Source organism: Mesoplodon bidens, assembly GCF_964165515.1.
Source record: "Mesoplodon bidens genome assembly, chromosome: 10".
NCBI classification, from domain to species: domain Eukaryota; kingdom Metazoa; phylum Chordata; class Mammalia; order Artiodactyla; family Ziphiidae; genus Mesoplodon; species Mesoplodon bidens.
In genome coordinates, this window is record NC_138172.1 from 84,089,710 (window position 1) to 84,213,222 (window position 123,513).

Sequence of the window (123,513 nt, forward strand, 5' to 3'; positions counted from 1 at the left end):
AAAGGAATTGCACATAACACACCCCTGTGCAATATCAGTGACACGTGTGGTGTTAACAGCTTCTTCTGCTTTTTTCTATATATCTGTGATGGTTACATTTTATATGTAAACCTGGCTTGCCTACGGTGCCCAGTTGTTTTAGCACTAGCGTAGATGTTGCTGTGAAGGTATTTTGTAGATGGGATAAACATCTTCAATTTGTTGACTTGAAGCAAAGGATATTACCCTCCATAATGGGTGGGCTTCATCCAATCAGCTGAAGCCCTTGAGACAAAACTGAGATATCCCCAAGAGGGAATTTTGCCTTAAAACTGTAAGACAGAAATCCTGCCTGAGTTCACCTGCCAACCTGCCCTGCATATTTTGGACTTAGTAGCCCCCAATCATCTGAGCCAATTCCTTTTTTTTTTAAAAAAAAAAGAATAATATATACTCTGTTTCTCTTAGAATCTCGACTAATAACCAAAATCCTATTCATCTGTAAAGTCCCACAAATACCCACCTTCTTTATATACTTTCCCAATTCTCCCAGGCAGAACTGTTTTTGATTTGTGTTCATTTATCCTTGTTTTGTATTGTAAATTTTCTTTCTTGAATTGTAAATTCACCATTGAATCCGTGTTTCATTTACCTTTTTAAATACCCTTAAAATGCATGACACATATGTAGGCAATAACCGTTCTTTAAACACATATCTTCAGAAATGTATACTAGCCAAGTCACTGTGGAGAGACCTGTTATATTTACTTTTGTAAACACATCCCTAACTCTAAGGTTAGCAAGCCCACAAAGGTAACATTATTGACACTTATGTATGTTTTCATTATTTTTATTTAAACTAAATCAAGAAATACAAGTATCCCCTGCTTTCTGAAAATTTGCTTTACGCCTCTTCACCTTTACAAATAAAGACCTACATTAGTACCTGTTTTCACTAACTGAAAGAAAGCCGAAGAGGATTTTGTTTGCCAAGAAAGGCGAAAACCGAAAATAGCATTCAGCATTTGTTTTGCAGCCAGCCTTGTAGAGAGGTATCGCGCAAATCAAGCAGCAAGAGTGGCACCACCAAGCTCCTTCCCTGGGAACGACACTCAGCATCTCAGCATTAAGCCACTATAGCTTTGAACTGTGTCTGTGAGCATCTGTGCTTTATCTCGATTTTGTGCATTCGTTAGCAAAATGTGTCCTAAGGTAACTGCCTCTTTGCTTTATGCCATTTCGGCTTACAAAAAGTGTCATAGGAACGCTTCACTTTCAGGTAGCAGGGGAAACCTGTATCCTACTTTTCAAATTTCTCAATTTATGGTTTTCCATTTTCTGCAAACAACCTATCAAAAAGTCAAGGATGACTTCACCTTGTTTCTATTTAGTTTACTCTGCGATTAAATAAAACCCTCCTCTGAAGTAGTCCTTCTCCAGATAAGCAAATTCAAATGTCTCTAGGGCTCAGACACATAATGAAGCTGGAGTGTGGGGCATGGAAAGAACTGGAAGGTAAGAGGTCTGGCCCAGTGATGCCAGATCTTATTTTTTTCAAAATAATATGGAAATCCCATTTCTGCATAAAATTTCTAAGTTTTTTTAAGTTGACAGCTAATTCAATTCCTAAAAACAATGAATGAGCTACACAAATGTCTGCCAAATGTATCTGATCCTTAGGATGCCAGTTTTCATCTCTGGCATAGTTCCCACTGCCAGAAAAGCTCAGTTCATCAGCACATTTCACAGGAGAATTCATCCACTTGGTTGAAAATTCCTCAAATGTACAAGTATTCTGTGAAAGTCTGCATTTTAAATTTCAAGGTGTCTCACTTCAGGGAGATTTAATGTTCTATCCACTTCTCTTTTATTTTTGTCATAGGTGTTTCCCTCTGACCTGTAGACGTCAACCTCTCAGGTATTTCCTACCTGAGCCTTGAAACAAGGCAAAACAAAGTAAGTGACGGCACTAAGCATGAACAATTAGCACCTCCAGAGTTTTCTGGGTTGGTATTTATTTATACCGTCCCTATAAAAATATGAATATAGTGAAATACCCCACTTTTATATATTTTCTACCTTATAAACTTTCTAGTTTCTCAAATCCTCCTCATAGTGAAAAGTATATTTCATTCAAAGTAGAAGACAACACCAATGCTTTTCAGACTGTCTATTCCAAAGGTTGAAAAGATAAACTAAAGCATAATGAGGACATAGGTATCCAGACGATAACAGTGGACAGTGAGGGAGCTGAGCTTGAGATCTCTACTGGTTTTTAGCATAAGAAAGTCAGAAAGATGCAGGAGAAGCATTATAGACTCTGCTACCTGATGTCTCTTCAATCCCACTACCAATATGGGATCAAGTCCAACTGGCATGCTGGATGGTCAAAGGTATTTCTGGGATTTTTTCCTAGAGATAAACTGGAGGAGGAATGTGTATCACTGAGTTTCAAAAAGAAAAAGAAAAAAAAAGAGTACATATGAATAAACAGCACTCTTGAGGGCACAGATATACATTATAACTCTTTCCTAAAAACTATGCCTTTTTTCTAAGTTGACAAAGTGAGCAGCAAGGCCTAAAACTTACTGTGCTGCCTTGACATCTTTGAGCCTCACAGGGACCCAAAAGCCTAACCATCGGTTCCTCTGCTCTTGCTATATATGCCTCCCACCCAGCAGGAAGTGACCCCACTTGGCTTGTTCCCCATCAGCTGGACTAACTACACTCCTCAACCTACTGGGTTTCACCTCCTTGCCTGCCCATGAAATTATTCAAACAAGCCAATCATATCCTCCCAAGGAAACCAGACATCACCCCTTCTTATTACTACAAAGCCTGTATCCCAGAGCTCCTATTTGTTCACTCTGCTCCCAAGTGGCCCTCCTCCCCTAGGCTATGAGTATAAGCGGCTAATTAACTGCTGTCAATCCCATCTGTCCAGTGTCGGGTGTCATGTGTTTGGCCATCTTCCAAATCCTAGGGTAGGACTTCCTCCCTCACCAACAGGGTGAAGAGGAGGCAAACAAAACAGCAAGCTGTGTCGTTGAGTAGTCACTTTTAAGTGTAACTTACCTAGCTTACCCCTCATGTATATAACTTTAACAACAGCATCACGTTTCCTGTTCATCCTGCTAAGTTCTCCTTTGCATAATATGCACACTAACAGTCTCAGTGATCTTCTGTTCAAATTCTGAGAGCCACTGTATCACCAGGCTATTCAAGGTATGTGATGGTAGTGACTTCAAGGAGCAAAAGTGCTGAAGGATCACAAAGGAGAAGGACCAAAAGAATGGGAGAAAGAAATAGCAGCATCCACAACAGACTCAGGCCAAAATGTGAATGGTCTGCCCCAGTGACAAGCTACCAGCTTCTTTCAATCTGTTGGATGATATCAGAATCTCTTCTAGTTTGACTACTTAGAATAACAATGGAGACACCACATCCCTAATTTCTTGAATTTATTACACAGTGATTGGGTCTGTATTCAGCGTAGCTTTCTAAAGTGTTCAGTAAGGCCTGATTTATGATTAAAGGCCTTCTTACAATTAGGATACAGAAACAGACTTCTGCCCTCTGTGGATCCTCTGATGACGAACAAGGCTTGACCTCTGAATGAAGGCTCGTCCACATTCCTCACACTGATAGGGCTTCTCCCCAGTGTGGATCCTCAGGTGCTGAGTAAGGCTGGTGCTCCCTCGGAAAGCTTTCCCACATTCCTTACACATATACGGTTTCTCTCCAGTGTGACTTCTCTGATGTTCCATGAGTCCTGACCTCTGAGTGAAGGCCCTCTCGCACTCATTACATTTGAAGGGTTTCTCTCCAGTATGGATCCTCAGATGTCCAATAAGGTGTGAACTTTGACTAAAGGATTTACCGCACTCTTTACATCCATAAGGTCTTTTCCCAGTATGGATCCTCTGATGAAGAACCAGGCCTGTGTTTTGACTGAAGGCTTTCCCACATTCATTACACTGATAGCGTTTTATTTTATTATGAATTTCCTGGTGTGAAAGAAGGGCTGATTTATAACTGACGGCTTTTCCACATTGATTGCATTTATAAGGTTTCTCTCCAGTGTGAATTCTCCAATGTCGAACAAGCCCTGAGCTCTGAGCAAAGGCCTTTCCACATTCCTTACATTTGTGTCGTTTTACTCTCATGGGGTTGACCTTTTGCTGTTCTGATTTACCCCTATATTGAAAAGTTTCTCCACACTTTGGATCCTGGAAAGCAACCAATGAATTCCTTTCTGCAGAAACCTGCTTTGGAGCAAATTCACCAGTCATATTCCTGGTCTCAGCTCCTGCTGAAAGAGCAAGTCGATTATTTAAGTGCCACATGTCCCACATATACGTTTGGAAGTAAGATTAGTAATAATAATTGATAACATTATGAATGCTTAGTAATATCAAGGATTGTGCTAAATAAGCAAGAACTATCATCCTAATGGTTTTTGATACTCACTGCACCTTTGAGTCATAAGAATAAAAATAAATAAATAAAACACGTTTGGGCCCCAGCCCAGATCTAAAAACTCAGAATGGCAGGAAAGAAATGTAAATTTCCCAAGAGTCTTCAAAGGGTCTCCAATGAACATACCTTCTAGCATTCATCCCTTGTGTAGTCCACCCCCCTCCCACACAGGATCTAGGCTGGCCTGTGACTTGCTTTATCCAACAGAATATGGTGAAAGTGATGATACGTCAGTTCAAGGATTAAGACTGTATAAAGATGCTTTTGAGATCCCTGAGTTACCATGTAAGAAGTCCAGTTACCCCGCTAAAGAGATACATGAAGAGTGAGAGAATGAGATAACCTGAGGCCCATCCATCTCAGAATCTTGCTAAGCCCAGTTTTCTAGCCATCTCCTGCTAAAGTATGAGAAGTGAGTGAAGTATCTCGAGCATCACAGTCCAGGCAAGCCCCCCGATAACTACAGCTTAAATTGATGTCATGTACAGTAGAAGAACCATCCTGTTTATCACAGTCAATCCAGAGAACTGTGAGAGATAACATAATGGTTGTTCCTTTTAGCCACTAAGTTTTGGAGTGGTTTGTTACATGGAAATGGGATAGCTAAAACACCAAGTGATCACCCAATATTTGGTGATGCTCACAGCAACACAATGAGCTGGGTAATAGATATAGCAACTGAAATACAGAAATTAAATAATTGGTCTGTGATCACATGACTATTAAGTGATAAAGCCTGGCCTGAAACTCAGGTTTATCTGAATTCAAAGACTGCGCTCTTTATTTTTACTGTAAAAAGGATACTCATGGTAAAAATTTCAACAGTACAAAAGGTATAAAAGTAAAAAGTCCAAACCCCAATTCATCTTTCTCCATCACCCTGTGTCCTTTTACTTTCCCTAGAGGTAATCACTATAACTTTGTTGGCTACATAATAAGTTTTCTACTTTAATCCAGTGGCTATCAATCTCTCACTGCATTTAAAGGAATTTTTTTCCTCCAATATTTTCACACAAGAGCCAAAAGACTTTTACATAAAGACATCCACTGATGCAGTGTTTAAAATAACAAAAAGAGGAAATTCCCTGGCAGTCCAGTGGTTAGGACTCCATGCTTTCACTGCTGAGGGTGCAGGTTCAATCCCTGGTAGGGGAACTAAGATCCCAGAAGCCACATGGCGCAACCAAATAAATAAATAAATAAAATAACGAAAATACTGGAAACAGCCTAAATGCATATCAGTAGGAGACTATTAACTATTATACATGTATGCAACAGAAAACTAAACATCAAAAAGAATAAAATAACTCTACTGATAAGAATAACGTTATTTCTGCATGTTTTCTCTAGGCCACAAACATCGACTGCAACTGAATGAAGGAACTGAGATTGTGGTACCCACTGATTTCACTAGAATGTAAGTTGCATGAGGGCAGAGATGTTGGCCTTCTTGTTCACCTCTATATCCCCAATGCTTAGAATACTGCTGGACACGTAGTTGATGGTCAATAAGTATTTGGTGCATGAATGGATAGTGTCCTGAATATTCTCATTAGGTAAAAAAAAAAGCAAAATGCAAAGTAGTGTGTATAATATGTATGTTAAAATGTATCCAGGATTTGTTTTCAGCGGGTATGGTAAGACACACAGACATGGAAAGGACTATATGAAGAAAGAAATTTTTTACACTCGTAGATCCCAAGGAACAGAAGACGTAGTCTGCCATGCAGGGCTGCATGGGAAAGCACCACGATTGATCAGGAGGCCTAAGGGGAAGAGGGGAGAGCATGGCCTAGAGCCTTTATTGGAGTTTCCCCAGGAGGGAATGGATAAGGCAGGGTAGGTATGCTGAGCAAGCTTAGGATGGATAATTTGAATACTTTTGGCACACTCTGGGCTATAGGGATGGTCCCTAGTTCTCTGGTATCTGACCCTGGGGTGATTTAGGGCAGGGGGAATATTGGCTTGGTGTGTGAAGGTTTGATAAAGGAGATGGCTGGGGGATTGGGCTCCAGATTGGTTGGACTGTATATGAAAGGCCCACTTGCAGGGGAGTCCTTTGCTGTCTCTAGGAATTAGCTAGCCCTAGGAAGGACAGTCTGTCCATGATCAAGGCCCCAAATGCCAGAGCATCAAAAATATAAAAAAATTTAAAAATATAGTCAATACATCATGATACCATTTTCCCTAAAAAGTGGGGAGAGGCTTGAATATACAAGAAAAATTTTAGAAGTATATACTAGAGAATGTTAACAGTGGTTAACTCTTCGGAATGGAACTGTTATTTTCATTTTGTATTTTTCTATACTACTTGAATTTTTAAAATATAAGCTACCACTATTGTTCTATAGTAGCTAATTAAAACATATAGTACTAGGGCCCACTATAGTAAATCTATGGTAGATCTGGGTATCTGTATTGTTAAAATGGTTCCATAATGATTTGGATTCACAGTTAGAATTGTAAACCACTATCATAACCCAATTAAAAAATACCACATATCCCAATGCAAAATTAAATCAACTCTAGATATGCTCACTTTGTAAATAACCTTCTGGTGTTAAACTTATTCTGCTATTCTAGATACCACTTTTTTCACCAGAAATACTGCTTCCTAGCAGATGCTATACTCAGTGCTTCCAAAAGATCACAAAAGATTCACATTTTAAAGCTTACCATTCTCTTGCAGAGGAAAATGCTCCCAAGGATCACACTTCAGCTGGATGTTAAGTGACTGATTTGCAAGGCTTACAGGTCCTATTTCCTTCCACAGCACTTCTTGTTTGTAACGTGCACTGGCTTGGACCTAAGGACATACAAGAAGAGCTGGGTTCATGAGAGGATCAGCAATAGCTAACTAAACCTCAAAGTTTGATTAAACATAAAATTTCCTATGGGTACAGAAAGCAGAATGATGAAGAAACCAGTGTCTTAATCAGTTCACAAAAGCAGCAGAGCTTTAAAGGGAAAACAGAGGATAATGTGTCAGCCCAGAAAATAATGGTTATAAAATCCTCTTGCTTACCCATGCCCACTCTCCTTGCTGGTAGACCCCTGGGGTTCTCATAAATGAACAATAGATTACCCTTTTCCCACCTGTTGTCCTTTGTCTACAAGTTCTGTCTCCAAATTTTCCAGCACAGTCACCACTTCCTCTCCACTCCTTGGATGATACTCCCATACCCGGGCCTGCAGCTCCTCGGGCAGGATGGTCAGGAACTGCTCCAGCACCAGCAGCTCCAGGATCTGCTCCTTGGTGTGCATCTCAGGCCGCAGCCACTTTTGGCAGAGCTCCCGGAGCCGGCTCAGAGCCTCTCGAGGTCCAGGGGCCGCCTGGTAACGGAACTGCCTGAAGCACTGGCGGAAAAGTTCCTGATAAGGGTGCACATTCCCTAGTTGGCGAGGCTTCTGCTCCCAAGCATGGTTCTCCTCTTCCTCTACCTTCACGATTCTCAGTCCCTCCTGCTCGTCTCGAGTGTGCACCACAGGAGTCAAGGCTGCGTGTTCTCTCAACTTGGTGGACATCTTAGCGTGCAGTGGCTCAGGATAGGATTCACTTGTCTTACATACCAGGAATCAGGAGGAACCTTAGGATCAGAGCACTCCTGTGGGAGGAGAACATACTATTAAAACAGCAGAATAACTAGAGCAGTCAAGAACCTATGTTATTAATAATGAAGACTCACTGCCAAGGTGATGTTCCTGAGTAGCAGAACATTAGTAGGATAATATTCCTAAGAAACGTGAAAATAGATCAGAATTACTGAGAAAGGGCACTTGGCTGCTGATATACAGAAAAGTGCTACATAAATATTAGCATTAGAACTTCTATTGTGGGAAATAAGGCCACATTCTCAGAATTTAAAGACTTTTTAGTTTATAAGAACTACATTACAGGAAGAAATAAAGCACATGAGCGAAAGCTGGGGACCACCATAGCTCATTTGCCAAGGCTTTCTTTCATGTATACTCATAATCTACCACCCCTTCATAGAACTGCTTCAGCAGGGCAGGATGGGTCTTGGGACACTCCTGTAGAGGGAAAAGGAGGCTTCCTGATCCTTAGCAAGGTAAGGGAAGATGGATCTTGCCACACTTTAGTAAACTTACTATGACAATACACACATGAGCCGAGTCATGGTTATTTTTCCAGTAAAACTTTCACGACATTTAAATGAATCAATTACAGAGGAGTAATACACTACAGCTCCATAAACTGGTTATAGTGCTCGTTCAGGGAATAAAGGATTAAGCACCTAACCCTCAGTTGATACATTTCCCTCTCCCACCGCACCCCACCCCACCCCGCCTCCATCGTGTATGAAAGAATGAGAATTAAGCAAAATCTGAGTGGTTTACGCTATATTATAAAGTCAAAATAACAGCGACAAATCCAAACCGAACAGTAGAGACACAAATCGTCACTGAGCTCGTTACCAAGCATTGTGTGCACGTGCTGGGGGGAGAACAGGACACGCAAGCCGCAAAGACCCCCTCCCCGTCCCACCTCTGGCCCGTGGGACAACAGAGATGGGGCGTTCTGCAGCTTGGCTGGGGAGAAGCCCGACCGCTCACCCGCAGCTCTGGGGATGACTGGCGCTCCCTGGAGACTAGCCCTGGCAGGTAGTTATGGCAAAATCTTAGGCCACCATCCCGCCAGGCCAACCAGGAACCCAAAACGGCCGAGCAAAAGGCGCCCACGACCCCGAGGCCACTTCCGGTGCCCGCCTAGGAATCCGGAGGCGCGGTCCTCTCTATGATCAACCTTACTACTCCGCCGACTTTACTGCCTTCACCAGGTTCGGCTAGGTCGGGAGGAGCGCTTCATTCTGGCGTTTGGATTTTTATTCCTCTTTCTCACTCCCTGCCTTCTCCTGAGGAAATCTGAGCCAGTCGATAAAGTTCAAATCACCCACAAGGTTGCTGAGACTTGCCACACTCCAGGAGTTAGCTCAGAGCCCTTTTTGTAGTGTATTATTTTTTTTTTTTTTTTTTTTTTTTTTTTGCAGTACGTGGGCCTCTCACTGTTGTGGCCTCTCCCGTTGAGGAGCACAGGCTCTGAACGCGCAGGCCCAGTGGCCACGGCTCACGGGCCTAGCCGCTCCACGACATGTGGGATCTTCCCGGACCAGGGCACGAACCCGTGTCTGCTGCATCGGCAGGCGGACTCTCAACCACTGCGCCACCAGGGAAGCCCTGTAGTGTATTATTGATGAGTGAAAGTTCTTTTTACATTTTGGATATGAGCTCTTTGTTATATGAACACCAGATATCGGCTCCCACTTCCCTTTTTACTCCCAACCGATGTCTTTTTGCTGAAAAATAGCTTTAAAAAACCTAATAGACTTTATTTTTAAAGAGTAGTTTTAGGTTTACAGAAAAAATGGAGCAGAAAGTATAGACTTCCCACATGGCCCCTCCAAACCCCCTCCCCGGCTACACAAAAACCCTATTATTATTAACATCTTGCATTAGTGTGGTATCTTTGGTTACAATCAGTGAGCCAATATTGATAAAGTTATTAGCTAAAGTCCATAGTTTATATTAAGGTGAATATAAACTGTGTAATACGTTCTATGGCTTTAGAAAACATAATAACATGCATCAACCATTACAAGCATCATACTAAACAGTTTCACCCCCCTAAAAATCCCCTATGCTCCACCCATTCATCATTCCCACACTCCAACCCCTATAACCCCCAGCAACCACTGATCTTTTTACTGTCTCCATAGTTTTGCCTGTTCCACAATGTCATGTAGTTGGAACCAGAGTTTGTAGCCTTTTCAGATTGGCCTCTTCACTTAGCAAAAAGCATATAACATTCATTTCTCCATGGATTTTCATAGCATAATAGTTCATTTCTTTTTATTGCTGAGTATTCTATTGTCTGGATGTACCACAGTTTATCCGCTCACTTATTGAAGGAAATCTTTCTTGTTTCCAAGTTTTATCAATTATGAATAAAGCTGCTATGAACATCCTTGTGCAGGTTTTGTGTGGACATAAGTTTTCGATTCATTTGGATAAATACCAAGGAGTACAATTGCTGAATCATATGGTAAGAGTATGTTTACTTTTGTAAGAAACTGCTAAACTGTTTTCTGAAGTGGCTGTACCATTTTGTATTCCCACAAAGAATGTATGAGAGTTCCTGTTGCTCCACATCTTCATCAGCATTTGGAGTTGTCACTGTTTAGCAATTTAGCTATTCTAATAGGTGTGTAGTGGTATCTCCTTGTTTTAATCTGCAATTCCCTAATGACATATGATGTGGAGCATCTATTCATATGATTATTTACCATCTGTATATCTTCTCTGGTGAGGTGTCTGTGCAGATCTTTTGCCCATTTGAAAAACTGACTTGTTTGTTTTCTTATTGTTGAGTTTTAGGCTTTCTTTGTATATTTCAGATAACAGTCCTTCTTTAAAAAAAATTCATTTTAGAAAAAGGAGAAGTAACAACTGACACTGCAGAAATACAAAAGATCATGAGAGATTACTACAAGCAACTCTATGCCAATAAAATGGACAACCTGGAAGAAATGGACAAATTCTTAGAAATGCACAACTTGCCAAGACTGAATCAGGAAGAAATAGAAAATATGAACAGACCAATCACAAGCACTGAAATTGAAACTGTGATAAAAAATCTTCCAACAAACAAAAGCCCAGGACCAGATGGCTTCACAGGCGAATTCTATCAAGCATTTAGAGAAGAGCTAACACCTATCCTTCTCAAACTCTTCCAAAATATAGCAGAGGGAGGAATACTCCCAAACTCATTCTACGAGGCCACCATCACCTTGATACCAAAACCAGACAAGGATGTCACAAAGAAAGAAAACTACAGGCCAATGTCACTGATGAACATAGATGCAAAAATCCTCAACAAAATACTAGCAAACAGAATCCAACAGCACATTAAAAGGATCATACACCATGATCAAGTGGGGTTTATTCCAGGAATGCAAGGATTCTTCAACATATGCAAATCAATCAACGTGATACACCATATTAACAAATTGAAGGAGAAAAACCATATGATCATCTCAATAGATGCAGAGAAAGCTTTCGACAAATTCAACACCCATTTATGATAAAAACCCTGCAGAAAGTAGGCATAGAGGGAACTTTCCTCAACATAATAAAGGCCATATATGACAAACCCACAGCCAGCATCGTCCTCAATGGTGAAAAACTGAAACCATTTCCACTAAGATCAGGAACAAGACAAGGTTGCCCTCTCACACCACTGTTATTCAACATAGTTTTGGAAGTTTTAGCCACAGCAGTCAGAGAAGAAAAATAAGTAAAAGGAATCCAAATCGGAAAAGAAGAAGTAAAGCTGTCACTGTTTGCAGATGACATGATACTATACATAGAGAATCCTAAAGATACTACCAGAAAACTACTAGAGCTAATCAATGAATTTGGTAAAGTTGCAGGATACAAAATTAATGCACAGAAATCTCTGGCATTCCTATATACTAATGATGAAAAATCTGAAAGTGAAATCAAGGAAACACTCCCATTTACCATTGCAACAAAAAGAATAAAATATCTAGGAATAAACCTACCTAAGGAGACAAAAGACCTGTATGCAGAAAATTATAAGACACTGATGAAAGAAATTAAAGATGATACAAATAGATGGAGAGATGTGCCATGTTCTTGGATTGGAAGAATCAACATTGTGAAAATGACTCTACTACCCAAAGCAATCTACAGATTCAATGCAATCCCTATCAAACTACCACTGGCATTTTTCACAGAACTAGAACAAAAAATTTCACAATTTGTATGGAAACACAAAAGACCCCGAATAGCCAAAGCAATCTTGAGAACGAAAAATGGAGCTGGAGGAATCAGGCTCCCTGACTTCAGACTATACTACAAAGCTACAGTAATCAAGACAGTATGGTACTGGCACAAAAACAGAAAGATAGATCAATGGAACAGGATAGAAAGCCCAGAGATAAACCCATGCACATATGGTCACCTTATCTTTGATAAAGGAGGCAGGAATGTACAGTGGAGAAAGGACAGTCTCTTCAATAAGTGGTGCTGGGAAAACTGGACAGGGACATGTAAAAGTATGAGATTAGATCACTCCCTAACACCATACACAAAAATAAGCTCAAAATGGATTAAAGACCTAAATGTAAGGCCAGACATTATCAAACTGTTAGAGGAAAACATAGGCAGAACACTCTATGACATAAATCACAGCAAGATCCTTTTTGACCCACCTCCTAGAGAAATGGAAATAAAGACAAAAATAAACACATGGGACCTAATGAAACTTAAAAGCTTTTGCACAGCAAAGGAAACCATAAAGAAGACCAAAAGACAACCCTTAGAATGGGAGAAAATATTTGCAAATGAAGCAACTGACAAAGGATTAATCTCCAAAATTTATAAGCAGCTCATGCAGCTCAATAACAAAAAAACAAACAACCCAATCCAAAAATGGGCAGAAGACCTAAATAGACATTTCTCCACAGAAGATATACAGACTGCCAACAAACACATGAAAGGATGCTCAACATCTTTACTCATTAGAGAAATGCAAATCAAAACTACAATGAGATATCATCTCACACCAGTCAGAATGGCCATCATCAAAAAATCTAGAAACAATAAATGCTGGAGAGGGTGTGGAAAAAAGGGAACACTCTTGCACTGCTGGTGGGAATGTGAATTGGTACAGCCACTATGGAGAACGGTATGGAGGTTCCTTAAAAAACTACAAATAGAACTACCATAGGACCCAGCAATCCCACTACTGGGCATATACCCTGAGAAAACCATAATTCAAAAAGAGACATGTACCAAAATGTTCATAGCAGCCCTATTTACAATAGCCCGGAGATGGAAACAACCTAAGTGTCCATCATCGGATGAATGGGTAAAGAAGATGTGGCACATATATACAATGGAATATTACTCAGCCATAAAAAGAAACGAAATTGAGCTATTTGTAATGAGGTGGATGGACCTAGAGCCTGTCATACAGAGTGAAGTAAGTCAGAAAGAGAAAGACAAATACTGTATGCTGACACATATATATGGAATTTAAGAAAAAAAAATGTCATGAAGAACATAGGGGTAAGACAGGAATAAAGACACAGACCTACTAGAGAATGGACTTGAGGATATGGGGAGGGGGAAGGGTAAGCTGTGACAAAGTGAAAGAGCGGCATGGACATATATACACTACCAAACGTAAGGTAGATAGCTAGTGGGAAGCAGCTGCATAGCACAGGGAGATCAGCTTAGTGCTTTGTGACCGCCTGGAGGGGTGGGATAGGGAGGGTGGGAGGGAGACGCAAAAGGGAGGGGATATGGGAACATATGTATATGTATAACTGATTAAATTTGTTATAAAGCAAAAAAAAATTCATTTTATTAAAGGACAGTTGATTTACAATGTTGTGTTTAGTTTCAGGTGTACAGCACAGTGATTCAGTTATATACATATCCATAAAAAAGAATATATATGTTCTTTTTTTCTTTTTCTTATTATTTCTTTTTATTTATTTATTTGGCTGCACCGGATCTTAGCTGTGGCACGCAGGATCTTTTAGTTGCAGCATGTGGGATCTAGTTCCCTGACCAGGGATCGAACCCAGGCCCCCTGCACTGGGAGCATGGAGTCGTACCCACTGGACCACCAGGGAAGTCCCTGTATACTTTAAAAAGAAAAAAATTATTTATTTATTTGACTGGGTCAGGTCTTAGTTGCGGCAAGAGTGATCTTTGTTGCTATATGTGGGATCTTCGTTGCAGCATGCGGGATCTGTTTTTTTAGTTGCGGCATGTGGGATCCTTAGTTGCAGCATGCAGGCTCTTAGCTGAGCATACAGGATCTAGTTCCCTGACCAGGGATTGAACCCAGGCCCCCTGCATTGGGAGCATGGAGTCCTAACCACTGGACAACCAGGGAAGTCTCTATTTGTATACTTTTTGATGATGGTCATTCTGACAAGAGTAAGGTGATACCTCATTGTAGTTTTGATTTGAATTTCTCTAATAATTAGTTGATGTTGCACATTTTTTTCATGTGCCTGTTGGCCTGTGTGTCTTCTTTGGAGAAATGTCAATTTAGGTCTTCTGCCCACTTTTCAACTGGGTTTTTGCTGTTGTTGTTATTGAGTTGTATGAGCTGTTTGTACATTTTGGAAATTAAGCCCTTGTCTGTCGCATCATTTGGAAATATTTTATCCCATTCTGGAGGTTGTCTTTTCATTTTGTTTATGGTTTCCTTTGCTATGCAAAAAAAGCTTATACACTTGATCAGGTCCCATTTGTTTACTTTTGCTTTTATTTTTATCGCCTTGGGAGACTGACTTAAGAAAACATTGCTACGATTTATGTCAGAGAATGTTTTGTCTAGGTTCTCTTCTAGGAGCTTTACAGTATCATGTCTTATATTTAAGTCTTTAAGCCATTTTGAGTTTATTTTTGTGTATGGTGTGAGGCAGTGTTCTAAATTCAATGATTTACATGTGGCTGCCCAGCTTTCCCAACACCACTTGCTGAAGAGACTGTCTTTTCCCCATTGTATATTCTTGCCTCCTTTGTCAAAGATTAATTGACTGTAGGTGTGTGGGTTTATTTCTGGGCTCTCTATTTGCATTAAGTCTTCCAGTATGATGTTGAATGGAAGTGAGAAGGGACATCTTTGTCCTATTCCTCATCTTAGCAGGAAAGCATCTAGTTTTTTACCATTAAGTATGATGTTACCTGTAGTTTTGGTAGATTTTTTTTGAAGCTACTGCTTATCTTTTATTATTTATTTATGTATTTATTTATTTGTTTATTTATTTACTTATTTTTGGCTGTGTTGGGTTTTCATTGCTGCACATGGGCTTTCTCTAGTTTCGGTGAGTGGGGGCTACTCTTCGTTGTGGTGCATGGGCTTCTTGTTGCAGTGGCTTATCTTGTTGCGGAGCATGGGCTCTAGGCACACCGGCTTTAGTAGTTGTGGCTCGTGGGCTCTAGAGTGCAGGTTCAGTAGTTGTGGCACGTGGGCTTAGTTGCTCTGCGGCATGTGGGATCTTTCCGGACCAGGGCTCGAACCTGTGTCCCCTGCATTGGCAGGCGGATTATTAACCACTGTGCCACCAGGGAAGTCTTTGGTAGATGTTCTTTATCAAGTTGAGGAAGTTCCTCTCCATCCCTAGTTTGCTGAGAATTTTTATTATGAAAGGGTGTTAGATTTTGTCAAATGCTTTTTCTGCACCTATCGATATGATTATATATTTTTTCTTCTTTAGCCTATTGATGTGATGGATTACATTAACTGATTTTTAAATGGTGAACCAACCTTGCATACCTGGGATAAATCCCACTTGGTCATGTTGTATAATTCTTTTTATACATTGTTGGATTCAACTTACTAATACATTGTTGCAGATTTTTGCATCTATTCATGAAATATATTGGTCTGTAGTTTTCCTTTCAAGTAATGTCTTCGTCTAGTTTTGATACTGGGGTAATTCTAGCCTTACAGAATGAATTAGGAAGTATTCCCTCCACTTCTATTATCTGTTAAGAAATAATATTATAAAATTTCTGCTGAAATGTTTGGTAGAATTTACCAGTGAACCCACCTGTACTGGTGCTGTTTTGGAAGATTATTAATTATTGATTCATTTTCTTTAATAAATAAAGGCCAATCAGATGATCTACTTATCCTTGCTGGGATTTTGGTAGATTGTGCCTGTGATTATTGTGATTTATAATAAGAGAAATATATTTGGTCTTTCTCCTCATTTCTGGCACTAGGCTCCTAAAAACCTTGGAATTTCCTCAATATTGAGATCTTTTATGTTAATGGAGTGAGTTTTGGAAAGCACGTAAGGATTGGGGCTTGGTTGTCAATGGAGCTAACCACGTGTCTAAATTAAATTTTAGGAAGTTCTTATGTATTTAAATATCGTGTCTGGCTTCGTTTTTGTTAATTTCTCCTGCAACCCTAATTACAAATATTTTAGATCTGTATTCTCTCTCTCTTACCCTTTTCCTATATAATCCATCCTTTTTGTCCTTTTTGTGCTTCATTCTAGATATTTTCTTCTCAACTATGTAGTTCATTTTTTCTTCAGCTGTTTCATCTGCTGCTATATGCATCCACAAATTCTGTTTTTGTTTTTCATTTTCAGAATTTCCATTTAGTTCTTTTCACTGTTTCCCATTTTTTGTTAAAATTCTTATCTTTCATTTCTGAACATTGTACGTATGATTTTAAAATCTGTGCCCAGTAACTCAAATTCTGAATTCCCAGTAGAAATGTTTCTACTCTCAATTGCTTCTGTTGACTTTTCTTTGCATTATTTGTGTTCTCTTGTGCCTAGTTTTAAAAAAAGTTTTTGCAAGATTGTAAAAATAATTTGAGAGCTAATAGACTATTACATCCTTACAGAGAGGATTTCCTGGTACCTGAGGGCACTAGCATTATGGAATCACTTAAATCCAACTGTAGAAATTGAGAAATTCAAAAGCTGAGCTGAAGCCCCCTGGGTGAGCCTGTCTGTGTGGTTCACCCTTATTTTTAGAGTGTGGTCATCTGGCGTCCCACACACCAAAGGGAAGGAATTTACCAGCACTAACCCTCACCTTGGCAGTCCCCAGAATCCAATTTTGGTGTCTCCAGGCCCAATGTCAGGACCTATGCACTCGGTACACTCCCTTTCTGGGATGATGTTCTTGGGTAGAAGGGAAAAACCTTTCATTTTCCCCTTTATCCACAACATGGTCTGATATGTAGCTTTTAATCACACTGTATTTTATTTTTTCAGTATTTTTTAAAGTATTTATTTTTGGCTGCGCCAGGCCTTAGTTGCAGCATGCAGGATCTTCGTTGTGGCATGTGGGATCTTTTAGTTGCAGCACGTGGGCTTCTTAGTTGCGGCATGTGAACACTTAGGTGTGGCATGTGGGATCTAGTTCCCTGACCAGGGATTGAACCCAGGCCCCCTGCATTGGGAGCACGGAGTCTTATCCTCTGGACTACCAGGTAAGCCCCTAACCACATTGTATTTTAAATAGTAGAATCAGTTTGCTTCAACAGACCCTGAGAAGTCAGGCATTATTCTTGAAATTGAAGTTCTTTATTTTACCTTGGAGATTCACCTCACCCCATCCTCACCAGATGAGAGGGTGCCTGGCTGGTTGGGATATCTGCTTCTCTTAGGAACCCACACAGAAAAGGTGACATCATGATCATGTAAGGCACCAGATAGATCTCTTAGTTCCCAAGGAACAGGAACCATTACCTGCTAGTAAAATTGACACAGTGCATAACCTATGACCCAGCAATTTCATTCCTGCATATGTCTTCCAGAAAAACTCCCAAAGGTGTTCAGACCAAGACTGTTTATAAGGAGTTGGTTAAAAGCCTAAATGTATAAAATTGAAAGTAAGGCCACACACAGACCAATGATTATGATGCACCATGAAATGAGTTTATAATCAATCCCCTCTGAGCACCCAAGGTCATTTCTTGACCAGGTCTGGGAAGAGGGCAGATCCTATAGCAAACGATTAGAGACCCCTCTTCAGGCTGAATAGATACCAACCCATAAACAGAGCCCTTCAAGCAGTCATTCAACAGCATGTGTCACAAGCCTTCTCTGCGTCAGTCACTATTTTATATATTAGAGACACAAAGATGAATGAGGTAAATACGGTCTGTGTTCAGCATATCACATGTACACATGGCCCACCCACATTTCACCATCTTTTTTTTTAACAAAGGATAGGAAATTTTGTGAAATGATTTACCAAAACACAGATATTTATTTGCTGCATTTCCCAGATATACTAACACGATAAAAAAGGATCACTAATCATTAGAGAAATGCAAATCAAAACTATAATGAGGTATCACCTCACATGGGTCAGAATGACCATCATAAAAAAATCTACAAATAATAAATGCTGGAGGGGGTGTGGAGAAAAAGGAACCCACTTGCACTGTTGGTGGGAATGTAAATTGATACAGCCTCTATGGAAAACAGTATGGAGGTTCCTTAAAAAACTAAAAATAGAACTACCATACGACCCAGCAATCCCACTACTTGGCATATACCCTGAGAAAACCGTAATTCAAAAAGAGTCATGTATCACAATGTTCACTGCAGCACTATTTACAATAGCCAGGACATGGAAGCAACCTAAGTGTCCGTCGACAGATGAATGGATAAAGAAGATGTGGCACATATATACAATGGAATATTACTCAGCCATAAAAAGAAACAAAATTGAGTTATTTGTAGTGAGGTGGATGGACCTAGAGTCTGTCATACAGAGTGAAGTAAGTCAGAAGAGAAAAACAAATACCGTATGCTAACACATATATACAGAATCAAAAAAACAAAAACAAAATAAAAGCGGTTCTGACGAACCTAGGGGCAGGACAAGAATAAAGACGCAGATGTAGAGGATGGAGCTGAGGACACAGGGAGGGGGAAGGGTAAGCTGGGACGAAGTGAGAGAGTGGCATGGACATACATACACCACCAAATAAATACACCACCAAAATAGCTAGTGGGAAACAGCCGCATAGCACAGGGAGATCAGCTCGGTGCTTTGTGACCACCTAGAGGGGTGGGAAGGGAGGATGGGAAGGAGACAGAGGGAGGGGATATGGGGATATATGTATACGTATAGCTGACTCACTTTGTTATACAGCAGAAACTAACACACCATTGTAAAGCAATTATACTCCAATAAAGATGTTTTTTAAAAAAAGGGGGGTTTCCCTGGTGGTGCAGTGGTTGAGAGTCTGCCTGCCAATGCAGGGGATACGGGCTCGAGCCCTGGTCTGGGAAGATCCCACATGCCACGGAGCAGCTAGCCCCGTGAGCCACAATTACTGAGCCTGCGCGTCTGGAGCCTGTGCTCCACAACAAAGAGAGGTCACGATAGTGAGAGGCCTGCGCACCGCGATGAGGAGTGGCTCCCACTTGCCACAACTAGAGAAAGCCCTCGCACAGAAACGAAGACCCAACACAGCCATAAATAAATAAATAAAATTTAAAAAAAAGACAAAATTCCTTAAAAAAAAAAAAGTAGGGCTTCCCTGGTGGCGCAGTGGTTGAGAATCTGCCTGCCAATTCAGGGGACACGGGTTCGAGCCCTGGTCTGGGAAGATCCCACATGCCGCGGAGCAACTAGGCCCGTGAGCCACAACTACTGAGCCTGCGCGTCTGGAGCTTGTGCTCCGCAACAAGAGAGACCGCGATAGTGAGAGGCCCGCGCACAGCGATGAAGAGTGGTCTCTGCTCGCCACAACTAGGGGGAGCCCTCCCACAGAAACGAAGACCAACACAGCAAAAATAAATAAATTAATAAACTCCTACCCCCAACATCTTAAAAAAAAAAAAAAAAAGTAAAAGGGAGTAAGTCTGGTAGAAGTGTATACCCATTGCGTCCCAGGAATCAATGTCAAAATCATTCTTAGAAAAAGTATTTAGTTAGCATCATGAATTCCAAACAAAAAATAAATGCAATGAATAATATTTGGATTATCCAAAGTTGTGGTTAAAGACATCCCCCTACTCTCTCTACATTTACTGTAGAAAACGAAAAGCTAACTGTGCCAAAGACAGTTAAATATCCACTGAGATCTGTCACAGGCATCTGTTTTAATTCAGCTTTGCCCAAAGTGACCTGACAAAGTCTCTCTGGTAATACTTGTCTAACTGCATAAAATAATGCCAGTTAAAGTGATTTTTTGCAATTGGGTTTTTTCTTAGTGGTGACATTTGATGTTGGAAAGTTCTATGTTATACCTCTACCACATATTTGACTACTGAGGTTCATTTTTGTTGTGTATCCTCTGATGTTTAGTAAAAGATGAGTTCAAGAGATTTTCCCACACCTGTCCCAGTCATAAGGCTTCTCTCCAGTGTGGACCCTGACGTTTGATAAGATGTGAACTTTTTTTTTCTTTCTTTTGTATGGGGTGGGGGCAGTTAAAGTGTGGAGTCCTACTGGACTGCCAGGGAATTCCTGATAAGATATGAACTTTGACTGAAGGCTTTCCTACACAAGGAATCTTTGCTGCACTTTAAGAGCTTTTCCCCACAAAGAATCTTTGCTACACTTTAAGAGTTGAGCTAACGCTGAAAGCGTCCCCACAGTGGTCATACATACATAGGGTTTTGTTCCAGTATGGATTTTCCAATGTATAAGATTGAGCTTTTAAGTGAAGGCCTTCCCACATTTTAATATTTATGGATTTTCTCTCTAGCATGGGTTTTCTGGTAATTAAGTGCTGGCTTCCAAACGAAGGCCTTCCCCCACTCACTACATTCATAATGGTGCTTTCCATCATGGGTTCTTTGGCAGGTGACCAGACTCGAAACACAATGAATCCTACAGTATTATACTCTTTACACCAATAAGTTTTCTCTTCAGTGTGGATTCTCTGATGTTTAGCAAGGCTATCAGAGAACTTAAAAGGCTTTGCCACATTCGTGACATATATAAGGTTCCTGTCCAAAATGAATTTGCTTATGTTCAATGAGACTTGACCTCACAGAGAAGGCTTCTGACACTGAAGATATCCCCAAGGGTTCTCTGATGGCTAAGATCACTCCAGTGTCTGAAGGTTTTGCCACATTCTTTACTCTCATGAAACTCTTTTCAGGATGGCTTCTCTGTTGTTTATTGAGACTTGGTATTACATTGAAGGTCGTTCCTGGTTGAGGATCTATAGGGCTTTCTTTAAGTTTGGATGTGCTGGTGATTGGTCAGGGCTGCTGGTGTACCAGGGTTTGTCTTACAAGGGAGGGATATTTTTGGTTTAGTGACTTCCACTCACTTTACGAGTGGCTGCTTCTTTTATTACAGTTGAAGTTGGAAATTGTGCACAAGCTGAATGGAGAATTTCCCACGCCCACAGCATCGACAGGACTGAACTTCAGGGTGAATTCTCCCAGGTATCTTAGGCCTCTTTATGGAGTGATATTCTCCATGGTTTGAGGCAATGTAAGTTGTGCGTCCTCAAAGGGGTTCCTCTCCCACTTGGGTAAATTATCCAGAAGTCCATGAACTTGTCCAGTGTGGAGCCCCTGCTGATGTTCCCATTTAGTCTTCTGAACATCTCCCTTGTGTGTTAGACTTCTTCTGGAAAACTCTGCTTTGAAACAGACTCCTTATTTAAGGCCAGGAGTCACCATCTGAAAGAACAGGTTGATCATGAAATTAGCATCTTTTCCCCAGAGGCAGAAAGAGGGAGTCAAATGTAACATACATGAGAGTAGCCTACAGAGAGAAACTACATAAAACACAACTCTTTATGTGTGAAAGTTCTAAGTAAGAATACATACTTGCTTTTCCATTAATTTCTGCTCTTATCTTTAGTAATTTCTTCCTTCTGCTTTCTTGGGTTTATTTTCCTGTGCTTTAAGTTCTCAAAAGGGATGTTTAGAGCATTTTTTTTCACCTTTGCTTCTTTTCTAAATATAGCATCCATACTTTTAAATGAAATAGTTTACCCTAAGGAGCCTGAAAAAGTACAAGGAACAGAATAGGTCTAAACAGATGGAAGCTACTCATTATTAGTATCATCACTAATGTAAATCAAGAGAAGTAAAATAGAAAGAAGGGACTGGTGAGGAGACTCATTTGTACAAGAGCTCCAGTGAACATAACAATATATAAAGTAGCAGATTAAAGAAGAGGTCTTCACATAACAAAGCATTTTACTATCTATTTGGTGAGATGATAAAAACCTCAAAGCTGTAAGGTGTATCAGAGAATATCTAGCCTGTCTCCTTATCTTTAAGGATGTAAAACTGAGGCCCAGCTAGGTGGCATTAGCCTAGGTAACAGGATTACTTAGAGGTAAAGATAGGTTGAGACCAAGGGCTCTTGAATTTCACCTTTAAAGTTTTTTTTTGTTTGTTTTGTTTTTTTTTTTGTTTTTTGCAGTATGCGGGCCTCTGACTGTTGTGGTCTCTCCTGTTGCGGAGCACAGGCTCCAGACGCGCAGGCTCAGCGGCCATGGCTCACAGGCCCAGCCGCTCCGCGGCATGTGGGATCCTCCCAGACCGGGGCACGAACCCATGTCCCCTGCATTGGCAGGCAGACTCTCAGCCACTGCGCCACCAGGGAAGCCCACCTTTAAAGTTTTTACCAGCATAACACACTGGCCCGCTGTGTTGAGTGAACAACCTTCAGATCAAAACTTTCATAATATAGCATAGTGGTTAAGAGAAAACATTGTCAAGTTGAACTTCTGGTTTCAATTCCTGGCTCTACCGTTTCCTAGCTGTCTCTGTTCCTCAATATTTTTAGCTGTAAAATGGGAATATAGTAGTATGTATCTCATTTCATTATTTTTTATTGAGAAAAATACACATGTAAGGTACTCAGAAAAAGCCCCAGCATAGCAAGCATTCCAAAAATATTGGCCAATATGGTAGCTCCACTATATCAATGGTAAATTATATTACTTTTTTTAGTTATTCACTGTCCTCTTTGTAAGCTTTATTTTTCTCCACCCTATGGATAGTACGCTTGGTGATTTGAATTGCTTTGACTAACGAAACATAAGTGGAAATGACATATGCTCCTCCTGAATAGATGCTTTAAAAGCCATAATGTGGTTCTACCACTGTTTTTCTTTTGCCATAACAGCAGCATATTCAAGGTAGGAGTATTCTTCTAGCCTGGATCCTAGAGTGGTGAGAATGTGTTGCATTAGTCAGTTAACACAGGCAAAAATGAAAGTAACAGCCAAGCCTTTAATCACTTACTGCAATAGCATTAGCAAGAGGCCCAAGAACAAAAAAGTGCTGGCTCCTGCAGTGTTTTATTCTTACCCATGCAACAGTGCCAGGCAGGGATCAGGTGAATCAGCACAGGTGTGCGGACTGTGTCACTGCCAAGACAGCACCAAACAAAAGGCTCCAGTCATTTTCTGGACCTGGAGGCCAGGGGAAGAAAGAGGGGAAAGGCTAGGAGTGTAAAAGTACTAGTACTGAGTCAGAGTGGAGAAAAGTGTCATGCCTTATTGGGGTGAGAGAATCTTGAAGAGTTACTCGGGCAAGACCCCCAGTAAAAAGGGCCCCAAAAGGAGGTGCCTGGGCTAAGAGTACAGATATGCCTAAAAGCATGGCTGGCCAGGCAGTCTGAGTATTTGACTGCAACTCCCTTCAGAGACTGCATGCGCTGGCTGTGCCTCAAAGCCTTGTGCAGGAGGGTAGCTTTACACCCATGAGGGATAAAGCCTTTGTAACTGCCTATGATCAGGTCTGAAAATCATACACATTGAAAACTTCCTTCTCCTCCCCCAGATGCACCATGATTTTCATGTTATTCCCACTGTACCTTCCTTCATTCCTTTTCATGTGGCTGAAGAACTCATTCTTTCTTCAAGATTTCATCCTTCTTCAAAGCTTTTCCAACCTTCTCATAAGTACGTTACACTTACAATGCAAAGCATTCAGTATAAATCCAATGGCTTTATCACTGTAATTATTATTTCCCATCTACTCCTTTCTCCCTGTCCGCAAATAGACTGTAAGCCTCTGGAGAGTAGGGTGCTTTTTTCATTTATCTTTGTATTCCTAGTACCTGACACAAGGCCCAACCTAAAATAGATAATCATTAATACCTTAATTTGAGCTTATAAGGAATAACCATGTTACATATATCCTGATATCCTAACACTCAATTCTTCAGTAAATGAAATTTCTTCTTCCAGAACATCTGTTCCTTCAAAGTTTTCAGAATACTCACCACTTACTGCTTAGGAATCACAGTTGTGCTGGTCTGGGTGGGATTTGGCATCACTTCAGTGCTGATCCCGGAAGGGTGTGCTCCACCCAGACGACTCTGTCTGCAAACCACCATCCTATGAACAAACCAAGACAGCTGGGCCCAAAGAGGTAAGTACTGAAAACAATGGTGATAACAACATAGACAGGGGGTGACAGGGAAGTCTCTCCAGAGCAGAGCAGGGGGAAACCACAGTGTCCTTCAATTGCCAAAGGCAGGAAAAAGTAGGGCAAAGAATTAACACCTTCAACCCAGCACAGCAAAGTCAACTTCCTGGTGCTACTTTGAGGCCCTTCACTGCCTGTAAGTACGTGCCTCACTTTCTCTAACATGCCTCATGCCCTGAGTGAGGTCCTATCTCCTCAATTTGAGCTGCAGAACCATGACATTCTCCGCCTTCAGGCCCCATGTCCAGGCCTAAAGTTACCTGAGTAGTGTGGTAAGCACCATCTCAATAACAGAGACTTCATGATGTGCTTTTTAACATGCGTCTGTGACCCCAGTGTTGGAGGGCACAAGTTAGCCTAGAGCTGCCTGGAATCCAGTGTGTCTTATAGCTGACTTGCTTGAATTGCTGATGAGAATTCAGGGAAACTGTGCATCCTTTGCAACACAGAGTCTTACTCTAAAGTGAATACCACTTCAACTTCCCACAGAGTGTTCCCTCCTACTTGTCCACAGTGTGGACCAAAGCAATCTGCAATTTCTATCAATTTAGTGCTCACCTGGAACCTCGAATTACTAAGTTTCAGGGATCAAAAGGATTTCAGACCCATTACCCAGGAGTAAGAAATCACTACTAAAATAGAAAAATAATAACAAAGTAATTTTAAAGTCCAGATTTCCTTTGAGTTTCATATGTGCAGAGAATACAGAGTCTGAGTTTTAGGCCTGGGGGTAGTTAGGAAGTTAGGCTATAGTCTGGTGACCAGCTCTACTGGGATTTCCACAGATATAACAAAGACATTTCTCTAACTGAATTCATTAACTTTCTACCACCTCCCAAATCTGAGCTCTCCTGGTTGATTACAGATATCGAGTTTCACATAGTCACTCAAATAGATCTTTTTTTTTTTTTTATTGGAGTACAGTTGCTTTACAATGTTGAGTTAGTTTCTGCTGTACAACGAAGTGAATCAGCTACACGTGTACATATATCCCCTCCTTCCCACCCCCAGCCCATCCCACCCATCTAGGTCACCACAGAGCACCAAGCTGAGCTCCCTGCCCTATACAGCAGGTTCCCACTAGCTATGTTTTACACCATGGCAGTGCACATATGTCAATCCCAATCTCCAAATTCATCCCCCCCACCCCCGTGTCTACACCTCTGTTCTCTGCGTCTGCATCTCTATTCTCAAACAGATCGTTGAAAGCCATCCTAAGACTAATGCCAACCCCAACTCAACAACAGTTCCCCAAGCTTGTTCCATTCTCATACCTGAGTCTTTGCATATGCCACATCACACTAAATGCAAGGGTCGGAAGTACCTGACACTCTTTGAGAGGTTTTTGGTTTAGGAAGCTCAGTTAAGTTCTGGGGTTTATTGGATTATTAAGTCCAAAAGGCCTGGGGCTTATAATTAACCTTTTAAAAAATTAATTTATTTTTATGTATTTATTTGGCTGCGCTGGGTCTTGGCTTCAGCACATGGGATCTTCGTTGCAGCATGCGGGATCTTTAGTTGGGCATTCAAACTCTTAGTTGCGGCATGTGGGATCTAGTTCCCTGACCAGGGATTGAACCTGGCCCCCCTGCGTTGGGAGTGCAGAGTCTTAGCCAGGCCTGGGGCTGTAATTAAGCAAGAATAACCTTGAAGAGGGAATTCCCTGGCTGTTCAGTGGTTAGGACTCAGCCCCTTAACTGCAGAGGGCCTGAGTTTGATCCCTGGTTGGGGAACTAAGATCCTGCAAGCCGCATGGCATGGTCAAAAAAATAAAAAAAGAATAACCTTGAAGAATTATCAGTTGGGATTCCTAGCCAAAAAGAGAGAGTATGCCTTCTGCCATGAGGTCACTAACTCATCTAACCATCTCTAAGAGCATAGTAGTACATCAAAGCCAAAGAAATCAAGACCAATAGGTTAGTTATTTGCAGATTCAATGAGGACATGTAGTCCCTGTCTCACCAACCAACATTACTTCCAATTTCAAAATTTAATGTTTCACCTATAATACTGGTAGCAACAACAAAAACAAAAGGCTTGCACATAAGAAAAGGAAAAATCATGTTTGAAATACTGAAGTTTGCTCTTACTAAACCATAACAAACTACATTATGGTATAATTTACCTGATGAGTTGTAAAACTGCATTCTCAGAAGTAGATGTGATCTTAGAGACTTAAGTCAATCATTACGATGATGGAGTCCTTTTTCACTGACTTCTCACATCTTCGATACTCCAAGAAACGAAGTGTCAATTAAAACATTAGCTTTTACCATACACTTCCTTTGGTGACAACTTCTGATATTAAAAAAAAAGGCCTTTGTAATATCTTCACCATGTAAGTCACTGATGACACTTTCCTTTGGCATGTATTTTCTGGTGTTTAGTAAGATTAGAGCTCCCACGGAATGCTTTCCCACACTCGTCACACTCGTATGGTTTCTCTCCAGTATGGATTCTCTGATGAAGAATAAGAGTTGAGATCTGGCTGAATGCTTTCCTGCATTCTCCGCATTTATAGGGCTTTTCTCCAGAATGAATCCTCTGGTGATTAATAAGGGCTGAGTTCACATAGAAGGCCTTCCCACACTCCTTACACTCATACGGCTTCTCTCCTGTGTGGATTCTCTGATGTTTGATGAGGTCTGAGCTCACGCTGAAGGCTTTCCTACACTCATCACACTCATAAGGTTTCTCACCAGAGTGGATTCTCTGATGTTTGATGAGGTCTGAGCTCACATTAAATGCTCTGCCACATTCATTACATTCATAGGGTTTCTCTCCATTGTGGATTCTCTGATGTATAATCAGGTGCGCCTTCACACTGAATGCTTTCCTACACTCATTACAAGTATAGGGTTTCTCACCAGTGTGGATTCTTTCATGCACAGTGAGGGTTGAGCGCGCATTGAAGGCTTTTCCACAGTGATCACACTCATAGGGTTTCTCTCCAGTGTGGATTCTCCGATGTCGAACAAGGCTTGAGCTCTGGGCAAACTTCTTCCCACACTCACTGCATTTATACCATCTTTCTTCTTCAGGCTTGTCCTCATGCCTTTCTAACTGGTCCTCATACTGAAAAGCTTTTTCATTCTCAGGAATCTGTAAAGTATCCCTATCATATATGCTGGGGGCCTTCAGGTGTGGGTCCATCCTTACAAAAATCTTCCCTTCAGAATTGACACCTTGTTCATACCTTTGGCCTTGATTCCTGAAATAAACAGACCTTTCAAATGTAATTTATTCCCTGATGCTAAAGAAATATGATGTAATAAAGACTAAACTAGGACTCTCAAACATGTTCCACAAACCCAGGACATACCGATCACACGGTGGCCAGATCAAATGTTTTTCTTCAGTTTGTACCACCACAGAACTATTGGAATGAACACCTGACTCAAATAACTATTTAAGTCTACTCTTTTTTTTTTTTTTTTTTTTGCGGTAAATGGGCCTCTCACTGTTGTGGCCTCTCCCGTTGCGGAGCACAGGCTCCGGACGCGCAGGCTCAGCGGCCATGGCTCACGGATCTAGCCGCTCCGCGGCATGTGGGATCTTCCCGGACCAGGGCACGAACCCGCATCCCCTGCATCGGTAGGTGGACTTTCAACCACTGCACCACCAGGGAAGCCCCAAGTCTACTCTTTATAAAGGTATTTAAAGCACAAAATCTGGGATATAAGTGAGTATAGAAAATAATAGATAGTTTCTACTTGACTTTTTATCATATTTAATTAAATTGGGAAACAAGACAGGAGTTGCAGAGATTTGCAGATAGCAGAGCAAGATGAAGGAGCACAGGAATAGAGAAGGCAAAAAACCAGAAATTCAACTGATAATGAATTAGTTTGGGAAAAATGACAATAATATCATCGTTGTGTTTTACTACTCACACAAGTCCACACTATTTGGGTTGGAAGAGAGATATGGAGATAAAAGAAGCTCTGTCTACTGCTATCTCTACTATTGCTGCAGCTGATGTTGCTATAACAGACAGTATCTTAGCAACAGGGGTGCTTTGTCTTCTCTGGAACTGTGACAGAACAGACCCTTTATCTCTCCAAAGAAGGGTCCACTCCATCTTTATAATTCAGACCAATGTGTGGATAACTTGTTGGATTGCTCCCACTCTCTTATCCCCTGGGAACAAACTCAATTCTATCTCCAAACTTAATAAAACTTTTGCTTCAAACTCAAATTACACCTCTGCCTTTTTTCATCTTACAAATTGTTTTATGTCTCAATAGTGATAAGTCAACACCTCCAAACCTCTAACCTCAGCATGATAATGAGAAAAACATCAGTCAAATTTCAATTGAGTAACATTCTACAAAAAACCTGAAAGTACTCCTCAAAACTGTCAAAGTCATCAAAAACAAGGAAAGTCTGAGAAACTGTCACAGCCGAGAGGAGCCTATGGAGACATGACAATTAAATGTAATATGGTATGCTGGATGGGATCCTGGACTAGAAAAAAGAACATTAGGTAAAAATTAAGGAAGCGTGAATAAAGTATGGACTTTAATGATAATAGGCAATGGTTGTGATAAGTATTCTATATAATGTAAGATGTTAATAACAGGGGAAACTGGGGACTTCCTTGGTGATCCAGTGGTTAAGAATCCATGCTTTCAATGCAGTGGCCACAGGTTTGATCCCTGGTTGGGAAACTACGATTTTACATGCCACGTGGCACAGCCAAAAAAAAAAAAAAAAAGAAGAAGAAGAGGAAACTGGGTGTGTGGGGGGATATAAGAACTCTCTGTACTATCTTCACAATTTTTCTGCTAATCTAAAATGCCCAGAGGTCAGAAACTATTCAAAAAATTTTATTGAAAAATTTGTCTATGTTTTTGAATAGGTAATATACAATTCAAAAGTCAAAATGGTCTCAAAAGATATATAATAGGAAGACTTGTTTCCCCCCTGATCCCCCCTCAGTTTGCCACCTCCATAGGCAATCAATTTTATTAGCTTCTTGTGTCTTTCCAATATTTCTTTATACAAACATGTACTGTTTAAGCCTCTGATTTCCTTAATCCAGTTTCGAGCCCCACAAATCAGTCACAGGTTTACTTTCATATGGACACTATACCCTCCATGGCTTAGGAACTGTACCATTTCTAAGTGATGCTGTTCTATCAAGTTTCTCTGAACAGTAGCTCCTTGGCAACACTGAAAAAGGCTAACTCAGTGCACGGGTCACATGCAAATGAACCCTTGCCCAGAGTCCAGAAACATGGCTACCATGGAAGCCTGTGGTGCAAGTCGCTTTGCCCTTAGCAAAACGCAGAGAACTCCTAGTCCTACCCAAACCCCTTCTGGTCTGTAGCTTGCTCACACTTGAATTAGCCTTTCCTGTGGCTGCCTCAATGTGCCTTCTTTTCCCTAATATATTCCCCTCACAGCCCCAAACTGCTGATATTGACTTTAGGCAACTACAAAGGATAATAAATACGGTATTTTTTCTGGATAAATTATCTTAAGGCTACAAATATGTATAAAGTTACCTTTCTGAGCTGTTATCAGATACCTTAAGATTTTTAATTCCAAAGAAAAGCTATCAAGAAGAAAGAGGGACATTTGCTTTCATCATTTAAACAGAAGAAAAAGGTTGGAGGCAGAGGGGAATGCGATATAGATACCAAAAGAAAAGAGTTTCCGTGAGTAGAGCATTCAGCTAAACTGATTTTTTCCTTTGAGGCAAAATGAAAGTATTCCAAGAACATCTAAATAAAATTGCCAAGTGTCCGTCAGCTACTAAGGTTATCAGAACAAAGGAGAGCTGAGGGCACACGGCCAAGAGAAAAGAAAGTCTCCTCCACCTCCCCACACCCGCCTGGAAATCGGCCCCGCCAGAAAAGCCAGGAGGGTCACTCCAGCGATTGTCAGTCCTCCGAGCCTCCCAAACGCTGTTGGGGAACTCGGGGGGTCTCTGGGGGAGTCGGCAATGCCAGTGTGGCAACGGCCTAGAGGAGAGGGAGGAGGGAAAGGACAGAAAAAGAAGCCGTGGGAAGAGAGAAAGGAAAAGATAGTAAAAGAGAAGGGAGGAGTGGCAGGGTGAGGGGAAGGAAAGGGTCGGGGCGCAAGGTAGAGGGGCAGGTGTGAGGCAACGAGGTGCGGCGCGTAGTAACCCTCTCTGCTGCTCTTCGCCCTACAGCTCACTCCAAACCCAAGGAGAAAGACGCGAGAGGTCTCACCTGGAAAACCGTGATTTGATGTCATCTGACGCCCGCACTGGCTCGGAGAGGTCGACTTCCGCGGAACCCCGCCCCAGGCACCTGGTGGTCCGCTCTGGGATCCTGGAGGCTTCCCTCTCAGTGGTTCATGAGCTGAGGACCTGAAAGGAGCAAGAGTGGAAGGGATTCTATTTACATAGAAAAAGGCATTTTAGGCTTTTTAGCTCCTTTAATCCTGCAGGGCAGACGTTACAGTCACCCTCTTGTATATAAGAAATCTAAGAAGCAGATAAGTTTTCTGAGGTTGGACAACTAATAAAAGTGCCGAGGCGGAATTTGAACCTAGATCTGTTACAGTCCCATCTCCTTCCATTTGCCTCCCAGCAGAACCAGCGAATGGTATCACAAGGCTTAGGTCTTAGAAAGTAATCCCTATATTAATTTGGAAAGTTAACACTATTCCAAAAAAATACGAACTTTTTAATAAGTAGATTTTAAAGTTCACATAGAAAACTAAACAAGCAAGACTCCGCCTGCGAAAACTGAAAAAGAAGGGCAATGAAGGGGCACTTGTCCTAAAGAATTTTAAACATATTATAAAGCCTCAATAATTAAACAGTGTGGCACTGGTGAAGGAGATAAACAAATGATTCAGACTAGAAGGTCCAGAAATAGATGCAATCACAGGCAGAAATCTAGCATATAATAAAGGTAGCCAATCAGTAAGAAAAAGATGAATAGACTTTTCAATAAATGTATGCGGAGAACTGGGTAATCATCTGGAAAAATATTAAACTGGATTCCGACCTCACTCTGTACACTGGTAAATATTTCAAATAAATAGAAGTTGTAAATGTTATAAATGAAACCATACAAGTGCCAGAGGAAAACATGGGAGAAGTCTTTTATAACTTCAGAGTAGGAAGCCCTTTCTTTCTAATTACAAACCAAAATCCAGAGGCCATAAATGAAAAGATTGATAAATTTGACCCCGCAAAAAATCCATACTCCGGCAAGGTAAAATAAAAAAAAAAACCACTTAAGGAGAGTGAAAAACAAATAAAAAATGGAAAATATACTTACAACTTATAGCTCAGACAACAGACAGCAAAGGGGGAACTTCTGAATAATAAAAATCATGGAATTGGCAGAGCTGAGCTGGATTCCCTATTGTTCCACCCTCATTTTGAACTTAACCAGATTGCTGAGCATTCATAACCATACAGTTATGCTGATCTCATTAAGCAGAAGTTTAAGAAAAAAGAAAAAAAGTGTCCTCAGGTCCCTTACATCCAGAACCTTCAGAAAACTACAGAATGTCAAAGTTTAACACTTAACAACTCTCCGGTAGGGAGAAGGGTCCCTGTAATTAATATTTCAATAGTGTATTCCTGGCTTGGAGCCGCAGAGACAGTGGTTCTCCTTCTGCTGCCAGAGCTGACATTTATTAATAGACCACTTCTTGACTGTGTGCAAGAAATGGGACCTAGAAAAAATTAAACACGTGAAATTATGAGGGAATCACTGTATAAACAAATAAATCAGCAGAGCAGGCCAAGTCCCAGGAAGGTAAGGAGAGGAAGAAATAATTACAACAAATATCTAGATAGCACTTCTTATGTACCAGGTGATGTTCATGTAATGTAAAAGGCATTTGCTTTTATCATCCTCATTTACAGACGAGGAAATGGAAGCACAGAGATTAAGTTATTTGGCTACTATCAGTCTGACTTTAGACTTGCATACATAAAACGTAGGAAAAAAAGAGAAGAATCATCACTAAGAGGCTGAAAGTTTTAAGATGACTTGATAATACCTCTCCTTTGCTGCCCTCTTGTCTAGGTTCATCCTATTCCCTCTTGAGGTCCTCCAGCTTAGCCACTTTCCCAAAGACCCTCTCACCTCTCCCCCCAATGCCACTCCCATTCCGAGACCTGGCATTCCTCATCAGAATAGTCAGGAACTGGACTCAGCCATTGTCAACCGAGCTGCTGGAGCCAGCTCAGAGCAGTTTTCCAGTAACAGAATCCTTGGAACCAGCGAAAGCAGCTCTTCTAAAAATGCATACATGCAGCTTTCTTGTTAATTGGAGAGTCTGCAATTCAGTAAGATTCCTCTTGAGGGCCTCCCTGTTCCGGAATACTTCTGTAAAAGAAACATTAATTTACTCAAAGAAAAAGCAGATTGCCACAGCTGTTACACTAATTACTGAGGGTAATGGGAGAAAAAAAAAAAGAAAGAAAAAGAAAGCAAGCCATGTCAAATAAGGGGCTAACTTGCAAAGAAGGGCTGTCAGATCACAAACTGGGATTAGCAGGCGTGGCCCTGTGCCACAGGAATCTCCTTGCCATTGCCTCGGAGCACTACTGGGAGAGGGCCTGGAGACGTGCATCGGGAGAGAACAGCACCACCGTTGCTGGTAGGCGGGTCTGCACACGTGTGGACAGAAAAGTTACTGCTAAAGGGGAAGGGCGATTATTTATTGCCAAGCTGAAATACAGAGATGTATTCTGCATTCTAAAGGAAGTATGGGCACGAAACGCAGATGTGGAAGAGGAAACCTCTCCTAAATTTAGAGCTCCTAATACTTCCAATCATTTGCAGTTTCTCCCTTTTGTTTGGAATGGCAAGCTGAGGGGTCTGGTGGGCATTGATTCCAAATGTACCAGGGGTACACGTTGTTAATGTGACTCAATAAATCTCTGAAGACCTCAGGAAAGATAGGGGTTATAATCCCGAGAAAAGTAGTCCAAATGTGGACTCCAGCAGCACTAAATCACGAGAAAAACCCTTCCCTGGGAGGTTGCATCTGGGCTTAGTGCCCACCGTCCCAGGACTGCCTCTCGGGGCTCATGCCAACGTTCCACCCCAGCCCGACCGAGGAAAGGGAATCTGGGGGGTTGCAGCTGAGTAACGCCCACCACGCCACCGTCCAAACGCCCGAGCAGCAACCTGCTCCGAGAGCTCCCCGCGAGCGGAAGCCCCTCTCAGCACTTCCGGGGCGGGGCCTAGCTTGTACCCAGGCAGGCAGTTGTGGGGTCTGGTCCATACTGTTATTTATGGGAACTTTTCTGCCCGAGTCGTTGAAAGACACCGAATTCCTGCGTCACCCGTCACGAAGGTGATCTTTTGCTTCCTGATTTTACCCAGGGTAGGATCACCCTTGAATATTGGAATTTAAAGACACTGCAGCTGGGAAGGGGCAACATCTCCAGTGTGGGCCCCACAGGATTCCTAAAACTGACACACAGGTCCCTAAGAGCTCTGGTCTTCATTATTAGTATTCTGAAGCCAATGCTGCACATCCTATGTGCTTTCTCCAAGATTAGGAACCAGACCTGAGAAGGCAGGACTTTCAAAAGGGCGGCGGTACTGCAAAATCCCTTGGACTACTCAGTCGTTTATTAAAGAATTTAACTCAAGACACCAGTCAGTATACTCGTTTGGACATACAAGCTGACAAAAGGAATTCCTAAAATGAAACACTACAAGTAGAGGCAGTAAGTATGAATACATCCCATGGCACAGTATGAATCAAGAACATAAAACAACAAGGGTCGTGACTAGCCAAAAAAGAAATAGGCAAAGCCTCAGGAAGCCTGGATTCTATTTTCATCTGTACCACTAACTTAATGGGTGACCTGGTGCAAGCCACATGACCTCTCTGGACTTTCATTTACAGAATAACGGGCTGGAAAATGATCTCAAAAGTCACTTCCAAACCTAGCATTCTATAGACTGTATGAGTAAACACAACAGATCAACACAGTTATTTCTTTGCTGTATTACATAAACTGATTTTTCTAACTCTGGTCTTGTTACTTTTAAACCTGTTGAAGGAAGTACCATTGAGTTACAAAAGGAGACTAGTTTTTAAAAAGTCTTCTTTTACACTACTCAATTTCCTAATTGACTAAATTTCCTACTAATATTTCCCCCTACATGTGTTTCTTAAGTAGGATTAACAGAGTATGTTAAAAACTTTCTAAGTGGGAATGTGTTTTGATACTTGGCAAACTTTGACAACATTCTGGCTTGGGGTTTCCTTGGGAAGTTGGCAGTTATTCCTGTCTAGTGGCTGTCCAAGGGACTGTCGAGGGTCATGTTTTGTCCCCAAAGCTAAATCTTTGGTAAGTTGCAGGCCCCCTGCTAAAGAGATAGGCCCCAGTGTTTTACCTTGTATTTTACGTAATGAACCAAGATACAGAAGGCTAAAACTAGACTTGTACTCCTACAACATCTTCCACTTGGTATAAAGGATGGAGGCAGATTTGATGCTGAAAGCAATCTTAAAACATACAGGTGTTGCTGTAAACTCCAAACGCTAAGGCTTTTTGTAATCTTACAAACTACAAAATATATAAACACTTAGGATTCTCATAAAGCTTGGCATAGCTAATTTTTCTAATTGTAAAAAAATCTAGTATTTCATCTCTCTTCTTTTTCCTATTTACCTTAAATATTTCTAGACCAGGGTTTCTCAACCTTGGCACTATTAAACATACGGAGCTTGATAACTCTTTTGTTGTGGGGGTTGTCCTGTGCACGCAGGATGTTTAGCAACATCTCCAGTCTCTAACACTAGATGCCAGTGGTATCCCAGCCATCCACTAAAGGTACAACCGAAATTGTCTCCAGACGTTGCCAGATTTCTCCAGTTGAGAACCACCGGTCTAACTTGAGATACAAAAGCCTATTCTCAAGCACGTTTGCAATGATAAACAGTAATCTTTAGAGTTTCCTATTTTCTTTCTTAACCAATAAATAACTCTGACCAAACAAATAGAAAGCTTCACATTTCAACTGTTCACACATACCCTCCTAAAGTTGAATATTTTGGTCTTTAGTCTTAGGTATAGGCAGTTATTGATGTACAATGGAAATGGGTCTGTGCACAAAATAAGAAGAGACATATATCCTCAAAAGCAGTGTAAAAATTTCTGTATATAAAAAATAATCCACACAATAATTCAACAAGCATTTATTAAACGCCTACTATGTGCTCAGCACTGTACTAGGCACTAAGGGGTGCAAAGATACAAATGTAAAAGTTATTATTCCTGCCCTCAAGGAGCTTACAATTTAACTTGGGAAATAAATACAAATGTGAAACTACAATACAGAATGCTAGAAAATAATTACAAAACAACATATTAGTAAGTGCATGGACCATAGTACAAACTCAAAGGATCAGTGCTGAGGCAGCACAGAACAAGGGAGGTCTCAGTGTGAGGTGAAATCGTCAGGGAGAGCTCATTCAGAAGATGTAATGGAAGCTAGGCTTTGAAGGGAGTAATGAACATAGGCTGGGGCCAAAGAGAAATCTAAGCAAAAGGAACAGCATGAGAAAGGCACAGAGGCAAGGGCTTATAAGACAACAGTGGAAGGTCACAGGAAGTTGAACCATGATAAATCAAGGTGAATATGCTAGAGAGTAATGAAGCTGAGGCAGATTAAGTATGGAGGGCAAGGTAATGGAGAACTTTGAACATCACTGCTCTGATAGGAATTATTTGTTGGGTGTTCTTGAGTGAAAATGAGATATCATGAAAATGGAGTTTGAGGAGGACCATCTTGGAAGCATACAAGGTGGGGATCTTGGGAGCAAGTAAACCGAAAAGAAAGAATTACAATAACCTGGGCCTCAGATGATATGGATCTGCAGAGAAGGATATGAAGGGATGGCAGAAACGTAAAAAAGTCCAGCCTCAAGGAGAAAACTGACTAAGAATTGGTACAACTTAGCAAGATTTTGAACGTGAACGATGGAGACCAAGAAAAGACTAAAAGACCACTCTAAGATTGGGATAAGAAATATGAAGGGTAGTGAGTCTGTTTAGGGTAAAGATGTTAAGCAAAGATGCCTATTTAAAAGGAAAACAGGGGCTGGGACAGAGTGATGAGTTCTGTTTTCAAATACCAAGTTGTATAGGTACCTGTGGAAAAGTTCACAGGTACCTATAGTACCTGTGAGAGACAACCCACAGGGCAGGAAATATGGTTACTCAAATATAAGAAGGTAAGTGTAAACAATCACAATGGTTAAATAGGAGTATAGAAAAAGTAGTGAATAAGATTAAGACATGGAGATTTTCTCAGTGGAGAGGAAGAAAAGACCAACAAGGAAACGTAAAAGTGAAGAAAACTGACCAAAAAGGATCCCACAAGTCAAAGGAGAATTCCTGAGATGCAGGGGAAATTCCCGAGTATGAAATATAGATCTAGGACAAGAACTAAGAAAAGGCATTAATATTTATCCACTGGTGATTCTGAGGATATTTCAGTGGAATACAAAAGCCAACAAGGAGAAGTTTTAAGAATAGATTAATGAGGAAACGGGGTTTAACAATGGATGACATGTTTGAGAAACCATGAATGACAGAAGAATAAAATGGTAGTTGGAAATGAACAGTAAAGTTGAAGCTTTTACACATTTTATGCTGTAGATGAATTTACTGGTGTCATCCTGACTGTCCATCTGCCTGGCCTAGGGCATGGATATTTCATTTCCCTCCACAATGCTACTTTCCCTGGGGCAGTTTAGAGAGAAATGTACTTGAATCTATAAGTTACTGCTTTGTACACCCAGTTTTTTTTTTTTTTTTTGGTGGTACGCGGGCCTCTCACTGTTGTGGCCTCTCCCGTTGCGGAGCACAGGCTCCGGACGCACAGGCTCAGCGGCCATGGCTCACGGGCCCAGCCGCTCCGCGGCATGTGGGATCTTCCCGGACCGGGGCACAAACCCGTGTCTCCTGCATCGGCAGGCGGACTCTCAACCACTGCGCCACCAGGGAAGCTCTGTCCTCCCAGTTTTTAAACATGTTTTAATTCTTTAAACATGTTTTCCTTGCAGAATTTAGCTTTCTAGTACTACAAAGCATCAAAAGTATCAACATTTAAAGATGATATAATTATAAACCAAAATGACATTTTCAACCAATTTTCCAGTAACTGTAACAGATCTGCACTATATTGCACATTCCCTCCCTTAGTAGCCAGGAATACATGATTTTTAAATGGCTGGTCAGGGTTAGGGTGTTCATTAGAGACACAGCAGACCAGCTGTCAGGAGCACAGGCTTGTGAATCAGACTATGTAGGTTAGAATCCCTGCTCTATCACTTACTAGTTGTGATCTTGATCAACTCATTCAGCTCTCTAAGCCTCAGTTTCCTCATCCATACAGTGGAGTATATAATATCTACCATAAGCATGAGAAATATGTAACACTGGGTTTGGCACATAGTGAGTGCTCAATAAATGTCAGCTATTATTATCTAGAGCCTCAGAACCAAGAGTAAAACTAACTGTTCCCATATGGGAATCAATCACTGCATTCTAGCACTGCCACCTTACTCAATGGAGAAAATCTTTGAAACCTAAGATGTCTCTCCTAGGACTATGCTGGATCGCAACAGTTACGGAAGAACCACTCAATTACACCAGGTCCTAAAACGAAAAGCTGAGGATGGGAGAAGAAAGTACTGGTGAATAGTTCATTTCAGATTAAGAGCATAAAAACAGAATATGCAGGATAAAGGAACTCAGTGCATGTCACTCATAGTTAGGAGCAAAGTAAGGTCATACAGAGTGATCAACAATATTCTAATGCTAAGAGTGAAAACAGGAGACCAAGAATGGGCTTCTACTTATGCCCCCAAAGAAACAATAGCCTTTTTCTACTGTCTTATACTACTTGGCTATTTCTATAGATGTGCTGAATCTGCCTTGGTATATATCGTTCTTTCAAGTCATATTCTTTTCTCACATGCATCCCAGTATAATACTAAGCTTTCTGGTCATATTTTCTTTAAATTTCTGCCAGATGCTTAGTAATTCTGAGATTTAAGTCTGGCTACACATTACTCTTGAGTAAAGAGATGTTAACTGGTACATCTACAGTCATTTCAATATGGTACTCTGCTGAGAGCTTTCATTGGAATAGGAGACAACTGTTCCCCTAAACTATCAATACATGGGAGGCGTGTGTGTATACATGCACATGCACACACACACATACCCTCCCTCTGACAATGTACTCATCCTATGTAATATCTGTACACAGGTAGCATTTGCCTCAGGTAGAATTAGTATCTTAAGGACAATAAGGCACAACTAAAGTGGAGAGCAAGGATCTAGAGACAACTAGATTTATTTCTGGTTTCTTGTAATTTCAAGTACAAGGGAATTAGGAATGATAATCTATAGGTCAAAAAGAGGGAGAGGGAGGAGGGAGGAGGGAGGAGGTAAGATAAGAAAATAAAGGATACTGAAAAGCATTGTTTTGAAGAAGTTAACCAAGGAAACCAGGATGACAAATGACAAGTGGGTACCAATGGTTCAATGAAATAGATGTAGATAACCTTGATGTTATTAGTGGTCAATATGGGCCATACTGGAGTAGGGAAGGGATGTTATAGGGAAGGAATTTATGATCCAAAAGGTGGACCTCTATGACACATGATTTTATGACTGATTTTTGAAAACATCAATCATAAAACAACATGATTAGAAAGTGCTGTCCTGTTCATGATAGTCACAGTGTGAAATTTCATAATTTCTCTTGGAATTTTCATCACAATGTGTATCATTTTCTTCTGGATAGGATTAATGGAATCAATTCCGATTCTGACAGCCAATTTTGGAAACAGCAAAAGTTATTCAATTCCAAATATGGTGAATAAGTGAGTAATCAAATGGTCAAAAATGAGATGAAATTCAAGAGTAATAGAGTTTTCTGGTATGGTCTATTAAATGGGAATCTTGAGAATGTTTCAAACATCTAGAGGAGTGGTAGCACTTGGAATAATAGCACTACTAGAATAGCTAGAACTGCCCAATTTAAAGGACAACCCATATTTGGATTCTTCTGGAAGTTCTAGGTGTTACTTTAAACCAGCCTCATTACTTCATACAATATCCCCTGGTATACTGAAAGCTTCAAAGATGAAATATAGTGCTTGGTGATGATGAGTTTAATACTGTGTCTTTGCTGGATTACAGATGGAATGCACCAGAATTCAGAAGAATGAGGAACTGTGAGGTGAAGTATTCAACTGACTACCGCTGTAGATAAGGCAAGAAACAGATGAAGAATGAGTGAGGTGCTGAGGCCATCTAAGGAGGTGGGTCCAGGGTAAAGACAAGAGTGTAGACCATCTAGTCAGGGGGTTTGTGCAGACCCCTGAGAGAGTGGTACCGTAATGGGCCAAAAGAGATGAGCATACATTCTTTGTAAGGATTTTTATGTCTTCTTCAAGCACCTGTCTCCTTTTTTTTCCCATGTGATGCCTTAACGAGGATAGTGTAAACAACTATTTGTACCACAGTGTACAGTGGGAAGGTGGAAAGCAGAGTCAGAAGTCACCAAAAGGTACAACCACCCAAGCTCAAGAGCAACGGGGCTGAGTCTCCACTCACCTCTTTCTCTGCATCATTCCCACAACCATCACTAATGCGTCCACTTCCTCGCTGACACAGGTACTGGGACTGGGAGTGGTGAAGGATACGTATGGATGCTCAGTGACTCAGGGGAGTCAGTGAAGGTGATATATGAAGAAAAATGCTGGAGTGCTGTTAAAAATATAGCATTCTGAGTTTGCATGGGAATATGGATTTCCACTATCAGGAGCATTAGAATAAAATAAAATGCACACTTAAGCAAAATACATGAGGTGTCTGTAAAAATTTCCCTAGAACTAGGATCTTAGAAAGCTAAATATAAGTCTCACACAGAGGCTGCTTCAAACTCTAAAGCAGCTTCTTAGATCAGATTAGGAGCACAAGTGCACCTTTAGGGGAATAAATGGGAGAAGGGATCACAGATGGGAAGAAGCAGAGGAACTAGAGGAGTAGCCTCTCTCAAACCTATAGCTACTCACCAGAAAGACAAAGTTAAGTGCCTCAAGCCACGACAAGCAACTTGCTCTAATGCTATTTTAAGCTTCTAAAGGATACCTTAGGCCATCGGGAGCTCCACTCCATCAGGCACCTCCCAGGATAGTCAAGCTAATCAACCTGCATCAAGGCACTGGGCCCAAACTACTGAAGAGCTATTCTAACTTTGTCACCACTATCAATTCTGACCCTAGATAAGGTTGTAATGATGCTGAACTTTCTGCCTTTTTGTTACACTGAAAGACCTCTCACTAGCACATGGTTCCTCTAATGTTGAATAATGCCCAATCTATGACTAAAGTTTTTTCCTAAACTCCCGTGGATTCAGATTTTTCTCCACTGTGGATTCTCTGATGTCGAATGAGACTTGACCTCTGAATAAAGGCTTTCCCACACTCATTACATTGATAGGGCTTCTCCCCTGTGTGAATTCTCAGATGCTGAATGAGGCCAGTGTTCCCATTGAAAGCTTTCCCACATTCTTTACATTTATAGGGTCTTTCTCCAGTGTGGATTCTCTGATGTTCAATAAGGCCTGACTTTTGACTGAAGGCCCTCCCACACTCATTGCATTTGTAGGGTTTCTCCCCAGTGTGGCTTCTCTGATGGCCAATAAGATGTGAGCTCCGCCTGAAGGTTTTCCCACATTCATCACACTCATAGGGCTTCTCCCCAGTGTGGATTCTCTGATGTCCGATGAGGTGTGAGCTATGACTGAAAGCTTTCCCACACTCATTACATTCATAGGGTCTCTCCCCACTGTGGATTCTCTGGTGCAGAATAAGGCCCGCACTCTGACTGAAAGCCTTCCCACACTGATTGCACTGATACGGCTTCTCCCCAGTATGGATCCTCTGGTGCAGGATCAGGCCTGTGTTTTGACTGAAGGCTTTACCACACTCCTTACAGTGGTAGCGTTTTACTTTGTTGTGGATATCCTGATGGGAAAGAAGGGCTGACCTGTAACTGAAGGCTTTACCACACACATTACACTGATAGGGTTTCTCCCCAGTGTGGATTCTCCAGTGGCGAACAAGACCTGAACTCTGAGCAAAGCTCTTCCCACATTCATCACATTTATGTCGTCTCTCTTGGGTGGGATTTCCCCGCTGCCTCTCTAATGTGCCCAGAAGGTCTCGGGCTTCTCCATGCTCAAGACCCCCGATAACATCCCCGTTGCATTTGGCAGCTGTCTCTCCATGTGGTTGGATTCCAGTAGATATTACCTGTTTTGAAGCTAATTCCCTGTTCTCATTCCTGGTCTCACCACCTGGAATAAAAATGTAATAAACATCAAGCCAACATCACTTCCTATTCTCTATGTTAGGAGAAAGAAATCAAAGATGGGGGAAAGGAAAATACACTTGGAACAGCTACAAGTAAATGCAAGGCTCCCATCTGTCTCTGAAATGCCTTCGTTAATATGGGGAGAAAGGAGCAGGGTAAAACAGAAGTACCGCACACCAACTGGGGAAGAACTGCCATCAAAAAATAGGGTTGATGGAAGGAGGACTAAAGTAGAGAAGGGATCAACTGCGGAGAAGTGGAAGTTGGGGAGTGGGAAGGAATATGGAATTACGAAAAGACCTAATAAGTGGAAAAGGAATGAAAAAAGTCCCAGTCATTAAAAGGGAGGAGCACAACAGGTCTAAGTGAGAGAATCTATGTGAACTCAGAGAGCACTAAAAGATTCAATTTCCAACTGGCAAAGAGACCAATACCCAGTTACAAACTGTAAGGTAAGTCCTAGATTAGAGGATAAAAGTGCCCTTTTATTTTTTAAAATTTATTTATTTTTTCTGGTTATTTTATTTCTGTTTATTTTTTTAATTGAAGTATAGTTGGTTTACAATATCGTGTTAGTTTCGGGTGTAAAGTGATTCAGTTACACATATATATGTGTATATATCTTTATTCTTTTTTAAAATTCTTTTCCATTATAGGTTATTATAAGATACTGAATATAATAGTTGCTGTGCTATACAGTAAATCCTTGTTGTTTATCAATTTTATATATGGTAGTGTGTATCTTAATCCTATACTCCTAATTTATCCCTCTCCCCACCTTCCCCTTTGGTAACCATAAGTTTGTTTTCTGTGTCTGTGAGTCTATTTCTGTTTTGTAAATAAGTTCATTCATACTATATTTTAGATTCCACTATTTTTTAGATTCTCTGTCTGACTTACTTCACTTAGTATGATAATCTCTAGGTCCATCCATGTTGCTGCAAATGGCATTATTTCATTCTTTTTTATGGCTGAGTAATATTCCATTGTATTGAGATACATACACACACACACCACATCTTCTTTATCCATTCATCTGCTGGTGGACACTTAGGTTGCTTCCATGTCTTGGCTATTGTAAATAGTGCCGCTATGAACATTGGGGTGCATGTATCTTTTCGAATTAGAGCTTCTATCTTTTCCAGATACACACCCAGGAGTGGGATTGCTGGATCATATGGTAACTCTATTTTTAGTTTTTTAAGGAACCTCCATACTGTTTTCCATAGTGGCTGCAAAAGTTCCTTTTAGAACTCCAGAAGTCTCAATATTTTATCTTTCTGTTGGATCCTGAGTTTAAACTCAACTATGTCTTTCAGAAAGCTCAAAGCTACTGTACACATAAACAAACACAAAATTGTAAATGATAATAATAACCAGAGCTCTCCTTACCCAGGGAGAACATGTTTCTGTAATTCTCTGGCCTGTTATCTCTACTCAGATCCTTCTGTGATGAATCAAGAAGCCATTCCTCTCGAATTAGGGACACAGCCATGTCTTCAATCTTCTCCAAAGTCTGAAACAAAACAAGATGCCCATCTGGGACTGGGACTGTTCCACAGTTCAAACCCAGAGTGTCAGAGAGATCCACCAGGGTTGGAGTGGATCAAGAGATGGGAACGTACTGTGTAAAGGGATCTGCATAGCTAGCAGGAAAGAACAGGAAAATGCACCAGATTTATTTGGGGAAAATCAAGGATCAACCTGTCTCTATGCAGAAGAACATGGGGCAAGTTCTTAATGGAGCTATGGGGTTTCAGTGAGGAGCACAACTCACCTGGAACCCTGCTGTAAGAAGTGTAGCTGTCATCTCCTGGTCTCGAGGACTTCCTTTCTGGGAAGGGGTAGGACTCTGTGAAGCAGATATGGCTGAGAGAGGAGAAGGGAGCTATGAATGAGACCAGCCTTGTCCTGTGGTTATAGGAACCAGCACTAACACGTTCCAAAATTATCTGTATTTCAGCCGATATGCAAGCCAGAGATTTTGAATATGAAATGCTGTTAATCTTGGACTCTGGGTTCATACCTATGGTTGCTCACAAAACATCTGCACTTTGATGTCCCACTCAGCCTGAAGTTACGTGTCAAAAATAGAAAGTGTACTGGTTTCCTAACAGGAAGTGCTTTACAATTTCTTCTCTACCACCAAAGCTATATTCCATCCTTGTGCTTGTACACAGTATTTCTTTAGGTCCTGATCTCTTGCCAAGCTGAATATGAGAACCAATCTATCTTTACTAACTCTATTACTTTTTTGAAATGTCTACCATGACTGCCAGCATCTGCTTCCTATAGAAACCAGACAGGGTAATATCAAAATCAACATAGACTACTGTGTCTTGGGCAACAGGCATTAGAATTTTACATAAGGATTGTATTATTAATTGAAAATGTTTCTATACTTCTTTAGAAATATTAAAAATCCACTAATTTAGAACAAATTACTATAAATCACATACATGAAAAAATAAGAAATTCAGGGCAAGTATGAGATGAGACTAGAACATCTTATCTTGTTCTGTAAGAGAATTCTCAAAAAATGATGGAGAAATGTCAATAGGACACAGGAGCCAGACTGAAGAGGCCTCCTCTGGCCAACTCTGAGACAATTTAAGCATCAAAATAAAGATAGTAACAGAACATTTCTGGAATAAAATAAGAATTTATGAGGCCATATTGATAAATAAAAAATGAATAAATAAAATAAAATGGGGGAAGGAGAACACTCTCCATTACAATAAATAAATAAATGTAGAAGAAATGACAGAGTTAGAAAATAATCACTTTCGTAATCACTGATTCAGTCAAGAAGCATCAATAAATACTAAAACTAGTGTTTCAGCAACAAAAGTTTCATGAGGACCAGGATATTTACATAGACTCAAGAGTATCTCCCCACAAATTACTTATTAATTACAAAGGGAAAAACAGTAACAAAAACCTAGCAAGAATAACCTTAACCAAGTCATCAAAGATAACACTACCAATAACAGACAAATTCCTGTTGTATTCCTGAGGACAAAATCACTTCTGGGATGTTCATGCCAAATATATACAACTCGAATCTAAATATGAGGAAACATCACACAAACTCAAATTGTTGTCATTCTACAAAATAACTGACTTGTACTCTTCAAAAATGTCAAGATCGTGAAAGGCAAAGAAAGGGTGAGGAACTACTCCAAGTTAAAGGAGACTAAAGAGACAGGACAGCTAATTGCAAAGTGGGATCTTGGACTAGACTCTGGAAGAACATTATTGGGACAACCAGCAAAAAATGAATATGAACTGTTGGCTAGATTAGTATTGCATCAGTGTTAGATTTCCTAATTGTGATCAATTAGGAACACTTAAACACTTAAACACTCTTGTTTAAGAAAATACATACTAAATATTTACAAATAAAGTGTCATGATACCAGCAAAACCTCAAAATGCCTATGTTGTAAATACGCTGTGGTAACAGAAATGTATGAATACATAAAACCCCCAAATTCTTTAATTTGTTCATGAGTTTACCACTGGGACTAGGAGTCTGTATTTGAAGCCTAGATAAACATTTAAATCAGGTCTTATGGCTGGTGTGTAAACAGCAGAGGCTAGTTCCTTCCAGGAACTAGACAGGTGTCCCAAATGTACTTTTTTTCCTCTCTGCTTTCCCACTCCTCATCAATGAAATCTAGCTCCTCACCTCTGTCTTGTGGCCCTTGGAGCACTGGAGACTTGTGCTGGGTTGCCACAGGTTGGAGCTGAGTATCCGGAGGCTCTGGTGCAGATTTGGAATGCATGACCTCCTCCCAGAGTACCCTATGTCCATGTGCACGAGCAGGGACCTAGAAACAAGACACCTGCATTACAAGGAATCCCTTTGAGAAATGAAGTGAACAATGTAACTGTACCAAGAGCACATCTAAAGGGATACATACTGGGGGAAGGAAAAAGCAGAATCTCACTTACTTAGGAACACAAACATGTTGATTTGCACAGAAAGGCATCATTTCTGCTTAGTACTGAAGGAAAAGATTTCTGCTGATGCCCTCCCTGCTGCACACAATGCTGATATTCTGCATTCCCAAGAAAGGGGAAGAATGATAAACAGAAGCTTAAAGCAGTGCTCTTCAGTGGAAACAACTTTTGATAAGGAACTAGGAAACCTGAGTTACAGGCTCAGATCTACATTTAGTTATTTGGGTGCCCCTGAAAAAGTAAGTTAAGCTTTCTGTGCATCAGTTTCCCATCTGGCAAACAGAACAATAATACAGTTGTAGGGATGTTATGAGGATAAAAAATGGATTTATATCCTTTACAAGAATAAAAAGAACTCTACAAATACAAGCCATACCACACGATAACTCTTTTCATCCTCCTGCAACACAAACTGATGCTCAGCATTTATTCTCCCATTGTTGTGTCAATGTCCCTCCACCCAGCTTCCTGGACTCTCACAGTCAGGGCATGCCCACCTCCTTCTACTTACTGGCCGTCCTAGTATATCAATTTGCCTTTCCAAATCCTCCAATAGAGTCACCACCTCCTCTCCATTCTCTAGATGATGTTCCTTAACCAGAGTCTGGAGCTCCTCAGGTAGGATGGTCAAGAACTGCTCCAGCACCAGCAGCTCCAGGATCTGCTCCTTGGTGTTCAAATCTGGCCTCAGCCACTGATGGCAAAGTGCTCGGAGTTGGATCAGAGCTTCTCGGGGTCCTAGTGTCTCTTGGTAGCATAACTTCCTGAAGCGCAGGCGGAATAGCTCTTGGCCAGGAGGGTTATTTTCATGTAGACTTGATTCCTGGTCCCAACCATGATCTTCCTCTACCTTGATGATTACAAGGTCCTCTTCAGGAGCCTGGTCTGGTGGGGATGGGGTTAAAGATTTCCTTGATTCTGCAGCCATTTAGGGCCAGAAAAGCTCAGGAGACTCGTTTCCACTACTTTATCTTCTTAAGAGAACCTTCTGAGGGCCTCTTCTTTAAGGGTACTTCTTTGGGAAGAGAAAATGAAAATGACAAGTAGTGTAAAGGCAAGTCAAAGGTCAGAGTAATCTACTGAGATATCTTAACAAGTTCCCTTCCATGACATGGACTTCATGGCTCAGTCATTTAAGTGATCCTCTCCAGAAATAACTCCTTGCCTCCTTAGCCTTCTGCATGCCAATCCCATCTGGGAATAACCCTTTCCTTCTGCTTTCTCTCTTGGGGATGTGGAACATGGCTAAACAAAGTCAGGAAACCATGTAGACTGGGTCTAACTGAAATTATGCATTTAACCTCATCTGGCCCTCAGGGCTGCTGATTTAACTCCTTTCAACATTTGCTATACCAGCTATACTGTTTCTACACATTTTGGCTCTCAACCTGCCCCTCACTCTCAACATGAGACTAATGTCCATATAATCTAGCTCAAGATATTGTCAAGAACTGTCCTAACACTTTCTTCTTCTCCACCCTACATCATCATACATGTGCTCCCCCTGCCATCTTCCCCCTGTCTACAGGCTAACTTCTACTATGGACTTTACCTCAAGCTCTGTAACTCTTCTTTGGGGCACAGGTCCTGCATCTCCAAGGAATCTGGGTGCCCTATCAACACCTGCAACCCCAAAACCTATTCCCATACACTAATGATGTTCCAGAATGTTTTATAAATAAAATCATACAGTATGTAGCCTTTTGAGTCTGGCATCTTTCACTTAGCATATTGTACTTGAGATCATCAATGTTGTTGTACGTATCAGGAGTTTATTCCTTATATGGATGAATGTTTACCCATTCTCTAGTTGACAATATCTCAATTGCTTCCAGTTTTTGATGATTACAAATGATGCCACTATAAACATCTGCATATGAGTTTTTGTGTGAACATAGTTTTCATTTCACCCGGGTAAATATCCAGAAGTAAAATTGCTAGGTCATATTTTAAGTATATGTATAACTTTATAAGAAACTGCCAAACTGTTTTCCAAAGTGGCTGTAATACTTTGTATTCCACTAGCAATATGTGAGAACTGTAGTTGCTCCATATCCTGACCAGCATTTGACGTATAAATATATATATATATATATATATAGACATATATATAGATTTAGATATCCTAAAGGCATATAGTGGTATATCACAAGGGTTTTAATTTGCATCTCTATTGACTAATGATGTTGCGCATCTTTTCCTGTGCTTATTTGCCATCCATATAGTTGGTCCTTCATATCCATGGGTTCCACATCCCTGGATTCAATCAACCATGGATCAAAGATGTTTGGGGAAAAAAAAATTCCAGAAAGTTCCCTAAAGGAAAACCTGAATTTGCCACACACCACCAACTATTTACATAGCCTTTACATTTTATTAGGTATTATAAGTAATCTAGAGATGATTTAAAGTATACGTGAGGATGTGTGTAGGTTATATGCAAAGACTATGCCATTTTATATGAGACTCGAGCATCGACAAATTTTAGTATCCATGAGGGGTCCTGGAACCAATCTCCCATGGATACCAAGGGACAACTGTATCTTTTTTGGTAAGTATCTGTTCAAAACTTTTGCCTATTTATAAAATTAGGTTTTTTTATAATTGAGCTTGGAGAATTCCTTACATATTTTGGATACAAGTCCTTTATGAAATATGTGACTTGCAAGTATTTCCTCCTTTTCATTCTTTCAACAGTGCCTTTCCAAGAACAGAAATTCATAAATTTTTTTTTTTTTTTTGCGGTACACGGGCCTCTCACTGTTATGGCCTCTCCCGTTGCGGAGCACAGGCTCCGGACGCGCAGGCTCACCAGCCATGGCTCAAGGGCCCAGCCGCTCCGCAGTATGTGGGATCTCCCCGGACCGGGGCATGAACCCGCGTCCCCTGCATAAGCAGGCGGACTCTCAACCACTGCGCCACCAGGGAAGCCCTGAAATTCATAAATTTTTGAAGTTTGTCGACTTTTTTCTTTTAGGGATTGTACTTTTGGTGTCATATCTAAGAAATCTTTGCTTAATCCAAGGTCACAAGGATTTTCTCCTCTTTTTTTTCTAAAAGTTTTATAGTTTTAGGTTTTACCTTTAGTTCTACGATTGCTTTTAAGTTAATTTTTGTTCAGAGTTTGAGGTATGGGTGGAGGTTCATTTTTTTGCATACAAATATCAATTGTTCCAGCACTATTTGCAAAAAAAGATTAAACTTTACCCATTGAATTGTCTTTGCATCTTTGTCAAAAATCAAGTGACTATACATATGTGGATCTCTTTCTGGAGTCTACTTTGTTCCACTGACCTATATGTTTATCTTTTTGCCAATACAAAACTGTCTTGATTGCTGTGGCTTTTAAAATCAGGAAATTATTAAGAGTCCTGCAACTTTGTTGTTCTTTTTCAAAATTGTGTCAGCTTTTCTAGTTCTGTTGCCTTTTGATATCAATGTTATAACTGGCTTCTCCTACAAAAAAAATTCCTGGAATAGGATTTGTGTTGAATCTGTAGCTCAGTTGCGGGACAACTGACATCTTAACAATATTGTTTTCTATTCCATAAACATGGTATATCTGTCCATTTATTTAAGTCTTCTGATTTCTTTCATTAGTACCCAAACTGTTTACCTATTCTCAAAGGACAAGATAAAATGCTTTCTTCTTAAAATCCTTTCTTAATGATTCCAATTGGAAGTGATTTCCCTCTTATTCTATACATCTGTTACATAAGTATGTATTACTTTAATGTTACTTTTGCCATAATTGTGTATTATTAGTTGCAAAGGAGTTTTGACTTTCTAACTTAATTGTATGTTTCCCATGAGTACAGGTCTTTATCTTTTATCTTACTGATAGAACTGAAGAACATTAGAGGGCTATTATTTACAATACCCGACACAGACTGTGTTTATATTTGTTGAAGAGTAAGTTTTAGATATAAGGCCTGAGGTCTTCTTTAGACCTGTTCAATTACAGGATCCTATTTCTTTGGGGGATATATGTCTATGGCTTTTACCTTTGGTATTAGGCATCATCTCTTGCCTGCAGTAGCAGTGGTAAGTGGTCTTCCTGCCTTTGGTTATGTTTTCTTTCCATTCATGTTCCATAAAGATGCTTATTGTGGGTTGAATTGTGTCCCCCCCAAAAGATATGTTGAGGTACTAACCTCTGGTATTTGTGAATGTGACCTTATTCGGAAAGAGGTTCTTTGCAGATGTAATCAAATTAAGATGAGGTTATACTGGAGTAGGGTCGGCCTTTAAGCCAATATGACTGGTATATTTTTAATAAGAGAAGAGACACAGAGATTGACACACACAAAGAGAAGGCCATGTGAAGACACAGACACAGAAGAGAGCTATGTGACTACAGAGGCAGAGATGGTGTTATGTAGTTGCAAGCCAAGGAATGCCAAGGACTGCCAGTAACAACCAGATGTTAGGAGAGCATGACCCTGCCATCACCTTGATTTAGGACTCTTGGCTGCCATAACCATGGGAGAATAAATTTCTGTTGTGTTAAGCCACCCAGTTTGTGGTACTTTGTACTGTAGCCCCATGCAACTAATATATTGCTAGAGAGACTGTTTTAACAAATATGTAATACAACTCACCCTCTTAAAATATTTCAGCGGGGAACCCAACTCTTCAGCATGGTATGCAAGGCTCTTTATGATATGTAAACCTGCCTAGCTATATCTGCTATAAACTCTCCTTCATACAGCTTTTTCCAAATGTGGCTTTCTCATATCTCCACTCTGCTGCAGTGGTTCTCAATTCTGCCCCCGTCTCCCAGGAATATTTGGCAATATTCGGCAATGTCTGGAAACACTTTTGGATGTCACAACTGAGGGGAAGGGATGCTACTAGTATCTAGTGCGTAGAGGCCAGAGATGCTATTAAACATACTACAATGCATAACATAACCCCCACAACAAAGAATGATCTGGTCCAAAGTGTCAATGTCGAGGCTGATAAATCCTGGTCTCCCGGAAATCATTCAACTCTAACTTAAAAAGTCTCAGCTTACCTATTACCTTTTAAATTAGGTTTTCCCTGTTGCCCTCACTCCTCAGCAGCCAATACCCCCAACCTCCTGCCTCAGAAGATTAAAGTGCTCATTCTTTCTTTTTTTTTTTTTTTTGTGGTACGCGGGCCTCTCACTGTTGTGGCCTCTCCCGTTGCGGAGCACAGGCTCAGGACGCGCAGGCTCAGCGGCCATGGCTCACGGGCCCAGCCGCTCTGAGGCGTGTGGGATCTTCCCGGACCGGGGCACGAACCCGCATCCCCTGCATCGGCAGGTGGACTCTCAACCACCGTGCCACCAGGGAAGCCCTAAGGTGCTCATTCTTGCCAAGTTATTTTTTACATGGTCCAGACATAGGATTTATCACACTGTGTACAGTATGTACTGCAAATGTCAGCCTATGGCCATGGTTTTCCTGCAGATGTTAGTTTGTAGCCATGACCTTTTTCTTTGTATCTCTTTTTAAGCAGTGAAGTTATATTACATATTTGAATGTCAGAAAGATCACAGTGGCAGCACTGTGGACAACAGGATAGAGAAAAACATAACTGAAGGCAGCACTGTAGAGAATGGAAAAGAGCATAACCAAGGGCATCATATCCAAAAGCAACTGGCAAGAAATGCTAACATCAAGATAAAATCCCAGACCTGTAGTCCGACAAGGGAAAGAAGAGGTAGGCACTTATAAGGAAAATCAGATTACATATTGTTCCTGACATGAGTCTTCAAAGCAGTGTCTCTATCTTTCAGGGGTTTTGGGCCGAGAGGGTGGGGTAGGGTTGGCTCATAGTCTCTCAGTCTAATGAAAACACAGAACTGCTCCCCATAAAGAAGCCCATAGGCACAAAAGTTTACATTCAATTTCATTGGGTTCATACACCAAACACCCACCTAAGGACTCCAGGAAGGTAAAGAACCCCTACTTAGAGAGTGTGGACAGAAAAGGAAGAGAATTTGAAAAGTTAACTTTAAAATCAGACAAGACTGGTTAACAGTAGTTTTGGGAGTAAACTACAGATAGGAGAAATCAAGGAGCAAGAGATAAGGTTAAATATGGTAACTGACAACAGATGGTTTAATTCATAGATGATAACTTTACAGAGAAGTGGGGAATTTCCTGGAATACAGAGATTTGAGGGAAGAGTGAATTTGGACAAGAGGCTGAGATTTTGTGGAGGGTTTGAGACAAGGGGTGAACAATTTTGTTTTGGACAGGATTAACATCCATGGTTTTAAAATAATTCATTTAAAAATCAAGGAAAATTTAATAAATTCTTAAAATTTCTTAAAATAGATACTTATAGTTTAAAAACTTAAAAGGTCATTACTATGGGACATGAATTCTGAGCTCTAATTGTTTTGAATGTGATTCTGCATAGTCATAGTTTTACCATGTTTTCCTATGAATTTCCTAAAGTCAAGGTTCATCTTTAAGTACTGAACTATTGGCCATCTTCCATCTTATAATCAATGCTCGTCAATACTAGCTTTAAAAGGTTTCAATGTTAAGTGTGCATCACGCAAGAACTTTATATGTTGATATGTTAAAATGGTAATATAATACTAAATGACATTAAAGTCTCAGTAGTGAAACTGATGCGAGTCATCTAATTATCAGATTTGTTCATATTTTAAACCAATCAACCAACAAATCTTATCCATTATCCATCTGATTATTCTTTTTAGTAGCTATTTTTCCATTTTTAGCCTCTTCCCTCTTCCATGAGACAATTTTTGAAAATTACAGCCTATAACTAACCAAGTACAAAGATATGTACTACAAAATTAGTCTACTATGTACCCTCCTCCCAAAGTATCTACACCTGTATTTAGGTTGGTAAGCACCTTGTGGATAAAGACTGCTTCTTACATTATCTTTTAAGAATACCTCATCAGGTTTCTTGATTTAGGAAGCTAAAATAATCTTTAAAGCTTCTTCTCATCTCAAACGCTATAATCCTGTGAACTACTGAAAGCACAACCCATTTTAACAGCATTATCTTTTCAACAGATGAAGAAAGAACGTTTTCTTCCTTTAGACTAATTTAAGTCTAATTTGGGATGTTTGGGAGCTGAAAATAAAACAAAAAAGAGATATTTTCCAGGCTTTAAAGATAAAGGTGAAGCAAACACTGTGCTTTATAGGAATCTCAAACTGCGTAAGTTTTAACATCTACCACATTTTACACTTAACCACAGCAGAAATTCAAAATATGCATGCATTTGCTACAACGATTACTGCATAAGTATACTTAACTGAACTAATCAAACAGAAATAGGGATTATTTTTTAGAGGTGGTAGTGGCAGTCTTAATGTTGCCTGACAAAAATTTCTCATGAGTCACTTGAGCTTTGGAAATGGGGCCCCTCCTAAAGAGTTCCCAGGCATCTGCTTCTATTAGATTTAATAAACGAAGAATTCTCAATAAGTCTGAATTTTACATCACCACGAAGTTGTCAAAAAATGTTTCTTTTGTACATTTATGCAGTCAACACACCACCACATTCTGAGTACACTACAAAGAGCAAAATAACTTAGCAGGAAAAATAGGTTTCCAAGGATAACTGGGGTTTCCAAAAGCAAAATACATCTTAAAAAAAAAAAAGAGAGAATTGTGACGGAAATGCAAAGTTGCAAAGTAAAAACAATTCAGATCGTGGAAAGAGGAGGATGAAAGATAACACGGAGGAAAAAAAAAAAGATAACCCGGGAACAGTTTCCTATTTTAAGACAAAATCGACTGCAAATAACGCCACAAAACGATTAGCGATGAAGACAGCAAATCTCTACTAAAGATTCCCTCGCAAAAAGTTTAGGCACGCGGACTCGGCCTGCGCTGGCAACCAAAGCGACCCTTGATCCACCGAATCACCGGGGCGCCGACCTCGGCTCAGGTCCCCTCTCAAGACCCCTCAGGCTTGTTCTCACCTGCGGCCTGGTCTGGCCACAAAGCGCTCTCCTTCCTCCGGCCCAGAGCCCGAACCGTACTCACCGTGAGTTCCAGCGGCGGCCCGGGTGAGGAAGTGAGGCTTCAAAGTGTGGACAGACCTGGAGGAAGGGCTGGTAGAAAAAGGGGCGAAAACTGTAACCGGACCAGGCCCCTCCAGCCCCTAACTTCCAAACGTGCGGAGGCACAGCACCGGCCAGCAAGCATCTTGTCTCAAGCCACTTCCGGGAGCTCTCTAGGAATCCTGGAGGTCTGAAAGCTCTATGGTCGGCCGACTAAGGGGACGGGGGCACCGCGCCTCTCTCACCAGTACTCTGGGCCTAGCGTTCCTCTTGTGTCTACGCGCCGCAGGGTTGCGCGGCTCTAGGGCATCGGGAAAGTCGTGGGAAATAACGGACTGTGGTGTCACCTCTGCCCCGCGCACCTGGCTCACCCAGTCCGCTCCGCACGGTCGCTGGGGAGGTAACCGTCCCCCGGCGGGCTGATCCGAGGGCGTGCGGGGGCCAGGGATGAGAGCAGGCGGAAGCTGGAGTATCGGTGGAGGAGGATGCACCTTAAGGATCCTTATGATGCTAATTAACTAGACTGGCGTTTGGCCGGGTTAGTTACCCCTGTACTTTACTGTTCTCGCTTCAAAAATATGTCCAGTCCTCTCACATAGACTGCAGATTTCTTGAGGAATTTTGTTAATCATGGTTCATAGCTTTTTGAATCCCCTATGGCACCTAGTAATAGTACACCTTATACTATTAAGTATTCAAAAAATAATTATAATTAAATGTAAATTCTTTTCGAGTCTTTACATATGTTCCACCCTTTCCTATCTTAATGAATTGCAGTCTCTTACAAAACCTGCTTTGTAGTTTATTTTTAGTGCTGAGTTAAGCTTAGTATCATGACGTAATCTGTGCCGTAAGCTTCAGTAGTAGAACCTAGTTCTAATACCATAAATTTCGAAAAACCTAAGTTCAAATCTATGTTCATTCTTTATACACCCTTACAATTTTAACTTTTCAGACTACATAGGATTTTGGGGTGGAGGTTATGGATGTTAACCTTAGAAATAAAACACAATTATTTTAACAGCAAAATGGGTTTATGCAGGAAAAGCAGAGAATTGCAATTTCGGTCAGGCAAGCCGTAGTGAATCATAGGCAAGTGCAAGAGACAAAGGGAAGGTCAGCTTTTACTAGGTTTTAGGAGGAGACTGGGGAGGGTTGTCTTGAATAAAAGTTCATTGGAGAAGAACAAGAGTTAGTTGTTATGGCGGTTTCTTATTAGCTGCAAGCAGTGGTCAGTGCCTTGTTGCTGGGACAAGAAGTGATCTTCTTAAAAGCAAGTGATGCAATTCCCATGTGAAAAATGTCCTCCCTTGTACCAGAAGAGAAGTAACGTTCTTATTATCATGGAAAAGAAGTTGTGACAGAGAAAATTTTATACAAAGAATTCTGTATAAGCTGACCTCGTTAAAATCATTTGTATCTTCCTTATTCCTGCTGGTTATACAGGCTGTAGCAGTGGTACATGCGTGAGAGCTCTCCTTCAGGGCTTCCTGACTCCAATTTAAATGAGGTTTTTCCTTAATTTATTTTCACATGAAAACTGTTTTACTTTGGTCCCCCATTTTTATCCCTTTAACACTTTTTCTAACTACCCATTTATTTTGGGTTTTCAGGTTCCCCTCCAGTCTTCACTTTTTAAAAAATATATTTTATTTATTTATTTATTTATTTATGGTTGCGTAGGGTCTTCGTTGCTGCACAAAGGCTTTCTCTAGTTGCGGTGAGCAGGGGCTACTCTTCGTTGCGGTGCGAGTGCTTCTCATTGCGGTGGCTTCTCTTGTTGCAGAGCACGGGCTCTAGAGCGCAGGCTCAGTAGTTGTGGCACCCGCGCTCAGGGAAGTCCCTCCAGTCTTCATCTTAATTTCCCCTCCTTAACTGTTCCTGCTGATAGCCACCACCGATGTTTCTATCCAGTCCCCAGTCTTAACCTAAAAATATTTTGTCTACCCCCAGTAGCTTTGATTTTTTTTTAAGAGTTTTGTCATCTAATCATCACAATGAAACAAATAACAATAAACATTGAGAAGTTACAGTGCTTCAGCTCTTTCAAAACACTTATTTTTGCTCTTTATCTCATAGTTCTTGCCTCCCGGCTGGGAGGGTAACTAGAAATAACTGGCAACAGACTAGAACTATGCTCTCAGTTTCTTTTTTCACATTAAAAAATAATTTTTAGATACCAAAGTTGTACACATAGGTAGTTTAGAAGTAAAATAGTGTTAAAACCTAGGCAAAGATTTCTCAAAAGATAATAATATCAGATAAGATAATAATAACAGATAAAATTGCTAAATTTGACTTCATCAAAATTTAAATTTTCTGTTCAACAAAAAGCACCATTTAGAAAGTGAAAAGAAGCTACAGACTGGAAAATATCTTCTTATTTATTTATTTTATTAAAAAAATTTTTTTTGGCTGTGTTGGGTCTTTGTTGCTGCACGTGGGCTTTCTCTAGTTGTGGTGAGCCGAGGCTGCTCTTTGTTGCGGTGTGTGGGCTTCTCATTGCAGTGGCTTCTCTTGTTGCGGAGTACAGGCTCTAGGCATGTGAGCTTCAGTAGTTGTGGCATGCAGGCTCAGTAGTTGTGGCTCGTTGGCTCTAGAGCGCAGGCTCAGTAGATGTGGTGCACAGGCTTAGTTGCTCCGCGGCATGTGGGATCTCCCCGGACCAGGGCTTGGATGCGTGTTCCTTGCATTGGCAGGCAGATTCTTTAACCACTGTGCCACTGGGGAAGTCCCTGGAAAATATTTTCAATACATATTTCTGACAGCCGGTATCCAGAATATATAAAGAACTCTTACAACTCAATCGTAAGAAGACAAACATAAATAGGCAAAAGTTATGGACACACACTTTACCAAAGAAGATATATGAATTATCAATAAGTACATTGAAAGGTACTCAAGGTCATTATTCATCAAGGAAATATAAAACTAAAGCTACTACACATCCATTAGAATGACTAAAATTAAAATGACTGACAACAAAAACAAACAAAAAAAATGACTGACAATACCAAGTGCTAATGAGGATATGAAGCAACTGGAACTCTTATACACTCCTAGTGGGAGTGTAAAATGGTACAACTAGTTTGAAAAATGGCAGTGTTTAATGAAGTTAAATAATGCCTACATTATGACCCAGTAATCTCACCCTTAAGTATTTACCTAAGAGATATGAAAACATAAGTCCATAGCAGCTTTATTCATAGTAGGCCCAAACTGGAAAAACCCAAATGCTCATCAACAGGATAACAGAGAATCAAATAGTGTTATGTTCATACAGTGGAATACTACTCAGAAATTAAAAGGAGCTACTGATAGATGAACAATGTAGATGAATCTAAAAAATAGTATGTTGAATAAAAGTAACCTTGTACAAGCAAGTAAAATTAATCTCTGGTGACAGAAGACAAAAAAATGTTTACCATTGATTGGAGTTGTAGTTAACATGGTTGCATACATATGTAAAAATTCATTGAGTTGCACACCTGATTTGTGCATTTTACTAATAAAAATACATTTTAAAAAAGTAGGGACTCCCCTGGTGGCACAGTGGATAAGAATCCACCTGCCAATGCAGGGGACATGGGTTCGATCCCTGGTCCGGGAAGATCCCACATGCCGCAGAGCAACCAAGCCTGTGCACCACAACTACTGAGCCTGTGCTCTAGAGCCTGCGAGCCACAACTACTGAGCCCACGTGCTGCAACTACTGAAGCCCGCATGCCTAGAGCCTGTGCTCTGCAACAAGAGAAGCCCGCACATCGCAACGAAGAGCAGCCCCGCCTCACCACAACTAGAGAAAGCCCACGGGCAGCAACAACCCAACCCAGGCAAAAAAAAAAAAAAAAAAAAAAAGTAAATAAAATTGAATATACTCTCAGGTTTATGGTGTGAAAAACACCAGGCCTCACTCTTCCCTTCCGTTATCAATATCTATTCCCCAGAGACAACCACTTTAACTCTTTCCTTTTACTCTTTTTTTTTTTAAGAGCTTCAAATGCTTAGCTTTTTATTTATTCATTTATTTGTTTATTTAATTTTGGCTGTGTTGGGTCTTCGCTTCTGTGCGAGGGCTTTCTCTAGTTGTGGCTAGTGGGGGCCACTCTTCATCGCGGTGCGCGGGCCTCTCACTATCGCGGCCTCTCTTGTTGTGGAGCACAGGCTCCAGACGCGCAGGCTCAGTAGTTGTGGCTCACGGGCCCAGTTGCGCCGCGGCATGTGGGATCTTCCCAGACCAGGGCTCGAACCCGTGTCCCCTGCATTAGCAGGCAGACTCCCAACCACTGCGCCACCAGGGAAGCCCTTTCCTTTTACTCTTGATATTAACCTCCATATTTATAAATAACACGCTAACACTGCCATTTTTTGATTTTTCAGGTATAGATATATTATCTATTGACTTCCTGCTATGGAAAGTAAGCATTTAACCCTTTTAAACCACTACTACAATTAGCCACACCAGGGTTTAGAACATATTTTAAACTGCCTGAGTCGCTAGGTCCAACAACCAGGACAGCCCCACCAAAGCACAAAAAAAAGTTAGACCCTGGTTACTCATACTTTCCTTATTTGTATAAGCAGGTGACATGTCTTTAATAAGACTCCAAATATTTTCCACACCTAGGGCCACAAGGGTGTTCCCACGTTTTCCATAGTGGCTCTACATTTTAGTTTCAGAAGCATCACTTCATATAGTGTATGGACTAGCATATTAATTCTCAAATATTTTGGTCTCATGACTCCTTTTATACTCTTAAAAACTAGTGAGGACTCCAAAGAGCTTATGTTTATATGGGTCATATCCATCAAGATTTGCTTTGTTCGAAATTAAAACTGAGGAATTAAAAATATTTATTCTTTAGCAATAACATACCCATTACATGTTAACTTAAGTAACATATTTTGTTACTTTAATATTTTATGAAATTTAACTATATTTTCAAAAAAAGTAAAAGGAGTGGAATCATTTCACATTTTGCAAATCTCTTTAATGTCTGGCTTAATAGGAGGTGGCTTGGTTCTCATATCTGCTACTTCATTCAGTATCACACTTTTGCTCATACTGACCCCTCTGCTAGAAGTGTACTTCCTACTACTCTCCACTTGCCTAAACTCCATCCTTCGAGGTCTGGCCCAGATTTCACTTTAATCAGAACGACTTCTCTAAGAATCCAAAAATGAGGTGTGTAAAAACGAGAAAATGAGAGAGAGGTGGTATAGAAGAACATGGCTTGTTTTAAGTTCAAGTTGGAAGGGTGACATATATCTACTTCCTTTCCCTCCCAAGAACACACTTAAATGACTGAAAAAATTAAAAACAAAATAAATAAATAACAGTGCTAGAAAATAAAGAGTGGAGCAGAAATTTTGAGGAATTTCTGGAAAAGAATAAGCAATTGGGATCAGATTGTTGGAGAAGCAGAGGAAATTGCCCTGTAAGACACAAGGGCCAGGTATGCATCTGCAGAAGAATCCTGGAGAAGTTCAAACCTCAGGACCCAGAGCTGCAAATGGCAAGAATGGGCTATTCATTTAAGAACTGCATTTGGGACAGTTGGATATCTCCCTTTTTTAACTGGGAGCTGGGGCTTCTGCCCTCTAGCTTGATACCTGTTTTCTAAAATAATTGGGAGGGCTCTTAATAAGAAAACGGAGGCCTCAGAAAGAAGCATAGCAAAATTTGAAATGGACTCTGGACCTCTACAATGGAACAAGGAGGAGGAGAAAGGGGTTCTCATTTTTGGTAATTGTGTAGGCTCCCAGCCTATCTGCTTGCTCCCACTCACTCTAAAGGAAGGCCTGCCTACTTACATACAACCCAGACTGAGAATTTCCATTGGAATAATACCAGCTGCACAAGCAGCCTCCTACAACTGCAGTGGAAACTCATACTACCTAAATTAACTAGCACAGGACTCCATTCCTAAATATAAGCATCCAATCCAGAGGACATTTAATGAAAATCAGGTGCAGAGCATGAAAGGCGGGACAAGAGTAACAAAGAGATCTGACTCCCCAAAAGAAAGAGACAATCCAGAGAACAGAAGGAAACTTTAAATAAATCAGTTGGGGAATGAATGCTGAAGACCAATTTGGCAGATGTCTTCTAGGTAAATGAGTATGTTAAGTATTTAATCCACGCTGCTCTAAACATAGAAATGGGTTAATATAAAAAAGTGGAAAAAAGAAACATTTAGGTTGAAACATTCTTTGAATCTCTACTGATCAGAAACAGTATAAAAATGCAAAACAGTGAGCAGGGCAGAAGTTGCAAGATTGGTGGATAGGCCTGCTGAGCTAGGGGAGGCCAGAAGGCACAGGTACAGCTTCTCAGCTAGGAGCTGAGCTAGGCCACCTACTTGATTTGTGACTGGTGTTGCCATATCCTCATTATACTGCAGTGTGGTGACTTTAAATTTTCACTGTGAGAACTGGCTTTGATCTGGGGCCCTGTGGGCCAGTTGAAAGTTGCTTTAAATCAATTCCAGGGTGGGAGCCAGCAGATTTCTCCTTTGAAATGTTGCTCTTCTCTATTATAGCCATCTTCCTCAGTTCTACTTACCTCATACCTACATGACTGCAGCCTTGAGATAATCTTCATAACTTTAGTCCATTCCAGATATGTTTACTAGATTCATGTTCTTTAAATATCATTATCATTTCCCCAGTCACAGACCCTGAGTGGCTCCTTATCCCTTACTAAAACAAATGTAAACTTCTCTGTTTGCCTTTTATTTTTATTATATTTTTAAAAATTAAAATAACAAAATATGATAAAAACTAGAATCTTGATGTATATAAAGTTTTAAAAAAAAAAACGCTGACATCTCCTCTAACCCCAGATGCTATTACCTAGAGTGTTGGGAAACAATTCTCCAAGGATCTCTCACATTTCTCCAAGGGTTCCGACAGATTTTTTTTTCAGATTATCTTTTCAAAGATGTTTGTATCTCCTTGTGGAGCAGATTTGTTTCCTGATCAGGATAATAAAGATATTGCCTCACTCTGGGGCAAGGCTGGGCAAAGACCGGCTTTTCCTATGCTTGGGGTTCCTCTGCTAGGATGCAAACCCATTGTGTGAGCAGCACCCACTGGGGCCCCTCCAAGTCACTCCTCTGGCTTTGAGGACAAGGGGAGCATGAAGCTCATGATGCTTGTGTCATTAAGTAAAGTCCTTTGTCTGACACAGGAGCCTAGTGACTACCATACATTTCTGACAAGAAAAGTGGTTTCGCTTGTTTTGTCAACTAGCTAAATGTAGTCAGTCTGATTCACTTTCTCCCTTCTGTTCTTTAATTCCTTCTCCCTAGATCTGTCCTCAGTCATCCAAGTAAGTACTTATCAAGAGCCTACCATGTGCCAGGATCCAAGTGAGGTGAAAATGCTGGGATGGGCAACTATGTGAAGCTCACAATGACTGTCAATCTTTTGTGTTCTTCGTGGTTTCTCCCTTACTCAAGTCTTGCACTTTACTTTTCTTCACACGAGCTCCAGAAAAGCAAAAGTGACAGTTGGTTAATTAGTCCTATTTGTCTGACATGGATGAGTGATAGCAGATACAGGGGAGGGGAGGGAAACGTCTAAAGACTAAGTTTTTTACGTGCACTCTCACAGTCGTCACAACCATCCTATGAAACAGGCACTATATTATTCTGATTTACACAAACGAGGAAACCGAGGCTTAGAGAGGTTAAAAACATTGCCCTTGATCCTAACAGGAAAGTGGTGGAGCGGGAATAGATTTTTTTCTCTTCTTATTTTGTTTCGACTAGGTTAAATCATTTGAAATTGCTGATATTTGACTGCTTCTGACACACAGAAATGGTAACTTCATATGTTTAACTCAGTATTTAAACATTTTTTGTGTGAGAATTTAGGAGTCTACAATCTTTTAGCAAATTGTTTTGGCTTTATCTCCAAAGTATACCTTGAATCCTTTTATTTCTCTCCATGTCCACTTTGGACCTGTGGTTGGTGCCACCACCTTCTCTCATCTGGATTATTGCAGTAGCCTCTTGACTGGTCTCCTTGCTTCTGCTTTTTTCTCACTCTTGCTTCCTTAAGGGACCAGAATGATCTTTTAAAAACAAAAATCAGATCATGTCCTTCCCTTCCAATGGTGTCCCATCATGCTTAGAATACATATCCTGGACCCTGCTCACCTCTCTAGCCTAATTTTATATCACATTCCCCTTAATCCAGTGCTTTAGACCCAATGACCTTCTTTCATTTCCTGTAAACACATCAGATTCATTCCTACTGTAGAGACTGCATAAGCAATTCCCTTTGCCTGACAGGGTCTTCTTCAGAACTTCCCAAGGCTGGACATTTATATTTCAGTTAGAATGTCAGCTCTCCAGAAAAGCCTTTTCTGACTACTTGTAGTAGTCATTCAGCCACTCTGTTTCATTTCATTATTTATATTCCATATACCACTTCTCCTATTTGATATTTGTCTTGTATTCCTTCACTGTGATACAGGCTTATAAAAGCAGGGATTTCTTTTTTTTTATGAAAAGACAGAAGCAGCTCCTTTATTATAGCCCAACAGTTGTGACAAATGAAGACACATCCAAGAAAAGATAATGAAAAATTTTGAATTATTGTCATTGTTTCTCATATTCCTGAGACTCTTGAATTAATATAGCAAACCAGTCTGAAGATAAACAGCTAGAAGCTTTGTCAAATACATTATGTCTGGTAGAATGTCTACACTGAACTAACTCAAAGTCCTGGTAGTAGTTTGGGTTTTGTGTAAGAAATGGCATAGATTTTTCTAGGAGGTATTGATTTACTTACTCTTCATTTGAAGCCAAACTGTCTGACTGTGATGGTTTTATACTTTTCCAATTGGAGTGTCATGTTTATTTCTTATTTCTGACTTAGCTTTATCTACTTTCTGGAGGAGCCAGGATGTTCTTTTCCATAGGTGTCAAGAATACTGATCCAAGGGGAAAAATGAATTTAAGGTCAACCCTTGAGTAGGAAAGTGCCTAGAAAGTAGCATTAAGTGTTTATGCAAAAAACTCAACTTGTGCAAGAGTTAGACATTATGTAACTTATAAATATATGCAGTAGGTGAAGAAATGTTTTAACTTTAAATTATTTCAAAGATTCCAGATTTATTGTGTTGTCATTGCTTTACAAATAAAAATGGTATTTTCTTTCCCATCTGACTCCTATTGTACATGCAAATCACCACAATAATGTGAATAGCTTTATACATATTTTATGTGACAATGAAATACTAAAATTGTTCGAAATATGGAATTATACATTTGCTGGAGGGTTTAGGATTTTAACCTAGTAGATAAGGCACTATTTCCTGATTCTGAAAAAGGATTTCCTTCCAGCTATGTTTTTATATATTGATACATGGAATATATAACTATTTCTGCATTTTTAGATGTCCTCATATTCATGTTTGTATTTTTGTATAGAGATAGTAAAATAGAATTTGTTTATAATTATCTAACTGCTGTTGATTGTTCTTCATAGGAAAGTTATTTTTAAACAAAAAAACATCAAAAGCACGTAATCACTTCATGTCTTTGAGATAAAGTTAAGGCTATAGCAGAGTTTTCCAAGACTATCTACTGAGTGGAGTAGAGAAAAACAAAAAGGCACAATAACTGGTTTAATGAAATTTCCTTCCTTGTACCCAGTATTACGGTGATATATAATAGGTTAATTCAACATACATGGGAACTTATGGTTCTTACATATAGAAATTGTTCCATTGTTAATTTCCCCAAAGAGACTTCTACAGTAAATACTATGAAGTGTGTATTAAAAATAATGCATAAAGCAGGTCTAACCATTAATAAGTCCTCTCATGCAATGGCATATCCAAAGACCTTTAGTCCCTATTGCTGTGCTATTGGACTTGCCAAACAAACCAAACTTAAAATCTTATTAAATTGAAATCCCAAAGTAACAATCTATTTTTCCCCCTTTTCTTTCCTTCCTCCCCACACCTAACCTGAAATGCCCCACCTTTTTTTTCCTAATAGTCTTCCATCTGAAAGGACAGCATTATACCTTTAATTTTAACATTCACTATTTTTCTCACAGTCTTACAAGGAAATATCTTGTTATATCCTGCTCTATCCCCAATACCTAAAATAGAGGCGTGGCACATAGCATGCACTCAGTAAATACCTGTTGGATTAATGAATAAGAAGAAAAAGGTAAAAAGTCCTTGGCAGCACAGAACTTAGCCTCACAGAATTGAGGTGGTTTGGAACATAGTGAATGGGTCCTACCCTGAGAGTGAGAAGATCTTGATCAGTGTTGTCCAATAAATAGGAATGTAATGTGATCCACCTATGTGGATGTAAGTTTTCTAGTAGCCACATTAAAAATGTAAAAAGACAGGTGAAATTAATTTTTAATATATTTTATTTAAACCAGTATATCCAAAATATTATTTTAAAATCTAATATAAAACTTATTAATGAAATATTTTACATTCCTTTTTTCATACTAAGTCTTTGTAATCCAGTGTGGTTATACTTACTACACATCTCAATTCAGTTATTAAATTTTCATTGGAAGTACTTGATCTGTATTGAGATTACATAAAATTTTGAATGGAAAAAATAGATTCCTATACCCAAAATACTCCGAACATACTTAAAGGTTTTCCAATAACTGAACTGAGTATCAGTTTTTAAATTTAAATTAAAGTGAAAAAAATTTAGTTCCTCAGTTGCATAGCCACATTTCAAGTGCTCGATAGCCACATGTACCTAGTGGCTAATGTATTGGACAGTGCAGATCAAGGATAAAGTGTCTATTTGTGGTTGGGTCAAGGGGCAAAGGAGAGGGTAACAGCAGAAGTATGGCATAGAGGGAAGAAGGTCTAGAAAAATGCAATGTAAGCTCTTTATGCAAGTCACACTTGAGGACAGATTCCTCTGGTGCTCAAAAGTAAGTGAGGTATGACTTCCTAAAGTAGACTACTTCTTTAGCATGACTGCTGCATAGATTTTAGGTACTCTGGGAATCATTCTGTGGGGTAGTAAAAGGGTCTAACAGTGCTGGCCATACATAACATTTCTAAGTTGAATCTTACTGTATATGACGTGGAACGGTCATGGAAATCAGATTATTTTCCTATAGAGCAATGGTTCTCAACTGGGATGGCAGGGCTGGGGAGAGATTTTGTCCCTCAGGGAACATCTGCGTCTCTTAAGAAATTTTTGCTTGCCACAAGTTGGGGCTGCTGGTATCTAGAGGGTACAGGCCAGGAATGCTGCTAAACGTCCCACACTGCAGAGGACAGCCCCCCACAGCAAGGAATTGTTCGGCTGAAAATGTCAATAAAACCAAGGTTGAGAAACTGTGCTCTAGAGGATTTGAGTAAGAAAGACTGAGAGATCTATTCTTTTAGAACCTTAGTCTAATTGCCCTGTGATATTACTAAGGGGAGAACAGGTTGTTTTGAAGCATTTCAAAGTTTCTGGCAGTTTCACTGTTGATGGACTTTTTGATTAGACTATAAAGAAATAATTTCATGCTCAGAATGAGATTGTAGACCCATTCAATAAAGATAACATAAATAATATGTGCTGTGTATGTAAGACTCAACGACCTTGGGATAAGCTGATCTGTTCACCTTCGTATGGCTGTGGCATATGACCCACTGTCTCAATTATAATTGATGTCAATATTAGAATTACTTGTCACTCTTTTCTTTCTCTATCACCATCTCTTATTTTATCTTTGTTCCTTTCCCTATACCCTTGTTCCTTTCTTATCATTCTCTTTTTGTTCCATCCCCTTCTCCTCTATCTTGTTTCCCCCCTGTTCACCAAGGCCCACACATACCTCCGACATCCTCTCCTACCCCAACTCTCATCTGTTTCCTCCCTTTATAGCTGTTGGCTCCTCATTCAAAATCACCAGTTTAACCACCATTCCCCAACTGTATCTGAAAGAACTGCCCCCGTACTCCCTTTAGATGCCTCTTAAAATCACTGTCTGTTCTAGTAGTTCATGAAAACTACAAACTACAAGTTCTTGCCTCCCTCCAAAAAAAAGAAAAACCCTCCAAAAAATTTGGGAGGAGTGATGCATATGTTTTTGACACAACTATTTGAGAAACTGCCTTCCATGTTTAGGGTTCTTTTAGAGCAGGTGCCATCATTCCAGGATGGCTCTCTGCTAGAACTCAGTGGTTCTGATTATGGCGTCTAACATATTACACCTTCTTTTCCAATAACTGTGGCTGTGATTGAACTCAGAGCTCTTCTAACTGCTTGCATCCTCACCATTTTTTTGGTGCGTTTCTACAGACTTACTAGGACACTGCCTAATCCTTCATAATGCTAACAACTACTTAGATCTCCTTCAACCTCATGCCTCCTTTGCCTTATGCCAGCAGTTATCTCAGGTCCCACTGGACTTTCTTCTCTTGCCATTATCACTCCAGGCTGTCTCTGGCCCCAAATCTTTCTGTACCTCCCTGACTCTTATCCTTGCCCCTCTGGTCAAGATCAGATGGTGGACACTGTGGTGGCAATTTGGAATCAACACCAGACTAAAAAGAGTAGCATAGTCTCAGTGCTCCAAACTACTCTTCACTCAGACTTTGAGGGTGTACAACTCTAAGACTAGAACAATTCTTTATACACAACAGGTATTCAAAACTACTACCTGAATAGAATGTTCCATCATACAGAGTACGTTAGAGGAAAATCACTCTGTCATCGTTTTTACCCATTTGAGGAAATTTAATGTTGTGGTAGCCAAGATCATCTTTCTTACCATTGCAGAAGACTCTAAATTCAAGGATAAGGTCAGAAACATGAGTTTCCCCTTTAAAGACTGTGAACAGCTTCTACACATGACAGTTTTTTAGCAAGACTGAAGGTAAAGGGGGAAAAGCTATCATTCATTAAGCACCTAACTTCATTTTTTAGATAAGGATGTTTCTAATACTAAAGATTTAATACTTTACTTTTCATGATCATTAAAAAATCCTGTTTCAAATGTTTTGAAACAGTGCTCAGATAAATGAAAAAACAAGTATGAGTGTGAAACTTGATGTCTTAAAATATTTGTATCAGTTGATGTATACATTCAAAGTAAACTTACTTTTATTTTAAAAGGAGCATTATGTTCAAAAGACATAAAAGCTCAGTTTATCTTTATGGTGTTATGAAGAATGATTTAAGAGTCATCTTCCAATCGTAGTAGACACAAACTGATTCTGGTGCTTTTCCTACTCTCAAAGCAAGTATGTGTAATTAATGTCTTCAGTAAGAGCTTAGATCACTTCCTGATCATTTTGGTGATGGCTATTCCTAGAATCAGTGGTTCGTGACAGTTTAATGGTGCTGTAAATTTGAACGTGTTGGCCTTTGGTCACAATTCCTGTCATGCTATAAAATTCTCAAACTAGTGATGTAAAACTGTCGCAAATACATTCATGAAATGCTAATACATTCTGAAGCCAAAAAGAAAAAGAAAAACTAAATTGTTCACTGTGTCTTAAAGTATTAGTGTCCTGAGAGTCCCAGTTTCTCATTAGTATAGGGTAACTGACAGGGGATGTTACCTTGTAAAGGTAATTACACTCTTTTTATAGAGATGAGGTAGTAAGTTAAGCTTTCAATTTTGATTATTAGGTTATTGTATTTACTTAATAATCATCTTTCTCCAATTACAATACACTCTCTTTCTAAGGCTGAAAAAGTACCACAGTTATTTTTACTAAATTACTTTGTTTTAAGGTGTTTGTATTTTATATCCTATTGCTATTACAACCTCTTCAGGTATCTCTTTTGCTACCTTCCTGAACTCAGAATCACATACCAAAGCTGGAAGTTACCTTACCAATGATTGAACAGCAATGTCATTGAGAAGTTTCTGCAGTGATAAAAAATGGTTTGGATCTGTGCTGTCCATTATTGTAGCTACTAGCCACACGTGGCTATTGAGCACTTGAAATGTGGCTAATGTCACCAAGGAACTGAATTTTCCACTTTATTTCAGTTAAGTTTAAATGTATATAGCCACATGTGGGTACTGGCTACCATATTGGACAGTGCAGTTCTAGACCAACCTCTCCCCATCTCCCTCAGTTTAAATGACCTGAGATTCAGAAGAGAAGTGACTTATCCAAAGTTACAGATCCCTAACACACTCCATCATCCCCCTTCCCAGCAGCTCCCACTGATGACTTATTGCTTTCCTCTCCATTTTAATGTTTTTCTTAGCCTGCTATCTTTTCTGGTGGTTTCCTCCTATTTTTTATCATTGGCAAAGCAAAATATTCCACAACATTATTATATTCCCCACTTTAAGGAATATTTAGGCCATTATATCACTAATGATGGGGAAAAACAGTATGGTTTTAGTTCTTAATTTCAAAAGCAGTTTTCATCTATTTTAACTTAATACCCCGGTGGGCTTCTATTATATCATCTGCACTTTGAAGAATGGGAAAATGAAGGCAAAGAAAATATGAATGTCTTGTCTAAAGTCATACACTGAGTGGCCAAGGAAAAAGGAGCCAGAGTCGAGAGGTAGAATTCACATCTTTCAACCAGGACCAGGAAACATGGTTATCCTGGGCTGCAAGTGAGCAATGCTGGCAGTGGACAAGGCTTTCTGAAATAACTCTTAGTTCCTTCCAAGAAACTGAACTACTTTAGAAATAAAAGGAAATTTTACTCAGGTAAATTCTCTGGTGCCAGAGAAATTTTTAATGATGATTGAAGCTTTGCCTACATCAGGATACTCAAGGTCTCCAAGGCAGATTTCTCTGATAACTCATTAGGCCGGAGTGTCTAAAGAACTTTTGTTACTTCCACCATATTAGTAGAGCTTGTTTGCCGTATGAATTCTGTGATGTCTAATAAGGGCTGAACTTACACGGAAGGGCCTCCCACACTCATCACATTCATAGGGTTTTTCACCTGTGTGGATTCTCTGATGCTGAATGAGACCTGTGCGCCCGCTGAAATCTTTCCCACATTCTTTACATTTATAGGGTTTCACTCCAGTGTGTACTCTATGATGTCCAACGAGATGTGAGTGTTGAATGAAGGCTTTTCCACATTCGTCACATTTATAGGGCTTCTCTCCAGTGTGAGTTCTCCTGTGTTTACTAAGGTCTGAGCTATGACTGAAACTTTTTCCACAGTCATCACATTTATAGCGTCTTCTTTCCCTCTGTTGCCACTCGAATCTGCCTTCACTTTCAATAGCATCTTTGGATTCAGGATACTGAGGAATAGCTTTGGTAAGTCTGTTGTTTATTTTCCCAAGGAATTCCATGTCTTTGGGTATATCTTCCTTCTGGGACAACTCTTCATTCTTAGTCTTGGTTTTATCACCTGTAACAAATGAACAGTATACAAACAGGTCCTATTCTAGGTTTAAGAAGCAAAAAGCCTACAGAATAAAGAACATGTAAATGTTAAAAATGTGTTATAAAAATGAAAAGTCACATGCAATGCACAAATTAGATATTTGGCACCATCAAAACATATATTGACAATATAGGGAAGAAATTAAAGAAGAGGCCAGTAAGGAAGATAGCAGGATACATTATTTGTGAATAGATTATGAAGAGAGAAAAAGGCAAAAATGTGGACAAGGGGTTACCTGGCAATCCTGTGCAAATGCAGAGTGGTAAATGGGAACTACACACATGCCAAGGATAACTAAGAGGGATAAACAGGGAGATGAGAAAACAGATGGGGAGGGAGGTAAAATTTTGGGAGAAACATGAGGGGTCTGAAACCTAGGTAGTAAGTGGGAGTAAAACCAAGTAAAAGTGACTGGAGAAGGTAATGGGATCAGGGGTCTGAGAGGAATATAGTGAGTCGGAACCATTAAAGGAGAGAAGTATGTATAAATAATAGTTAGCTAAAAGCAGAGAGAGCGTGCAGGTCAGGATAAATGGAGGAAGATAAGCAGGAAGGGACAGTGGATGGTCTGGTGTATGTGCTGGGTTGAATCCTTTTACTGAAACTGATGTCCTCACTAACTTCTCCTCCTGTCTAAACCCTAGCTTGGTGGTTCTCAAACTTTATTGTGCATCAGAATCATCTGGATGGCTTATCAAAACATTGCTGTGCTACCTACCCCCAGAGCTTCTGATTTGATAAGGCTGGAGTAGAGCCCTGAAATTTGCTCTTCTTGGTATGACAGACACTGCTGGTCCAGGGACGGCACTTTGAGAGCCACTGGCCTAGCTATTATTCAAGGTCCATCTCAAATGCTGTCTCCTCCAGGAAGTCTTCCCTAACCTCCTAAATCGGATGTGCTCTCTCCGTCTTTCTGATCCCCATATCCTCAACCCCAAGCTAAGCATAGAACTTGGCACATAGCAAGTACTCAATAAATATTTGCTGAGTTGAATTCTATAAGAAAATAGGTGTTTTGATTTGGAGGGAGTAAACCTATTTGGTCTTAATGCTGGGTGTCACCTATTTGGTTATGATGAAACCTCCATCTCAACAGGCCTAGGAATCCCAGCTGTACAACAATCATTTAATCACATACAGTTTTCAGTGGTTCACTTGGTATGACGGAAGCAGCAGCAAGAGCTACTAGAACATTTCAGTTCCTGGGCTGGGTATGGAAAACACTGGCTCTGGACTGAGCGCCATGAACCCCATTCTTCATTGTCATCACAGTGTCCCCGTCCTACCAAATCTTCCTCAAATCTTACCGTCCTCCTTACAATATATTTTTTTAATCAGGCAATATATTTCTTAAAGTTTGGTTATTTGCTCTAAAATGATATTGTTTTGGAATCTAAATACCATATTATCTCAGGCTAGAAATGACAAGGACTGGATTAGAGCCAGAAAGTCCAGATATCAGTCCTGGCTTTGCTGATAATTGTTTAAATGTTGGCAGGTCATAACCATTTTGGTTTCCTTATCACCTCTGTGCCCTCCTCCTTTCCTATAGTTTGATCAGATGATGAAATGTATGATAAAGCATGTGTAAAAGTATAATGTGTGGCAGAAGTATTGCTAAGTTAGTAGGTTAATGATCATTAAGCAAATCATAGAAATCAGAGACACCCCCATACCATTAAGAAAAGTGTTTTCAAACATCAACATATTGGCTCAACAGCTTCTTTTACATACTGGAGTCACTGACGGTTGGTTTTCGGTGGCTTACTGATGAAGATGACTATCTTTTTAAGAAGGATACAAAAAGTTGGCACTTGTGGTCAGTTTACCACCTTCAGGGGAATCTACCAGTCCTTAGGATAAGTCTCTCTCCTACAACTTCAGGAGAAGTCTGGAGAAAAATCCCTCACCAGGACTTGAAAAGATTTTTTTTTTTTTTTAAATACAGGGTCAGTTTTCCTTGTTCAGCAATTCAAATTATAACCCTCTCCCTTACATCTACAATTGAACAACATAAAGAAAATTGTACGGAAACTGTCAAATGGGAATTTTTCTCATCTCAGGGACCTGCAGTCTACTTGGCCAACTGGAGTTTCAGGGCTTTATGTATCTCTTCCAAGTGCCAGCTATTCCCAGGCTAATAGGATTTTAGGAGATCTTGTTTCAGAACTTGTTTCAGAATTAGGTGTATTTCATTTTAGCATCTTCTGCCAGGGCCATTCTTCCAATTTTATTTTAGTATATCCAAGAGTCCTCATCAGTTACATTCCAGATAAGCCCAGTCCTGCTCGTCACTGAGATGAGGACATGTCCATAAAGACCATTTGATTACCATATGTACAACTTGCTTGACAGTCTAGAGGGAAAGAACAAGGTTAAATGCTGACTGAAGTGAAACTGGAACAGAGTTAAGTAGACTATCACTTCCCTCATAAACACAGACTCCTGCTCCTTACCATTCCTTCGGGGCTCCCCAGATTCCTGCTCCTGCTGGGTCTTCTTGGGATAGAGCTGGATAGTCAGTGACTCATGTGGCCTTCTCAAGGGGGCCAATTTGTCCAAAAGTGTGTCCTGTCTTTCTGAATTGGCTGGGACCTGGGAACAGTGAAGTATGATTGGGCTTGCAAGGGAGATTTTGTGAAAGAACTGAAAGAACTTCAGAGAAAGATCAAAAGAAGCATGTGCCAGGGACCAGGGCCATAGAAAAGTGGACAAATTCTGATTCAATTGCAAATGGCAATAATGACTAAAAATGAAGAGACGCAGTCTAATCTGTACAGTTCAGGACACTGGAGAATAAAATTCGGTGCCTCTAACAGTGATCTGCAGAGGTCCAGAATCACAGAGTCTTGGGACTTGAAAGGTACCTTAAAGATCATCGAACCCAACTTCCACCAAATGGGGGCATTTCTTCTATAATCATGTGGTCCAATATGATAGCCACTAGCCAGATGTGGTTACTGAGCACTTGAAATGTGGCTAATACAAATTGAGATATGTGAAGTGTAAAATACATTCAAATATTGAAAACTGAAATAAAAAAATGTAAAATACCTCATGTTTAATATTGATTACATGATTACATATTTTTGGCTAAATGAAATGTATTTAATTTCACAAATGTGGCTACTAAAAATTTAAATTACGTATAGGGCTCACATTATTTTTAACTACCATATATTAAATGTATATTTAATTACATGTATTAAATGTGAATGGGTCACAATTAGACCATGCTGTTCTGTATTACCCTTATCTACTTGAACCAAACCTTGAAGGGGAGTTTTTTATTACAAGGTATCCTATGTTATGTACAGGTAACCATGAATGTTAGAAAATTGTTTGTTTTCCTGATACCTTTTTGCCTTCCTACAGCTTCTCACTGATCCTAGCCTTCCAAACTGACATAGAATCAGCCTAGTGTCTCTTTTTACTCAGTCACACTTCAGTTATTTGATACTGGCAGTCAGTCCCTAAGCCTTGTTCTTCTCTAGGGTAACATATTAAATACCTTCAGGTGTTCTTTCATATGCTTTTTGCTTTGGCTTGGTCTATACCCTGCTCTCTCACAGCCAAATGACCGCCCCCTTCCCACCTGCTTTCGAGGTTCATCAAGCTCTCTCTCAAGATCCTCCAGCACAGTCACCGCCTCCTCTCCAGTCTCTGGATGGTGTGCCTGCACCCATGCTTGCAGGTCCCTAGGGAGAATGCTCAGGAACTGTTCAAGCACCAGCAGGTCTAAAATCTGCTCCTTTGTGTGGCATTCTGGCCTCAGCCACTGGTGGCAAAGCTCCCAGAGCTGGGTAAGAGCTTCACGGGGTCCAGGTGCATCCTGATAGCAGAGCTTCCTGAAGTGCTGCCTGAAGAGTTCCCTTCTGTGAGGACTGTACTTTTGTGAGATGGAGTCCTGTCCCCCATAATGGTCTGCCTTAACTTTTAAAAGTCCTTTTTGTTCCTCAGGTTCCAGGGATGTGGCCATTCTGGGCTGTTTTTCAGGAGATTAATCCTCTATCTGGAACTGATTCAAGGAGAATCTCTTAGAATCTTGTCTCAGAGAAAAATCTGTTACCATAGAGAAATGACAAAAGCTGCTGTGAACATAAACACTGATAAAGGGAAGCAACCAGAACTGAGTAGAGAAAACAGTCTGACAGGAGGCTGTAAATAAGAACACTGAAGCAGGAGCATGGATTTGAAACTGGGCTGTTGTGTAATTTAGAGCAAGTTACTAGATCCTCATCTGTAAAAATTCTCGTGTTTCTCATAGGGTTGACGTGTAGATTAAATAAGTATGCAAAGTCCTTGGCCTGAAAGCAAGCACTAGATAAACGCTAAGTATTAACAGCGTTGTTAAAAGGCTCTTTCATTCCACAACCTGAGATGTACGGGTCCCTAGGATGCAGTGGTTGTGGGGTACATGCGCCAACTCAGGAAGGGGGTTAGGATGAATGGCCTCGCAGAGCAACTCGTAACCAGTGTTCCCTTTCGCTCCGTTCTCCCGGGATGTCGGCCCAAGTCCTCTCTCGTAGCTATGTCTGGAGGGAGGGGACAGCCTGTGAGGGGGAGGTGTGGGGAGACAGTTGCTGCAGACCACGACTATGCCCTGCCCCCTCCTCCACCCAGGAGCCGGGAGAGACTCACCTCGCGCGCAGAGGTACAGGTGCGACAGCTAGCGTCTTTTGGGCGGCCCGAACAAAGGTCAGACGCAAACCGACCAATCGGCGCTGGGTCGCTGTCAGCTTGGCACTTCCGGGCCGCTCTAGGAAGCCTCGCCTCGGTGGCGCCCACCGGGCTTCCCACCCTCAGTTCTAGCCCGCGGAGGGCCCGGTTCCTGTACATTGGACTGATGGGACTTAGGCGCCCGCAAGCTGGGTTTTTTTTTTTTTTTGCTCTTTAAAAAAAACTTTTTCCCTCTCAAGATTTTTTTCCCCCACTTCATTATTAAATAAGTGGTATGGGTATGTAATGCATTCACATGGTTCAACGTTTAAAAAGAATTATAACCTATAGTGGAAAAGAATCTAAAAAGAATATAGGTATAACTGAATCACTCTGCTGTACACTCGAAACTAACACAACACTGTAAATTAAGTAAACTTCAATAGAAAAGATTAGAGGGCTTCCGTGGGCTTCCCCGGGTTTCCCTGGTGGCGCAGTGGTTGAGAGTCCGTCTGCCAATGTAGGAGACACGGGTTCGTGCCCCGGCCCGGGAAGATTCCTACATGCCGCGGAGCGGCTGGGCCCGTGAGCCATGGTCGCTGAGCCTGTGCGTCCGGAGCCTGTGCGCCGCAACGGGAGAACCCACAACAGTGAGAGGCCCGCGTACCACCAAAAAAAAAAAAAAAAAAAAGAAAAGGATAACTGGCCCCCGCATCTAGATTTGACAACCATTTTTCGTGACACATGCTATATCATTCCATAGGTATATTACGCAGGTTGAGATTCCCTCACCCTCACCCCCAAATACACACACTCATACACAAATGGTAACAGTTCTGCAACTTCGTTTTTTTCCCCCTCCTACTAATTGATTTTGGAGATTGTACATAAAGGGCCTCTTCCATCTTGCTCTTTTTAAAAAAGAATAATCACATAGTATTCAATTATGCCATGATTTATTAATAATGACACTATTGATGGTCAAGTAGGTTGTTTCCATTCTTTTATTTTTCAAACAATGCTGCAATAAATTACTCTGAACATCATAATTTCTTGTGTGTAAGGATATACCCATAGTATATATTCCTAGAAAAAGATTTACTAAAGCACAGAGTAGGGGCATTTGTACTTTTCTTAGTGCCAAATTGCTAATCACAGAACGCATCTGCGATGTTTACCTATACTTGCCAACACAATGTTACAAAATATTTTTGATCTTTGCCAAGCTGATGGGTAAGAAAAGCTTAGTTTTTTTTTTCTCCTTTCTCTTTCTTTCACAAATATTGATTAATCACCTACTGTGCCAGGCACTGTTCTAGAAGCTGGAACTAGTTTAAAGTAGAACAATGCCTGTGCCTTCATAAAACTTCTAAGTGTGTGTGGGGGGAGGGTGGGGGTAGGGAGGCAGGCAATAAACAAACAAGAAAAATATATAGTGTATCAGATGGTGGTTGTTAGTGCTCAGGAGAAAATAAAGAAAATATGGAGATTGGGATGAGAATGAAGGAGTAATGCAATTTTAATAGGGTGGTCATTGAGGACCTCACTAGTACATTGACTTGAGCAAAGATTGAGGGAGATGAGTGAGTGGGCCCTTAGGGGTAAAGGCGTTTCTGGGAGAGGGATAGAAAATGCAAAGGCCTGGAATGGAGAGTATTTGAAATAATCGAAGAACAGGAAGGAGACTTATGTGTCTGGAGCTGAAGGAGCAAAAGGGTGTTGGGAGTAGAGAGAGAGAGAGATGAGGGTCTTGCGTGAGTGCGAGGATATTGTTTTGTACTCCAAGATGAAAAGCCATTCAGAATTTCTGAGCAGAGGAGTAGCATGATCAGACTTAGGCATTGAAAAGATTTTTCTGGCTGCTGTGTTAAAAATAAGCTTGTAAGTGTGAAGCTATTGCTACCTTGGAGTGGGGAGGGACTTTCTAAGTGTGACATAAAAAACCCTAAAGACATAACTGAAAAGCCATGAAGAGAAAGGTAAACGGAACTGGTGATGGAAAAGTTTAGGATTTTTGAATGAAAAAAAAAAAACCACCTAAAATATAAGCTCAGAGTAAAATATACCACACATCTCAAAGACACAGGGCTAATTTTCCTAATAAGCAAAGATCTCTTGGAAAAAAAAAAGAAAAGAAAAATGTGAACAGGCCAGTAGAAAAATTGACAAAGGACCTAAGTCGGCATTTATAGAACACAAATATTGACAGACAAAAATGACTGTTAAAAAGTATTCAAATTTACTACTTAAAGAATTTACATTAAAACAATAATGAGATTTTAAAAATCTTTTCAATTACTAAAGACAAAAAATCGATAATATTCAATATTAGAAAGTGTGTGGAAATAGAGGCACTGTTAGTTGTGTATTTTTTGAAGACATCTTAAAATTAATATGTCTGTACTCCTTGATCCAGCAACTTAGCTTCTTTGAATTATCCATATAAGATACTTATACAAATGTTTGAACATGTGTACAGAGACATTTTTAATTTAAATTGGGAAACTTGAATATCCAGCATTTGGGAATTTAAATTTCTATATACCCAATCACTTTAAAAAAATTTACTTTATTTATTTGGCTGCATTGGGTCTTCATTGCTGCACGTGGGCTTTTCTCACGTTGCGGTGAGCGGGGGCTACTCTTCGTTCTGGTGTGCAGGCTTCTCACTGTGGTGGCTTCTCTTGTTGGGAGCACAGGCTCTAGGTGTGCAGGCTTCAGTAGTTGTGGCTCATGGGCTCTAGAGTGCAGGCTCAGTAGTTGTGGCACACGGGCTTAGCTGTTCCGCGGCCTGTGGGATTTTCCTGGACGAGGGCTCAAACCCATGTCTCCTGCATTGGCAGGCAGATTCTTAACCACTGTGCCACCAGGGAAGCCCTTATACCCCATCATTTTTAAAACTAAAAACTATAAGATGCCAAAGACATATTGAGTAAAAAAAGTAAGTTACAAAACAGTATGATATGATCATTTTTGTAAAATAATCATCTTAAATGTGTTCTCAGTGATTACCACTTGGGGTAAACTTACAGAGAACTTGCATTTTATACATTATATATTTCTGTTAAAGTTTAATTTTTTTATAAAAACTTAATACTGGTGTAAATAGAAAAAGATAATTGCTTTTAAACCCTATTTATTCTTCACAACTTACAAACAATTTTCCTGTTTGGAGAATGCTATCAATATCTCTTTTCTGTCTCTGAAATTCTTTGCCTGACAAGTCATCCTGTAAAAGAGTATAACTCCTTTAAGATGAAAATCAGATCTAACTTCCCTGTGCTTCGGGCAAATATAAGTGATCAAATAAACCTGGGTGGAACATTTAGAAAGTGTAGAAATGAGTGACTTTCATGTAAGGTTTAGAAAACTCTCCTCTCTGGGGAGAAACATTTAAACAAAGGATAACCCCTGTTCTTCTTTCATTAGAATTACATGATGGAAACCCAAAGCCCTTTCCCTTGACTAGCATAATATGTCCCTCATAGCCAACTGAGCAAGTAAAAAATCTAGAAAATGCTTAACTATTTCCTGTTCCCCCTTTAGTGCACGGTGCACTATCAGCATGTTTCTTCCTTCTTATTTAGTGCCTTGTTGTATCAAATTCTCTTATCAGGTTTTCAAACACAAACCTTGCTAGAGGCCGTGAACTTACTGAGTAGCCCAGAGTATTCTTCAGGTACCCCTGGCTTCAGTCACTCGTCAACTTCAGAGAATCAACACACCAGCGCCTTGGAGCACCAGCTGTGGTAACTCGAGTAGTTGAACACCAGACAAAGTGAGGCTTCCAACCACTGTCACACATCCTGTTAAAATCCTGGCTCTGCCCTTGGCTTAGGTATGTCCTTCCTCTACTTGGATAAAGCCTCTCTGACCTCTCTACTAAGGCATAAGCAGACAGTCTATGTATGACAAGGAGAGTCCTCCCTTCTCCCCCTCTAGTTATATCTTCCAAAACTACCAACAAACAAAGCAAAGCAAAACAAAAACGCAGAAAAAACACTAGTGGACAATTTTAAAAAATATCAGCACTTGGTAGATGTATACACTCACTTGCTTTCATTATTTCAACAGAGAGAAAATAAATGAACTAAGAATTCAACTCAAGAAATCAGAAAAAGAATGAGAAAGAAATCCCCAAGGAAAAGGTTAGAAAAGAAAAATAAAAGTAAATGAATTAAAAATAGAAAAAGTCACATTAATAAATAAATCCAAGAATGAAATCTTTGTAAATGAGCCCATAAAAACAACAAACCTATGGTAAATCCAAGTGAGAGAAGAAAATTAAGTTATCAATGACAAATAATAGCAGATGAGGAGGTAAGTATGCTACCAAAATTTTTAAAAATCTTAATGAAATTGATGGTTTTCTGGGATAAAACCATTAGTTCCGAAATTCACTCAAGAAGTAGAAAAGTCTAAATAAACCAATCCTAAAGGAAATAATTGAAAAAACTATCAAAGAATCATCTCCAGAAAGACTCAGAAAATTCTGTAGCATTTTAATTTTTTTAAGTATTTATTACATGTGTAGGATAAATTCTAACTTTTCCATTTGGAATATAAGACAAGTAGAAAGAAAAGAAGAGAATCGTTCCATTTTCATCACCTAAATACAGTCACTATTGACATGTTGTCATTCCCTTCCACTTTTTGATATTTTTAATCTGTTTTACACAGTTGTGTGATTTTATTCTAAAAGCACTTTAACAGGCTATTTAACATTTTAATGTACTAAAAACTTTTCATTTTATTACAAGCTTTTCATACGAATAAATTATATGTAGACATTGAGATATAATAAATAGTGCTTATAGAAGAGATGGAAAGTTTACATGATATATATATTGATAATAAGATGCTTGGTATAGTGTCTGGGACACAGGGGTTCAAGAGACGGTAGCTATTACTGTTATACTTTGAAAAGGGCTTTTCCTTTTGCGTATATCATTATTTAATTTATAATGGATATTACTATCTCACAACATCATGCTTTTTCCTCTTTAGTGGAACAGGCAAGCCACATGCCTCGCAGAGAGAGGCCAAGAATATATTATTGCTCCTCAGGAGAATCCTTCTGCTTGTTTGGTTTTGCTAAGAAGGTAGAGTTCAGGCTGAGCAGAGTTCAACAAGTTGAGGCTTAGAGTGGTAAAGAGGGGCGTCCTGTGTCTCAACACTGAGACCCATGCAGGACCAGGATCCTGAGTGGTGTTTAGAGTAGTGAACTCAGGTTTGGGTTAGGATCTTTCATATGAGGGATTTGGCCTACATGGCATAGAAATAAAGGGTTGATTTTTACTCTGAAGTCACTGGGAGGTTAACAATCAAAACATGGGCTCTAGCCTCTACAAACCCTCAACCCTTCATGTTTCTTTAAAGGTTGCTTTGTCATTTATTATGTTTTCACTAATTTTGTTTCCATTTCCTGTTTGAAGTTTGTTTTTCTGGCATCTCTGGTCTTTCCCTCTTCTCCCTAACTTCTCTTTGCTTTCCTCCTCTCGTAGAGTTTATCCCCATCTTTCCATTTCTTAGCTGCTTTTTTTTTTTTTTTTTTTTTAGTAATTTATTTATTTATTTTTGCTGTGTTGGGTCTTCGTTTCTGTGCGAGGGCTTTCTCTAGTTGTGGCAAGCGGGGGCCACTCTTCATCGCGGTGCGCGGGCCCCTCACTATCGCGGCCTCTCCTGTTGCGGAGCACAGGCTCCAGACGCGCAGGCTCAGCAGCTGTGGCTCACGGGCCTAGTTGCTCCGTGGCATGTGGGATCCTCCCAGACCAGGGCTCGAACCCGTGTCCCCTGCATTAGCAGGCAGACTCTCAACCACTGCGCCACCAGGGAAGCCCATTAGCTGCTTTTTTGATTAAAAAGGAGGGAGGGAAAAATACGGGTATTTTCCGAGATGCAAAGACTAAGTCTACTACCCAAAGAATCTTGCTAAAATTATTATTATTTTAATTTTTGAATTTTATTTTATTTTTTATACAGCAGGTTTTTATTAGTCATCCATTTTATACACATCAGTGTATACATGTCAATCCCAATCTCCCAATTCATCACACACACCCCCATGACTTTCCCCCCTTGGTGTCCATACGTTTGTTCTCTACATCTGTGTCTCTATTTTTGCCCTGCAAACCGGTTCATCTGTACCATTTTTCTAGGTTCCACATACATGCGTTAATATACAATATTTGTTTTTCTCTTTCTGACTTACTTCACTCTGTATGACAGTCTCTAGATCCATCCATGTCTCAACAAATGACTCAATAAAATTATTATTAAAGGATGAACTTCAACAAGAGTGAATCCAGAGGAAAGGTGCTGGCATACAAGAATGGTGCCTCAGAAATTGATAAAACATGTCAGAAAACTTAACATCTTACTATTAAAGAAAATGTCCATTTCACATTTAAAAAAGAAACTTGTTCCTAAGAATGACCAACTGTAATCAACAGAAGGAGCTTCAGACAAGTGAAGTGGAAATACAATATGCTAACTGCTGTGCCAGAGGTATGCACAAGAGGTATCACATCACTCAAACATGTAGGAAAGTATCAAGAAAGGCTTCCTGAAGGAGGCGACAGCTGAGGTGCGTCTTGAAGAATAGCTCTGAGTTGGTTTGGCAGGCGAGTGGAGAAGGTATGGTCACAGGTGGTGTTTTATGAATCCAACAGGGTGGTGATGTGTGTGGCAGTGCAGTGAGGGTGGCTGGGAGAATGTTGAGCATATTAGCAAAACCCAAATATGTCATGGTTCTGATAGGACAGGGAAGGAAAGAAGCACTGGGAGGAAAAAAATGGGCTAAATAACTAGAAATCTACACTAAAGAGCTGAAGAACAGGGTAGCAGGACAGAGAGAGCTAGAAGAGGAGTGAGTATGAGCAACAGCCTTCCTGATGTTCTCTGCCCAGTGAAATGCTACCCCTTTTTTTTTTATGACCCAGTTCAAATCCTAGCCATTCTGCTACCACCAGGGCCTGAAGTAGATTTCTTCTCCTAAGAACCATGATCTCCAATTTGGCACATAATCATTCACTGTCTCAAATCAACAGCTATCTTTTTATGGATACTCAACCCCTTTAGGGCAGGGATCCTCAGAGAACCCAGAGCTAGGCTTACACACAGTGAAAAGTAAAGATTTACTGACTTCTTAACAGGACCCACAAAGCCCCCATTTTCTGGTTCCTGACCATCTTCTCTCTGCTACTCTGCCTGTCTCTCCACATTCCAGTCACACTGGCCATCTTTCAAACCCACCAATTTCTTTCACACTTGTTTTTGCACATGCTCTTTTGGCCTGGAATGCTTTCCCCTCTATTATTCACTTGGTTAATTCCTACTCTACTTCTAGGATTCAGTTACCATGTTATTTCCTCAAAGAGACCTTCTCTGTCATCCCTCTCTCCCCATATACAATCTATCACGGCATATTTATTTGTGTGATTGTTTGTTTAATGCCTCTGTCGTCAGACTATTGTAAGCTCCATGGAAACAAAGATCATGTCCATTTTGTTTATTACACCTAGTGCCTTGCTCAGTGCCTGGTAGATAATAAGTACTCAATATACATCTGCTGAATGATGAATGATTCTAAGGTCTCCAGGGGAGCCATAGGACCTAAGTGTCAATACTAACTACAATCCTGTTGGTGTAGAGGGTCCTGAGATTCACCCTTATGCTGGATCTCCATGGGTTGAGGCTGGAGATATGTTGCTTTCTTAGCTGGATCCAGAGGTACCGATGTCTCAGAAAGCACTTCCTGTGCACAGGCCTGGGTTGAAACCTGAGGACAAGCAAGCTCATTTAGGCATCTGAAGGGCCCACAGAGTAAATGATACCCAGAGACCCCACAAAGGACCAGCTTGGAAGCTCACTCCCAACTATCCCTCCGCTGAGCACAGGGCCCTTTCCTACCTGTTGGCCTGATTCATCCAGCTCCCTCTCCAGATCTTCCAGCATAGCTACCACCTCCTCCCCACTCTCTGGTTGAAGATCCTGTACCCAGTCCTGGAGCTCCTCAGGCAGGATGGTCAGGAACTGCTCCAGCACCAGCAAGTCTAACATCTGCTCCCCGGTGTGTATCTCAGGCCTTAACCACTCACAGCAGAACACCCAGAGCTGGCTCAAGGCCTCATGGGGCCCAGGAGTCTCCTTGTAGCAGGAATGTTGGAAGCGCTGGCAGAATAACTCCAGGTTGTTTTGGCTGCTCCCTTTTGTGCCAGATCTCTGACCCACAGCACGCCTTTTTTTTGCGGTACGCGGGCCTCTCACTGTTGTGGCCTCTCCCGTTGCGGAGCACAGGCTCCGGACGCGCAGGCTCAGCGGCCATGGCTCACGAGCCCAGCTGCTCGGCGGCATGTGGGATCTTCCTGGACCGGGGCACGAACCCACGTCCCCTGCATCGGCAGGCGGACTCTCAACCACTGCGCCACCAGGGAAGCCCAGGCCCTTTTTTGTTAGTTACTTCAAAGAGCCCTTTTGGCTCTTCAGGAACATCTGGAAGGAAAACAGCAGCCATTCCCACTCCAATGGGCCAAGAGGAGGATTGCTGATACGTGTTATCCTTTAGGGCACACTCCTAAGGTTACAGAAACCATAGTTAGAAAGATATGTATATGCAGGCTGATTCAATATTTGAGCTCACACACTAAGTCTAATCTTTCTGTTTTAGAAGAAAAAGGAGGCTCAATCCCAAATTAAAGAGAATTTAATAAAGAAAATTAAAAAAAATAAAAGTTTAAGGCAATTCAAACCTTTTTTCAAGTAGGAGAAGGGAAGTTTGTCAGGAGACTGCATTTTTGACAATACTGGGAATATTGTTGGATTCTTGCTTCCTCCAAATAACACCAAAACAATCAGTTGATAAGGCCAACCCAAGTTTATTCTTAGAGAGCACTACTTGACAGAGTCTTAGTAGCGTCTCCCAGGGAAGAAGGCAAAGTCAGGATATTTATGAGGATTTGGGGGCTTAAGGCAGATCTTTCAAAGCAGGATAAGGATTGGGCAAGGATCATGATACAATAGTTTAGGATTGATGGGCACAGCAAGGTGCAGAATTTGAGTTGACGGTTACAAAATGTCTAGATCCTATCCATTGAAAGTTGAAGAGTTTGATGTTCACATAAATGGATTGAAGGGCAAGTTCTTGAAACAAATATAATTATCGGCAACTTTTACTTTCTAGGGCAAGAATTTCCTGTAATAGTAAAGGTATGTTGCTAAAGAAGTGGAATAGTGGAGTTACATTTAGGGAAGACAGTTGAACAGTCAAATTATGTTAGTGTAGGTAGTAGGCTGTGTGGGGGTAGGTGGCTTCAGTTTTCCATGTAGCAACAGACATAAGCAGGGCCTACGGGTTTGCAGAAATGTGGATTACCAACTAATTAGCATGGCAGGCAGTGGTTAAGGGCACGGGCTGTGGATTCCAAAAGACCTGGGCTTGAATCCTCTTTTCTTATGTGTGGTGGCTTAACATCTCTAAACTTCTGTTTTCCCCTCTGTAAAAATATCGTAGAGGTTTTTAAACGTTTTATTTTGAAATAATTTTAAACTTATAGAAAATTGCCAGAAAAAAGGTACAGAACAATCTCTATAACCTTCACCCAGCTTCCCCTAGTTAACATCTTACATAACCACAGCACAATTACAAAACCAGGAAAATAATCTTACAGTGCGATGAACTAAACGGCAGACCTTATTACATACGGTTATTTTGAGAATCAATTAAATTCAGTGCCTGGCACTTAGTAAGACCTCAGTTAGAGGGATGCAGTTACCACTGTGAATTGGTCATCCAGGTGCTGGCTCCAGGGATCACACCTCGAGCTCAGTCAGGTACACTTCTAGGTTTCCGGGCACAGAATATAGGACGATCCAAGGAGGCCCTCTAGTGCCTTCTCTGCGCCTGGCATCTGTTACTCAATGGGCAACTTTCCAAAACACCTTCACCTTCCCGGCCCTAAAGGTTAATTTAGGGGATTCTAGACTGGGCTTGGAGAAAGATTGTTTTAGGAATCATTCAAGATAAAGGACATGGAGCCGCTTACACATGTCTTCCACTGGTTTGGATCTTCGAAAGAGTAAGACAATATAGTGAGTTAACCGGCTAGACTACAAACCCCGTTCTCATTTACCGCACTGGCACATCATTGTGACCAACCACGAGCCCAAGGCTCAGGAGGTGTCGGCTGTCTGTGTCCTTCAAGCCACAAGGACCTGGCAGACCACAAAAGGCTTCCGGGAGTAGGCGGCCACGTTGGACAAACGGGTGGTCAGAATAGAACTACTCGTGTTAGCAACCAGTAACCCAGGGGTGCGAGTCTTAGAAACGTTCTGGGGCGCCGGCCGCCAGCTGGGCCGGCTGCTGCGGGGTCTCCGCGGGCACTTCCAGCGCCGACTGTCCAAGGAGGTGGCTCCTCCCACCCGCGCCCAACCGACCTGGGGGTCCCGGGCCCCGACGCGGGGCCGTCTTCCTGCCAGTCTTACCAGCGCCCGGGGAAGGTGGTCCCCCGGACCTACCCAGCCCCTCGGAGCCCCAGACCTGCCGGCGGCGGAAGTGCGTCCGCGAACCCGGCCCAGCCCTGCGCCTGCGCTTCCGGCGGCTTCGGGAAGGTCCGAGCCGTTTGGCTTGGCCGAGCGCCCCGTGCCTGTAGCGAGGTCTGCACATCAGGACGCCTAGGCCTATAGGGTTTTGATTTATAACTCGCCTCATCTTAAAAAGAGGGTCCGAGCGCCAGCTCCGCGTCGTTGAGTCCCTCCGCGCCCCACCCCCCGCGCGGGGCAGCGGGCGGGGACCTTCCTAGGCGCGCTTGCCCTCCGAGCATCACTTCTCTAATTCCAGTTCACCGACCCCGCGTCCTCTTCCCCTCCCTGCCAACCTGCCTCCCTGGACAGCATCCCCCACTCCATCCCGACCTCCGTCAACCTGAATGTATTTACCAGGCAGGCACACCGCGCAACCAGAATGTGTCCGCAGTGTTCCCATCAGTACAGTCACTCCGTCTGGATCATAAATTACCCACAAGGAGAGGAAGGGAAAGGAGGAGGCGTAAGGCACGCTATGATGGGTGCGGTGCTGTGTGTTCTACTTACAACCCGGAAACACGCAAAAAGCTTAAGTGACCTGCCCAAGTTTGCACAGCCCAGGGACAGGATGCACCCCACGCATGTGTGACCAAGACCTGTCCTGGGATCCGTACAGCGTGGCCACAGTGAGAGAGACCACCACTGCTCAAGGTAAAATGACAATTTCCAGGCTTATCGTGTGTATTGACATTAAAAAATGAGACTGCTGCAGGGCTCGGACACCAAAAAAGTTTTCTCTAGGAAAATTAGAACCCCAGGTAGAGAATAGAGTCTTCTGGAAAAATTTAACAACTGATGGCCTGTAGCTTGTAAAGGACACTTCTACTCTGTAGGCTTTTTAAGTTGGTAAGTGGAGTGGGAAGCAGGTGTTGGGGAAGAAAAATTTTCCTTCTACCTTTCTAGGTTCTTTGGTTGGTCTTATAATTAAATTGACATAAAACAGATTATCAGAAGAAAAACAAATTTAATTTTTTATGTCTAGGAGCCCTGAAGATAAGAGAGGCTTACATGCCATCCTGAGCTAATGAATGGGATAGGGGTCTGGGGCTTCAAAGGGGAGGAGGGTAATTAACAGGATGATAAGAAGAGCAGATGTTTGGTAATTAGATGTTTGCCCTGCCATGCAGATACGTCTTTTAAATGAAAAAAGTTATCTCTGTTAATAGCTCGTTTTCCAGCACAGGCCCCCAGTCTAAATTATTTCCAGTAGTTAAGGGAGAGGTAAAAGTCGTCCTGAGTCTGCTGGGTCTTGATAGTTTTCAACTCAAAATAATCCACATTCCAAAGTGGCACATTTTTGGGTAGCCTATTCTGCTCCACTTCATACTCACTTTGCATCTTGCTGAACTCTTCATGAATTGTGGGTCCACTGGAATTTTGTGCTCATGAGGGATTACAAATGCTACACGTGAATGGGGGCATATCCTCTGCTCAGGCACATGCTCTATCGTCCTATTTTACTTCACTTACAAAACACAGTTTGAAAGATAAAGTTAAGAATTTCAAGACTGTGACAACAGGGCATTAAACCAAGCTCTTGACCTTCTGAAAGCAGGACACTTCTGAGTGCTAGGCACTGTGTGACTGCATAAGTCACACATATTTGAAGCTAGCACTACACATCTAGCAGACTCAGTGGGGAACCTTACAAGGGAGGCAACTGTGGAGAAGCCTTCAAACAAACAGGAGATAAATGTGGGAAAAATTTCAGCTGGAATCCAAATCTTATCAAGCACAGGAGAAACCATATTGGAGAAAAAAACCTTGTAACTGTGGCGAGTAAGGATATTATGAGGATAAAAGAAGGTATCATGTGGAAGGCATCTTGAATACATGCATTCCTGTGCTGGTCTAAGAATGTTGTAGTACAGGTGAGTATTGGCTCTGCCAAAGCAAAATGGACGGACAGAAAAAGTATGACATTTTAAATAAAGAAATAAACACAAATAAAAAATATATTAAAACCTTACAGAGACCTCCCTGGTGGTCCAGTGGTTAAGACTCTGTGCTCCCAGTGCAGGGGGCCTGGGTTCCATCCCTGGTCAGGGAACCAGATCCCACATGCCACAACTAAAGATCCCGCACGTGACAACGAAGATCCCGCGGGCCGCAACTAAGACCTGGCACATCCAAGTAAATAAATAAATATTAAAAAAAAAAAAACTTACAAATATCACTTAAGAAACAGGTTACAATTGTGTTTTCAGAATATGAACCAAAATTTTTTCCCAAGTTATATATTGCAGAGCATTTGTTATTATGCCTTTATAAAAATTTCACATTCAGAAGACATAAACGTTGATGTCTTTCCAACCAAATATTCGTTCTTTAAAAAATATGGAAGAGCAGTGCCTTCAGATGGGAAAGATGGGCTCTAATATTTTAAGACTTTTTTTAAATTTCAGGAAACAAAACAAAACTTGGGTCTATAAGAAGAAGTTACGTTTGAGACTGAGAAATGTTGCTTTAAAATGAAAAGAATAAAGGAAGAGTCATTTTTAAATCCAATTTTTTGGTATAGCATGAATTTAAAATTTCATTTATGGGAATTCCCTGGCAGTCCAGTGGTTAGGACTCAGAACGTTCACTGCAGTGGACCTGGGTTTGATCCCTGGTAGGGGAACTAAGATCCCACAAGCTGCATGGTGCAGCGAAAAAATAAATAAATAAAATAAAATTTCATTTATTTATTATTAATCTAAAAGCTAATAATCATGACATATGAATAGTGGGATTTGGAGAAACATGTTTCATGTCAGAGTGAATCCATTTCAAGATACAGACATTTAAAAATACTTTTGTGTTTGTCTTTTTAAAAAATTCAGATATAATTGACAACATTGTGTGAGTTTAAGGCATACATTTGGATTTGATACACATATATTGCAATGTGATTACTACCTTAGTGTTAGCTAATACCTCCATCACTTCACATAATTATCTCATCTTTTTTTTGTGATGAACACATTTAAGATCTAGCTTCTTAGCAACTTTCAGGTATATAATACAGTATTGCTAACTATAATCACAATGCTGTGCATTAGATCCCTAGAACTTATTCACCTTCTAACTACAAGTTTGTACCCTCTGACAAACATCTCCCCAGTTCCCCCACCTGCAGCCCCTGGTAACAATCATTCTACTCTGTTTCTATGAGTTCAGTTTTTTTAGATTCCAATTATAAATGTTATCATGCAGTGTTTTTCTTTCTCTGTCTGATATACCTCGCTTAGCATAATGCCCTCAAGATCCATCCATATTGTTGTAAATGGCAGGACTTCCAGGTAACTGGTAAATTGAAGAAGGGCCCTTCTTCAGTTGAGGAGGTAATACTGAAGAGGACAGATCTAGGAGATATTTTAGAATCATTTCTGACCCTTTAAGATTACAGGGACTACAGGAAAAAACCCAAACAAACAAGGCTTAGGTGAGTCTGAAAGATCAGGTAGATGATGTAGCTTCTATTATAAGGGAATAGGAAAGAGGGTACAAAATGGCTTTAGGTGATTCAGGGGAGTCAGAAAAGGTAATTTTAAGACAAAAGAGTAAGTTTACTTTACAGAGCAAGCACTAAATGTACAGTAGAGGTTAGACTATGAAATTACACATGATGAAAATACAAATAGGTTTAAATAAAGATAACTTTTATGAGATCAGTCAGGAATAGGTTTTTTTTTTTTTTTTTGCAGTACGCGGGCCTTTCACTGTTGTGGCCTCTCCCGTTGCGGAGCACAGGCTCCGGACGCGCAGGCTCAGCGGCCATGGCTCACGGGCCCAGCCGCTCTGCAGCATGTGGGATCTTCCCGGACCGGGGTACGAACCCATGTGCCCTGCATCGGCAGGTGGACTCTCAACCACTGTGCCACCAGGGAAGCCCCGTCTTTTCTAATTTTATATCCCGTTGTCATACTGTTAGTGACATACTCAAGGTTAAGGTTAAGAACTAGGGCACTGGAATAGTATGTGTGCTTATATCCCGCTTCCACCATTTACTATGTGTTCTTGTGCCAGATACTTTACAGCTCAGTTTTCTCAACTATAAAATGGGAAATAAAATAAAATAAAATGGTAAAAATAACAGCACTTGTACAATCATGAGACAGGTTTTATCAGCACAGTGCCTGTAAAAATAAACTATGGGTTCAACATTACCGTAAAACAAATATTGGGTTATTTAGATCCTATCAGGACGTTTCTAGTTCAAGATCATTGAAAAATAAATGCTAAGACTTTTTTTTATAAAGCCTCTTAGTGGAAAATTTTGTTCATTATATTATACTTCTCATATGGAAGTTCTGTTTCTAGCCAGAGTTTTCATATAAAAGCATTATATACTATAGAATATTTAGGCCTTAAATATGTTTTTATTTCTCATATTAGTTCAAATGTGCCTCATCTAAAAGGTAAAACAAGTAGAGCAGGATTCACCTTTATATCCTGAAATCATTGGTAGAGTTCCAACTTGTTGCAGATTCCTCTCCACTCTTCTCTCAGATACCTACCCTTTCTACACTCTCCTCTAGGTCTTTTCTTTTTTTAATTTTTATTTTATTTTATTTTTTTTCCTCTAGGTCTTTTTTTGAGAGAATAGCAGCCAGCAGCAATGAAATAAAGTTTCAGGACCTATATTTTTAGTACTAATTCCTTCAGCCCTCTTCCACAATTGTCAGTAGCCAGAGAACCCTATTTCTGTCAAGAGAGCTCCCCAGAACTACACTCTCTATCCACCTACCCCAGGAGGGTGCCAAAAGCCTCACAGCGTACGTGGCAGTATAATCCCAGTTATACTACTGTGTATCTCCTCCAAATTCTAAGGTTTATTTCAATTTGAACACCTTTCCTTACCTCTAACCCTAGCTCTTGCCTAATTTGCTTCTATTCCCCTCCTGTCTTATTTGAATCTCTGGATTATGGCCTCTTGCTTTAAATGCTCTTCCAGTTGTTCACTTCCTGGCATGACCTCTGAACACAGATTTTGGCTTACATACTGGAATGCCACCACTGCATATGTCCTCTTGTTTGACGTGACTGTCTAATTTAGTTGTGCTGTGTCTTCATTCTTTAAAGGAATCTTCCAAAAGAACTGTTCTGCAGTACCTTGCTCAAGCTATTCCATTCCTAGGCTTAGCCTACCTCCTCTTGTGGAGAATCATTAACTAGAGTTGATGATCAGTCTCTTTACCTGAATCTTCTTCCCCCCACACTGTAATCATGGTTATTTCCCAAGAGCGTCCTCTTTTTCTATTTTCATTGCCGTAGACTAACCCATTTATTAGCCTCCCCCAAATTCTTCTATTTTGGTTTGATTTTAGCGGTCAGCGGAAGAGGTACATCCACTGTCTCACAGAAAGCAGACACATAGAGGTGAAGATCATATGCAGAACAGAAAACTGAGAATGAGAGAGAGAACACTGTCTCACAGAAAGCAGACACATACAGGTGAAGATCATATGCAGAACAGAAAACTGAGAATGAGAGAGAGAATAAAGAGACATTGGTCTTACAGTCATTCATCTCACCCAGTATTTATTTTTTATTCAATGTTTTTCACGTTTTGCTATTTCCTTATGAATTTAAGTTCTTTACATTAATAGGCTTTCCCTCTTGTGAATTCTCTGATGTTGACTAAGGTGTGAGCTCTGACTGAAGGCTCTCCCACACTCACTGCATTCATAGGGTTTCTCTCCAGTGTGGATTCTCAGGTGTCGAATAAGGTGTGAGCTCACTCTGAAGGTTTTCCCACATTCACTACATTCATAGGGTTTCTCTCTGGTGTGAATTCTCTGATGCAGGATAAGATGTGAGTTCAGGCTGAATGCTCTCCCACATTCTTTGCATTCAAAGGGTCTTTCCCCAGTGTGAATCCTCTGGTGTCTAGTAAGATCTGAGCTCCCCCCAAAGCCTTTCCCACACTCATTACATTCAAAAGGTCTCTCTCCAGTGTGGATTCTCTGATGCCTAATAAGCTTTGAGCTGTGTCTGAAAGCTTTCCCACATTCATTACACTGATGGATTTTCTCTCCACTGAAAATTGCTGCATGTTTAATAAGGTTTGGGCTCTTGAGAGATTTTCCATATTGGTGAATTTTTTCTCCAGCATAAATTCTTTGATGCTTAATAAAATCTGAATTCCATTTGAAACTTTGGTCATAGGTACTGTGTTTACAAGATTTCTGGTGTGAAAATTCATTTGAGTTCAGATTTAAGCTTCTCTCACAACCATCATGGCTTATTATTTCACCTGTAAGTGTATTTTTGTGGGTGAAAATTTTACTAAAACCTCCATCCTGAGCTGATGATGGTTTTTGAGACTCCCCTGATTCTTTTTCCTGTTGTCTCTTTAACCTGCCTGTAGACTTACAGATGTCTTGAGGCTCAGCAGGTCCTTCTGACACAAATCCTGAAATTCTTCCTGATATAATTCTCTGCGATTCCATTCTCTCATAAATTTCCAGCTCTGGCATGGATCCACTGTTTTCACTCTCATTGTCTAAAATAATGATGAAAAAATAAAGGGGTAAATACCTGTTTGCTGAGCTGATAGACAATAAAACTTTGAGGTACACGCAAGATGGTTATCTATTGGTACTTCATTTGGCCACTCTAAAAATGTGTGGCCTTTGGAATGAGAGGACTGATGGATGAGGATACAAAAGAAAGAAAAATTGGTAAAAGCACATAATTTATGCAGTGGTTGGCAGAGAGAGGAAACAGACATCCGAGGATGAGCAGATACAACAGAAAAGATTAGGAAGAGGATCACCACCAGCAAGAATGGGGGTGGGGAACAAAGTAAGTAGAAGGACTATGCAATGTGACTGAGAGGGCTCTTGAGGAACTTTGGGTCTATGATATTTCTAGTGTTAGGCTCTTGAGGAACTTTGGGTCTATGATATTTCTAGTGTTAGGCTTAGAGGATGAAAGGGAGGCACCATCTCAAAGAGAGCAGATGAGGACATAGATGCATTGAGAAAAGTAAAGTTATAATGACTCTGCGGTATGTATGTGGTGGGAGAAACCTCCATCCATCTATCCATCCAATCCACCCTTCCATTTCTTCTTCATCATTCATGGATAATCAAATTCTGTCATTTCTGCTAAATGTCCCCTATATACCTCCCTTTCCTTACATTTCTGTTACTATAGAATCTCACTGCTTCCTGTTTAGATAACTGTAACAGCCTCCTTGCTGTTCTGACTCTGAGCTATTCTTCTTCCCAGTCATCCTAAATACCCTTACCAGACTAATTGTCATTAAACCCAGTCATCCTGGGACTTCCCTAGTGGTGCAGTGGTTAAGAATCCACCTGCTAATGCAGGGGACGTGGGTTCCAGCCCTTGTCCGGGAAGATCCCACATGCTGCGGAGCAACTAAGTCCGTGCACTACAACTACTGAGCCTGTGCTCTAGAGCCCGCGAGCCACAACTACTGAGCCCATGTGCCACAGCTACTGAAGCCCGTGCACCACAACTACTGAGCCTGTGCTCTAGAGCCCGCGAGCCACAACTACTGAGCCCATGTGCCACAGCTACTGAAGCCCACGCACCTAGAGCCCACGCTTCACAACCAGAGAAGCCACCACAATTAGAAGCCCGTGCACCACAACAAAGAGTAGCCCCAGCTCGCTGCAACTAGAGAAACCCCACGCACAGCAACAAAGACCCAATGCAGCCAAAAATAAAACAACAACAACAATAACAACAAAAAACCCTGTCATCCTCTTACACCCTACTCAGAAACCCTTAATCTCTTCTATGACACATCTGAGCTCTTCAGACTGGTTTCCAGGACTATGATCTAGTCCTCAAAATTCCTACCTTCTAGCTCATCAGCCATATACTGTGCTCATGACTCTATATTATGCTGGAATCAAGCAGCCCCTCTTTGTTATAGGGTGTCCTTTGTCTAGAATAAGCTAGGCAGTAAAGGGGGTTAGGCAGTGCTGGTCTTAGGGTGGGAAAATTTACAATTTTAGGTGGGGTGAATGGAAATGTTTCCAGAGCAAACTTGAAAGCAGAATTTGGGTAATTAAAAAAAAATTACTGTAATTTACTCTTGGGTTTATTTTTGGGACCATATACACGTAAAGTGATATTGAGTCCATGAACTTTTTAAACAATGAGTTTTCGAACAGCAATGAGGATTCTATGGAAGTAGTCAGTGCAAGTATGGCCAACTTTCTATAAAAACATAAAAGAGCTTTGTAAAACCAAAAGTAAAATTAAAAAAAGGCAACAATATGGATCTTGTTCTACGTATCTGTGAATTATATTCTATTTCTGAGTATATCATCACATATTTGCCTCTTTTTCTCTATCATTGTACGTGCTTCTCTATGAACATGTTTTGTTTCTGTGTATGTGTTTCTTTCCCTTTTGCTTCTTTTCTCATTCCCTGAGATCTCAACTCATTCATTTTCTTTCCTTTAACTTGCTCATAACATGAAAACATCCACGTTTTAGAAATATTATGGATAGGGCTTCCCTGGTGGCGCAGTGGTTGAGAGTCCGCCTGCCGATGCAGGGGACGCGGGTTCGTGCCCCGGTCCGGGAAGATCCCACATGCCGCGGAGCGGCTGGGCCCGTGAGCCATGGCCGCTGAGCCTGCGCGTCCAGAGCCTGGGCTCCGCAACGGGAGAGGCCACAAAAGTGAGAAGCCCGCGTATCACAAAAAAAAAAAAAAAAGAAATATTATGGATAAAGAACAAATGAAAAAAAGGAGACATTTTGGATAAGAAACAAAGTTTTCTCTCTCTTTTTCTGGTTGGCCAATGACACACAAGAAAAAAGTTCTCGATTTCTCATGAAGTAATAAAGGAAAGGACCATCTGCAGTTATGAAGACTAATATGAGAAGGGAGGTTCACTGTCCCAGTTCTTCAGGGACGTGCACCACAGAGAGTATTGTCCCTTACCATGGTCCAGTAGGAGTTGGGGTTCTGAAGAACCATGAAGGACCTTGGTGTTCACTGGCTGGAACTGGACACTAAGTGGTGGTCCAGGAGGTGCCACATTTCTCCTGAATAGTTCTTGTCCATGTCCACAGACTGGAATCTGAGAAAAACAAAGTACATTTGAGCTTATGAGAGAATCCCTGTTGGAATTAAACATCTTCCAAAACCAAAGAGAGCCTCCTGTAGTATTGGGTTGGCCAAAAAGTTTGTTCGGATTGAACAAACTTTTTGGCCAACTCAATAATATAAAACTGGGGAAGGAAGAATTAAGTCTGACTCAATTATAAAAGGTAGTATGGTACCAAACAGAGAGGGAAGGAGACACAACTGCATACTGAACTACGAGTTCCTACAAAGCTCACTAGATATCAATCTCAGGCCCTTTTCTCCCTTTGTGGGGCTCCACCCATCCTGGAGGTCTTAGATCTCCCATCCCCTTTGTACCTGGAGTACTGCTTCATCAGTGCCTCTCTCTAAATCTTCCAGTATGGTCACTGCCTCCTCTCCAGTCTCTGGGTAATGTTCATGCACCCAAGCCTGTAGATCCCCTGGCAGGATGGTCAGGAACTGCTCTAGCACCAGTAGCTCCAGGATCTGCTCCTTGGAGTGGGTTTCTGGCTTCAGCCACTGAGAGCAGAGCTCTCGCAGCTGGCTCAGTGCCTCGCGGGGTCCTGGGGAATCCTGGTAGCAGAACTGCCTGAACAGCTGTCGGCAGAGCTCCTGCCTGAGGGGATCACTTCTCTGTAAGCAAGTGTCCTGCTTCCAGACAAAATCTTCCTCTTCAATCTTCACTATCAGAAGTCCTTCATCCTTTTGAAGGTCCTGAGCTGCAGCTTTCTTTGATTCTGTTGTCATCTTGAGATAAAATGTATGATCAGAATCCCACTTCTGCTCTGTGAAAGGCCTTTTTTAGTTTAAAGAGCTCTCCTGAGGGATAAAAAAATTGTTATTACTGTCTAGGAAGACAAAATATCACATCATAGAAATAGTTATTCTTCATTATACACTTAAAAGCACTGAAATACCTGTTTTGTGGAATACAACTGTTGCATAATTTCTACCTAAAAGCAGCTTAAAAATTTATTTTAAAAATAAGATAATTTAAATTACAAATATTAAATATAAGACAATATAAATATAAGGCAATATTAAATGTTAACTTGTCATATGCAATTAAATTATTTATTAGTCATAAAGAAAATAACCATCAAAACAGAAAAATGACAGAAGTGCTTCATAAAGTTGGAGATGGAAAAGAGCACAGTAGGTTACAATGGTCAGGAGAAGCTTAATTAAAAAACTAACTTCTGATGAATGGATAGGATTTGACTAGAATGTGGGAGAAAGAAATAGGAAATTACAAGCAAGGAACAGCTTGAACAACTGGTTAATGGTAGGAACACAGAAGTGGGAAAGCAAAATGTCAGTAGGTTTGTATAAGGAAATTACAGAGACAAAGCCCCTATTGAAGAAAGCTTCAAATGTCAAGTTCATGAATTCAGAGTTTATCTTTTAGGCACCGGGGAGCCAACAAAAGCTTCTGAGCAGAATGGCCTGACAAATACTGTTTGTGGAGATATATTGTTTATTTCTAGGATGGACCACAATATGAAAAGATAGAAACATAAAGAGGCTACTATACTCATAAAAGTGTGGGGGAAATACAAGCTTAGAATATTATAACTATCTATTCAGAATGTGGAACTAGGATTACTTATAAATCTCTTAAATAATAAAATAGGGCAACTTTTCTTGACAGCCAGAGGTTAACAATTTCAGTCAGTGTAACTAGCTTCTTCCCCAAAAGTCTCAGGTAGGTTTCCTTTTGTCCCAACAATTCCTTCTCTGCCTTTCTGGTTTCATGGCTCAGTCTATGTCCTGGACATTGAGGCCTATCATATCACCAGTAAATTATAATAAACCAGCACCAGTCTTTTGTTAGTCTTTTTGTTAGATATGAGTTCCTCAAGTCTTATCAGCACTTTGGAATGGTCAGTCTGGTGTCTGGACTGAAAAACTGAATAAAGGAATTGAGAGGTAAAGCCCCAGAATACAATAGCAACATATAAGTACCAATCTTTCATGTCCTTCTACTCAACATTTCACCAAGCTGACTACTGACTCTTGCACAGACATGTACATTATTAAGAATCTTAACACAGCAAAGCATTGGGCTAGAAGTTATATGGCAGTGGTTTCCAAGAAAGTCTGAATTCAGAGCTGAGCTCACTGCCTAACTGTCATGTGGGAACTTTGTTAGAAACAGATTCCTTGGCCCTGCCCCTGGAGATGCTGACCTGGTTAGTATGGGGTATGCCTAGATATTCTCTATTCTGATGTACAGATAAAAGGAATTTAAAAAATAGTATTTGAGTTTGCAAGGAGTTTACAAAATAGTTGGAAAGAAATGACGTAAAACACACATGGATGCAAAACATTTAAATAACAAAACAAGTTTCACGTGACACACACATTGAAAATGTTTGATAAATGTTGAAAGCCGAAGTACTAAACAAATTGCATGGTAGAGACACTGAATATCTTAATAGCTCTGAGGTAAGGAAAGAATGTGTGTGTATGTGTGCAAATATTTCCTACAGGTGGTGGGGCTTAAACTGGACAATAAAGGATGAGAAAGATCCAGAAAGGTAAAAAGGAAGGGAGAGCAAAGAATTGAGGAAGTGGGAAAGAACAGCAGATTGATAATGAGACCAGCTTGCAGGGTGTAATTGGAGTGACTAAGAATTGCACTACCTCTGATAAGGAATTCACCAACTCTACTCTGAGTTCCTAAAGTTCCTAAAACAACATCTGTGGATGCAACACATATTAACCTGTATTATTTTTAGTCATTTGGCTGTTTTCTTTTTCTTTTTTTTTCATCAATTGACTGGAGCTCCATGAGGTTAAGGACCATGCATTAATATTTATTCTTAAGTTCCCACATTTGTTGATTTATTGGATAAAAATGTAAATTAGGAAATTTGAGTTTCCTAATTGCTTTGTGTTTTGGATATTCTGTACTTTAGATGATGAGACGTCCACTTAGAAAAACATTTCCAACAGATATTAAGAGATTTTAATGGAAAGGAGTTAGGAATGGAAATACAAATTTAGATAAGATCCATGGAAAGGGCAGTTAAAGATAAATATTGAGGATAATTCTCCAAGAGTATGAAATGAAGATCACAGGCTCAGATTGAACCTTGGAAAACAGAGTTTGAGGGGGTGAAAGTAAGAACAAAATTTAGCAATGATAGAGGAGGAAAATGGGGGGTTAGAGCTATGGTATATATATCAGTCTCAATCTTTCATAATTTATTGGGACATTCTTTTGATATAGAGACCTAAGTTCACTTCTTGTTATGTTTTCTAGATGTGTTAAGTGTTTACCAGGTAGTGTCTTAAATCTTTATGCGCATTATCTCATTTAGCTTAGGAAGGTGAACAGTAAAGTAGGCCTACAGAATCCACAATTCCTAGCTTAAACTTAAATTATCATGCTAAGCAGCTGATTCTACAACATATGTTATCTCCTCACATAGCTGAAAGCTCTGTCTTCAGATATTTAATCACTTCTCATCCACTTAAAACAGTCCACAACTCTAGATAAAATCATCTAGTTCTCAAGGATTTGATATATACCCCCTAAAGCTGGGTTTCAAATGTCTTACTAACCTCAAGCTAAAAAACATTTATTGAGCATCTAGTGCTTTACAATCATTGTGTTGGAGCAGAGTTACAAAAATAGCTAAGCAGATATGTAAACAAATGCCATTAGAACAGAGTAGGTAGTAATTAGTTACGTTGGGAAAGGTGGAAGTTTCGTAAAGTGCAGGCTTCTTGTTGGATGAGTAGGTTCCTGGTGAATGGGTAGGTTCTGGGTGTGTATGTTGGGGTAGGAGGAGGACGGGGGTGGGGGGGTAGTTTTGTTGGCGGAGGGATGGCAGGGGAAATCCAGTAGAGGTCACAGAGCAGGGGATTCACAGCTCTCACAGCACCTTGTGTTTCTCAAATTGAGGCACTTTCCAGTCTTACAACTGCCTGATTTGCTGTCTTCTTTCTCATTCTAGAACGAGATATTGGTTTCAATATTGGCTTCGTGGCCTCCCCGCTACACAGGAAACACTCACTAAATATTTACTGCGTGAGTAAATTTCATGAGGATGCCGGGCTGTCCCCACTTTTCCTGCGAAAAGGCAGATTACTCCTTCCATGAGAAGCAGGAGTCAGGGGCGGACCGTGGGGCAGTTTTCTTCTGGCAGAACGCAGCTGATCCAAGACAGATGCCAGCCTTCCTCGCCTTGCCCGACTGGGTCAGGCCACTCCTCTTACCAGTGACCCTATAATCTCCGCAAGCAGGAATGCCCGAACAGCCCCCCAACCACGCCCTCTTAGCCCTCAACGATGACGTCACGCGCGGCGGAGGTAACTATGGGAACCCCTGTCCTTTCCCGAAATAGGAGGGCGCGAACGCTCTCCCAATGCCAAAGCTAGTTCCACCTTTCCTCGGGATTCCTCTGAGGTCCCGGTCCAGAGCGCCACAGGGTTGCTGCAATCCCGAAGGGAACATGATAGGGACTGGGTGTTTAAAGGGGACAAAGGGCCGGACATCTGAGGCCCCAGAGCCGGACTCACCTCTCCCACAGGGCTGGTTCCGATCGGACACTTCCGGTGGAAGGACGGAGCTGCAATACCCACCAAGGCGTCCTTCCACAGAGACTTTTGAGGCTGCGCAGAAGGAGACGGGCCGGCTTTGGACTGCGCTTCCCAGAAGCCTTCGGATCTCCTCAGGAACCGGGACTCCATTTCCCAGGCGTCTTCGCTACGGTCTTGAAGTCCTCAGACTTTGAAGGAGAAGGCGTCTTTTCTTCTCTTTGTAGTAGTAAGCTTGCCTCTTCAGCTCCCATGCGGGCCTCATCCTTGACTTCATCCCATTTCAGTATGGGGCCGTGAAATGGAAGCCCACGCAGCAGGAACGCGGCTCAAACTTCACCTTTGGACTTATGGGAAACTTTTCCCAAATCCTTGGTTTGTCCCCCAACCCGGGTGGACCGCAGATATGCAAAACGGGGTTAATCGTAACGCCTGTCTTAAGACTTTGCATTACCCTAAATTGTGAACATTCTTTAATCCATTACCAAATCTATAAGAACCAGAACGTTGACAATAACCTAACCTTTACTACAACTCTTTCTCTTGTCTCCCTCCGTATTTTGTGTCCCCTTACTTATTGAAAAGATAGTTCTGCTTGATACATACACATGGCCAAACAATATAGGCTTTTAATTTTAGTTGTTTTTGGTCTAAAAGGCATCATGTCATAGGTAATCTGAATTTGCTTCTTTTCACTCAATATGTTAAGATATACCCATATTGTTGAGTTAAAATTCATTTTCATTACTGTATAATATTCCATTTGTGAATATAGCATTGTGTTCATCCTTTCTCCTAAGATGGGTTGATAACACCATTATCTCTCTTTTGGAATACCGCAGTAAACTCTTAAGTGAGCCCTCTGCTTCTGCCTGTCTCCCCCACAGCCCATTCTCAGTAGAGCAGCCAGAGTGATATTATTTTTGTTTTTTTAAATCAGAATATCATTTTTCCCTCATGTGGAACTTCTACCACCCTTTCGTGTTGTATGTTTGCTCTCTCCTCTCTCTCTTTTTTTTTTCATTTATTTTTGGCTGCATTGGGCCTTTGTTGCTTTGCGCAGGCTAGTTGTGGAGAGCGGGGGCTACTCTTATTTGTTGCCATGCATGGGCTTCTCATTGCGGTGGCTCCTCTTGTTGCGGATCCTGGGCTCTAGGTGCGTGGGCTCCAGTAGTTGTGGCACGTGGGCTCAGTAGTTGTGGCTGGCAGGCTCTAGAGCGCAGGCTCAGTAGTTGTGGCACACGGGCTTAGTTGCTCTGGACCAGGGCTTGAACCCATGTTCCCTGCATTGGCAGGTGGATTCTTAACCACTGTGCCACCAGAGAAGTCCCTGTAGGTATTGTTTAATAGGCACAGAGTTTCCGTTTTGGAAGATGAAAATATTCTGGACATGGATGGTGGTGAAAGTTGCACAAAAATGTGATTGTATTTAATGCCCCTGAACTGTACACTCAAATATGGATAAAAGGACAAATATTATACTATATATTTGTTATCACAATTTAAAGAAAACAGCATTCAAAATACATTTTCCTTAAAAATTATTTGGATGAGAAAAATAAAGTTCTTAGCATTGCAAATAAACAAAATTATTTTACATTTAAAATTAGTAAAATTATTTCTTATTCTAAATGAATTATTTGTATATTTTTAATAATCACAAAGGAACTAAAAATAGCTTAGTTATAGAATTTCCCTGTAAATCATTTTTACCAGTATAAAATTATACACCAGTATACCAGTATAAATACCAGTATAAAATCAAACCTAACTATAAAATTAATTGAATCAATTAATCCTTCATTAAGAAAAATTAAAAGCTATTTCAATTTTATTTCTTTTCTATGTTTTCAGAATTCACCTAATTTCACTGACATTGGGCTTGATATGCACATTTGATTCTAAATATCTGATATATCATTTATTTGGACCTTTAGCAATGAATTCATTTTCAATGAGGAAAGTATTATCTTATGTCCAATGTACTCTATTAGCATTTTGCTTCCATTTATTCTTTTAATGATACTTACTTCTAACGGGAAAGGGAATGGAAATCAGAACTTGACAAATCAGATTTATTTCTCGTATCAGTTAGCATTATTTTATGGCAAAAGTGCATGGTATTCCTGCAACGTTTTAAGGAGAAACATGATAAAAGTACTTTTCAATTATTGTATTTTGTAAATGTATAATGTATTGGTAGAAGAAAACAAGGGAGAGAAAATGGATAGAAGCACAGTTAAATATCTATAATGTGAATGAATCACTAAACAATCCAAAGAACCAACTGATATGTAAGCACATGTTACTTTCTCAGCACTTTGATGGCTCCTAAAGATGACATGGTAAGATGTACAGTGTGGTAATCCAATACTTACGGTATAGACTATGTTCTCTTAAGAAGACTAAAATGCAGTGAAACTATTTGCAAGAAACATGTATGAAACAAAAAAACATTGGAAATCATTAAAGATGTTATATAGTGCACTATGTATATTATATATATATTATATATATATAATATAGCACTAATTGATTTTCACGTGTTATACCATGTGATAAACCCCACATGGTTATGATATGTCATACTTTCTATGTAACAATAGATTAAATGTGCTAATGACTATTTAGGATTTTTATATGTATTTTTATGAGCTATCTATCTCTAATTTTCTTGTAATGTCCTTGTCAGAGTTGGTATCCAAACTATGGTGACTTTATAAAATGAGTCATAAAATTGTATCAGTTATCTATTTTCAGAATAACTATGTAAGAAATAATCACAAAATCCTGGGGCATACAAAAATAAGATGAAAAATTATCTGATAATCTGATTTATAAGCATTTATTGAGCTATCTTCTCATGGTTTTTAATTTAAAATCGCAGTGAGTATAAACACATCTACACACACATACACAAGCATATGTGTAATATTTATTTCTCTTGGAAGAAGTTTAAGCACCATAGCTAAGAAATATACAATTGTGCACAGTGGGTTGAATCCTCATTTCTACCTGAACCTCCACCTGTTCTATGTAAAAGATCTATAAGGATGAAGCACAGATTAGTGAAAGGAAGAATCTATAGAGAATGAAAATGAAACATTTCTGCTATTTTTTTTTTTTTTTTTTTTTTTTTTGCGTTACATGGGCCTCTCACTGTTGTGGCCTCTCCCGTTGCGGAGCACAGGCTCCGGACGCACAGGCTCAACAGCCATGGCTCACGGGCCCAGCTGCTGCGCGGCATGTGGGATCTTCCCAGACCGGGGCACGAACCCGTGTCCCCTGCATCGGCAGGCGGACTCTCAACCACTGCGCCACCAGGGAAGCCCTTCTGCTATTTTTATTATAGAGAATATTCTGTTATTCCCAGGAGATGGCAGAACAGTTACAATATATTTGGTTATTCCTACTTCATACCTAAGTGAGTAAACTAAACTTTTTAAATTGTATTATAAATTAAGTAAAAGGTGATGCTGGGCCATCATAATGTAATTAAGGACATAGTGACCTTTTTTCCTTTGAGATCTGACACTCATTATTCCCTATAACCTATAATATTGGTTCCAAATTTTCTAGAGAAGAATGCTATGAAATTTATTCCTTGTGGGAAAAAAAAAGGGAAATTTTGAAAAGAATTAGGGGGGGTACTTTTATCAAGACAGTTTTCTGTAGCCAATATGTTACATAGTAAAAAATGAAACAAACAAAAAAAAGAAAAGAAAAGGTGCAAAGGAGCAAACAAAGGATATGATTCAGGTTCTCAAATTATAAATTGTTTTCTAGGAAATAGGAAAAACATTTAACTGAGAAAGAAAATGCAAGCAATAAAATTCTACTTTTTAAAGTTTTAACTTTGCAAATATATTAAATGTAAAACCTTATGCAGAAGAAGCTGCAATGATATAATTACTAAAGAGTATGCTGTTGGGGGCTCTGGTTCAAAACAGAATGCGCACTCAGATCCTGTTGACACCAAACACAAACAAAATCCCTACAAACACACTTTCATAAAGGACAGTTCTTGAATGTCCCTCGGATTGATTTCACCTCATCTGTAAAGACTTCTACCCTGTTCACATGAGGATATCTCACAATCCTTTGAACTGTCATAAAAAATTGCATTGTATTCTTAGGCACCACTTCCTAGGTGTCTCTTTTCCCTAAAACTTAAGTTACTTGAAATTTGGGACTGTTTTTTCTTCATCATTAATTTTGTCACTCCCCTGTGCCTGGTTTAGGGCTTCAGAAACCCTGGATCTCCATAAAGTTGAATGGTAGTTATATATTTTATATATTTAGAAGGTATAGATATTCATGTATTCAATTCCTAATTTCATTCTTTATCAGCTGAGTGACTGGGGGCAAGTGGTTTAACCTTTCTGCTCCCTCATCTAAAAACTTGGGACAAGAATCCTGGCCTTGGAGGTTCTTCTACAGGTGCTCAGGGAAGTAAGTACTGGGCATGTAACAGAAATGATCTCAGCAGATGATCTGATTTTGTGAATTAACATGTTGCTTTCAAATACCTTCAATATACATTACCTGCTAAAGAGAATGCCCCTTGCCTTTGGATCAATTCTGTTTTCTGGGTCTCAGTTTCTCCTCCTGAAAATGAAGGAAGTTAGGCCAGATCTCATCCATCCCAGGAAGCCTTCCTTCTGAGAAATTTTTTCCTCGGTGCCACTGAGGTGTGACCAGACCATAAGTCCTAAGTGGCGTTATTCTTTTCTCTGACCAGCTTGTAGCTGGAGGACTAGCCCAGTCACCTGTCTCCCAGGACTTGGGGACCCCAAACCGCAGAAGAGATCCAAGGGCCACCCTCATGCTCACCCCACAGGACTCCCACACCATTTCCTGATGTGGCTCAGTCCAGCTCCTGCCTCTCCAAATCCAACTTCAGAAGAACGTTGGTTTGATGATCGAACGGTCATTCTAGAGAACTAAACGGCCCGTACAGTCATTGCAACGGTCAGGGCGTGAGTTTTTGCTTCAAGTGACGGGTCAGGGCGTGCTGGAGGCAGGTTGGGGGCGCAAGGGTTCTTTCCACCCTCGCTGCAGGACAAGCCTCTGCCTACTGCGCTGGCCCTGGTCCAGCCTCAGTTCTTCTCCTGGTTGTGCTCTGACCTACGTGATGCTGGCAGGTCTCTCCTGACGCTTCTGATTGGCTGCCCACCTCACTCGGTTCCCTGACCCTCTCACATCCATCCTTGGACCATCCTTTCTTACCCTAGCTGCTAGGTAACACCGTGCTCAAGGAGCCTGGTGTTGACCTCTGCCTTTTTTCTTGAGCTCATACATTAGATACTTAGATATTTGTTAACCTGTCCCTGCTCTTTATGTTTAATTCTTCTGTTGGTTTAATTACTATAGTTTATAAGAAATCTTACTATCAAATCGGCCAAGACCAACTTTTTCTTTTTTGTCAAAATTGTACTGTTCTTTTGTTGGCTCTTCACATTTCCCTAGGAAGGTGTTCAGAGAATGCCTCCCCAAAATATCCATGCTGGCATAAGGATTATTTTGAGCTGAAGGCAATTGAGAAGAAGCAGACAGAAAAACTCTCCTCTCCCACTCTAGCAGGAAGGGCAGGAGGATTCTTAATCACCAGAGACAACTCTAGACTCATCAGCCCAGAGAAGGCATAGAGTTGGATCCTACCACCATAGTGCCATATAAAAATTTTGTCACCCTAAAGATTTCCTTGTGTGGCCCCCCTGCAATAACCCTTTTGAGTCACAGCCCCTTACAAGATTAAGAAGGAATGCTATCTTTTAAGGACTTGTCTTGGTGCTGGGAGAATGTTGCTCTTTATGGTTGAGCAGGCTTGGCCGATGCATCATGCTGGTGCACAACGCACAGTGGAGGGGAGAGAGGAGGCCAAAGGGCAGAGAAAATTTTTTATGTTTAAATTTTTCTTGTCTTGCTGTAAAATGTGAATTTTATTTCACATTACTAAGTCCAGATTTGATTTTTTTTTTTTTTTGATGGCCTAACCCTTCAGACGTTTGCAGAGCTTGTGGTCAGAGTGTTGTCTCTACTGCTATCGCTGTACTATTGTCCCTACAGGTTCAAAATGACGTCACTTGTGCTAGAGCCCATGATACTAAACCTGGACTTTAGTATCTGACTTTGCTGCTTCTGCCTTCCCCAGAAATCTTATTCGACCAGCTTGGAATTTTCTGGTCAGCACTAATGAGGTAATCTGTCACATGGGCCCTCTCCATTCCTCCCCCTCTCTGTAGGAAGAGGAAATCTGCATGATAAAGACCTCTGCTATTTCCCAACCCCCTCCCCCACCAAAAGAATTTCCTGGCCCAATATAACATTTTCTTTTCTTTCGCTAATGGCTTCTTTGCCCCACCTTCCTTTGTATAAAAGCCTTCCATTTTGTACCTCCTCAGAGAGCTCTTCTAGTTGTTAGATGGGATGTTGCTCTATTCATGAATCACTGAATAAAGCCAACTAGATCTTCATATTTACTTAGTTGAATTTTGATTTCTTCTTCTTTTTTTTCTTTTAAAACTGCAAAGGTCCCCTTTCTCCTATCATGGTAGTTACTCTCTCCTCCTCTCACCCTTCCCTCCTCCAAACCCTGCAATAATCCACTTGGATAGAGCCTCTCCTTACTGAGTCTGGATTAGCATTTTATTTGACAATATATCCTGGATGAAAAAGTCTTTTATCAGATAAGTTAGTTGTAAATATTTTCTGCCTGTCTGTGGCTTGTCTTTAAATTCTCTAAACTGTGTCTTTCACCAAGCAAAAATTTTAAATTTTGATATAATGCTGAATTGTTTGCTAACATTTTCTTTAGAATTTTTCTAGCTATAAAGGAGATTCACCTATACTTTTCCTTTCTCTCTCGATCTACTTTAGATATCCTTAAAATCTGGAGCATTTTCCCCCTTGCTTCTTTTTAAAAAGAGTTTGTGTAAGGCTGTGTTCTCTCCTATGAGGTGGTTGGAAGGAAAAGGGGACTTGGGTCATGTCACTGTCAGGAAGAAATTTTCTTCTACTCTTCTAGGTTCTTGTGGCTGGTCTAAGAATTAAATTGACATGACACAGATTAAAAGTGTAACAGGGAAGAACAAAAGCTGACTCCATGTTGGATCTGTTTCTTTTACTTTAACCTTTGCTCTCTGTTGCTTTCTGTTACTGTAATCACTAAAAGGATGTTGTCTATAGCTATTAGCATACATAATGACCTCCATCAGGGAACCCTGCCCCCCTGCCTAAATGTTAAACTGAAATGCCTTTGTTCAGCTCACAGGGAAACATTCTGACCCTGCTCACCTGTGAATGGCTGCAAGAAAGAAGAAATTAACACATCCCCTACCCGAGGCTGGTCAAACTAGGAGATATTTTGCAAGACTTATGGCCTTTTAACTTTATTTCCTAACCTCCGCCTCCCCACGCCCTTCTATAAAAGCAACTAGCATCCAGACCCCAATGAGATGGTTCTCTGGGACATTAGTCCGCCATCTTCTCAGATGCCCAGCTTTCCGAGTAAAGTTGCTATTCCTTGCCTCAACACCTCGTCTCCCGATTTATTGCCTTGTCTTGTGGTGAGCAGAGTGAGCTTGGACTCGGTAACAAAAAGGAGACAAAGTTTAATAACATGTATACATGGAAGAACCCAGGAAAACTGAGTAACTTGCCAAAACGGCCAAAGTTCCCACCTTAAATACCGTCTTCAGCTAAAGATAAAAGAGGATGTTGAGGGTGAGGAGAGTCTGTTATGAGAGGTTACCAGGAAAAGCATAGTAAACAAAGGTGATTGTGATAGAGATTTGTCATTGTCTTCTCCATTGATAAAAAGTTTCTAGAGATTTGGTCATTCTCCTCTTTCAGGTACAGGCAGGGAGACACACTTACAGATAAAGATTTCCCTTAAAAATGTAAATGTTCCATATAAAAGGGCAGCTCCTACTTGATTTTCAGAGCCCTCCTCTGTTAACACAAGTTCGTGTGCCCGATGCACAGTGAGGCCAAACAAACTGAAAGTTTGAGCAGAGAAAGGTTTATTGCAAGGCCATGCAAGGAGACAGGTGGCTCATGCCCTAAAAAGCCCCAAGCTCCCTGAAGGAAGTGGGGGTGAGGGGGGGGGAGGGTTTGCAGGGTCTGTGATCAGCTTGTGCACAATTCTCTGACTGGCTGATGGTGAGTTCGCAGGGTGGTGTCACAGGGGTTAACATTATCAGCCCTTAAGCTCCAGGAGGCCTGGGTCTATGTGCTTATGGTCCTCAAGCAGTTAACATCTTCCATTTGTTTGAGAGGGGGAGGTTTTTTACATCTGCAAAACAACCCAGGAAATGTGCATCAAATGCTATTATCTAGGCACTTCAGAGAGGATCTAAAGCAGAGGATATGGAGGAAGGCCTGTCCTGGGAAGGCTCCATGGGGTCCTGCTCCTTTACATCCCTTGTCTGCTGTTTCTCAGAATATAACCGGCTTAAAACAATTAATATGCCAAAGACATACTTTAGGGTGGCAAATTCTGCTCCCCTACACTGCAACAAATATGGGCTAGGCGTGGAGTGGAAACTCGGCAGGTGTTACAGATCAGAGACCACTGTCTCTGCGTGACCTAGCAAATATTTTTAAATTAAATTAATTTATTTCGTATACAGCAGGTTCTTATTTGTTATCTATTTTATACATATTAATGTATATGACCTAGCAAATATTGGTTTATCAAATAGTACCAAACTGCAGACACAGGAGAAGCTCTGAAAACTGAGTAAAAGTTCCGCTTTTGTAAGAGACATTTATATTTATAAGGGAAATCTCTATTTGCAAGGATGTCTCCCTCTCTGTATCAGGAATAGCAAGATAACCAAATCTCTAGAAACCGTTATCAATGGAGAAGGCACTGACTTAAATATGCATAACAACCATACCCTGGTTGACCCTGCTTTGCCTGAAAACGGCCCATAACTGATCTAAACCTGGTCACGATCCTTGTCCTTCAACAGGTCTCAGTAATTAATGATCTAAAGGGAACAAAAGAATGCAGGAATAAAGGACTGTTATCAGGCAAGAGAAGTGACAATAGCAAAGATAGATAGTAAATCAGTGGTAAAGACTCCCAGTTCTGTTTCTGTGGTAAAGATTAGCCTGAAGCACATTCTCCAGCTGGCTTGCAGAATTTAAATCCAAGTGCTCAACCACCAGATCAACTGGAGCCTAAGGGATGATGATGTTGACCCTTTATGACCCTTGTGACTTTGACTAAAGCTGCTGACCTTTGCCCCAATTCTATGCTGAATTCTCCTCTGTTCAAGCTCCTTCATGAATATGCATGTACTCTTAGCTTAAAATGTCCCCAGTTTTGCTGCTCTGGGAGACACTGCTTTGGGAAAGAGCCCTGGTGTTCTCCGGACTTGCTGCAAGTAGTAAATCCTTCCTTCTCCTGATCTTTGGTTTGGTTGTGTCTTTTGGCTATACTCGCTGAGAGGTGAACCCAGTTTTCGGGTAACAACAGATGTAGAAAGAAAGCTTGGAGCTTCCCTTTTCTGACTAAAAGCAGAAAATTCTGAGAAATGAGGACTGCCATAAATACCTTCTCCAGGGGAATTTTATGACCATGAAGAAGATGGAAAGTCAGCACCAAGATGAATCTGCACAAAGATACTTCACTAAAATAACCCTTGTGTTCTATTAATTTCCCCGTGTATTTTCTTCCCACAATTTACATATCTGAAGCAAGGTCCTGGTGCGACACGCCAGCGGCAGATGGCTGGCAGGACATGCCAGTAGTCTTCGTTCCCAGGGGAAGAGGGATGTTACAGGTTATGGGGGAATTGACATCCGATTGGCTCATCGGTTGCCAGGGAAACCAGCAGAGGGCTGTGCCCCTCACCGCTCCTTTGATAAGCTATCATAGTGGAGATAGTTACGATCTAAAGATTAGAACAGTCACTAGATGGGGCCGGGGCAAGTACATAGGTATTTACTGATTAGGATGTATGATTAAGAGGGAAGGTCAGTCAGGTGAGTAGGGTGTAGATGAAGCAGGCACTGGTCGAGCGGGGGACGTAGGTACAGAGAGCAAGAGAACAGCCACCTTGGGTGGCCTAATCATACAACGTGTGTGTAGGTTGGGGTAAGGCAGGCATGTAGGGCATTGGACATGATTTTAAGGAATGTAGGTTGATCTACACCTAGTTATACATTAGCTCCCATCCACCCCACCCCTAAACTACGCTGAGCCCCTGAGTGGGGCCTTCATAAAAGAGAAGCTGCAGTTCCTGAAGTGGGTGATGGCAGGAATGAATGAATGAGAAGTATGGAGAGGATGGTACTTAATGAAGGCCACCTTCCAGGTTAAAAGAGGGAGAGCAGAGACCCTGGAACTACTGGATCACGGACGGTTATCCTAGGCCCCAAACTTGAACTCGAATGCAAATGTGTGTATGTGCACACGTTTCTAAGGAGTTTATCCAGGTCTTTCATCAGTTCTTACAAGGATCTGTGAACCCACCTGTTAAGAATCCCTCACCCTAGACTTTAAGGGGAGATGGTCAGAAACAGCAGACCAGCGCCCTTCGCTTTGAGCTATGGTGAGCTTTTAAACGGTGTGTTTAATTTGAGTTTAGCCCTTCTGTCTGTGCTGAGTCTGCAGAATTTTCCTGAGAAAGGGACTGTCAGGGAAATTTGTGCTTCAAAGGAAAATTATAGCGCACCCTTTTGTGTCATCTGATTCTGTGAGAGCTATTTTAGAATTCTGTAGATTGTAGATATCTGATAGCAAAAGAAAATAACTCCTGTCTATAGACATGCAAATTAATTGTCTACTGGTGGGACATTTTCTCCTTCTCTAGTCCACCCTCCCCACCAGTCCCCAGCCGTGTAAAAGCCGGTACGGGCCCTATTTACACTTTAATTTCGATATTCCTGATCTATAAATGGCCTGCCTCCTTTCCTCGAATTCTCCTTTGAATTGTAGTAACACCTCACCAGTTACCTCGTTAATGAGTTAAAATTTTTTCAAGGGGATTCAGTTTTATACTTGTATGAGAGTCACGATTGTATATTTTTGGGGAAAATTACCCTTTAATAAGACCTTTGTTCTTTATTTGACTGGAAGGAGTTTCTAGTGCCACCTCCATAACCATGGCAACCGAAGCATAAGGCAAACAAACCCACAGAATTCCTAAATCTCCCACAGCCTATCCTTTGGGGTGACCAGAGGGGAACAGCACTAGGCTCCTTTCCCTTCCACTTCCCTCTCGTTCCTCCCCTTCTTCCTCCTTTTGCTCCCCACCCCCTTCCCTTCCTCTCTTCGATTCTCTTCCTCCTCGATCCTCCCCTCCCTTTTCTTCTTGCTTCCCGCCCCTGTACCCTTTTTCCAACTCCCTTACCTTCCACAACCCGCCTGGACGTGGAGCCCCTACACACACACACACACACACACACACACACACGAACACACGAGCCCCTACACATGCGAGGGCGCCCGCGACCCAGGGTCCAAGGGGCTAGCATCGTTGGGGGGCGGCTACCGGCCGCTGAGACGCGCCCGAGACCCGGCCGCCCACACCCGGGCCAGCCTCCGGTGTCGCAGGGGGACGCTCTGAGCTTGCAGTGGAAGGGAGGGTTTCCTGAAAAGAAGGAACATTACAAGTTTCTAGTCAGTAAGAGCAAAAAGTAAACATTTTTTTTCGGCAAGAAAACTCAGATTGCTTCGATGTAGCGATAAAAATAACAGGTAAAAGCCATGTGGAAAGTGTGCAGGACGCTGCCGCGTGGGCATTGGTGGTTCAGTGGTAGAATTCTCGCCTGCCACGCGGGAGGCCCGGGTTCGATTCCCGGCCAATGCAAGGAAACTTTTGTTTTCAAAAAATCCTTCCAATTTCGAAAATGCTCTGGTTTTGAACTCGGATACTTTCTACATTCGAATTTTGACCTACTCATATATTTTGTGACCATAAGACCCGGAGTCACGTCTGCTAGGTGAAAGGGGCAGGCTGGCTGGAGACGGGGTGGTTTCCTAAAAGAAACATCCAATTTTCTGTGTTCAGAATATATGGAGTCAATCTGCTCTGGATTCATTCTTCTGTTTGAAGCATGAGTAAAGGCAGCGAATGGGCTCTGAGGGAAAGAAAACTTTTTCCAACTGATAAAAACAGCTCCCTTTAAATAAAAATATAATAAAGGAATTACTTTTAACAGTGTCTGTCGCGTTCAGCAGAGTGGCGCAGCGGAAGCGTGCTGGGCCCATAACCCAGAGGTCGATGGATCGAAACCATCCTCTGCTAGGTGCTTACGGTTTTTTGGGGGGGAAAAACGAGGTTCCGTAGTCTTAGCAGCCCAGTTTCCCTTCTTTCTGTACCTCATGAAAATGTGGGTAATTCAGGGGTAGATTTTTATCCCAAGAAAATTTTGAGACGAAAATAATTCACAAATCAGGAAGTCTCTAATGTCAGGTGCCCCATCTCAGAGAGCAGAGAATTAATATTAATCCATCCGCTGAAAGGTGCCCATCTTTACCTACTACTGTATTGTAAACGAGAATTTAAATTTAGAGTTAAAAAGAACCATATATAGCTGATTTCAGTTTCAGAGATTTAGTTAAAGGGAGTTGGGGTTTATTTAAAATGACAGTTTTCAACAATCTCTCCCCCCTGCTCTGTTTTCCTCCTTAGCACTCATCACTATGTAATATATATATCACTATGTAATATTCAGTATTTAGTCCCCCTGTGGTTCCTGTAGTATCTACAACATGGCCTGTCACATCTTGGGCATTGCTCGTTTGTTAAATACGTTAAAAGCTACCATTCTAATACACCAAAGACGACTATTCTTTGTTATTCTTCACCTTCTTCTTTTACCTTCTAAAAAATTACAAAAGAGTACAAAAATTACCACACAGAATCTGTCTACTATTTAACATTATGGTATATAAACTACAAATTTCTTTTATATTTAAGGAAAACAACAACAACATAAAATTGAAGTATTCTTCAGCTGCAAACCCAGTCCTAATATCCCCTTTCTCAGGGCAACTCTACCATGAATTTGATGTGCATATCTCCCATTCCTTTTTTTTTTTATGAATAATTTTTATTTGCAAAGAGTCTGAGAAAAACTCATACTAAAGTTTTCAAATAACACAATGCTTATTTTCAAAAACATTGACAAAGTGCCCACATAAAAGGCTTTCCTTTATGATACCATTGACAGTAAGTCTATTTCTATGTAATAATCTATAACCAAACATATGAGTATACCTAATGTCTACCTAAGTGTCTGGACTGAGAGGCCAAAGGGCCATATTTGATTTTCAGTTGGTTCTAAAGTGAAGGCAACATCTTTATGAACCTGGCAATAGAGGTTTTAGAAATCCTGTCATTAAAGTTCTTTTATCAACTGTATTTAATTTTTTTCCACATGAAAGTCCTATCACAGTAAAGAATCACTTTAGGTACCAGGTGAGATCTCATTTCATTTTCAGTCTTGCTTACGTGGATGCCCATGGCAGACACAATTTCCATCTGAGGTATTTCATTAACAAGCTTTTTAATCTCACAGATCACCAGAGGAACATGTGATTAATCAAAAGGAAAAAAATTGCCCAGAAAGATGAAACATTAGTCACTATTTTCTTCTGGGTTCTATTTAAGAAATAAATTTTCAGTTGGTTCTTGGATATTGTAACCATAGATTGAGCATCTTCTTGCAGTGTCAAATTCATGCTTACCTAGAATTTCTTATTGACATGCATAAAAATGAAAAGAGAAGAGCTCTATTATGATAGTGTCGACGAACAATTTATCAGCTGATCTCAGAAAGAAATGGAAAACTTTATTCAAGCCAACTTGAGGATTATAACCAGGGAACAGCCTCTCAGAAAGCTCCAAGAACTGTTCCGCCCATTAGAAATCAAAACACAGTTATACAAGTTTTTTGAGACAGAGGGCTGTACATCAAACGACGTATTATTGACAGTTTACACAATTCAGATCTGCAAGTACGAAGTTGTGGGTCATCATGGCTCCTTACAAGATCAAGAAGGAAGGTTTTCTTTTAAGGAGTTGTCTTGTTGGTGATAGGAGAATGTTGTTCTTTACGGTTGAGGCCAGTATTTCTGCTGATGGGAGTGGTTTGGTGGATGCATCATACACACAAGGCACAGTGGAGGGGGGATGGGAAGGGGGAGGGAGGTGGGGGGTGGGGGCGCGGGGAAAGCAGCCCAAATGGCAGAGGAAATTTTTTATGTTTAAATTTTTCTTGTCTTGCCATAAAACGTGAACTTTATTTCACAATAGTCATTTTATTGTGGGGCCTCCAGGCACACTCTCTGTGTATAGCACAGCTCCCACAAAAAGCATTTTGCGAGATTGAAACAAAGTTTGTCATCTGTTACATTTGTTAGCAGTAGCTTCAAGTGACTGGCAAGAAGGAGATTTATTTTTAGAAACAGATTATCTCTGCTGGAAGAGAGACTTCAGAGATCACTTTTAGTTCAGGAACAGACCAGGAAGATGAGACCGTCCAGTAAACTACACAGAATGTGGTAGCAGTGGCAGCAGGGTTGGGTGGTGGATAAAACCCAAGCCTTCTGATTCCGCAAAGTGTTATTCTTCAATTATAGTCTTCACTTCATAGCTTTGGATGCCGACTATAGAGATTTCCAAATCTCAGAATTTCCTAGAGAGGCCTAGAAACTGCTTGTGTGGGGCAATAATCCGCTGGCTGAGAGTTGAGTGTCTATTCAATAAGGTTTGGAGGAAGAAAATGGGACTCAGACCAGTTTACCTTTGTCCTCCTCCTTCCTGTCCACACCCATCACCTGGAATCATTTGCATTTTATTAATTATCTACAACTTACATTCTATCTCTGAGTTGTAAAATAGCCTAATCATTCAAAGGCAATCAAAGATGCACACCTCCATAGATCATATAATCCTGGAGGCTCAGCCACCTGGTGCCACCCCACCGGGCACCACTGAAAGGACTCCCTGGGAGCTGTCGACTGAAAAAAAATGCACAACCTAAAAGTGGAGAATTATGTTTTATTCCGTGGACCTTCTGAGGACTTAAGCCCAGGATGCAGCCTCTCAGATAGCTTTGAGGGACTGCTGTGAAGAGGTGAGGGAGTAGCCAAGATATACAGGAGTTCAAACAAACAAACAAACACCTGGTGGTCTAGCATCAAAATATTACTGCTAACTAAAGAAAACCAGACATCACAAGTTAATGAATTTAACGCTTTTTTATGTGTGGGAAGATGCAAGAGTCTGGGCTCATTGAAATCATTCCTTTGATATGTATCTTAACTACCTAGGGCCAGTATCCTGCTTTTCTCCATCCTGAAGCCCCTCAGGGTGCACAGTCCGTGCGGGGCAGTGGCTGATGGCTTGATGGCTGCGGTAAAATCCTTCATTTACTGATATGGCAGGTGACATTTTTTGTCCACAGATCCCATTCACACACTTCCAAGTTTGGTAACTTATTCTGACAACTCATACACATTCTGTTAATAATCCTCCTTTCCCCTTTTACTTCTCCGATGCCAAGTTTTCATTCTCAGGCCTGCTTTTATTGCTATACTGACCAGTGGAATTCCAGGATCTAGCCTTGAAAACACAGACACTTTTTAGTGCTGGAGAGAGGAACAGATCCTGTAGGGCTTCGTAAAATGGCTATTTCCGATGATGTTCAAAGAGGTTGACCTCAGAGATTGTTACTATGACCTATGTTACTACGAAGTAACATTTAAATTGTAAAAGCCTGTAAGTGATTGTCTTTCTCAAAGAAAATGTCTTGCCCTAGTAATAAGCTGCTAATTGGCAGCTCCTTTTTTCCTCAAGATCTTTATCTTTTTGATATTTGTTAATCAGAAGAAGACAATTGTTTTTTCCTACTTCTCCCATATGCGTGGAGATAAAGTAAAAAAATATTAAAAGAAATCAGTGATTCACTAGAGAGCTGATTTCAACAGAATTTGAGTCTGTGCCTCATGTAAATAGAAGAAACAAGGAGCTAAAGGAGAGAGAGGGGCAAGCTGGGTTCAGGGAACAAGTGTGGGCCATTTGCAGAAGGCAGTGGAACCAGGAAGGGAAGAGGTGGAGCTTCCGCTAGATCCTTACCGCCTCTACCTTCCCCTTTCATTTTATTCATTGTAAGACAGGAGAAATAAGAACAGTTACTAAAAAAAAAAAAAAAAAAAAAAAAGGAGAAAAATTTGAAAGGACCAAAGAAAAGTAGGTAGAGGAGAATACATCACAGTAAGACAAATATAACATAATTAGAAAAGAATGAGTTTATTTATTAACTATTTAATCTACAATAAACTATTCCAAACAACTTTCACCACTTTTACCTCATTGTTGGTAGGGAGCTGAAATTTTTTAATTATTTGTTTAGTTCACTTTTTTATCCATTTACTTAAATTGCAAAAAAAAAAAGAGCTGTGGAATGCCTGCTGTGTGTGTGACCCTCTGCTCTGTCTAGAGCTGCCAAGTGAGAAAGATTCTTTTCAGTTGAGGATTTAGGAGGATGGGGAGATCCAGGCATTTGATCTGGGTTTTGGTGGTATGGAGAGTATACTGGACAGCTTGACATGGACACAGAAATCTCTGTTAATGTCCAGAGTTCTCCAGCTGTGGGATTAAGGTTTTCATGAAGCTTTCAGGTGTTTTTTGTTTAGTCCACACTATTCTACATTTTTTATTAGTTGTGATGAAATAAAATTCATATTTTATGGCAAGATAAGAAAATTTTAAAGATAAAATTTTTCTTTGCCTATTTGGGCCTCCTCCCTCCCCTTTAGTGTGTGTTGTACATCTGTATTAACCAGATCTCCCTAGGAGATAACATTCCTTATTAATCTCATCAAGGGTCACTATTCCTTAGGAGATAGTCATAATCTCATAAGGGGCCATGATGGCCCTGACTCACTACTTGATTTGTATGCATAGATCTGGATTGTGTAAACTGTCAGTAACACGTCATTGTATGTACAGGTCCCAGTCTCAAAAACTTAACTGTGCTTTGATCTTTAACGGGTGGAACAGTCTCTCAGAACTTTCTGAGAGACTGTTCCTGGGTTATCAGCCTCAATTTGGCTTGAATAAAATTTTCCATTTCTTTCTTAGATCAACCGATTAATTTTTTTGTTGACAGTTGCCAATTTTGAAAATTTGAAGTATTCCTTATTAAAATGCAAATCCTCTTGAAAAAACTGAAAGACTCACTGACCCTGAGCCTGCAGCCCCACGAGGCAACAGTCAAGTGAAATCATAGTGCATAGGCTCTGTAGCCTACAGTTTTCTGCAGTTCCCACTGGTCCCCTTAGTTTCCAAGTGTTAGTTGGCATTTATCAACATCCTTGTGCTGTGGTTGTTTGTAGGGTAGTATTAAGAGAACAGTGAAACATGCTACTAAAACTGGGAAGGTGAAATACAGTGTCAGAAGTCTTTGTACTTTGTACTTCAAGAAAAATAGCAAAGAGCACCTTGTAGCCAGTTTTGCTTTTATCTGCTAGGCCCCCATGAGCATTTGACTTTTAACCTCTGGTTTAGGGTATATCACAACTGTCTCTTTAGCTGCAGTTAAAGCTAAATGTAAACATTTTATGAAAGACAACTTGGAATAGAAAGTTGGAATCAAAGCATGGAAAAAAATGGCCTAAATGCTGTTATGGATTCAATCGTGTTCCCTCAAAATTCCTTTGTTTTGAGCCCTAACCCCAAAGTAACTATATTTGGAGATAGGGCCTTTAAAGAGGTAATTAAGGTTAAATGAGATCATAAGGGTAGGGTCCTAATCCGAAAGCCCTGGTATCTTTATAAGAAAAGGAAAAGACTCCAGGGGTGCAGACACACAGAAAAAAGAGTATGTGAGGACACAGCAAGACAGCCAGCTGCAAGCCAAGGAGGGAAACCAGTCCTGCCAACACCTTAACTTTGGACTTCTAGCCTCCAGAACTGTGAGAAAATAAATTTTTGTTGTTTAAGACACCCAGTGTGTGGTATTTTGTTGTGGCGGTGCTAGCAAACTAATACAAGTATTTTAATAGGATGTTTGTTTGGACTTAGGCAGTAGAAACTGTCAAAGCAGGACTAAGAGACAGAAACATTTGGAAAGGAAAGAGTCTACCTGAAAAGAGGTCAAGAGTCAGACTTTGAGGAAAACACACACACACACACACACACACACACACACGCGTATTTAAAATGGTGTGTGTTGGAGGGGGGAGCTGCAAAATGACTGAGGTTACCACGTGCACATTGGCCTGTTCATGGTGGAAAAATTGCAACTCACATGGTAATCATTATCTTGACAAGTCCTGACATTTCTTCAAAGAGCAGTCTAGCAAAAATCAGGGTATCATTGTTCTGTCAGGTGTTTAGGTTTACAGAAAACATTCAAGTATTTATTACTTTGAGGACCAGAACTAGGGTGAACATGACCCTATTATTTTTTACTTATTTTAGGGTGCAGAATATTTTGATTTCTTTTTAAAATTTTATTCCTTTTTATTTCCACAGCTCTGACCAGAGCACAAAACAATACCTCTCTCCCTCTCTCACATGCGCACAAGTGACTCTTGAAGTGACTAACAAATCCGGCGGTTAAAGGGAGACAGAAATGATCACTCTACTCATCCTAACTTACTGTTAGTAAAAAGTTGAAGTTAGGAAGCATTTCAGTTGGATCTGGAAAACACGACGCCTTGGATCGGTCCTTCTGTTTTCGTGCCACAAGATGGCAGAAGAGGGCAATACTTCTTATTTCACCCACTCTGAAGGTAATTATCCCTCTGGTCTCTTTACAGTGGAAGAAAAAAATCTCGGAAAAAGCAAATAATAGAAAGAGGGGATGAATATGATGCTGATGAGTTCAGGATGAAATTAGGGGACTGCTCTCCACCAAGTAGGGTAGCTTGTCGGTGGGTTTTGTCGCCAGCTCCCAAGACCTAATGACAGGGGCGCAGGGACTGGAAAAAGAATCTCATCTTAGAGGAGTGAATGACAAACCCGTATATTTTGCAGACCCATTGACCTGTTGGCATAAATTCCTGGAGGCTTGTTGTCTGTGACAGGGACAAGACTGTTCGTCTGAGATAGGGTCTATACCTACAACTTTAAGGGAAGTGACAATAGGGAAAGACAGGAAATGTTACAGCCTGGAGGGGGGATGTGGTAGTAGGGGCTTATTTTGCTGTTAATGGGGGGAAAAAGATTTACAATAGCAGTCATTTACTGGTGAGAGGGGATGACAGGGTAGAGGAAAATGTTAATGCCTCCAACTGCAAAAAAAAAAAAAAAAAAAGAATTTAGGCATTGTTGAAAGATGCAGGGGAGGGGGGAATTGAAGGACTTTCGATCATGCCTTGAGAGACTCCATTCCCTAATATTCCTAGCTAGCCCATGCGTTAAGTAAATACGCCCTTCTCTTAAATACTGAGTTCTCTGACTTCTATCGCGGGATTTTAAATCGTGGACTCTAAAATCACTGCCAGATAACTACTCCCTCGGCCTAGCGAGTCCTGGCATATCTCCTTCCGGCACATCGATTAAACATTGGAAGAACGCGGCTTTCCCAAATTGCTGGGTTCCTTGTTCAACCTTTTCTCCTTAAGGAACGTCCCTGACCTTTAATATTCCCGTTGCACTTTAACATAAATCATTTCAACTCACCCTAAGATCTCCGTAGGATAGACAGGTCTAATGTTACCGCACCCATTCTGTAGTGGATGAGAAATAGACACCAAGAGGTTAATTTCGCCCAGGATCCGACTGCAGAACACAGTACCGTTGTCAGCTTTATGGCTCTTGGCTCCAGAGGCCGGTGCATTTCCGCAGATAAAGAAAGTCATCCTTTTACTTTCGAGAAAATCTCTTCAAAACGCACAACCCTGATGGCAGACTATCTGGCCAATTGCAGCCCACGGCGGGCTTTTCAAAAAGTGCATCTGCCCAATCAGAGACGGGGAGCGTTCCTTGCGTTGAAAAAGTGTAAACAAAAGCGAAATTTTGGCTATTGCAGCTGAGGGCAAAACTGAAAATCTTTTTCAAAGGACGCCAAAGAATCCATACTAAACTTGCATGACACTGCATAAATGCGTATACTAGAATGTTTACGGAGGGCTTAAGTTTTTACCCCGTTTTCCGCTCCCAAACCAACCCCCTACTCTCCCGAGAGAAACTAGACTAACAGGCAAGTGCACCAGCTATTTCTCTGAAAGTGTAGGTGGCTCTGAAAAGAGCCTTTGGGTCATGTGTGGCAGCGGGCCGTCTCACTTGGAGCTGGTGTACTTGGTGACGGCCTTGGTGCCCTCGGACACGGCGTGCTTGGCCAGCTCGCCGGGCAGCAGCAGGCGCACGGCCGTCTGAATCTCCCTGGAGGTGATGGTCGAACGCTTGTTGTAATGCGCCAGGCGCGACGACTCGCCCGCGATGCGCTCGAAAATGTCGTTGACAAATGAGTTCATGATGCCCATGGCCTTGGACGAGATGCCGGTGTCCGGGTGGACTTGCTTCAGCACTTTGTACACGTAGATAGAGTAGCTCTCCTTGCGACTGCGCTTGCGCTTCTTGCCATCTTTCTTCTGGGCCTTCGTCACCGCTTTCTTGGACCCCTTCTTCGGAGCCGGGGCGGATTTAGCCAACTCAGGCATGATGAAAGAAATTACAAGATTCCCGAGAAGCAAAGAGAGAATAGTGAATCGGTCGAGTCCTTTTTATTTACAAATCCATATGCAAATAAGGCTTAGTAAAGTTCTTCGTCTGATTGGTGAATATTATGATGACGTTGCTTGAATATTGTCCAATCAGAATACGCATTATTAGGAAATGCATTTGTCTTGTTTAAAGTGGGACAGCAACTCTGGCCAATGGAATAGCTTCTTTTTCGCGCGCAGCTGCGGTTATAAGTTGGGCGTTTTTCTTTCTCTTTAGTCTTTTTGGTGTAGGTTGCGTAAGCGTTGCACTATGTCTGGACGTGGCAAGCAAGGCGGCAAAGCTCGCGCCAAGGCCAAGACCCGCTCCTCGCGGGCCGGGCTCCAGTTTCCCGTAGGCCGAGTGCACCGCCTGCTCCGAAAGGGCAACTACGCCGAGCGGGTCGGGGCCGGCGCGCCGGTTTATCTGGCCGCGGTACTGGAGTACCTGACGGCCGAGATCCTGGAGCTGGCGGGCAACGCGGCCCGCGACAATAAGAAGACGCGCATCATCCCGCGCCACCTGCAGCTGGCCATCCGTAACGACGAAGAGCTCAACAAGCTGCTGGGCAAAGTCACCATCGCTCAGGGCGGCGTCCTGCCCAACATCCAGGCCGTGCTGCTGCCCAAGAAGACCGAGAGCCACCACAAGGCCAAGGGCAAGTAAGGTCTGAATTAATACTCCCATCTCTAAGAACAAAGGCTCTTTTCAGAGCCACCCACAACTTCTGTGGAAGAACTGAACACTGTCCTGAAACCTATCACGAATCCCTGGCTAAGTTTACAGTACTGTACGTTGAAATAATGTAGTCCTCCTATTGATTTGACCGAGCATGCGTTAACTCATCTGGTAAAAACTAGTTTGCTCGATTGTGAAACCATGAAATGGCCGCATTTATTGTCCCCTCCCCAGGAACACATTTCCGGTGATTATTTGTTCCAGCAAATGTTAAATATGAAACCAATTCTGTCTTGTTTCTGGGTCTTCATCGTTAAAACCCGATGGTCCACTAGGTAACTAAAACTGCCCCTACTCGAAAGCTCCTTTCAGAGCTACCCCTATTTTCAGAACAACACCTAATCACTGGTCAATGTATACGTATCATTACTCCAGGCCTGCTAAGTACACAATTTACATATTAAAGTCCAATCAGCCATTTGATTGCATCAAAATCAATTAATGAAGTCAGATAGTCATTTACTAGTATTTAGTCAAGCACACATCAAGCTCCCCCTTCCCCACACCACGCTGGGCAAAGTTCTGTGTTCAGGAGGCCGGTGTGCCAGAGTCTATTCTGAAATTCTTTTTTTAGGTCTTGGTACAGTCATTAAAAGTAGATCCTGATGCAGTTATGAAATGGAACTACTATTTAGAGACTAGCAAATACATTATTTTGCTGTAATTTCCCCCCACATTATCTGAAAAGGGAAAAAGTCTCCAATGAAAAAATGCATTTCTTTTAGGACAATTTAGGCACTGACTTCCACAAATTCTGAGCCAGACTCGTTTTTTACTGGTGAAACGTTAACGTTTTGGTCGAAAACCATAAACTCAGGATGGAGCACAGCCATAATTATTTCCTGCGAAAACAGAAATCACAAAATTAATAGTATGGAAAACAAAACCTTTTCAGAGGCAGTAAAAACCAAATGAAGATAGAATTAAAAGCCAATCAGGTTACTCCCGCAAAGTTCTGGCCAATCAGGATCGGATCGTCTGTATAAAGTCTGGTCCTGGAAGCGCTGAGCTGCTTGTCTCGCGGCATTAGCATAGAGGCGAAGCATGGCTCGGACCAAACAGACAGCTCGCAAGTCCACTGGCGGTAAGGCGCCGCGCAAGCAGCTGGCCACCAAGGCGGCCCGCAAGAGCGCGCCGGCCACTGGCGGCGTGAAGAAGCCGCATCGCTACCGGCCCGGCACGGTGGCCCTGCGCGAGATCCGCCGCTACCAGAAGTCCACGGAGCTTCTGATCCGCAAGCTGCCGTTCCAGCGGTTGGTGCGCGAGATCGCGCAAGACTTCAAGACCGACCTGCGCTTCCAGAGCTCGGCCGTGATGGCGCTGCAGGAGGCGTGCGAGGCCTACCTCGTGGGGCTCTTCGAGGACACCAACCTGTGTGCCATCCACGCTAAACGCGTCACTATTATGCCCAAGGACATCCAGCTCGCCCGCCGCATCCGCGGGGAGAGGGCATAAACTGTCCTTTGTAATCTGGCTTGGGCGTATTTGCTTCCTCCCAAAGGCTCTTTTAAGAGCCACTTCTGTCCTCATTGAGAGTAGCTGTTATACTAGGATGGGTATTTAGAAAATGGGGGAGAAGGGTTCCCTTCAGGAACTACATATTTATCATGCAAAATGAGTATACAGAATACTTGTCCAGACTACACACACATAACATACCGTGTTCATTTTGTTATTAGCTATTTAAAAGGACTTGCTGAACAGCAGCTTATAAGGGCAACAGTGTCTCCAGCAATAAGGTCACCTGGACCCTGAGTAATCAAAGATTTCACTAGAAGGAGTCAGTCAACAAAACTCAACCAAGTAAACTGGGATTCAGAGCATAAATATTTATTAGCCAGTCCCTCCCCCACTTCGGATATAGTCGGGGTGCGGAGTTCTGGTTGACTGTTACGTGATGTATTCGCAGTGCATGGAAGGACATGCACTTTGCATGCCCTAATCAATTATTGATTTGAACTGTCCAGGGTCCCAGGAAGGCCAGAGTACATCTTGATTAAGCCAGACAATGTTGGTGGTTTGCCCGGGATCTAACAGTAGTGGGCTGACTTCTAATGTACTAATTCAGTTTCTTTTATACAACTCCAAAAAGAAAGAATGAATCTGGCTGAAGCTACAGGGTGTTCAAACTAAGCATTCTTGTTCTCATGAGAATTGCATTTCTAACTGTTTAGTAGTACCACCTGGTAACCCTACGGGATAAAGCTCTGAACTGTTTACTCTCCTTCACACCCATTCCAGGATTTGATACTGTAAAATTAACAAATTAACTGTTTTTTATCTGACAGCTTTCAGGAGACTCCTAATGCAGATGTGCACGAGGAGCAATCCACAGGCACTGTGCATGCCATCAACATCTGGTGACTTCCCTGAGGCAGAAGCCACAGTGAGCCCGTTTGGGACAGTAATACCCCCCACACCACGTGTGCACTTCCCCGTGTCTCCTTATCCCTTACATGAGGTCACACTCACAAGTATGAAATACTAGCTCCAGGAGCGTAGTCTCCCAACTCTGTGTGAACCTGTTGTAAAAGTCGAATTTTGCCCCCTTTTCCCCACTATATACATATAGGGCCAAAGATCTTTTCGTGTTCACTGTTGTTTCTGCAGAATAGAAAAAGCCTGACACAGGCAGGTGCTCATTAAATTCTAGTTGAATGAATGTATACCTGATTAGCAACCTTATAGACACAGATAGCCTCAGTCACTGAGTGCTTCCCACCTTCTGCATTACACACTGCATCACAGATTCTTTTTGAATTCTATGGGGAGTAGATATAATACTGACGACAACAATTATATAAAGCTTTATAGTTTCCAAAGTATTTTCACATGTCTTTTCATATGTGAACTTGGTAATAGCTCCCCGGGTTTAGATGAGGCACATATTAATCCTTCACTCGCTCTAGAAAAGTCTGTCTTTTCTAAAGGTAGCCAAGTATTGGGAGGACAAAGCCAGTAAATCTGTTCCGGATTCTTTCAACAAACCCTGAAAGGGGACGAGATCTGGGTAAGCCTCCAATGACTGTAGGTAAATAAAGGAGGAGAAGTCGTTTAAAAAAAAAGAAAGAAAGAAAGAAAGAAAGCTGGGCAGAAAAGCCTGATTTCCTCTAAGTGGAAAGGCAGAAGTCCTCCTCAGCAAGGACATCTGCTGGGATTTGGGAGTCTTTTGAGATCTGAACTTCAGATCTCAGAAGTGTACTATGGGTCAATGAGGACATGTTCTATTTGAAGCCTAAATTTGATTGTAGAAAAGGTGGTTTTAGGAAATATCCAAAAATTCTTTGATAATCTTCCCTTCAAAAAATGGAACCTAGGGAATTCCCTGGCGGTCCAGTGATTAGGAGTCCACACTTTCACTGATGAGGGCTTGGGTTCGATCCCTGGTTGGGGAAATAAGATCCCGCAAGCCGCGCAGCGCGCAGCCAAGAAAAAAAAAAAAAGGAACCTAATTCTTCTCCCCTTGAATGTGAGCTGGATTTAGAGACTGGTGTGGCATAAAGCCAAAGTGACAATGAGTACTTTGGAGACTAAGTCATAAAAGGTGCTGTGTTTCCTGCTTGCTCTCTCTCAGGTCACTTGCTGGGGATGGGGTGGGGGAACCCCAGCCGCCATGTTGAGAAGATATTCAGGCAGCCCTGTTGAGACACCGGCACGATAAGAAGCTGATGCATTCTCCAACAGTCAGTGGGCAACTACCAACAGCCGTGTGAGTGAGCCATCTCTGGCCCAGTCAAACCTCATGTAACTGCAGCCCCTGCTGACTGCTTGACTTTTCACTTCTTGGGAGACTCTGAACCTGAACCACCCAGCTAAACTACTCTCTGATTCCTGACCTTCAGAAAGTGTGGGATAATACATTTGTTGTTTTAAGCTACTAACTTTTCTGGTAATTCACTACACAATAATAAATAACAGATGCAAGAGAAAAAACAAGAAGAGTTAGGAGTTATCTGACAGACTTCACTGGTCTAATACAAGGGAATAAATAAAATATAGTGGGCACATAATAAGAAATTCTCTTTCTTCTGAGATCAAGAAACAAATAAATGGCAAAAATAAGAGCTGAACCCAAGAATCAGTCCATAC

At 41.0% G+C, this 123,513-nt stretch overlaps 8 protein-coding genes and 1 long non-coding RNA gene across 20 annotated transcripts; 2 read left to right on the forward strand and 7 right to left on the reverse strand.

The window, feature by feature from the left end:
• Positions 1-2,373: 2,373 nt before the first annotated feature.
• LOC308623945 (zinc finger protein 24-like) lies at positions 2,374-9,114 on the reverse strand. Of its 2 annotated transcripts, XR_014016904.1 has the most exons (5): positions 9,034-9,114; positions 7,555-8,063; positions 7,135-7,264; positions 3,055-4,291; positions 2,374-2,423 (listed from the first exon to the last, which is right to left on the reverse strand). XR_014016904.1 is itself a non-coding variant. In XM_081246769.1 (4 exons), the coding sequence occupies exons 2-4, from the start codon at positions 7,981-7,983 to the stop codon at positions 3,528-3,530; spliced, it is 1,323 nt and encodes a 440-aa protein (XP_081102895.1). In that variant the 5' UTR covers positions 7,984-8,063; positions 9,034-9,114; the 3' UTR covers positions 2,638-3,527. The 2 variants fall into 2 exon arrangements, 1 of the variants encoding a protein (XP_081102895.1); XM_081246769.1 differs by lacking the exon at positions 2,374-2,423 and having other exon boundaries at positions 2,638-4,291.
• A 10,723-nt stretch (positions 9,115-19,837) lies between these two features.
• Positions 19,838-27,700, reverse strand: LOC308623728 (uncharacterized protein). The gene is made up of 3 exons (XM_081246424.1): positions 26,551-27,700; positions 24,220-24,334; positions 19,838-21,653 (listed from the first exon to the last, which is right to left on the reverse strand). The coding sequence occupies exon 1, from the start codon at positions 27,576-27,578 to the stop codon at positions 26,769-26,771; it is 810 nt and encodes a 269-aa protein (XP_081102550.1). The 5' UTR covers positions 27,579-27,700; the 3' UTR covers positions 19,838-21,653; positions 24,220-24,334; positions 26,551-26,768.
• A 2,938-nt stretch (positions 27,701-30,638) lies between these two features.
• LOC308623726 (zinc finger protein with KRAB and SCAN domains 8-like) lies at positions 30,639-54,043 on the reverse strand. Of its 5 annotated transcripts, XR_014016878.1 has the most exons (9): positions 53,760-54,043; positions 46,264-46,767; positions 45,478-45,619; positions 43,565-43,656; positions 43,180-43,303; positions 41,727-41,770; positions 40,024-40,176; positions 32,539-32,749; positions 30,639-30,765 (listed from the first exon to the last, which is right to left on the reverse strand). XR_014016878.1 is itself a non-coding variant. In XM_081246418.1 (6 exons), the coding sequence occupies exons 2-6, from the start codon at positions 46,678-46,680 to the stop codon at positions 40,809-40,811; spliced, it is 1,737 nt and encodes a 578-aa protein (XP_081102544.1). In that variant the 5' UTR covers positions 46,681-46,767; positions 53,760-54,043; the 3' UTR covers positions 35,570-40,808. The 5 variants fall into 5 exon arrangements, 1 of the variants encoding a protein (XP_081102544.1); XR_014016877.1 differs by having other exon boundaries at positions 40,024-41,770; positions 46,264-46,764; XR_014016879.1 differs by having other exon boundaries at positions 40,024-41,770.
• A 1,863-nt stretch (positions 54,044-55,906) lies between these two features.
• LOC308623727 (zinc finger and SCAN domain-containing protein 16-like) lies at positions 55,907-73,883 on the reverse strand. 5 transcript variants are annotated; one of them, XM_081246419.1, is made up of 5 exons: positions 73,804-73,883; positions 72,758-73,224; positions 71,619-71,757; positions 68,707-69,126; positions 55,907-56,511 (listed from the first exon to the last, which is right to left on the reverse strand). In XM_081246419.1, exons 2-5 carry the CDS (start codon positions 73,139-73,141, stop codon positions 56,408-56,410), a joined length of 1,047 nt encoding a protein of 348 aa, XP_081102545.1. In that variant the 5' UTR covers positions 73,142-73,224; positions 73,804-73,883; the 3' UTR covers positions 55,907-56,407. The 5 variants fall into 5 exon arrangements, with proteins under 5 accessions (XP_081102545.1, XP_081102546.1, XP_081102549.1 ...); XM_081246420.1 differs by having other exon boundaries at positions 72,758-73,180; positions 73,804-73,850; XM_081246422.1 differs by lacking the exon at positions 55,907-56,511 and adding an exon at positions 61,506-61,837.
• Positions 73,884-79,668: 5,785 nt separating this feature from the next.
• On the reverse strand, positions 79,669-84,532 carry LOC308623509. Of its 2 annotated transcripts, none has more exons than XR_014016827.1 (3): positions 84,304-84,532; positions 81,733-82,396; positions 79,669-81,601 (listed from the first exon to the last, which is right to left on the reverse strand). It is a non-coding gene; the product is annotated as an uncharacterized lncRNA (long non-coding RNA). The 2 variants fall into 2 exon arrangements; XR_014016828.1 differs by having other exon boundaries at positions 83,595-84,532.
• Positions 84,533-88,090: 3,558 nt separating this feature from the next.
• On the reverse strand, positions 88,091-98,601 carry ZNF165 (zinc finger protein 165). 2 transcript variants are annotated; one of them, XM_081245980.1, is made up of 4 exons: positions 97,994-98,601; positions 93,800-94,282; positions 93,317-93,455; positions 88,091-90,892 (listed from the first exon to the last, which is right to left on the reverse strand). In XM_081245980.1, the coding sequence occupies exons 2-4, from the start codon at positions 94,208-94,210 to the stop codon at positions 89,985-89,987; spliced, it is 1,458 nt and encodes a 485-aa protein (XP_081102106.1). In that variant the 5' UTR covers positions 94,211-94,282; positions 97,994-98,601; the 3' UTR covers positions 88,091-89,984. The 2 variants fall into 2 exon arrangements, with proteins under 2 accessions (XP_081102106.1, XP_081102107.1); XM_081245981.1 differs by lacking the exon at positions 97,994-98,601 and adding an exon at positions 97,162-97,200.
• Positions 98,602-118,265: 19,664 nt separating this feature from the next.
• LOC308623646 (histone H2B type 1-L-like) lies at positions 118,266-118,646 on the reverse strand (the record flags this gene model as incomplete). The annotated part of the gene is made up of 1 exon (XM_081246240.1): positions 118,266-118,646. The coding sequence occupies one exon, from the start codon at positions 118,644-118,646 to the stop codon at positions 118,266-118,268; it is 381 nt and encodes a 126-aa protein (XP_081102366.1).
• A 304-nt stretch (positions 118,647-118,950) lies between these two features.
• On the forward strand, positions 118,951-119,365 carry LOC308624106 (histone H2A type 1). The gene has a single exon (XM_081247044.1). It carries the CDS (start codon positions 118,960-118,962, stop codon positions 119,350-119,352), a length of 393 nt encoding a protein of 130 aa, XP_081103170.1. The 5' UTR covers positions 118,951-118,959; the 3' UTR covers positions 119,353-119,365.
• Positions 119,366-120,468: 1,103 nt separating this feature from the next.
• LOC308623603 (histone H3.1) lies at positions 120,469-120,908 on the forward strand (the record flags this gene model as incomplete). The annotated part of the gene is made up of 1 exon (XM_081246200.1): positions 120,469-120,908. One exon carries the CDS (start codon positions 120,469-120,471, stop codon positions 120,877-120,879), a length of 411 nt encoding a protein of 136 aa, XP_081102326.1. The 3' UTR covers positions 120,880-120,908.
• Between the last annotated feature and the right edge of the window lie 2,605 nt (positions 120,909-123,513).

Excerpts from the sequence above, each read along its gene's own strand:
- LOC308623728 (XM_081246424.1), bottom strand. The coding sequence starts at position 27,578 with ATGGACCCACACCTGAAGGCCCCCAGCATATATGATAGGGATACTTTA.
- LOC308623727 (XM_081246419.1), bottom strand. The coding sequence starts at position 73,141 with ATGGCCACATCCCTGGAACCTGAGGAACAAAAAGGACTTTTAAAAGTT. Across the intron at positions 71,758-72,757 it reads TTGATGAACCTCGAAAGCAG|GTCCCAGCCAATTCAGAAAG; the intron begins GTGGGAAGGGGG and ends CACTGTTCCCAG. Across the intron at positions 69,127-71,618 it reads TGGGGAGCCCCGAAGGAATG|GTGATAAAACCAAGACTAAG; the intron begins GTAAGGAGCAGG and ends CATTTGTTACAG.
- LOC308624106 (XM_081247044.1), top strand. The coding sequence starts at position 118,960 with ATGTCTGGACGTGGCAAGCAAGGCGGCAAAGCTCGCGCCAAGGCCAAG.
- ZNF165 (XM_081245980.1), bottom strand. The coding sequence starts at position 94,210 with ATGACAACAGAATCAAAGAAAGCTGCAGCTCAGGACCTTCAAAAGGAT. Across the intron at positions 93,456-93,799 it reads CTGATGAAGCAGTACTCCAG|ATTCCAGTCTGTGGACATGG; the intron begins GTACAAAGGGGA and ends TGTTTTTCTCAG. Across the intron at positions 90,893-93,316 it reads CCAACTCCTACTGGACCATG|ACAATGAGAGTGAAAACAGT; the intron begins GTAAGGGACAAT and ends TCATTATTTTAG.
- LOC308623726 (XM_081246418.1), bottom strand. The coding sequence starts at position 46,680 with ATGGCTGCAGAATCAAGGAAATCTTTAACCCCATCCCCACCAGACCAG. Across the intron at positions 45,620-46,263 it reads TTGATATACTAGGACGGCCA|GTCCCTGCTCGTGCACATGG; the intron begins GTAAGTAGAAGG and ends TCTTGTTTCTAG. Across the intron at positions 43,657-45,477 it reads CCAAGGGCCACAAGACAGAG|CCATATCTGCTTCACAGAGT; the intron begins GTGAGGAGCTAG and ends CTCCTCTCTCAG.
- LOC308623945 (XM_081246769.1), bottom strand. The coding sequence starts at position 7,983 with ATGTCCACCAAGTTGAGAGAACACGCAGCCTTGACTCCTGTGGTGCAC. Across the intron at positions 7,265-7,554 it reads TTGTAGACAAAGGACAACAG|GTCCAAGCCAGTGCACGTTA; the intron begins GTGGGAAAAGGG and ends GTATGTCCTTAG. Across the intron at positions 4,292-7,134 it reads TTTTCCTCTGCAAGAGAATG|CAGGAGCTGAGACCAGGAAT; the intron begins GTAAGCTTTAAA and ends TTGCTCTTTCAG.